This window comes from Mus caroli, unplaced genomic scaffold (genome assembly GCF_978045245.1).
Source record: "Mus caroli unplaced genomic scaffold, Mus_caroli_1 scaffold_11, whole genome shotgun sequence".
NCBI classification, from domain to species: domain Eukaryota; kingdom Metazoa; phylum Chordata; class Mammalia; order Rodentia; family Muridae; genus Mus; species Mus caroli.
This window is the reverse complement of record NW_028227266.1, coordinates 51,938,148-52,072,541: the sequence shown is the minus strand read 5'-3', so window position 1 is coordinate 52,072,541 and position 134,394 is coordinate 51,938,148. Positions and strand designations below refer to the sequence as shown.

Below are 134,394 nucleotides of genomic sequence, written 5' to 3'. Positions count from 1 at the left end.
ATTTTGGCTATCAGTGTGCCTCTTTTTGAGAGATTTCTTTCCTTGTCTTTTCCCTTTTAAAATTTGGATTGTGTTTTAGTACGTGGTTGAGATCTTTGGTTATGTTAATAGTCATATATATATAATAATATATACGTATATTATTATTATTATTATTATTATTATTATTATTAGAGTTAGTGACTATGTATTCTGTAGATGGCATAACCAGTGAAACTGAGCTGCCCAGGCTAAGATCTGAGTCAATTCCAGATGTGAGACCTTGAGCTACAGGATTTAATTTCCACTGTTAAGCTTTGGTTTTGCTTTGATTTATTGCGACTGTCCCTGGTTCTTCCCTCTTGGAATAAGAACTATGTAACTTGTCTGTGATTTTAAAGGAGCCCAAACTTTGGAACTTTATGGAGACTTTGGGTATTTTAAAGAGACTGAACTTTTAACCACTGTGCAACTTCAAAAGTTATATCATGTCTTATATTGTGACGTTGATATTAATGTGAGATCTTGGGATAAACAAAAAGGGAAGGTTGTGGATTAAGAATAATGTTTTATCAATGCATACCATGACATGGGGTCCAGTGACTTGGTTGAATATTTGTCAACTTGTCATTGGCTGGAGTTTTCTGGGAAGACAGATATCTATTGAGAAAACACATATATCTAATTGTAGCAAATGTCTAGGTCATTTTCCTGACCAGTGATTGGTGTGAAAGGATCTAGCTTGCTGGAAATGGTTTCACCCCCTGGGTGGGTGATCTAGGATTGTGTAAGGAACCAGGCTGAGCAAACCATAGAACCAAGCTAGTAAGCAGCATCCATCCATGGCCTCTACTTTAGTTCCTGCCTTCAGGCTCCTACTATGAGTTTGTGCACTTAACTCCCTTCATAAAGGACTTTAGTCTGCAAGGATACATAAACCCTTTCCTTCTCAAGTTGCTTTTGGTCAAAATGTTTTATCATGCCAGTAGAAAGCAAACCAAGAAATACGATATAGAGTCCTTTAAGTATATCCTGAGTACAACTTGAAGTCTGGGATGGCAGTCCCTCCAGTCATCTTTCACTGTTTAAGGTTTTGATTGTTGTCTTTGGTATTTTTATATAACATTCAAGTTTTTTTTCTGTAAAGGGTTGCCTTTGAATTTTGGTAGGAATTGCATTAAATCTCTAAATTGCTTTTTTTAGGATGGCTGTTTTTATAGTATTAATCCTGCCAATCCATGAGCATGGGCGCTCCTTCCATCTATCTCCTGGTATAATCTTTCATGTCCTTTTTCAGTGTCTTAAAGCTTTTATTGTATAAGTCTTTTGCTGCCTTTGATTTTTTCCATGACTTTTAAAGGCTATGGTAAACTTAATTGTTTCCCTGATTTTTTTTCTTGGTATTTGTGTACAGAAAGGCTATGTATTTTTTTCAGTGTTATATTTGAATCCTGCTACTTTTCTGAATGTGTTAATCAGGTGTGGGATATTTCTTGTGGACTCTTCAGGGTCTTTTGTGTATAGAATCATATCTACAAACAAGGATACTTTGCCTCCTTCTTTGTATCTTCTCTATTGCCTTCACGTGTCTTATTGAGGGAGATAAGGCTTCCAGCACTTTAGTAACTAGGATGGTGACAAGGTGGGCACATTTGATTTGTTCCAGTTTTAAAGAAAATGCCTTCAGTTTCTTTTTGCTGCCCCCCTCTTCCTTCCTTTGTAATTCTTGAATAATGGTAAGAATAAACAAAACTAAAAAGAGCCTATTAATTTTGACTTAATTTGTTGTTCAGCTTAGCTGTAACTTGTGTAGAAAGTTGGGAACAGCAAGTTCACCTATTGCAAGTTAATTTAAATAAGCCTCAAAACACCACAAACTTTCAAGAATCACCCGAGAGCAACTGCAAAAACAGAGATCCACAGTTATAACCATTTTTAAAAAATACATAAGAGGAGGTCTCAAGGACATGAAGTGCTGACCACTTAGAATAGGACCTTTCTTTTATCTACTGCTAAAGTCTGTGGTTTCCCAGAAGAGACATTGTGGGACTAAGGTTAGATTTTTAGCAGAGGGATCAATGCCAACTGCCTGGTGCTAGAGACATTTAAAGGCTATGATAAAGTTGGTCCATAAATATTAGAACAAGTACAAACTAGATTCAGCTGTTGCTGCTGAAGTAAAGAGGTGTTGCTATGGTGATACTGGAGCAAACAACACCAGCAGAATATCTCCTCCCCTACTCAAGCCCTGCAAACTCCGGAGCTATAGAGTCCAACAGGAAACCTGACAATGCAGAAATGTGGTCTGGAGTTCCAGCCCCAGTATCACACAACAAATATTGAAAAGTGGCCTTGGAACTCAAAGCTACTGGATTGAATGACATAGATATCTAGGTATATAAAATCACTTTAAGTAATTAACAAATGGAAGACAACTGTGGATAGTTAACTAGTATAAATAAAGTTAAAAGTTGAGCTCCATGTATTGTGTTCTGAATTATTCTGTGTATTAGTCATGATTCCTTAGGATCAAGAAATTTCCAGCCGGGCAGTGGTGGCGCACGCCTTTAATCCCAGCACTTGGGAGGCAGAAGCAGGCAGATTTCTGAGTTCAAGGTCAGCCTGGTAAAGTACAGGACAGCCAGGGCTATACATGGAAACCCTGTCTCAAAAAACCAAAAATAAAATTAAATTAAATTAAATTAAATTTCCCCCTTTTGGTCTTGGTCTTTAGCTTATATATTAAAAGATTAGGGTACACGTTTTTATCTATGATAATGATACTTTTGTAATAATTATCAACATAATTTTGCTTCTTAGAAGTAAATGACTAAAAAAATGAAAGTAAATAAGAATTTGATTGATTGGAAATAGATTATGAATTTTGAAAGATCTGCTATGTCGTAAATCTCCAATATAGTCACAAAACTATCTCAAGACTCAGTAGGAGGAAAAAAGCTTATGGAATTCAAAATTTTCAAATTTATGAATGTAATTTATTTTTTCCTTTAAAATATCCAGGAGAGAAGTATTACAGGAAGACAGAAAAAGAGAACTGAAAAAAGGGAAGAGTCCAGGCACATGTCCCATCACACAGATCACTGGTCAGATGGAAAAGAACAATCAATGAAGCATTTAATTCACTGCTGCAGACATCAAATGACACACACGCATAAATGCCACAGACACATATACACACATATAATGCAGACATCCACTAACACACACATGCATACACACATAACACAGATGCACACCCGCATAATACAGCAATCCACTAACACATACACACATAACACACACACATATATAAAACACAGATACCCACTAGCACACACATACTACATAACATGTACAAAGAGGTCCACACACAGAAACATAGCACAGACACACACAAACATACACATACATAATATACATATACACAAACACATACACACAGAGACACACCCACACTTGAACAAACAAATACTTTGTAAAGAGAAGATAATGGTTTGTATCTAACTTAGATGTCCTTTGTTGTAATTTCATCAGTGCATTTACCATTAAGAAATAAAAAGGCTGTCAAAAATAAAAAAAATTATGACTTATGCATGCTTATAAAACATATTGCTTCAGAAATGTTAAAAATTCAAGACCTCTGGCCTAGGAATCTGTGATGTGTAGTATGAAATAAGACCATAAGCTTGGTGTATGGGCTAGTGATGACATTTGATTCCAAGTGTTTTACACTAAGGAGGAAAATAATGCTTTGAAATTTCAACGTTCAACTCAAAGTCCTCGAGTACAGGGATTTAAAAAAAAAGTCCCTTTTTTTCCATTTCACAAAACAATAAATTGAAAATTCACATGTGTATTAGTAATTAGTACATTTTTGTGAAACAAGACCTCATTGTACAACTCAGACCATCTTGGAAGACATGTATAGCCTATTCTGGCCTCAAGTTTGCAGTAACCCTTCTCCCTTAACTTCCTGAATGCTGGAATCACAGATGTGAGCCACTACACCCAGAACACAAGTATGACGTCCTTTAATTGGCCTTAAGAGAACACTTTCGAATAGTAAGTCCCATTAGTCTGTGTCTTTCATGATGGGCACACTGAAACACAGAAATGACCCAACTGCATTGGAAGGTTTCAAGGGGAGGAGGGGAGAGCCTTCAGCCTGGGGTAGAGTTGTGGCACCTATAGAAGGAGATGGGAAGGAAGGAGAGAAGGAGATGGGAAGGAAGGAGAGAAGGAGATGGGAAGGAAGGAAGGTGGCTGAACAGTAACTACAGCACAGTTTTAACTAAAGTTGAGCAAAGGATGGAGAGATCTAAGACCACGCTGTGGTGAGCAGAGGCAGTCCTCTGTGAGTGTGTATTTTTGACATGGGTGCAGTCATGTCCAAGACTCCAATTCCTGAGACCCGTGGGAATGCCAAAGCCTTCCCCTGGTTCCTAATTTGGATTTTGAAAGTGTGTGAAGAAAATGTCAACCACAGCTTCCTCCTCCTGGATGTTTACAGTGTGAAACTATTCCCCTACAGAACCCCCACCCCCAATCAGGATTATCAAAACCTGCCTCCTCTTTTGGCTGTCTGCAATAAACTCACAACCTTGCTCAGCTGTATATAGAAAAATGTGCTGGAGTTCTGGCCTGCTCTTGGTGTGTCTCCATCAGATCACAGACCCACCCAAGCCTATGTATATGTGTATGTGTATCTGTTGTTTCTTCATTCCCTACCGTCCCAGTTAGGTGAGTCCCTAAGCTGTGACAGTCATGGCAAATGGAGCCAAAGCAAGGACACCTGACTAACGACACTCAGCTGGCCAGACAAAGGAAGGCTCCAGTGAGAAGCAACCACAAAGGCAAATGTGAAGTAGGACTTGATGTGTTAGGGGTATAACATGGGACCAGTAGAACCTACAAACAAGCAGTTACATATTAGTACTTTAAAGATTCTGAGGAACCTCAGAAGTAGGTAGAACATTATAGCTTCATCAATTGGTTCTTACACGGTGCTCCAGAGGCATGCCCCTGGTTTCCCAAGGTAAGGACAGTAAGTTTAGCTATTTGACAAAGAACAGAAGAATTAGGAGCTAGCTACTAGGGTGAGGGACCCAAACATAGTTCCATTGTCACTTTTGGTTTATGGAGTTGTGTATATAATCTCAAAGATTTGCAGCCATTTCCTTATAAAACAGAAGGCACTGCCTTAGTGAATCCTACAGCAGTCTGTCTGGCTTTGTAGGCCTTTGTCCCTAAGAGATAGCCACAAATGGTGACGGGGTGGGGGTGAGGGTGGGGGTAAGGTTCACATCTGTAACTCCAGCAGCACCTCTGCAACCTGGAGAGATAGAAAGGCAAATGTGATTCACATGCCATGCTTGCCCTGGCCTGCCTCATGCCTTTGATGCTGTGCCAACAAGAGTCTGAGGGGGAAGTAATCTCCTTCACAGCAAAGCTTATGTAAGGTAAGACTTACAGAAAGGTACTCATGCTTTTACTTACTCTTCTGTGTTTGAGCAACCTGATCCACAGAATCCAAACTAGGTGGTGTGCTATCACGAGACTGTGCCTTTCAGTCTTTAAATGAAACCCAACAAGCCTGTACAGCCTATGAGCCTACTGCTCTTTATGCCTAAGAACTTACTCAGAGTGCTCCTGGGGACAATTCCTGGCTCATGTCTGATTGGAGGGGGTAAAACCTAAGGCATTACTTTTCATTTAGTTATGAGTAACAGTAATAAGTTAGACTGAGTTACAGAATTATGTCAGGACCAGGAACACATAATCTAGCCTACAGAGTTGCTATTACCAAAGGACCTTACAAACACTCCATCAATGAATTACATTAACCTTTGCAAGCCCGAGACCATGGGAAGAATTGCCCAGCAAGGGACAAAAATCTTTGTCAATAATTGAGGTTCATCAGAGTCCAGAAGAATTTTACCTAGACTTCGTGGCCCAGCTCTTACAAGGGCACCTTACACATGGTCCTGGGACAGGGAAGGTGCTCATAAAACAGCTGGCTTTTTAAAATGCTCACACGACATATAAAGAGTCACTTGGGGGAATTGTACGAGCATTTAAATTTATAAGGGAAGATTAGACAATGTACAGACATAGGTCCTCGCCATCTTCCAGATGTTGCTCTCATGGCAGGCCTTAAGGAAGTCACATGCCTTGTGGGGGATGGGACACCTGTTATACATGTGGGAAAACTTTTTTGCTTGTGACTACCACCACAAGGATTTACAAAGTAAGAACAAGCAGGCCCCAGGACCATCTGGATAATCATCATGGCCCCCATGTTTATGCCCACGATGTGAGAGAAGAATCCACTGGGTTAACCAATCCCATTGGCAGACAAATATACAGGGCAATCTCTGGCAGGGTTGGGAAATGGGAAATAGAACCTGCCCTAACCCCATCAAACTACAAGGGTTATCACCTTGTGAATGCCTGTGAGCCAAGAAGGCTGACAGATGACTCTCAGCCACCCAAGAACAGTATCAGTCAGCTCTGTCAGGTAACCTCGGGCAGTGGAAGATTGGACCTCATTTCCATCACATGTCTTAGACTAACCTCTGCATGGGACTCCAAGCCATCCTCACTGGCACAGTAGGACTTATTTTAGGAAAGAGTGACCAGACCCTATGAGGACTACAGATTTACCTAGGCATAATAGATGAATATTATACAGGGGAAATAATAAAGTTTTGACTCAGTTGCCCCAAACTTAGTTGGATATTATACAGAAATTAAAAATAGCTCAACTAGGAGGTTAAAAAAAAAAGAAAAAAGTAGCTCAACTAGTGATATTCTCCAATAATAAACAAGGAAATATGCTCATGGCTCATCCCCACAGGCCTTTCTCATCCAGTCTACCTGCACGTTGCTTCCAATGGAGAGTTCTTCTCCAGGGTATGAAAAACAATCCTATCAGGAACCTGTTGAGTCTATGAAGCCCATGTATGACAAAAACCCGAAGGCTTGTATCATTACTGTATGGATGATAGTCTAATCAACCATCCTGACTCCTAAATGGCAGCTGTCTTTGTCCATCTCCAAAACAGCATTTAGGCCCATAGGCTTCAAATTACTCCAGAAACAAATAAGCAAAGAGGTTCAAAAACATCTCTAGTCCAACATCTAAGCATAATTATAGAAGGATATACTTTCTGCCCTCAAAATCTAAAAATATGCAAAGATGGTCTCAAAACTCTTAGTGATTCTAAATCCTGCTGGGAGATAATAATTGGCTCAGACCCTCCCTGAAGCTTACAACCCAGAAACTTTCTACACTTTTCCAATGTTTAGAAACAAATGCAGATCTCTCTCATTTCTGAGGTCCCGGATGGCTTTAGCCAAAGTAAAAGCTACTGTGACCCCTACCGGGCTATTTGACAACTGTAGGGCACTTTAGAATAGTTGTATTTGGAACAATCTACCTCCAGGACTCTAAACCTTACTATGGTAAGGGGGTGCAAATGTGCTATAGAAATGCTGTGTAAAAAGGTAAAAGTAATTATCATCCCATATTCAAGAGATCGACAACGTCAGCTCTGCCAACAGCCCACTGCCTGGCAATGCTCTTTGGCTAGTCACCCTGCCCAGCCTGACTCCCATTTTCCACCATTCAGGATGTTACATTTTGCATCCACTCACTGGTTTATTTTTGCCAAGGTAACACAGTCTCAAACCCTTCCTTTGGCTAAGCTGTCTTTATGGATACCTCTGGCAATGACATTGCTACCCACACTCTTCCTTGAGTTCTAAAGTACAATGCATTCTGCACTTCAGCTCAACAAGCAGAATTCTTAGCAGTCAGCATGATTCTAGAGATGTCTGCTTTCCCATTGATATTTACAGTGACAGCTCCTATGTAACAGAGGAAAGCAAGCTCGGAGGCAGCCAATATTGGTTGAACCCCAGATCAAGAGTTATACCATCGCCAGGTGTGATCCCACATTCTGCTTTGCCACTGGGATGTAGGACCGCCACTTGAGCAGGTGAAAGGAGAGATGCTAGATTACATTTACCCTATGCTGCCAATGGGTGCTGGGCTTATGGGAAGCTCCAATGCACTGCTCAGAGGGTGGGAGAATGCAGCCTGGGCAGGGAGTCTCAGCCCAAGGGAGAAACAGCACAGGCTGAGGCCAAAGCTGGGGTTCTCAAGCTCCCTGGCATCCAGTCACCACTGGAAACCTCATGGATTCAGGAATGAAGGGGGTCCACAGGCTGAGGAGGATGAGCCTGGGACTGGGATTCAGAAACCCTATCTCAAGAAAGAAGAAGGAAAAAGAGAGAAGAAAGAAAGGAGGAGGAAGAAGGAAAAAGGAGGAAGAAGAAGAGGAGGAGAAGGAGGAGGAGGAAGGAAGGAAGGAAGGAAGGAAGGAAGGAAGGAAGGAAGGAAGGAAGGAAGAAAGAAAGAAAGAAAGAAAGAAAGAAAGAAAGAAAGAAAGAAAGAAAGAAAGAAAGAAAGAAAGAAAGAACAAGGAAGGAAGGAAGGAAGGAAGGGAGGGAGGGAGGGAGGAAAGAAGAAAGGAAGAAAGGAAAGAGTTACTGCATCTTTCCCATAGGACCCAGGAACTCTTGTGTTGCCACCAGGGCCCTTACTGTGTTGGCCATATTCAGTCACACTCAAGTCTCCCCAGGCTATTGGCTGAAGGTACTGCACAAGCTGGTGCATGATGCACTTCTATGCTATTCTGCAATCTGTCTTGATAAAAGCCTATGAGAGCCATGATCTGTAACATCAAAATACTGCCTCTTCCTGAAAGGAATGTGCTATTTCCCAAGAACAAGCTGGGAAAATAGTTAAGCAGTGCACCCACAGTGTCCCTTTTCAGTCTGTCAGGCATGACGGCATTGCTGACCCCAGACGATTACTTCCCAACACTCTTTAGCAGACAGAGGTTACTCATGTCTCCCCTTTGGGGAAGTACAATTTGTGCTCATTTCTATTGATCCTTATTCTCATTCAGTTTATGACTCTGCCCACATGGAGGAAGCTGTAAAGTGTATTGTTGCTCATTACCTTGCTCCGTTGGCTGTCATGAGCCATCCACAGCACCTCAAGACTGACAATGCCACTTCTTATCCATCTATATTTGAAAATGTTTGTGCCCACCATAATAGCTCACAATGTGGACATTCTTGAGCATATGCACAGAGGGCCTTAAACTACTGTGGTAGATTCAGAGAGACATCAACTGGGACTCTTGATTACACTCTTTACAACAGAAGATCCTCAAGAAATGTACTTTTTATAGCCATACATAAAAATAAAATAGTTCAATCCTCTGTCACAAGGTTCATTCTGAAAGTAAGGGACAACGCTTATAAACTATTTTAGCTCTTCTCAGCTCTGCCATTTTACTGCCACACAAATCTATATTGTGATGTACAACTGATGAAACGACAGCTGAAAATGGAAGACATTTGCATTGTAAGAATGTTATCAAGGGTACAGATGATGCTGAATTGAGTAAGATGGCAATAATGAGATCACTGAATCCGTACACGGAGCTTCAGTCACTTAAACACTGTGCTAGGCTAACATGATAACTGCACCTGGACACAAATCAATGTAAATGGTCCCCGGAACAAAACACTTAAAGGCATGTGTACTAAATAGAGTTCACAATAGGCTGCCAAAATGATCCTAACATTGGGCCACAGAGTTGAGGCAGCAAAATTCTAATTACACATTAAAAATGACTCTTGTAGGGAAGTGAGCTTCTAGCTGATTACAAATGTATTGTTTTGGAAGACTCAGCGGGGTTTGGAAATGAAACATGATGTCTTGGTTTATAAAAATAAGTGTCTACCATTCCTCTTTATTAAATCCTCATAAATCAAACACTCAGATTTATTGTGGTAATAAATTCTAATAGGTTAGATTCAAGGCCTTCTGAAACTCTTTCAAGGATAGAAGTCCATTAGGGAATTAGCTTGGTGTAGCATTAGGGTATGGAGTACAGTTAGTGTTAGAGATCCATTTATGGTTTATTTTAGAACTAGTTTTAATGTATAGGCTAGATGTAGAGTTAGAGTCAGGGTTTTGACTAGGTTATGGTTAGGGTTACGGTTAGTTCATGAATAGTTTTAGTTTTATTCCTGGGGTTAGTCTTAGAAGTAGGTTTAGTCTTAGGGTTTGGATCGGTGGCATTACCAGAGTAAGGATTATGAATGGGCTTAGGTTAGAGATTGATACAAGTTAGTGTAAGAGCTGTAATTAATGTTAGTATTAGGGTTAAGTTTAGGCTTAATCTTAGTTTTAGGGTTCTGGCTGGAGGTATTGTTACAATTTAGATTAGATCTAGGGATGTAATATTTGAGCTAAGGTTGATTTACTGAGAGAACTAAGGTTTAGATTACTAGTGAAATTAACTATATGGTTAGAGGTAGTGTTAGGTTTAAGATTAGACCTAGGGTCATGTTATGGTCAGAAGTAGGTTAGGGCTAGGTTAAAAATTAGGTTTGGTGTTAAGTTTAGAGTTAGAGTCAATGCACAGGCTCAGTGTATAGTGACAAATGCCAGCTTCAACATGTCAGGGTTTGAAGGAGAATAGTGGAGTCAGTAGAAAACACAGACACAGGAATCTTTTTGATAGTTCAAACAGGTTCTCAGGTTCTCTAAACTTTCTTTCCCCACAGCAAAATCTCTCAAGCAGTATAAAAATTACAATGTGGTTACACTGTGACTTTCTTTAGGTAAATGATTATAATGAGTATATGTAAAATGAACCAAAACAAAAGGAAACCCAGCATATTCCCCGACACCCTCACATGGTTAAATGTTTTACATATTACAGGAGAAAAAACACATCATTCTCAAGGACCTACATATGTCTGTGTCTAAGCAACTTGTTATAGGTTAGCCAAGTGTAAGCAAGCATAGTATTCTTCTCAGGCAGTTCTCTTCCTGGCAGGCTGCAATTTGCAGTTACAAAGAAAGGATCAATCATTTTATTATTTATCTTAAAAAGTAATCTTATAAAAAATTCTTAAAAGAAAAACAAGTCTAAACTTTTATATAAAAAAAAATCAGTCATTTCTACTTTAAATCCTCAGAGTGCACACCCACTCGCCAACAATGTTTTATTAAAATCATATCAGCAAGCCAAAGGCAAAATGAGTACAAAAAAAAAAAAAAATCACTACCTTGATCACCAGCCCAGCTTTAGTAAGAAAGGCATGACAGCTAGTACTAGTTGGGCTGCCATTGTTCTTGTTCCATGACTTTAAAAAAAAAAAAATCCCTTGCTCAATTATCAAGAGTTTGCCTTTCTGCACTTAAAATTTTTCCCCAAGATTTTCTACATCAAAGCCACAAACAAAAACATCCTAAGTATACAATCAATCTACATCTCTAAATTCTTTCTAAGGGTGGTAGTCATTATTAACCATCTACATCTCTACGTCTTTCCAAGGGTGATGGTTGAATCATTAATCTGCTCCAGCAGCAGTGCTTGAGAAAGATCAATCACTGTCATTATAAGTGCCAACGACACTGTCCAGTGAGGAGCTGGAAACCCCCTTAGGGATTGCATACAACCCATAGATTAGGAAGGATGTGAAGAACACAAGGGCAACAACAGAGAGATCCTCCCTGACAGCAGAGGTCTTCAGGACACTAAGCCCTCAGGGCTCTGCCTCTCTGAGGCACACCCATCACAGTTGTGTTAATCAGAGGGCCACCCTCCATGAGTTCTAAAGCTGTTTGCCATTCTTCTTGCATTGGCCCCAACAGTATAGCTTGATTAGAATTGTGATTAAGATTATGGATGCAATGGGGTTAGGCTTAGGTTCTGGTTCTGGTGACCTTTGGGGTTAGGGTTTTGATTTGTGCTAGTAAAAGGGTTTATATTGTGCCAGTATTTGCAGTTCTGTTGAGTATTGTCTTAGGGTAAAGTTAGATCTAAGATGTAGATTAATATTGGATCTGAACTTACAAATATAGCTTTGTGAGAGTTATGTTTAGGTTTGGAGTAATGGTTAAGATCAGAGCATAGGACTCAGAATAGGTAAACATGGGAGAGCAAGGGCTCAGGATAGGGAAATGTGGGGGAGCAAGGACTCGGGATGGGAAAACATGAGGGAGCAAGGACTCAGGGTAGGGAAATGTGGGGGAGTATTAAGGAAAAGGGTACAATTAGCATTAGAAAATGATTTTTGGGAGGTTTTTTTTTTGGACGTAGTTTTAGTGTTGTGGCTAGATAAAGTATTAAGAGAAGGGTTTTGGATCTAGCTATAGATACCCCTCTTACATTATCCCCAAGAGTTGAATGTTACAAGTTACTCACTTGTGTGTATGGTCCCTTAGCTTCAGGGACAGGGGGAATAATCTTGGAAGGAAATAGATTAATTTCTCAAGGATTATTGTGCATCCAGGTATAGTAGATGGGGATAGCAAGAAAGAAATAAAAATTATGGCATATGTGAAAAAGGAGATGTACACATACATTTTGTCTGTAATTACCAAGAAAGCATAAAAGAAAATTAGGGGTGATATGGTAGATGCTTCTGGGGAAGGTATTGATACAGATGATTGAGAACAATCACAAGCTGTGCCCATGATCAAAAAAGAGGACATCATAGGGACTGAGTTTCCAAATTCATAAAAGGGGCCACTGCTGACATACCAACAGCCTTGCCCCTAAAATGGTTATCAAACCAGCCTCTCTGGCAAGAGCAGTGACCCATAACAAAAGAAAAATGACAGACACTTGAATAACTGGTACAAGAGCAGCTAGAGGCTCAACATAACAGTTGAGGCTCAGTCTACCAGCCCATGAAATGTCCCTGTCATTATTGTAAAAAAGAAATTAGCCGGGTAGTGGTGGCACACGCCTTTAATCCCAGCACTTGGGAGGCAGAGGCAGGTGGATTTCTGAGTTCGAGGCCAGCCTGTTCTACAGAGTGAGTTCCAGGACAGCCAGGGCTACACAGAAAAACCCTGTCTTCAAAAACCAAGGAAAGAAAGAAAGAAAGAGAGAGAGAGAGGGAGAGAGAGAGAGAGAGAGAGAGAGAGAGGAAGGAAGGAAGGAAGGAAGGAAGGAAGGAAGGAAGGAAGGAAGGAAGGAAGGAAGGAAAGAAGGAAAGAAGGAAAGAAGGAAAGAAGGAAAGAAGGAAAGAAGGAAGAAAAGAAGGAAAGAAAGAAAGAAAGAAAGAAAGAAAGAAAGAAAGAAAGAAAGAAAGAAAGAAAGAAGTCAGGTAAATGGAGGGTAATAACAGATTTAAGAGCAGTTAATAAGGTAATTAAACCAATGGTCCTTTACAACTTCCTTTACCATCTTTGTTACCAAATCATGGCCTATAATAATAATTGATTTGAAAGATTTTTTTTCTTAATACCCTTGCATGAGAAAGATAGGGAAAGGTGTGCTTTTTAGTACCTACTTTGAATAACAGTCGTACACTAAAGAGATACCACTGAAAGGTACTGCCCACAGGGAATGTTAAATAGTCCAGCTTTATGTCAGTATTGTGTGCAACAACCATCAGAAATTATTTGTAAGTTTCTTTGAGCTGTCATTTATCATTATATGGATGACATTCTGTTGGCTGATTCTGACAAAGATGTTTTAGAGAATATGTTTAAGGTAACACAAAGAATTCTGACAACTCATAACAGTGTTCAAAACTTAATGGGAGCTATTAACTGGCTGAGGTCTTCAATTGGATTAAGTGCATATGAGTCAAGTAATTTGTTTCAAACATTGCAAGGATATTCAATTTTAAACAGTCCAAGATGCCTAACAATTGAAGCAGAAAAAGAGTTAACTCTTGCAGAACAAAGAAAAAACTGGAGACATATATAGAAAAGTTTCTGAATTAATTATAAAAGGTAGAATAAGACTACATCTGTTAGCAAGAACAAATCCAGCTGAAATAGTTGTACCTCTTACAAATGCTGAAATTTTTTTTCAGTATGATTGATTAATGAGGATTGGCAAAAAGCTTGTAGTAACTTCTTGTATGAAATTAATAACAAATACCCCAAAAGCAGATGTATACAGAACTAATTGGATTCTTCCACGTATAGTAAAGAGAACACCAACTCCAGAGGCAACAACATTTTATACTGATGCAAACAAGATGGGAATGGCAGGTTATAAGTCAGATTTTAAAAGGTGGTCACAAGTCCAATATACATTGGTTCAAAAGTCAGAATTGTATGTAATCCTTATGGTATCATGAGATTATCCTGAACCTCTCAATTCCTGGTTCTTTATACGTAGGAAGAGTCATTTTGCATATAGAGACTGCTGAATTTGTGCCTGATAACTCAGAATTAAGATTGTTGTTTACACAATTACAACAGGCCATCAGCAGTAGAGACCATTTGTTATGTTTTCATCAGCCTCATACAGGTGTGCCTGGTCCATTAGCTCAAGGAAATGAGGACATTGACCAATTACGGACAGGAAATGTGTTAGAAACCACAACATTTCATGAGATACATCCTATTAATGAGGTTTTTTTTTTTAAAAAAAAATTCTATCACTTGGCAACAAGAAATAATAAAAAATGTCCTACGTGTTCCCTATACAACCAGACTCTGTAACCTGCTGGTAGTAACCCTGGAGGCACCAAAGGAAATGACATCTGGCAGGTGGATGTTTATCATTTTGCAGAATTTGCAAAACAAGAGTATACACACAATACTATCAACACGTACTCAGGGTTTCTGTGGGCAACTGCTTTAAGTTCTGAAAAGACTGATTGTGTAATTAAATATTTACTGGAAATAGTGGCAATTATGGGGATACCTGCACATATTGCAACTGACAGTGTTCCTGTATATGTATCCAATAAGATGAAGCAATTCTTTGCATATTATAATATAAAACATGTTGCTGGCATACACACAACGTCACAGGACAAGCAGTCATAGAAAGAGCCATACTTTAAAAGAGGTGCCTATTAAACAAAGACGGGGAGTAAACCCTCCCCCAGCACAGACTAAATAAAGCTTTGTTAACTCTCATTTTTCTTAATGTTGGTGAGAAAGGAACAACAGCAGCTGAGAGACACGGGGTTATCGAAAAAAAACGGAGGCACTAGGCCAGCCAGTATATTATAAGGATATGTTGATATTAGAGTGTAAACCTACAATAGTTTTAGGATGAGGACATAATCATGTTTATGTATCTATGGGGAATGAAAAAGTACAGTTACCAACAAAACTTATAAACATCATACCTAACCAGGAAAACCTCCTATCACCTGAGACATGGCTGTCTTCACAAAGCAAATAGCCCAGATGACTCACACACTGTCTCAGTTACTAATTTAAAAAAAAAATCATACAATTCAAATTTAAAAGGGCTAGCCCAAGTGATCAGTCACATAAAGACTAGATAAACATAGAGACTGGACAATACATGGACTGGATAGACAATACAGAGACCGGGTAAACACAGACACTGAGCAATAAATGCTACAGCTAGCTTCAGACTAACCATTTTTCCCCTTGGGGCCCTGAAATAAGAATTCTTCACCCCAGTTCAGCAGGAAAAGAAGACCGTTGTCCCAACGCCTTAAATTGGGGTGGGCAGTTTTGGTTACTTGATGTGTTATGTTTCTCATCATCTAGGATGGTACGTTGTTATGTTTGAATTATTGTATGTTAATAGTAATTTAAGGTTCTTCTTTTTTTTCTTTTTAAAATAAGTACACTGTAGCTGTGTTCAGACACATCAAAAGAGGGTGTCAGATCTCATTACGGGTGGTTGTGAGCCACCATGTGGCTGCTGGGATTTGAACTCAGGACCTTCGAAAGAACAGTCAGTTCTCTTACCTACTGAGCCATCTCACCAGCCCTAATTTAAGGTTCTTAATCATCGTATATTAATAGAAATTTGAGGTTTTTGTTTAATTATATTCTATATTGATAGGAATGTAAGGTTTTTTGCTTAATTGTTGTATGTTGACAGAAATCTAAGGTTGCTTTGTTAGACTGTTGTTTGACTATATTGTACATAAGCCATTTATTGGAAATGTGCCGATTCTTATAATTACTTTTATCTTGTATAGATTGCTAATGTTAGAGAAAAGGAAAATTCTTAATTAGAAAGGGAGATATGAGGTGGAAAGTAAAGTGTTCTTGGGAAAGTCAGTTGTGTCAGATGGTATTTTGCTGGGACAAACACATGGAGGAGTGTTTTCCTGGAGTGGACACAAGTGCAAGGTGTTTTGGTAAACCAGACATGAGAAGGAGCATTTCGCCGAAGCAGACACAGGTGAAAGGATGTTTCACTAAGCAAGCTCGTGAAAGGACAGTGATGAAGGACTCTTTGCTAATGACGCACATGTATTGGTCTGCCTGTATAGTTGAGCTCCACTTGTTGGGACTCCATAGGGAGAAATGCACCAAACTAACTTCTGGTGGTGTGCTGCGGCTGCTTGCCACTTCTGTGGACTCTGGCCAGTTGGCAGAGTGATGTCAGCTGAGACAGACTCATGTGGAGTTTTGCTAAGACAGACGTACATGCTGAAGAAAGACATGTGGTGAGGCAAGACCCAGGGGCTTTCTGGAAGAGCTGGCTGTGCACATCACCTTAGAGGGATTTCCAAGTTCATTCTCTCAGAGCCTTACTTAATTCAAATCCTTAAAAATCTCCCAAAAGGAGGGCTTAGAATTTTGGAAGGAGGTAGTTTAATTCACACCATGGGTCCTGTTGGTGAATATTTCCAACCCTGATATCTAGACCTGGGTTGCCTACCTGGCTAATAAAAAGGAAGTCCAGGAAGGCTATCTTTTGCCCCTCTCCTTCCTCCCCATGATAGTTACCATAGCAATGCATAGGAAAACCCCCCAAGCTTAAGGATGACCCATTAGAGGAAAAAACACAGGAGGACAAAGGGGAAGACTCTAATGAGGAAGATGACTCTGAGCTGACTTAGCTGCTCTAGAAAACGAAATTGATATAATCAGACAGAAGTTACTCCCCAACCCAGAGAACTCCTCTCTCTTTATCCCCTCTTCCAGAACTCTCTGAGTCCTCATCAGCTACAAAGACCCAGAAGTTAAAACCAAGGTTCCTAAAAACACCCAAATGATCCCTCCCCCACCCCTGAACACAGCATTGAGCAGCTTTGTAACCTTAGAGATGCTATGAAGAATTATCCCCAGTCACCTCAGCCACAGTGGCCCAGGGATCCAGAATCACCACCCATAAGGACCGTTCCCATTAACATACATACATCAAGACAATATCTACTGGCTTGGTATATCCCCTCTTGGCAACAGACTTAAAAGAGTCACACCACGCCATCCACAAGGATGAATTTATGCCCCCTGGACCAACTCTATTTTATAAAGTTTCAATAGCAACCTCTTAACTCTTCAGGACTGGAGAACTATATGCCAATCTACCCTCCCTATTCTTCTGTTTGTAAAATGAGAATCCTCATTTAGAGATGAATTTCAGATGCAGAGTAATAAAAAATGAGTCACATACTCAGCAAATAGGACCATGCCAAGGACAAAACCACCCCACTCAATTAATAAACTGGAACTACGACCAACTGTTAGACCAGGGTAACTTCCCCACAGGAATTCAGCAGGACATACTCCCTGCTGGCTGCTTTGAGGAACCTTAGCTTGCTTATGTGCACTCCACACTGGGGTGGCTTAACTCCCTTGTCTGCAGGGCCGGGAGAGACCTCTTCATTGACTTTCCTAAAACAAAAACCAGCCAAGACTCTCCAGAATTTTATACTCACTATTTGAGCCAATTTACACAGAAAAACAGCAGACTCTGCCAGCCAAAGCAATGCTCCTAAACAACCTTATCTGGGAAGGGTGACCCTAGAACACAGACAGGGATGCCAGGAACAAAATGTGAACATTGTGACAAAGGGATCATGGCTACCCAGGACACTGGGTCTGCCTCATCTCAGGCATCCTCTCTCACTCAAGCCTTTGTGGCTGTCACACAATCTAACTCAAAACATTTTAAATGTGGAGAGACTGGACACTAAAAAGAAGACTGCTTAAGAAATGACCTGACTGCCCTTAAACCTCCTAAACCCAGTTGTACCCTCTGCAAGAAAGGCTTTCGTTGGAAAAAAAGGACTAAAAATTCAGATATGACAAAGACAGCAAACCTCTGCCACTGTCAAACTCCTTGTGGGGCAACCCTCAGACCCATCAGTCAGAGGAAAACCCACATGACCACCAGGTAATTAACATACTGGGGAAATCTCACCTTAAACTTTCAATAAAATTTGAGAATACAAGTTTTAAATGGGTAATGGACATAGGTACAGATAAGATCATCCAAAATCCTCCACATTGAACCAGGACCTCAACTGATGGGGGTAGGTGGTCTCTTCCGAGCATTCATTACCCAAATCTTTTGGACAGGGCCAGATGGAACAAACAGGACCATTAGACCATTAGACCCCTAGTGGCCAATATGGCCACTCACTTGCTGTGTAGAAATTTCTTTCTTTCTTTTTTTTTCTTTTTTCTTTTTTCTTAGATATTTCTTTATTTACATTTCAAATGTTATCCCCTTTCCTGGTTTCCCCTTCGAAAAACCCTCTATCCACTCTCCCACCCCACCCCACCCCACCCCCGCTCACTAACCTACCCACTCCTGCTTCTCTGTCCTGGCATTCCCCTACACTGGGGCATCGAGCCTTCACAAGACCAAGGGCCTCTCCTTCCATTGATGTTTGGCAAGGCTATATCCTCTTCTACATATGTAGCTGGTGTCATGGATCCCTCCATGTGTTTTCTTTGGTTGGTGGTTTAGTCCCTGGGAGCTCTGGGGATACTGGTTAGTTCATATTGTCGCTCCTCCTAGGGGGCTGCAAACCCCTTCAGCTCCTTGGGTCCTTTCTCTACCTCTTCCACTGGGGACCCTGTGCTAGTCCAATGGTTGGCTGAGAACATTCACCTCTGTATTTGTCCGGCACTGGCAGAGCCTCTCAGGAGACAGCTATATCAGGCTCCTGTTAGCAAGCACTTTCTTAGAAGATTTAAATGTGGTCCTTGCTAGTGGAGAAGAGGGAGAATGCCTCCAAATAGAAGATTACTAAAAATATCAAGATCTAAAGAACCCCCAAGTCCAAGGGTCACTGTTGAATACCTTATTAACAAGTCACAAAAGATCCTATGTGACTATAAGAATGGCCTTTAAACACGGAGATATTAACAATTTTAGAACAATTTGTTAAACACCAGTTAGACATGGGACACATTTGTCCCTCTAGAAGCCCCTGGAATATCCAGTTTGGGTGATTAAAAAGAAGTCCTGGGCCTAAAAGCTCCTCCAGGATTTAAGGTTAGAATTTTGTTTAGAGCCATTTATATATTTGGGTTTGGAAGTGTATGGTGCCATCTAGGGTTTGGTTCAAGTTGTGTCTGGGATTAGAGATAGTGTTGGGTTACTACTGGAGTTAGGTCTAAAGCACGAGCTATTTTAGGGTGAGGGTTAAGGTTCATTGTTCAGGCTTAGGAAGGAATTAGGACTACGTTGAGGGTTAATTTTATGCTTAAGACTGGGGTTAGAGACAATATTGGGGTTAGTTTAGAGCTTTGCTTAGTTTTTCTGGTTAAGTTATACACAGGGTTAGAGCTAAGTTCATGGTGTGGCTATTGTTTGTGCTAGGTTTATGGTTATGATCAGTGATGGGGTTATGGTAGTTAAGTTTTGCTTGTAAGGTTACAGTAAGTTTAGAGCAATGATTAGGAATAGGGTTAGGTCTATACCTATAGATATAGGTATGTGAGGGTTATATTTATGCTTGATTTATGGTCATGGCAGAGCTAGGATTTGTCTTAGGACTCAGGGTAGGGGTAGAGCTTAGTATAGCATTAGGGTAAGGGGTAAAACTAATGTAAGAAATTGGTTTATGGTTATTTTCAGATATAACCTTAATATATAGGCTAAATATAGGGTCAAGGTTTTTTCTAGGGTCTCATTAAGGTCATGGTTGGGTTTAGGGTTAGGACTAGAGGCAGTTTGTATTCATTTCCAATATTAATGTTAGAATGAGTATTAAGTTTATGGTTAGGTATGAGACTGATAGGTAAGTAACCCTTCATTTAAGGCTAAGTTAGACTATGGTAACGTTTAGACCTTATGTTAGGGTTGTGATTAACTGTAACTCCAACTTTAGGGTAAGCATTTGAGCTCAGTTACAGCTAGCTGTAGGCTTAAGGTAAGGTTAGAGCTATAATTAGGTTTCAGGTTAGATGTAAGCTTACAAATAGAGCTATGTGTGGCTACAGTAAGATTTAGAATTATGATTAGTTTCAGAGCTAGAACTAGAAATAGTGTCCAGTGAGCTTTAGGGTAGGGCTACAGCTAATGTTAGAAATTGTATTATGGCCTCTGCCTCAGGAGAAGGGAGCGCCATCTTGGTTCCAGGACTCCTCCGAACTTAGGAACTTAGTCTGCACAGGTGAAAGTGTGCACCACAGAGGCAAACAGCTTCTGGGACAGGCGGGAGCCACAGAGCCGCTGAGGCAGCACCCTTTTGGGGCCGCAGACATCCGGCACCCTCCCAGCCGGAGAACAGTAGTCCCGCCCTGCACGGGAGCCCTCTGCCTCAAGAGCAGGGAGCTCCATCTTGGTTCCGGGACTCCGCCGAACTTAGAAACTTAGTCTGCACAGGTGAGAGTGTGCACCACAGAAGCTGACAGCTTCTGTGACCTGCCAAAGCAACACAGCATCTGGGAAAGGTCCTGTTTTGGGCCTTCTTCTTCGACCAGGAGGAGGTCCAAACACCAGATATTTGTGCACCTTCCCTGTAAGAGGAGAACTTGTCAGCAGAGAGTGCTCTAACCACTGAAATTCAGAGGAGAGAGCCTGTCTCCCAGGTCTGCTGATAGACGGTAATCAGAATCACCAGAAGAACAATCTCTAAACAGAGACATCTATAACAACTCCAGAGATTACCAGATGGCGAAAGGTAAACGAAAGAATCTTACTAACAGAAAGCAAGATCACTCACCATCATCAGAACCCAGCACTCCCACTTCGCCCAGTCCAGGGCACCCCAACACACCTGAAAAGCTAGACCTGGATTTAAAAGCATATCTCATGATGATGGTAGAGGACATCAAGAAGGACTTAAATAACTCACTTAAAGAAATACAGGAGAACACTGCTAAACAAGTAGAAGACATTAAAGCGGAAACACAAAAATCCCTTAAAGAATTGCAGGAAAACACAACAAACAGGTGATGGAATTGAATAAAACCATCCCAGACCTAAAAAGGGAAGTAGACATAATAAAAAAAACCCAAAATGAGGCAACGCTGGAAATAGAAACCCTAGGAAAGAAATCAGGAACCATAGATGCAAGTATCAGCAACAGAATACAAGAGATGGAAGAGAGAATCTCAGGCGCAGAAGATTCCATAGAGAACATCGGCACAACAATCAAAGAAAATGGAAAATGCAAAAAGATCCTAACTCAAAACATCCAGGAAATCCAGGACACAATGAGAAGACCAAACCTATGGATAACAGGAGTGGATGAGAATGAAGATTTTCAACTCAAATGACCAGCAAACATCTTCAACAAAATTATAGAAGAAAACTTCCCAAATCTAAAGAAAGAGATGCCCATGAACATACAAGAAGCCTACAGAACTCCAAATAGACTGGACCAGAAAAGAAATTCCTCCTGACACATAATAATCAGAACAACAAATGCACTAAATAAAGATAGAATACTAAAAGCAGTAAGAGAAAAAGGCCAAGTAACATATAAAGGCAAGCCTATCAGAATTACACCAGATTTTTCACCAGAGACTATGAAAGCCAGAAGATCCTGGACAGATGTTATACAGACACTAAAAGAACACAAATTCCATCCCAGGCTACTATACCCAGCCAAACTCTCAATTAACATAGATGGAGAAACCAAAGTATTCCACGACAAAACCAAATTCACACATTGTCTCTCCACCAATCCAGCCCTTCAAAGGATAATAACAGAAAAAAACCAATACAAGGACGGGAACCAAGCTCTAGAAAAAACAAAAAGGTAATCCCTCAACAAACCTAAAAGAAGACAGCCACAAGAACAGAATGCCAACTTTAACAACAAAAATAACAGGAAACAACAATTACTTTTCCTTAATATCTCTTAATATCAATGGACTCAACTCCCCAATAAAAAGACATAGACTAACAAACTGGCTACACAAACAAGACCCAACATTTTGCTGCTTACAGGAAATTCATCTCAGAGAAAAAGATAGACACTACCTCAGAATGAAAGGCTGGAAAACAATTTTCCAAGCAAATGGTATGAAGAAACAAGCTGGAGTAGCCATTCTAATATCTGATAAGATTGACTTCCAACCCAAAGTCATCAAAAAAGACAGGGAGGGGCACTTCATACTCATCAAAGGTAAAATCCTCCAAGAGGAACTATCAATTCTGAATATCTACGCTCCAAATACAAAAGCAGCCACATTCATTAAAGATACTTTAGTAAATCTCAAAGCACACATTGCACCTCATACAATAATAGTGGGAGACTTCAACACACCACTTTCACCAATGGACAGATCATGGAAACAGAAACTAAACAGGGACACAGTGAAACTAACAGAAGTTATGAATCAAATGGATCTGGCAGATATCTACAGAACATTCTATCCTAAAACAAAAGGATATACCTTCTTCTCAGCACCTCATGGTACCATCTCCATAATTGACCACATAATTGGTCACAAAACAGGCCTCAACAGATACAAAAATATTGAAATTGTCCCATGCATCCTATCAGATCACCATGGACTAAGGCTGATCTTCAATAACAAAATAACTAATGGAAAGCCAACATTCACGTGGAAACTGAACAACACTCTTCTCAATGATACCTTGGTCAAGGAAGGAATAAAGAAAGAAATTAAGGACTTTTTAGAGTTCAATGAAAATGAAGCCACAACATACCCAAACTTATGGGACGCAATGAAGGCATTTCTAAGAGGAAAACTCATAGCTCTGAGTGCCTCCAAAAAGAAACTAGAGAGAGCACACATTAGCAGCTTGACAACACACCTAAAAGCACTAGAACAAAAGGAAGCAAATTCACCCAAGAGGAATAGATGGCAGGAAATAATCAAACTCAGGGGCAAAATCAACCAAGTGGAAACAAGAAGAACTATTCAAAGAATCAACCAATCAAGGAGCTGGTTCTTTGAGAAAATCAACAAGATAGATAAACCCTTAGCCAGACTCACTAGAGGGCACAGGGAAAGCATTCTAATTAACAAAATCAGAAATGAAAAAGGAGACATAACAACAGATCCTGAAGACATCCAAAACACCATCAGATCCTTCTACAAAAGGTTATACTCAACAAAACTAGAGAACCTGGATGAAATGGAGAAGTTTCTAGACAGATACCAGATACCAAAGTTGAATCAAGATCAGGTTAATGATCTAAACAGTCCTATATCCCCCAAAGAAATAGAAGCAGTCATTAATAGTTTCCCAACCAAAAAAAGCCCAGGACCAGATGGGTTTAGTGCAGAGTTCTATCAGACCTTCAAAGAAGATCTAATCCCAGTTCTTCACAAACTATTCCACAAAATAGAAACAGAAGGTACTCTACCCAACTCATTCTATGAAGCCACAATTACTCTGATACCTAAACCACAAAAAGACCCAACAAAGATAGAAAACTTCAGACCAATATCCCGTATGAATATTGATGCAAAAATCCTCAATAAGCCGGGCGTGGTGGCGCACACCTTTAATCCCGGCACTCGGGAGGCAGAGGCAGACGGATTTCTGAGTTCGAGGCCAGCCTACTCTACAGAGTGAGTTCCAGGACAGCCAAGGCTACACAGAGAAACCCTGTCTCGAAAAACCAAAAAAAAAAAAAAAAAAAAAATCCTCAATAAAGTTCTTGCTAACCGAATCCAAGAACACATCAAAACAATCATCCATCCTGACCAAGTAGGTTTCATCCCAGGGATGCAGGGATGGTTCAATATATGGAAATCCATCAACGTAATCCAGTATATAAACAAACTCAAAGACAAAAACCACATGATCATCTCGTTAGATGCAGAAAAAGCATTTGACAAGATCCAACACCCATTCATGATAAAAGTCTTGGAAAGATCAGGAATTCAAGGCCCATACCTAAACATGATAAAAGCAATCTACAGCAAACCAGTAGCCCACATCAAAGTAAATGGTGAGAAGCTTGAAGCAATCCCTCTAAAATCAGGGACTAGACAAGGCTGTCCACTTTCTCCATACCTATTCAACATTGTACTTGAAGTCCTAGCCAGAGCAATTCGACAACAAAAGGAGATCAAAGGGATGCAAATTGGAAAAGATGAAGTCAAAATATCACTTTTCGCAGATGATATGATAGTATATATAAGTGACCCTAAAAATTCCACCAGAGAACTCCTAAACCTGATAAACAGCTTCCGTGAAGTAGCTGGATATAAAATTAACTCAAACAAATCAATGGCCTTTCTCTACACAAAGAATAAACAGGCTGAGAAAGAAATTAGGGAAACAACACCCTTCTCAATAGTCACAAATAACATAAAATATCTTGGCGTGACTCTAACTAAGGAAGTGAAAGATCTGTATAATAAAAACTTCAAGTCTCTGAAGAAAGAAATTATAGAAGATCTCAGAAGATGGAAAGATCTCCCATGCTCATGGATTGGCAGGATCAACATTGTAAAAATGGCTATCTTGCCAAAAGCAATCTACAGGTTCAATGAAATCCCCATCAAAATTCCAACTCAATTCTTCAATGAATTAGAAAGTGCAATCTGCAAATTCATCTGGAATAACAAAAAACCTAGGATAGCAAAAACTCTTCTCAAGAAAACCACATAAAGAACTAAAAGAACCTCTGGTTGAAACACCATGCCGGACCTAAAGCTTTACTACACAGCAATTGTGATAAAAACTGTGTGGTACTGGTATAGTGACAGACAAGTAGACCAATGGAATAGAATTGAAGACCCAGAAATGAACCCACACACCTACGGTCACTTGATCTTTGACAAAGGAGCTAAAACCGTCCAGTGGAAGAAAGACAGCATTTTCAACAAATGGTGCTGGCACAACTGGTTGTTATCATGTAGAAGAATGTGTATCGATCCATTCCTATCTCCTTGTACTAAGGTCAAGTCTAAGTGGATCAAGGAACTTCACATAAAACCAGAGACACTGAAACTTATAGAGGAGAAAGTGGGGAAAAGCCTTGAAGATATGGGCACAGGGGAAAAATTCTTGAATAGAACAGCAATGGCTTGTGCTGTAAGATCGAGAATTGACAAGTGGGACCTCATGAAACTGCAAAGCTTCTGCAAGGCAAAAGACACCATCAATAAGACAAAAAAACCACCAACAGATTGGGAAAGGATCTTCACCTATCCTAAATCAGATAAGGGACTAATATCCAATATATATATAAGGAACTCAAGAAGGTGGACTCCAGAAAATCAAATAACCCCATGAAAAAATGGGGCTCAGAACTGAACAAAAAATTCTCACCTGAGGAATACCGAATGGCAGAGAAACACCTGAAAAAATGTTCAACATCCTTAATCATCAGGGAAATGCAAATCAAAACAACCCTGAGATTCCACCTCACACCAGTCAGAATGGCTAAGATCAAAAATTCAGGTGACAGCAGATGCTGGCGAGGATGTGGAGAAAGAGGAACACTCCTCCATTGTTGGTGGGATTGCAAGCTTGTACAACCACTCTGGAAATCAGTCTGGCGGTTCCTCAGAAAATTGGACATAGTACTACCGGAGGATCCAGCAATACCTCTCCTGGGCATATATCCAGAAGATGTCCCAACCGGTAAGAAGGACACATGCTCCACTATGTTCATAGCAGCCCTATTTATAATAGCCAGAAGCTGGAAAGAACCCAGATGCCCCTCAACCGAAGAATGGATACAGAAATTATGGTACATTTACACAATGGAGTACTACTCAGCTATTAAAAAGAATGAATTTATGAAATTCCTAGCCAAATGGATGGACCTGGAGGGCATCATCTTGAGTGAGGTAACACAATCACAAAGGAACTCACACAATATGTATTCACTGATAAGTGGATATTAGCCCAAAACTTAGGATACCCAAGATATAAGATACAATTTGCTAAACGCATGAAACTCAAGAAGAATGAAGACCAAAGTGTGGACACTATGCCCCTTCTTAGAATTGGGAACAAAACACCCATGGAAGGAGTTACAGAGACAAAGTTTGGAGCTGTGATGAAAGGATGGACCATCTAGAGACTGCCATATCCAGGGATCCATCCCATAATCAGCTTCCAAACGCTGACACCATTGCATACACTAGCAAGATTTTGCTGAAAGGACCCAAATATAGCTGTCTCTTGTGAGACTATGCCGGTGCCTAGCAAACACAGAAGTGGATGCTCACAGTCAGCTATTGGATGTATCACAGGGCAACCAATGGAGAAGCTAGAGAAAGTACCCAAGGAGCTAAAGGGATCTGCAACCCTATAGTTGGAACAACATGATGAACTAACCAGTACCCTGGAGCTCTTGTCTCTAGCTGCATATGTATGGAAAGATGGCCTAGTCGGCCATCACTGGAAAGAGAGGCCCATTGGACTTGCAAACTTTATATGCCCCAATATAGGGGAATGCCAGGGCCAAAAGAATGGGAATGGGTGGGTAGGGAAGTGGGGGGGGGGTATGGGGGACTTTTGGGATAGCATTGGAAATGTAATTGAGGAAAATACGTAATAAAAAATATTAAAAATTAAAAAAAAGAAATTGTATTATGATTGGTTTCAGACCTAGTTTTATTGTTAGGGATAGATTTCAGTTTATGTTTTGAGTGTTGACTAGTGTCTGATTGTGATTAATGAAGGATTTGGGTCAAGGATAGGGTTAGACGGGGTTAGGATTAGGATTAGGGTTAGTGTTAGGGCTAGTGACTAAGGTTTTGGTTGTAAATAGGGTTAAGGAGAGCATTGGTCGTATTTCCAAGGTTGGTTTTCTAGTTAGGCTTAGGTATAAAGGGATGGCTAGGTTTGTCCTGAGTGTTTGTGCTGGTCTTCGAGTTACAGATTGCTGTCGGCTGCCCCTTAGGAGTGAGCACTGAGCCTACATCCTCTGGGAGGGCAGCTAGTGCTTACTCTTAATTCCTGATCCATCTCTTTAGATCCATGAAACTGGATTTTTTTTCAAAGTCATTCTATAGCATGAGTTTTTTGACATAAAATTAAATTTATTCTTATGTATTTTATAAAATAAGATGCCGGGCACCTTCTACATGTTTATTGAATGATGTTGAATATTTAATATAAGAAACACATACTAAACTGGGTGTGGTGGCCTATGCTTTTAATCTTGGCACTCATGAGGCACACACCAGGGGATAGGCAAGATCAAAGTCAGGCTGGTCTACATAGCAAACACAAAGAACAACAACAAAAATCTCCCTACATTTCTGTCACTGCTTGGAGATGCCTTTAGTCTGTCTGGACACTTTTGCCAGTACTACAGTCTTTGGCACAGGGCAGATTGGACTGTGAAGTGGAACAGTGAGGATTTAATTCTGTAGAAATGGAACTTGGCCCGCTCTTGCTAGCCTCTTTTCTCAACCTGGCCCTCACTGTGATTCTTCTGACTTGTGACAAAAGCCAGCCAGTTTTTAATGTTTTATTTTGTGTGGCTGGGGGTGGAAGCCATGTGTGCAGGACCCATTGATTTACTTGCTTATTTAGTGGAGAGATGAGCAGCAAGGATGTCATAGTGAGTATTTGGAGGTCAGAGGGCAAACTGTTCGTTGGTTCTCTCCTTTAAATTTCTGTAATTCCAGCTCCAGTGGATCCAACACCTTCTGGCCTTCAAAGTCTCTCTGTCTCTGCCTCTGTATGTCTGTTTCTGACTCCATCTCTCTCTATTTTCACATGCACAGATATGTGCACCTCTAAATAAATAAATGAGTAAATACATAAATATTCAACAAATAAATAAATGCTGTTGGTGTGAGGGGAAAGACTACAGGATGATGTACTGGAATGCTTCTTCCAGAATGTCAGGGTATCTGGATGTCCCTGATACACCTGCTCGGAGAGGACTGGGTGAAGTCTGGAAGAGGTGGGATCCACAGGCCATCTCTTCCCTCCAAGATATCAGACACCACTGCCAATCAGGGCAGGATGGGGTGAAGCAGAGTCTTGGACAGGCAGGATACTGGTCCAGTTGGGATCGAGGTCCAGAGTAGGGGAGGTTGGGGGCGTGGATGTCGGGGGTGGAGAGGGATAGGAGGGTGGGGTAAGATAAGGGATGAGGGAATGAAGGGTGGGGAATGAGGTGGGGGTGGGAGGGGGCAGCAGAGGGGGAGTCCTTCTCTGTGTTGTGGTCCTTTCAGGCAAAGGCCTTCTCTGACAATCTTTAATGAAGCCACTTTCTGGGATGATCTTAGCTTGTTTATATTCCTTTATTTGGGGTGGGTTTGTATAGTTTAGGGGAAGGGTGTGAGACTATCTAGGGAAGAAAAAGATCACTGGCTGAAGGCTAAGATGCCTCATTAGCATGGAGAGGCATTCCAGGTGCTTGGTAAGTACCCGACTCCCTGTGACCACGTGGTTGAGGGTTGCCTGGTTACACCTCCAAGGCAGGCAGAGAAACCTGGAGGAAGCCAGTTCCACTCCTGCTAGCCTCAAGTTCTGAGATTTCTGGGGGTTTGAATATGCTCTACCTCGCCAGTTCCACCAGTTCCTCTTGGGGCACGGTCCTCGTGCTCCACAGAAACCCACCAATCAGAATGGAGTAAAATCATTTTCCTTCAAAGGTCAGTGACATTGGGAAATATCAGGCACACATTGTGTTGCTCAGTTTCTCACATTGTCTTTGGGGATGGAGACTCTCTGTGGAGCAGGCTTGTCTAAAATTCACAGAAAGAATAAAGGGTAAAGAAAAACTGAGAATCCAAAGAATCAACAAGAGGGGACAAGGGGAGGAGAGAAAAAGATGGGTGAATGCTCCAGCACACTCCATCCCATATTAAAGGGAGCTTGTGCCATCTAGTGGCCGCTGTATGTAATAACTACAAATTGTGCTTCAGATGGCTGGTTCAATGCCTAGCAGGAGTAGATAGGGACCCTCTCTTGTATAAACGAACGCATTACACAGAAATAAGTAAGTAAGTGAAAACCTGGAAGAATCACTGCATGCAGATCTTGGAGGGGAGGAGCTAAGAGGCCAAGAGGATGGTAAAAAGCAGAACAGGGAGATTTATGACCGCACCAGGAAGAAGGCCAAGAGATCTTATTAGGCCTCTTTCCTCTCCCCGCAATAGCTCCCAGAATTAATGTAAATGCTAAAAATATAATGCTTGGTGATTGGTAATGTGTTGTAATAATAATAAACTTAAAAGACTTAAGAGAGGCCACTTTCTTTCAAGGCTTGCTCAGTGCTCAGGAAGAAGTCCTGGGCCAGGTGGTGACATAATGTGTCCTGAAGGTAACAGAGGCAGGACAATCAGTAGGGCTTGCTGAATTCCAGATAAAATTCAGTTACATCCGGTTTAAAACTGAAGTAAAAGAGCAAATAAGTCAAAATGAACTTAAGCATAGGATTCTCCCCCCAAAAGCTACGAGTCTGGAAGGCAGTATGGAGGCCCTCTTCCCCTCCACAACCCAACAGACAAAGGTTGGCTGGAAGGTGAGAGCTATGCTTGTCTAAGTAGTCCTGCTCAACCATGGCCCTGCACATCATGTCTCTGCTACAAGGTCAAGGTGCAATAAATGGATGATGATCCTTCAGCACCTACCTCTCAGTTTCAGGTACAATGGGCGGGCGCCACCGTGTCCAGTGTTTTCCCATTCAGGTGTGAGATAATAGCACTACATGCCACCTACTCATTTACCTGCATACCAGCATGCTCATCTGTTGAGTATATATGTTGAGTATATATATGCTGTATACCAGCACCCATGTAGTTGTTATGGCACAATCAGTTACAGAGAGCTATAGCGCAATGTAAGTAATGTCAGGACCTGGGTTATGGAGAGAGAGAGAGAGAGAGAGAGAGAGAGAGAGAGAGAGAGATCTTAGGAAAACCTTTCTAGAGTTTACTGGTCAAGAAGAGCACAGACAGACAAACATAGTCACACATGCACAAACAGCAAATACAAAAATAAGTAAATAAAAAGGAAAAGAACACATAGCTGTTGTTATCACTCTTTCATGGCCACCACAAATGAAAAGGGGACACCCTGTTCCCGAGGACATAAGACACTTTGGTGGCTTGGTGGAGAAATATACTTTGGAGTGATGTCAAACATCCTCCCTTCCAGTTGGCTTATTTGTCCCCCAAAAGTAGGCTCCTAGTGGCTCTCCATTTACAACGTTTGTCTTTGTGTTAAGTAGGCTCCTAGTGGCTCTCCATTTACAACGTTTGTCTTTGTGTTAAGTAGGCTCCTAGTGGCTCTCCATTTACAGCGTTTGTCTTTGTGTTATGCCTGTAGTCTGGGCAGTTGGAAGAGGCAAGGGTCAGAGAGGAATGACAGCAAGTGCGTCCACCACACTATACACTAAAAAGAGAGCAAGTGCGTCCACCACTGCATACACTATGGAGAGAGCACAGATTCTGACCCCTGTCAGAGAAGGAAAGGCAGGTCCTCGCCACTGAGATGCATCCTCACCTCAACGCAGCAGGAGCCAGCGAGTAACCTAGCAGCAGATTATAATAATTACTTGTTAGAAACAATGACAATTGGTGCCCCTGCCCACCACTGTGGCATGGGTAGGGTGCAGGACACCCAGAGGTCTGTCAACCATTATGATGAACGAGTAAATGGTCGAGAGATGGGAGAGAAAGAGAAGCAGAGTGGTGTGTGCACAGTGAAGACAGGCAGAACTGGAAAAGTGAGGATGGTGAGGAATAGCCTGATGTGAGCAGCCTGGGCTGCTCAGCCCATGCTGCTACTGAGGACCGTGTCTGGGTCAGTGGCCCTGCAGGACACCCAGAGGTCTGTCAACCATTATGATGAACGAGTAAATGGTCGAGAGATGGGAGAGAAAGAGAAGCAGAGTGGTGTGTGCACAGTGAAGACAGGCAGAACTGGAAAAGTGAGGATGGTGAGGAATAGCAGAAGCAGGTGTCTGTGTTAATGTCCATGGTCCATGTTACCACCAAAGGCCATGTGGAGGTCCCTGGTGTGGACTGCTGCCTCAGACCATTTTGTTGTCCAAGGGCTGCACTGAGTTGACCCTGTCCCTCTGTGGCTGAGGCACTGGGGAGAGCATCCCCACCCCTGCTGGAGCAGCATGAGAGAGCTAGCCCTGGTAATGTGGGCACAGAAGAACAGGCCAAGGGTCTGAGAGCAGGACGGCTGGCCCCACCATTGCAGGGACAGTACTGGAGATCTGGCCCTAGTGACATGAGCTCAGGAGAGTTGGCAGGCTGACCAACTAACTCAGCTACCACCCAGGCACAAATCTACGTCTTTGAGTTGGTCCACACCAACATGATCTGCTGGAGCATGTGAAGGGGCTGGTCCTACAGATCCAAAACTGCAGGATCTCCATGACACAGGGCAACAACAGGACATCTGAGAGGAGTCCCAGTGAGGACCCAGTATTGATAGCGTAGCAGAAGCCAGAGGCCTAGAACCAGGCTCATTAAGATGGTGTACTGGCTAGTTTTGTGTCAACTTGACACAGCTGGAGTTATCACAGAGAAAGGAGCTTCAGTTGAGGAAATGCCTCCACAAGATCCAGCTGTAAGGCAGTTTCTCAATTAGTGATCAAGGGTGAAAGGCCCCTTGTGGGTGGTGCCTTGTGTCTTGGGTTTTATAAGAGAGCAGATTGAGCAAGCCAGGGGAAGCAAGCCAGTAAGGAACATCCCTCCATGGCCTCTGCATCAGCTCCTGCTTCCTGACCTGTTTGAGTTCCAGTCCTGACTTCCTTGGTGATGAACAGCAGTATGGAAGTGTAAGCCGAATAAACCCTTTCTTCCCCAACTTGCTTCTTGATCATGATGTTTGTGCAGGAATAGAAACCCTGACTAAGACAAATTGGTACCAGCATAGTGGGATATTCCTGTGACAACCTGACCATGTTTTGGGGAGGACTGAGGAAGGACTTTGGAACTTTGGGCCAGAAGATCCATCCGGTGTTAAGAGCTCTGTGAGATGTTGTGTAGGAGCTTGGAAGATAATGGTGAGAACAGTGCAGAAAAATGGAGGCCTGGCTTGTGAAATTTCAGAGGGAACCCTTCTGGTCAGCGCCAGCACCCGGTCACCTTGGACGCTGAGTCAGCGGACACCCCCAAGGTCCCCTAGAGGACTCTCCACACAATCTTAGGACCACCAGTGACTGGATCACAACTTCTGTTCCAATCCAACCGTGCGGGACCTGAGACAGCATTAGGAAAGCAGGAAACCCGGCCTGACCAGGGACACAAGTCCCTTCCGGTCAGCGCCACCTGGGCACAGAGTCCCTAGAGGACAGCTTCTGAGACAGACCCCATTTCGGGATCCAGACATCTGGGCACCTTCCCTGCCAGAGGAGAGGTGTCCACCCTGCCCGGGAGGGCTTTCCTGGAGCAACTGGGGGAGCCATCTTGATTCCCGGATCACTCAGAGACTAGTCTGTGCAGGTGAGACTGTGGACTACAGAAGCTAACAGCTTCTGTGACAGGCCGAAGCAACACAGTTTCTGGGACAGGTCCTGTTTCAGGCCTTCATCTTCTGCCAGGAGGGAGGTCCGAACACCAGATATCTCTGCACCTTCCCTGTAAACGGAGAGCTTGCCAGCAGAGTGTGCTCTGACCACTGAAACTCAGAGGAGAGAGCTAGTCTCCCAGGTCTGCTGATAGAGGCTAACAGAATCACGAGAGGAACAATCTCTAACCAGAGACAAGTATAACAACTAACTCCAGAGATTACCAGATGGTGAAAGGCAAATGTAAGAATCTTACTAACAGAAACCAAGACCACTCACCATCATCAGAACCCAGCACTCCCACTTCGCCCAGTCCAGGGCACCCCAACACACCGGAAAAGCTAGACCCGGATCTAAAAGCATATCTCATGATGATGGTAGAGGACATCAAGAAGGACTTTAATAACTCACTTAAATACAGGAGAACACTGCTAAAGAGTTACAAGTCCTTAAAGAAAAACAGGAAAACACATCCAAGCAGGTGATGGAAATGAACAAAAAAATATTAGACCTAAAAAGGGAAGTAGACACAATAAAGAAAACCCAAAGTGAGGCAACGCTGGAGATAGAAACCCTAGGAAAGAAATGTGGAACCATAGATTTGAGCATCAGCAACAGAATACAAGAGATGGAAGAGAGAATCTCAGGTGCAGAAGATTCCATAGAGAACATCGGCACAACAATAAAAGAAAATGCAAAATGCAAAAAGATCCTAACTCAAAACATCCAAGAAATCCAGGACACATGAGAAGACCAAACCTATGGATAATAGGAGTAGATGAGAATGAAGATTTTCAACTTAAAGGACCAGCAAATATCTTCAACAAAATTATAGAAGAAAACTTTCCAAACCTAAAGAAAGAGATGTCCATTAACATACAAGAAGCCTACAGAACTCCAAATAGACTGGACCAGAAAAGAAATTCCTCCTGACACTTAATAATCAGAACAACAAATGCACTAAATAAAGATAGAATATTAAAAGAAGTAAGGGAAAAGGGTCAAGTAACATATAAAGACAGGCCTATCAGAATTACACCAGACTTTTCACCAGAGGCTATGAAAGCCAGAAGATCCTGGACAGATGTTATACAGACACTAAGAGAACACAAATGCCAGCCCAGGCTACTATACCCAGCCAAACTTTCAATTACCATAGATGGAGAAACCAAAGTATTCCATGACAAAACCAAATTCACGTATTATCTTTCCACAAATCCAGCCCTTCAAAGGATAATAACAGGAAAAAAACCAAACAAACAAACAAACAAAAAAAAACCAATACAAGGACGGAAACCACGTCCTAGAAAGAGCAAGAAAGTAATCCTTCAACAAACCTAAAAGAAGAGAGCCACAAGAACAGAATGCCAACACTAACAACAAAACTAATAGGAAGCAACAAATACTTTTCCTTAATATCTCTTAATATCAATTGTGTCAATTCGCCAATAAAAAGACATACACTAACAGACTGGCTACACAAATAGGAACCAACATTTTGCTGCTTACAGGAAACCCATCGCAGGGAAAAAGACGAACATTACCTCAGAATGAAAGGATGGAAAACAATTTTCCAAGCAAATGGTCTGAAGAAGCAAGCTGGAGTAGCCATTATAATATATAATAAAATCGACCTCCAACCCAAAGTTATCAAAAAAGACAAGGAGGGACACTTCATACTCATCAAAGGTAAAATCTTCCAAGAGGAACTCTCAATTCTGAATATCTATGCTCCAAATGCAAGGGCAGCCACATTCATTAAAGAAACTTTAGTAAAGCTCAAAGCACACATTGCACCTCACACAATAATAGGGGGAGACTTCAACACACCAATTTCATCAATGGACAAATCATGGAAACAGAAACTAAACAGGGACACAGTGAAACTAACAGAAGTTATGAAACAAATGGATTTAACAGATATCTACAGAACATTTTATCCTAAAACAAAAGCACCTCATGGTACCTTCTCCAAAATTGACCATATAATTAGTCACAAAACAGGCCTCAACAGATACAAAAGTATTGAAATTGTCCCATGCATCCTATCAGATCACCATGGACTAAGGCTGATCTTCAATAACAACATAAATAATACAAAGCCAACATTCACGTGGAAATTGAACAACACTTTTCTCAATGATACCTTGGTCAAGGAAGGAATAAAGAAAGAAATTAAAGACTTTTTAGAGTTTAATGAAAATGAAGCCACAACATACCCAAACTTATGGGACACAATGAAAGCATTTCTAAGAGGAAAACTCATAGCTCTGAGTGCCTCCAAAAAGAAACAAGAGAGAGCACACACTAGCAGCTTGACAACACACCTAAAAGCTCTAGAACAAAAGGAAGCAAATTCACCCAAGAGGAGTAGATGGCAGGAAATAATCAAATTCAGGGGCAAAATCAACCAAGTGGAAACAAGAAGAACTATTCAAAGAATCAATCAAATGAGGAGCTGGTTCTTTGAGAAAATCAACAAGATAGATAAACACTTAGCCAGATTCACTAATGGGCACAGGGACAGCATCCTAATTAACAAAATCAGAAACGAAAAGGGGAGATATAACAACAGATCCTGAAGAAATCCAAAACACCATCAGATCCTTCTACAAACGGCTATACTCAACAAAAATGGAGAACCTGGAGGAAATGGACAAATTTCTGGACAGATACCAGGTATAAGTTAAATCAGGATCAGGTTAATGATCTAAACAGTCCTATATCCCCTAAAGAAATAGAAGCAGTCATTAATAGTCTCCCAACCAAAAAAAAAAAAAAAAAAAAGCCCAGGACCAGATGGGTTTAGTGCAGAGTTCTATCAGACCTTCAAAGAAGATCTAATCCCAGTTCTTCACAAATGATTCCACAAAATAGAAGCAGAAGGTACTCTACCCAACTCATTCTATGAAGCCACAATTACTCTGATACCTAAACCACAGAAAGACCCAACAAAGATAGAGATCTTCAGAACAATTTCCCTTATGAATATCGATGCAAAAATACTCAATAAAATTCTTGCTAACTGAATCCAAGAACACCTCAAAACAATCATCCATCCTGACCAAGTAGGCTTCCATCCCAGGGATGCAGAGATGGTTTAATATACGGAAATCCATCAACGTAATTCATTATATAAACAAACTCAAAGACAAAAACCACATGATCATCTCCTTAGATGCGGAGAAAGCATTTGACAAAATCCAACACCCATTCATGATAAAAGTGTTGAAAAGATCAAGAATTCAAGGCGCATACCTAACCATGATAAAAGCAATCTACAGGAAACCAGTAGCCAACATCAAAGTAAATGGTGAGAAGCTTGAAGCAATCCCTCTAAAATCAGGGACTAGACAAGGCTGCCCACTTTCTCCCTACCTATTCAATAAAGTACTTGAAGTTCTAGCCAGAGCAATTTGACAACAAAAGGAGATCAAGGGGATACAAATTGGAAAGGAAGAAGTCAAAATATCACTTTTTGCAGATGATATGATAGTATATATAAGTGACCCTAAAAATTCCACCAGAGAACTCCTAAACCTGATAAACAGGTTCAATGAAGTATCTGGATATAAAATTAACTCAAACAAATCAATAGCCTTTCTCTACACAAAGGATAAACAGACTGAGAAAGAAATCAGGGAAACAACACCCTTCTCAATAGTCACAAATGATATAAAATACCTTGGCATTACTCTAACTAAGGAAGTGAAAGATCTGTATGATAAGAACTTCAAATCTTTGAAGAAAGAAATTAAAGAAGATCTCAGAAGATGGAAAGATCTCCCATGCTCATGGATTGGCAGGATCAACATTGTAAAAATGGCTATCTTGCCAAAAGCAATCTACAGATTCAATGCAATCCCCATCAAAATTTCAACTCAATTCTTCAATGAATTAGGAAGGGCAATCTCCAAATTCATCTGGAATAACAAAAAACCTAGGATAGCAAAAACTCTTCTCAAGGATAAAAGAACCTCTGGTGGAATCACCATGCCTGACCTAAAGCTGTACTACAGAGCAATAGTGATAAAAACTACATGGTACTGGTACAATGACAGACAAGTAGACCAATGGAATAGAATTGAAGACCCAGAAATGAACCCACACACCTATGGTCACTTGATCTTTGACAAGGGAGCTGAAACCATCCAGGGGAAAAAAGACAGCATATTCAACAAATGATGCTGGCACAACTGGCGGTTATCATGTAGAAGAATGCGAATTGATCCATTCCTATCTCCTTGTACTAAGGTCAAATCTAAGTGGATTAAGGAACTCCACATAAAACCAGAGACACTGAAACTTATAGAGGAGAAAGTGGGGAAAAGCCTCGAAGATATGGGCACAGGGGGAAAATTCCTGAGTAGAACAGCAATGGCTTGTGCTGTAAGATCGAGAATCGACAAATGGGACCTCATAAAATTGCAAAGCTTCTGTAAGGCAAAAGACACCGTCAATAAAACAAAAAGGCCACCAACAGATTGGGAAAGGATATTTACCTATCCTAAATCAGATAGGGGACTAATATCCAATATATATAAAGAACTCAAGAAGGTGGACTCCAGAAAATCAAATAACCCCATTAAAAATGGGGCTCAGAACTGAACAAAGAATTCTCACCTGAGGAATACCGAATGGCTGAGAAGCACCTGAAAAAATGTTCAGCATCCTTAATCATCAGGGAAATGCAAATCAAAACAATCCTGAGATTCCATCTCATACCAGTCAGAATGGCTAAGATCAAAATTTCAGGTGACAGCAGATGATGGCAAGGATGTGGAGAAAGAGGAACACTCCTCCATTGTTGGTGGGATTGCAAGCTTGTACAACCACTCTGGAAATCAGTCTGGCAGTTCCTCAGAAAATTGGACATAGTACTACCGGAGGATCCAGCAATACCTCTCCTGGGCATATATCCAGATGTTCCAACCGGTAAGTAGGACACATGCTCCACTATGTTCATAGCAGCCTTATATATAATAGCCAGAAGCTGGAAAGAACCCAGATGCACCTTAACAGAGGAATGGATACAGAAAATGTGGTACATTTACACAATGGAGTACTACTCAGCTATTAAAAAGAATGAATTTATGAAATTCCCAGGCAAATGGATGGACCTGGAGGGCATCATCCTGAGTGTGGTTACCTAATCACAAAAGAACTCACATGATATGTACTCACTGATAAGTGGATATTAGCCCAGAAACTTAGAATACCCAAGATATAAGATACAATTTGCAAAACACATGAAACTCAAGAAGAAGGAAGACCAAAGTGTGGATTCTTTCCCCCTTCTTAGAATTGGGACCAAAGCACTCATGGAAGGAGTTACAGAGACAAAGTTTGGAGCTGAGACGAAAGGATGGACCATCTATAGACTGCCATGTCCAGAGATCCATCCCATAATCCGCCTCCAAACATTGACACCATTGCATACACTAGCAAGACTTAGCTGAAAGGACCCTGATATAGCTGTCTCTTCTGAGACTATGTCGGGGCCTAGCAAATACAGAAGTGGATGCTCACGGTCAGCTATTGGATGGATCACAGGGCCCCCAATGGAGGAGCTAGAGAAAGTACCCAAGGAGCTGGGGGGATCTGCAACCCTATAGGTGGAACAACAATATGAACTAACCAGTACCCCCTGGAGCTTGTATCTCTAGCTGCATATATATCAGAAGATAGCTTAGTCGGCCATCAGTAGAAAGAGAAGCCCATTGGTCGTGCAAACTTTATATGCCTCAGTACAGGGGAACGCCAGGGCCAAGAAGTGGGAGTGGGTGGGGAAGGGTGTGGGGGACTTGTGGGATAGCATTGGAAATGTAAATGAAATAAATACCTAATTTTTAAAAAGAAAGAAAAATGAAAGAAATTTCAGAGGGAAGATTAAAGACTCTTTTCAGGGCCATTGTTACTTTGTGAAGATTCTGTGGTTCTGGTTAGCTGGGGCTGATGAATCAGCTGTGATTAACAAAATACCAGAACTACTAAAGTGAAAACTTTTCCTTACTGGGACTATTGATGCTGGTTAGCTGGAGCTAAGAAATTAGTGATGATTAAAAAGAGACCAGCATCATTGAGGTGACATCTTCTGGGAAGTGTTTTCTGAGAGCACAGAGGCTGTGTTCCAGAGATAACCAAGGTTGTACCTTGTGCTGTGGCTGGACTTGGAATGTGTAAGAGTCACCCAGGTGGTACTGGTTTTGAAGGCATGAAGGGATCATGGAGAGCAGCTGAGGTTCAGCACAGTGAGAGGCCATAGAAGGCCATTGGTGAAGGTGCAGCCTCAGCTGCAATTGATGTCCCGGGACAGAAAGGGTCATGTAAAAGAGTTGAGGCTTGGCACCACGAAGAGAGCCTATGAGAGGCTAGTGTTGAGGCCTAGTTATAGTGGAAGACAGCAGCGTTTTGGAGATGCCAGTACCATGAGATGATCACCAAGAACAGCAGCAGCAGTGGAGTTCAGGCAGCTGGAGCATAGAGGACAAGCTGTGTCCTACAAAGGGCATGGCTGGAGAAGTGACCCAAGCCCTTGGAGGAGCCCAGAAGTGTCCCGCCCAGCAGGACCCAGTTATTTGTAGGTTCGAGGGGGACCACAAAACCTGAAGAGAAAATGAGAGGAAGGGAAGGAGAAGCAGAGACCAAGAAGGGTTCCTATCAAGGTCTCAGTTTATTAGGCTGAAACACCAGGTTTTAAGCACACAGCAAAGGAGAAATAGGGAGGGGTTGAGGGGGAATAACTAAGAACAAAGAAGTGGGCATCTGGGGATACGAAGGCTGAATTCAGGCTCCAGGTGGCAGGAGGCACTCTTCGTCTTATCTCCAGAATGTGGAATCCTCCTTAACAGCCTTGGGTGTCAGGCTGGGCTCAGCATGTAACTCACGTCCCTAGAAGTCTTGGGAGTCAGGAAGAGATAAGGAAGGGGGGACTATAATTCAGCTTTTTACAGCCTCAGGTGCCAGGAAGGGAATAGGGGGGGAGGGGGTGATGACCTCTCCTTAGCACAAGGTCATTTGGCTTGTTAGGGTGGAAAGCTGTGAAAGGCCTGCCTTTGTATGGTATGGTCTCCAACACAGAAGATCGTGAGTGCATCCTAGACATTGGACACTTGGAGTTTGATTTCACTTTTGATTGTGACTGTGCTCTGATGTCTGTCCCTCTTGAAGGAAGTATTTGAGTGGAGTCCACAGTTGAGAGACTTTTATTAAACTTTTAATAAAGACTGTGGGATTTTTAAAATTATTTAAGATCTTGTGGATGAATAAGAACTAAGGGTTGAGGCTTACTAGTGATGTGTTTGTGTGTCAAGTTGACAAGGGGTCAATTGTGCTGGCTAGTTTTGTGTCAACTTGACACAGCTGGAGTTATCACAGAGAAAGGAGCTTCAGTTGAGGAAATGCCTCCATGAGAAACCAGATGTAAGGGAGTTTCTCAATTAGTGATCAAGAGGGAAAGGCCCCTTGTGGGTGGGACCATCTCTGGGCTGAGAGTCTTGGGTTTTATAAGAGAGCAGGCTGAGCAAGCCAGGGGAAGCAAACCAGTAAGGAACATCCCTCCATGACCTCTGCATCAGCTCCTACTTTCTGACCTGCTTGAGTTCCAGTCCTTACTTCCTTGGTGATGAACAGCAGTATGGAAGTGTAAGCCGAATAAACCCTTTCCTCCCCATCTTGCTTCTTGGTCATGATGTTTGTGCAGGAATAGAAACCCTGACTAAGACAGATGGATATTTGCAAGTAAAGCTGTTTGGGCAAAAGGGTGTACTGTGTGACACACCACAGCTTCCTCAACAAGATGATTTCTTTTAGTTTTTAAATTTCTTTTGTTTTCTTTGTAGGTGAGATTGCAAGGGCAGAGATTGGCTACGGAGGGGTGGGGAGATGGTTGGGATTGGGATGCATGATGTGAAATTCACAAAGAATCAACAAAATTTTTTAAAATAATAATAATCATACTAACATTGAATTGAGAATAATCATGATGTATAGTCATTCACTCCTTTTTTTTAATCTTTAAATTTACGGAGATAGTTGTTTTGCCTGCACTTATGTCTGAGCATCACGTGAGTGCCTGGTGACCTCACAGGACTTAAGTGAACATCAGGTCCCCTACAACTGTAGATTAAACAACTCATTCATTACTGCATAATTAACAGGTCAAGAAAGAAATAAAAATACAGAAATGGAAGGAGTGCTTTCAAACTCCTTCTATAAAGCTTTTATTAACCAGTTTTGGGCAGTTAAAAAAACAGGTAAAGACACAGGGAAGGAAGAAAGGAAAGAAGGAAGGGAGGGAGAGAGGAAGGGAGGGAGGGGAGAAAGGGAGGGAGAGAAGGAGGGAGGAAAGGATGGAGAGACAGAGACAGGGAGACAGAGAGAGTGTCCTAATGATCATAGAATAAAAAAAATGCTCACTTGAAAACCAAATACAGACTTCCATCAAAAAGATTATCCACCATGACTGAGTTGGCTTTATCCCAGAGATGCAAAGTTGGCTCACCACACACAGGTCACTAAATGCAGCGAACCACATAAATGATCTGAAAGACAAAAACCAATCTGATCGTCTCCATAAATATGGGGGGGGGGACTTCCATGAAATCCTATATGTCCCGGTGATAGAAGGACTAGAGGGACCTTAGTGTCCTTTTCCTACACATTAAAAGCTGTAGATGAGAAACCTAAGCCCATCACCAGCCTAAATGGAGAAAAGCTTGAAGCAATCTCACTGGAATCAGGAATATGACAGGGCTGTCTGCTAATCCCATCCTTTTCAAGACTGTGCTCAGAGCACTAGAGGGAGCACTAGGACAGGAGAAGGAAGGTGAAGGGACACAAATAGGAAAGGAAGAAGTCAAACTCCCCTGTTTGTGGACGACATGATACTATCTGTAAGAGACCCTCAATGTTCTGCCAGAGAGCGTCTAGAAATGAAACACCATGTCAGCGAGGTGCCCGTGTATAGAATCAACTTGCATGAGTCCATAGCCTGACTATGCACCAATAAAAAACATAAGAGATGACGAATATACTCCCTTTTGCAAAAACCTGAAAGAAACTTAAATATTTAGGAATGAACCCTAGCCCAGGAGGTGAAAGACCTCTACAAGGAAAACTTTAAATTTCAGGAGAGAAGAAAAGGGGGAGAGAGGAGAAACAGAAAGAGAGGAAAAAGAGGTGGGGGGGATAGGAAACGGAAAGGCAGACCCTGCTCTTAGATCAGTAGAATTAATAGCTTGAGCATGATGCGTCTATCTGAAGGTATAATCAGTTTCAGTGCAGTGCAAATCACAAGCCCCACCACATTCTTTACAAAATAGAAAAGAAGAAAGGAAAATTAATCTAAAACTTTCATGGAATCACAAAAGACTTCAGTCAAACTTCTTTAGTCAAAACAATCTCAATGCCATCCCAAACTTCAAGTTATAGTACAGCACCATAGTCATTAAAACAATATGTTACTGGCTCAAAAATAGATACAGAGACCAGCGGAGTCATATCCAAGACCCCAACAGGAATATGTGTAAGTATTCCATCTACAACTCACACTGAAAACAAGACATTTTCTACAAAGATGTTGGGGAAACTGGATGTTCACATGTAGAGGAATGAAATTGGATTCCTATCAATCACCAGGCAAAAAAAAACTAATTCTAAATGGAGAGGGGGACCTGGGGGGGGGGATAAGGGGGAGGAGCAGTATCAGGAACTGGGGGAGATGCAAGAGAGGTACAGAGGGTCAGGAAATCGAACAAAAATATGTAACAGGAGGAATGAGAAACTGGGGACACCTACTGGAGGGTCCCAGACACCAGGGAAAAGTGAGGTTACCAGGACCCAACAGGGATAACTTTAGCTGAAATGCACAGAGAAGGGGGAGATAGAACCTGTTGAGACTACCTCCAGTAGATAGGCATGGACCCCAGGCAAGGGATGGGGCTGCCCACCCATCTCAAAGTTTAACCCAGAAATGTTCCTGTCCAAAGGAAGAACAGGGACAAAAAATGGAACAGAGACTGAAGGAAAGGTCAACCAGGGACTGCCGCACCTGGGGATCCATCATGTCTGCAGACACCAAACCCAACACTGTTGCTGCAGTCAAGAGGTGCTTGCTGACAGAAACCTAGTGTGGTGCTCCTTGGGAGGTCGGGCCAGCAACTGACCAATGCAGAGGCGGACGCTTGGAGCCAACCGTCAGACTGAGCTTAGGGAACCTGGTGGGGGAGCTGGCAGAAGGACTGGAGGAGCGGAGGGGGATTGCAACCCCACTGGAAGAACAACATAGGCTGGCTGACCACCCAGTTCTCCCAGAGTCTAGACCACCACCCAAGGAGCGTACCTGGAAGGATCCATGGCTCCAGATACATATGTAGCAGAGGAAGGCCTTGCCTGACAGCAATGGGTGGGGAGGCTCTTGGTTCCAGGGGAAGGTTGATGCCCCAGCGTAGGGAGCTGCTGGAGTGGTGGGGTGGGGAAGTGTGGGTGGGTGGGGGAGCAGCCTCATACAGGCAAAGGGGAGGGGAGAAGGCAGATGTGGGATGAGGGGTTGGTGGAGGGGTAACCGGGAAGTGGGATATCATTTGAGGTGCAAACGAATGGGATGATTAATTTTAAAAAACGACAAAACATAAATGTGAAAATTGAGACACTGAGATTGAAGGAAACAGGCAATACCCACAGTGTGTAAGCTTGGGGGAAAGATCTTCTGCCGCCGAGGGGTCCAACCGCCCAGTGCTCCAGGTCGAGACTTTACAGATAGGGCGTCACAAAAGGAAAAAGCTCTGTACAGCTGAGAAGATGATAGAACAAGAGATGATGGTCTCCTTTTTAAAGATTATTTTCTTTTATGTGCATGGTCTGTGTACATGTTTGCAGTTCCCTCGGAGGCCAGAAGAGGGCACTGGATCCTCTAGAAGTGCAGTTAGAGACCACTGTCAGATGCCACTTAGGGCCTGAAAGCACTCACATCCTCTGGAAGTGAAGCTACAACTCTTAACCCCTGAGCCATCTCTCCAATCCCATAAAACCGAACGTTTTTAAAAGCACTCTACACCCTGAGTTTACACATGGAAATGTTTGGTTCTCTGAAGTTTGTCCCTGTGTTTATCATCAAGTTAAGATTCCAACCACCTTTAGCACCTTCAGAAGGTGCATGCCAGGATGTCAGGGAGGCCAAGGCCAGTCTCTTCTACATAGTGAGTTCCAGGCCAGTTATGATGACCCAGACCCTGCCTCAAAAATCAGAACAAAGCGAAACACACTTTCTTGTCTTTTTGTCACTGCTTGGAGATGCCTTTAGTCTGTCTGGACACGTCTGCCAGCACTACAGTCTTTGGCACAGTTCGGATCGGACTGTGAAGTGGAACTATGCAGATTTAATTCTGTAGAAACAGAACGTGGCCCACTCTTGCTAGCCTCTCTTCTCAGCCTGGCCCTCGCTGTGATTCTTCTGACTTGTGTCAAAAAGCCAACAGTGTTTCTCTAAATTTTACTGTATGTGGCTGGGAGTGGAGACCATACATGTGGTACTTCTGATTATTTAGTTGGGTAGCATGTATCTCACAGCATGGAAAGGTCAAAGGACCAACTGTGTTAGTTGATTCTTTACCGTCTGTGACTTCAGATCAATTGGATCCAATACATTCTGGCCTCTAAAGTCTTTGTCTGTCTCCACCTGTCTTATTCTCTTTTTGTCTGTCTGTCTCTGTATCTCTTAAAACACACACACACATTAATTTTCTAAAAAAAAATCAGATGTGAATGGGTATGTACACACATGTGCATGTGTATGTGTGTATGCATGTGTGCTTGTATAAATGTGTATTTATATGTACATGTATGTGTATATCAGTATTTATATGTGTGCATGGCCATATTGCATATCTATTCATATGTGCATATATATCATACCTGCATGTATATATGTTCATATATGCATGTGAATGTGTGTGTTCATATGTATATAGGTATGTGTTTATATGGCAATTTATGCATATATAGATGTATGTGTGCATTTATATGTGCATGTGTACATTCTTATATATGTATATTTATTATACATATATATATTATTTATAATCATATACTTATTCCTATGTTCATAGTTTCATATGTATATTTGTTTTCATATGCTCATGTGCATGTACATGTGTATATGTGCATTGTGTTCATGTGTGCATATGGATATGTGTGTTCATATGTGCATTGTGTATTCATATATGCGTGTGTATGTCTGTGCTTATGAATTCGTGTGTTTGTATAGAGGTTTACATTTATGTGTGTGTACATATGTACATGTGTGTATTCATATATAAATGTGCCTGTGTGTTTATATGTTCAGGTGTCTTAGAGTTTTATTCGTGTGAAGAGACACCATGACTATAGCAACTCTTATAAAAAAAAAATGGGGGCTGGCTTGCGGTTTCAGAGGTTTATTCCGTTATCACCATGGAGAGAAGAATCCTGGCTGATGTGGTGCTGGAGAAGGAACTGAAAGTTCTACATCTTGATCCACAGCCAGCTGAAGAAGACTGCCACGCTAGGCCTAGCTTGAGCAGATGATATCTCAAAGCTCGCCTCCACAGTGGCACACTTCTTCCAACAAGCCCTCACTTCCTAACAGGGCCTCTCTTTATGGGCTAAGCATTCAAACACATGAATCTATGGCAGCCATTCCTATTCAAACAACCACAAGGTGCAAATGTGATTTCATATGTACATGACCATGTGTGTGTGTGCATAGGTACGTGTGTGCATTCATATGTGCATATAGTCATATGTGCTTAACTATGTTTATGTGTGCTGGATTTGTGTATATGCATGGTCATAGGGGCGTATGAATGTGTTTGCATGTATATATACTTATGTGTGTGCGCATTCCCATATGTAGACTTTCCATCAGACAAGCTGGAATCTGGCCTCTTCTGTCATTACTAGATTGGCAGTCTTGATCTCTCTCTGCTTCTGTTCCTCATCTATATGTAAAATGGGAATAATAATAGACTTACCTTTAGAGTGTTGTGAAGATAAACTAGATAATATCTCTATAATGTTTTGAATAAGGCTGGCCATAAAGTAAGACTCTATAATTGCTAGATGCAGTTCTTTAAATGCTTCACTTTAAGGGTGTAAGGCTCTTCCCTCATCTCTGTCAGCTACGTTATGTTCCCTCATAAATAAACGGCCTCAGTCCCTTATAGCCTTACCAGGCCTACCACAGCCTTATGTGCATTAATGCTTCTGGATGGCAAGCATTTGGGAACAGTTGACATGCTGACTTCTCTCTGTGATGTGCCTATTAAATACTCTCACCATTGCACTAACTCATAACTGGCTTCACCTGGGCAAAGGAAGGCACTAGCCCGATGAGGCCAATCCAGAGAAGGCCTGCTTAGAGGGTTCCACCTGGAGCAGCATAGACATTTTACCACTTCATTTCAATACGGACTAGGATATGGAGCTGATGAGCCTTGATTGATACTTTTAGAGAACTGGGCTTCTATCCTAAGTGTTGCTTAATTAGCTCCATGCATCAGGATCACCTAGGGGAGTTTTCACAATACTCAGGCCTGGGTCCTACAGACTCTGATTCGAGGGAACCAGGTAGTGTGCTGACTGCTTATCTGGAAGTCATTTATCCAGATAATTCTGAATCAGATCTGCTGGACCAACTTTTCCATTTCCTTTCTACCCATTCAACAAAAGCCTGCTTCAGCCGGAATATACCCTATCCACCGTTTTGACGGCACTTTCCACATAACTCGCTATAGTATGGATAGACAGCTCTTCTCAAGTTCTCAACTCAACAAAAGAAAATGCTTTGGATTCTTGTTTGAATATCCCATGTGACCGTGAGTGATGCTCCAGGAGGACCGAGCGACTAGCAGGTTTCCTAGTGAATCTTCTGCACTTTGAATGAGAACAGCGCCACAAGCCTTTGGGTTGTTTTCCTGGACTGCTTCCTTTGACTGTGGGCTGATACTGCCCAGGGTGCTGAATATGGGGTGCTGCCCCATGGTGGCATTGCTGCTGCCACATCTAGTTTTCTCTTGGGTGCTGTCCCCAACTTCTAAATTTTAAGATAGTTGTCTACCTTCTTGTTAGAGAGACCCGTGTCCGAGACTCGTGTCCCTCAAAGCTTTGATTGGGAGATAAAAGGGGAACAGAGAACAGGAAAGTATAACTGAGTTCTATCCCTTTAAATAAATCACATTTCTAATCTTTACATTTTTAAGGTTTATTTTTATATTTGTTTGTGTGTATGTATGTGTGTAGGTACCCACAGAGGGCAAAGGATAGTGCCAAATCCCTGGGTGCTGAGGTTACAGCCAGTTGCCTGCTGTGGGCGGAATCTGAACTCAGATCCTCCAGAGGAGCCACTTAACCACTGAGCCATCTCTTCAGACATAAACTATGACTTTCAGGTCCATAAAAGGATAGAGGTTATACAAACAAACAAACAACGTATATTAGGTCCCAGCTGATGGCAGTTAAGCCTCCAAAGCTCTCTGTATCTTCACTGGATAATTCCCTGCCTCTAAACACTGTTGATTGGTCTGGAAATTTAGCTCACTGGTAGAGCAGTTACCTAGTATGTACAAGGCCTTGGACCCAATCCCAGCACTACAAATAATAATCATGATCATAGATAAAAATAAAGTGCTGCTGATTCTGCAATCTGTTGTCCTTTCTATATGTGCTCCAAGGAAGTCATGGCTGAAATGATTTATCAAATTAAAAAGGGGAGACATACATATATATTCCTAAACTCCAACTGTTTCAGGAACTGAATAGAAATCTTCCCTGAAAACAAGTCTCATTTATAGCAGGCACTTGAGAACTGCTTGTTGAATTGAAGTAAAAAAGTTAACGGTGCTAAGCTCCCAACGCTATACTTCAGAGATGTTCATAGAAGAAATGCTCTTTCTACAGAAAAAGAAAAAAAAGAGAAAAAGAAAAGAAAAGAAAAGGAAAGGAAAGGAAAGGAAAGGAAAGGAAAGGAAAGGAAAGGAAAGGAAAGGAAAGGAAAGGTACTCTCAGCTCAGCTTTTATGTGGGATTCTAAGAGCTGAAAGGTCAGACTTTCAAAAATACACCACTCCAGGCTATTCAATGTTGTAATTAATACACTTAAGTAAGATGCAAAGCCACTGACTTTTAAAGGAACTACAGAACTGTGCTGTCCGAAGCAGAGGACACTATCACAGCAGATATGAAGCTAGAGTTGACCTGCTTTGGAGTATTGCCATTGTGTGTAGGAAATGCCTGTACATACTAAAGGGCATAGACATTCCCTGCAAGAGATTCCCATCAGAAAATTGTCTAATCTATGGTCCACAGCTTTCTCTTTTGCCTGAAGTTGAACTGTTTCTGTTTATCCTTTTCTATTAGCTTGTGATCCTTTTGAAGTCACACTCCATGTGCTCATCTACATGTTCTCAGTGCCCGGCAGAACCAAACATATAACACCCCAAAATGTTGAAAAGAAACTCGATGCTGAAGTAATTTTCTCTGGTTTGGTTCCAGAATTAAGTTAGTAGAAGAAATGCCTCCATATATATAAAATAATGTGTGTGTATACATCAGATATACAAATTATATAGATAGATGTGTGTTTACATAAGATGTTTAAATTATATACATAGATGTATGTGTACATCAGATGTATAAATTATATAAATAGGTGTGTAGGGGTGTGTGTGTGTGTGTGTGTTTCTAGGGATCTAATCCAGTACTCTTGAGGCAAAGGCAGGCATATAGGTTCAAGGCCTATAGAGAGTTATAGACCCTCCAATGTTTTACAGCAAGATCCTGGCTATAAATAAATAAATAAATAAATAAATAAATAAATGGAGATAGGTCATCTGGGATACAGACAATGAAACAAAATATCTGAAATTTAAATAGTCTCAGAAAGCTCTAGAGAGGTAAGAGACTGTCCACATATCAGTGATTTTATTCACTCCTTTATCCACTTACCCCCCTCTCCATCTAATACTTAACTATTCAGTGTATACTTACAACCCATAGTTTCGAAACTATACATAGATACATTGCTTTGACATTTAAATAAGTGAGATTGGGCTGGAGATCATTCAGTGATTAAAAGCTCTTGTTTCTCTCTCAGAGGACCCTTGTTTGAGTCCCAGCACACAGTGGTGATTCACAACCATTGCTAATTCCAGTACCTGTAGATCAGGTGCCCATTCTGGCCTCATCGGGTGTCTAGCATATGTATAGCACATATACATACATCATGCAGGCAAAATGCCTATACACATAAACTAAATTACACACACACACACACACATTCAAGGCCAGCATGATGGCTCTGCTTTAAAGTCTCAAGACCTGAGTTTGATCTTTGAAGCAAGGTGTCTTCTGACTTCTATATAGGAACCATGACCCATGCACTCACTCACACACACACACACACACACACACACTCATACACACACTCATACACACACACATACACACATCATCATCATCACTATTATCATTTTGTCACAAATAAAATGAGATTTAAAATTTAAAGATAATATAGAAACAAAAAATGTATCTTTCTGCTCTTAGTATGAATCAAACTTTTCTCTCCACCTAAACAGCTACCATGGAAAAGAATGTACATTCCGTGTCCCATTTCATGTCCTTCTACCATAAGCCCCAATATCTATAACAAATTTGACCTTCAGTGTTCCCTCATCTAAAAGGAAATTGATTATCTAGATATTCAAAAGAATCAGAAATCTTCAGTTTCTAGAGCTAAAAAGCTCCATATTCCGGTTAAGTCCTGAGGCTTGCGTCTGTGATCCAGCAGTGGGAAGGCAGGGGTAGAGTGATAGAGCGTTTGAGGCCAGCTTGGTCTGCACAGGAAAACTTCATCTCAAAAATAAACAAGCTGGGCATGGTGGTACACACTGATCCTGCTGAGCCAGGAGAAATGCTTTGAGTTCAAGTCCAGCCTGTGCTGCACAGTGAGTCCCAGGCCAGGATGGGCCCCAGAGTGAAACCTTGTATGAAACAAACAGATAAATACACAACACTTCTGTTCCTAGCAGCACAAATAAAACTGTAGGCTTTCTCCCTTTATTGCGAAGTGAAGAAGGCCTTCAGCATTAGGTCACATGATATGATGCACATCATCAATTACTCTGGCATTCTGTCTTTGCTCAGTAACTGTACAAAATGTTATAAATGTAAAAGTATTAATCTTACATTTAAAAATATTTAGAAAGAACTCCCACCCAAAAAGTCATAACATGGTTTAGAATAAACTCCCAGTAAGGGAATGTGTGTGTGTGTTGGCCTCCTTCAGGAATGCACTGCCAGTAATTTTATGTGGCCAAGCCATCAGTTTTTCGTGTATTTTTACACAAGTTTTTTGCTTATCCTTTTTTCTTTGTTCTGAACTGAATGTCCACCAGACTTCTCCCAAGTAAGCTAACTCAAGTTTTCACTATCTCTACATTGTGGGGCCATGTTCATCTCTCTCCAAAGCCAGCAACATTTATTGTGTCAGAAAACACAACAGAGAGGAAAAGGCCACAGTATTCATGAAGAAGATAGCATGCAATGGCAAAATTGCAGATTCATGCAATGGCAGAATTGTTGAGAAATAATTGTTGAATTATTTGGGTACCCATTCCTGGAAAAAGACCAGTTATGCTATTTTGCATTATTGATTACTGATTATTAACTCTATTCCCTAACTCCCTGTTTTCTTTTCTCCCAAGTGGTTTTCTTGTTTCAAGCCCCAACCTGTTTTCTTCCCAGGTATGACATCTGTCCTCCCCAGTGGATTAGAAAGGGGACATATATTTTGCCACATTGACTATACCCTGCTTGAGCCTGTTCCAAGTCAATGTCAGGAGTAAATGGAGAGTCAAGGCAATGAGTCCTTCAAGCCTGACCAACTGCAGATCCAGAACCATCGCTGGTGATACTCAATAGTCACATTGAATCCTTGAATCCAGCTGCCACTTCAGCTTTGCACCCAGAACCCCACCAGTCTATAAAAATCCATTCTTCTACAAAACATGGTGAATTTCTATTCACTTCTCAACTTTACACAACTAAGCAGACTTGCACAAGACCTAAAACATTTTAAGTCCATGGATTTTCTATTTACTAGGAAAAGCCATCCAAGAATTCTCTCCCAATTCCTACTTCTCCAAATCACAATACTGAAAGCACAGGCTAGACTGGGGATAAACAGATGGGCCTCAGCATCTACCCCACCCACAAAATTATCTAGATGAGACATTCCTGTTTGCTTGTTGCTCAATCTAGTCTTGCTAAAGAAAGAAACCTTTGGGTGGGGAAATTCTTAGTCAAATAAATTCCTAAAGAGAATGTTCAATAAGTGATGCTATCAAGGAGTATGTCACTATCCCAGAAAGACCTGAGTTCTGTGTTTCTAAGGGTGAGTCAGCACTGAGCCTGAGGAGATGACAGAACACAACACCTTCTAATTCTGCCCCAGCCTCTTCAGCTCTCCTGCTGTGACTCTGCGTACAGATCCTCCTCTGTGGACTCTTTATGCATTATTTGTAAAAGATAATTCACATGGTCTCAATCTCTTTGCTGTTGATTGCATGGTAAACTTTTGATCAAGTTTGGGGCTTATGGGTTTTTTTTTTGTTGTTTTTTTGTTTGTTTGTTTTGTCTGTTTTTCCTGAGATAAGGTCTAACTATATAACCCTGGAACTCTCTATGTAGAACAAGCTGGCCACCAACCCATAGCAATCTGGCTGCTTCGGCCTTCCAGGTGCTGGGTGTAAAGATGTGCATCACACTTGGCTGCTGCTTCTTCCTTTATGTCTGTCTGTCTGTCTTTCTTCCTTCCTTCCTTTCTTCTTCTTCTTCTTCTTCTTCTTCTTCTTCTTCTTCTTCTTCTTCTTCTTCTTCTTCTTCTTCCTCTTCCCCTTCCTTCCCCTTCCCCTTTCCCTTCCCCTCCTCCTCCTCCTCTTTCTTTCTCCTCCTCCTCCTCTTCCTCTTTCTTCTTCTTCCTCTTCCTCTTCCTCCTCTTCTTCTTCTTCTTCCTCCTCTTCCTCCCCTTCTTCCTCTTCTTTCTTCTTTCTTCTTCTTCTTCTTTTCTAAATCCAAAAGTAACTCAAAACCCAGAAAGAAAAAAAGTAAATTTGTGGCTAGTGGAAAAATCCATAGACCAGGCAAGGGCCAAGTTAAGTGTCATGATTGTGGAATTTATTCCACAGTTACTAGGAAGACCTGTTAAAAAGAATGTGGTCGGAAGGCCCAGCATTCCTGTAGTTGGTAAACTCACTGAGGATCCCCCACCCACTAGTCATCTGCTAAGTTCTTTAATAAAAAGATGAATGAGATCTAACCCTGGAGGTGTCCACATTATACAGTGTCAAAGTGGTTGGTCATTAGTCATCATGGACACCCATATACAAACAAGCTTCAGGAGAGCTGGTTCTCAGGCTCAGACAACAACAGGATCCAGCGAAATACTTACACAATCCAGATGGCAGGAAGGTACAAAGAGTCAAATGATATATTTTGGAGAATAACGATTTCTGTAAATACAGATATACATGAGAAGAGACTCATGAGATCTGAGAATCTCGGTTGACTTTGGCCATTTAACAAATACTGTTCCTTGAATTAGATAATAGATACAATACAACTGCTCTGCCTCCCACAACACACGCCTCCTACTCATTACTTGAGATAGCAAGTTCTTCCTACAAATAATTTGAGATTAGAACAGTTTTAGCTGATGGAATCAAATGAAAGGGGAAAAAAATCAATGGTTTAACAACAGACTAGCAAGGACCCACACATTCTGGTTAGTCTGAGGCCATTATTAATACTATTATCCATTGTTTCAGAGAGATCAGTCAAGTCTCTGTAGATTCATTTGATGGCTAACACAAAGTCAAAAACAACTTGACCTTTATTCTTGTTAATACTCTCTATTTTAGGTATTTGTTGCCTTTTTCTGGTTTTGTGATTGTTGTTGGACTCACTATGTAGTCCAGGCTGCCCTCAAATTCAGGAAATCCACCTGCCTCTGCTTCCCAAGTGCTGCCACCATTCTGGCTTGCCTGTTGTTTTCAACAGATTGTAAATTCTCTGCGGAGAAAAACCCTGTCTGTCTTATTTGTTGTTGTTTTCTCAGCACATTGTTCCATGCCTGCACAAAACAGTTGGCTTTGTTGTTTGACCTTCTTATACAGAAGTAACCAACTCTACTATGTGACAGCAGTGTGTCCAGATGATCTCTGACAGCCAGGCATTAACTTGTATTGCAGCCAAGTTTCAGAGAAGGTAACATTGATCACAGAGAGTGAGTAGGTCGTCATGAAGGGGAACGGAAGGGGTAAGGTAAACCAGAAGAACGGAACACCATGAGCAAAATCAAAGCCTTTTGAAGAAGTCAGTTTCCCTGTGTTGTTCGGAAACTCTTATCTATGAAGATGTTCTACATAAAACCGAAAATAGGACTGAGAGGAAGGGGGTGGGTGTTCAGGAGTTCAGCCATTCCACTGCAAGAAGGCAGTGTTCCCCCAAATAATTGCAGACCGGGATATCTATAATTCATCCCATTATATTTAAACGTGTAATGAGCTGTTGTTTATGAAACCCTCGATGAAACACAGGGCCAGGGGAGACCCACCGGAGCTCTCAGTTACACCTAATTAAAGAACTGGCTCTTTGACAACTTCACCTGACTTGTCCAAGAATCAAGAGAGGAAGGGGATGCCTGGGAGTCAGAACACACAGGAAAGCAAGTGAGGGTTGGGTATCTGAATTGGGAGGAGGTAAAAAATAAACTAAAAACAAACTTTGACTTCTGGATAATCCACCTCAGAGGAACTGGAGAACACTCCTTGCCCTAGATTCTTCAGGAATCCCACTGACAGGTCTTCCCAGGTTCACAGCCCTGGGCTTCTTTAGGGGTGGCCGACTCTGACTCGTGCACAGTTAAACTAGGCCACTGCCGGCAAGTGCGCAGTTTTAACCCTTTCTTCCCACATTCTGGAGCGGGGGCCTGAGCTCACTCCTCCCCGCCGCGCCCGCGCCCCGGGGTTCCACGACTGAGCATGCTCAGTAGCCGCCAGCGTCTTGCTCCCAGGGAAACCTCTGCACGCCCTCCCCAGCTGCTCTCGGTCGCCTCCTCTCTGCCCGCTGCCCAGGGTGCAACCGGGCTTGCAGGGCTCCACGCGACCCAGATTCCCGCCCCGCCCCCGCCCCTCCCGCGCCCGCAGCCAGTGCGGCAGCCGCGACCGCCTCTGTCCAGCATCCGCTCGGGGACCAGCCGCGGTGATCACGGTCGCTAGTGCGTAGCAGAAGCGAAGGCGGAGATGGAGACCACACTGTTGCGATCCCAGAGCTGCTGAGCCCACCGCTGCCCCTGCCCGGTGAGTCGCGACCCCAGAGGAGCCAAGGGTGAATGTCCTTGGAAAAAAAAGAGAGGTGGCAGCTGACCTGTGTGTGTAGGGTACAAAATAAATGGGGACAGTGAGGGGTCGTGAATGAGAGTGCGCACTACCTGGGTGCAGGAGCGCCAGAGTCACCCAAGACTAAATCCTCTTTCTCTTCGTGAGCCGAGAAATAACAACCCGCGGCGCTGCGGGTCAGCGCTGGAAGCTGTTTGCGTCCCTGGGGGTGCAGGTCGCCTAGCGACTGAACGCCACTGCTGGCGCTTAGGGAGGGATCCCAAGCGGGGACAAAGAGCGGCCTGGCTGGGGCAAGTGGAGGGTCCTGGCCCCTAAGGAGCCCTCTGTCCTGCCGGTCAGGCCCCGGGGCGGTGCCAGGCGGCAGAGTGGCAGAGCTGTAAACCGGAGGTCTCTGAGCCTCCACCCTGAGCCAGGTCTGCAGGGCTGGCGAGCGCTCCTCCTCCTACTCCGGGAAACTCCACTCTTGGAGCATCTCCCGGGCAGGTGCAGTTGAACAGGCGGGCGGAGAGCAGCCGTGAGGAGCTGTTAAAACAGGAACAGTGGAGCGAGGTGTGCTGTTTTTCCTAGTGTCTTTATTTCCAAGTGTGGGCACCAACTGCTCCCCCTCGTCCTGTTTCTACTCAACCTCTAAGTGGCGAGTCCGGTAACAGACCTTATGAATATTTCAGAAACGACCTCACAGACTCGCTCGCTTCAGATCAAGTTTAATGAATATGTGTGTAAGCCTTTCTGTCCCGCACAGACAGATGGAAGCCCAGGCCACTGCTTAGAGCTTTCCAAATTTCATCTCTTTCTTCCCCACCAACAGAGAAAAAGACGTCGCAAATCCCCGCAAACCTTAGACTGGTGTCATAAATTGGGGCTGTCATTTGGAGAGACCGATTTTAGGCAGCCATCCAGGCTTTGTTCTGCATCTCAGCAGTGTGTGCATGTTGTGTCGGTCGCCTGACAACCGTCCTTAACTGCTATTGCCAATATGGTGGAAAGCAGGTAGCATGCCTACATTGGGATAAACGTCATAGTTCCTTGTTGTCTTATGACAACACGGAGTAACAACAGTCTTGGTCATTCCCTAGAAGTTTCATTTGAGATCAATCTGGTTGAAATTTTGCCAAAGGCACACACATTCTTGTTTTTCCTCACCCTTAGGAGATATTTATCCTTTCCCTCTCTTATGGGAAAAGATGAATGCTTTCTCTGTAAGACATTGCTGTTAAAAACAGCAAAATAATGTTTTATTTCAGGGCACTTTTTGGATTGTAGCAGACTTACGCTTTGAACTATGTAACTCGTGTTGCGCCATCACAATTAACCAGTAAACTGACACACTGCCTAGTTGTCAGTATCCTAAGATGGACTTACAGTCAGCTACCCCGGCCCAACCCCAGGTATGTGGGAGACACATAGGTAATCTTGACCCATCTATAAGGAATTCTTTTGTTGGCCAAGAACTCAAGCCTTCTTGTGAAGAATGAGAGAGACAGTTATTCTCTCTTGCAAGTCCGCACATACAAGGAGGAGGTGGAGGGGCTTCAGTTTGCATACATAGGCTTCACATTTAGGAAAGGTCCTTCCCACAGAGACCTACTGCAGTTACATCACAGGCTCCGCCTCCGCCTGCCAGGCTGCTTCTCCCAGTCGGAGGTCAGTGTGTGTTGCTGTGTTCAATTAATGAAGATTAAAAAACAAAAAACAAAAAACAAAAACAAAAACAAAAAAAAACCCTGAAATGAAAATTTGCTCCTTTTCTCTATTGTGTCTTGCTGATTCAACTAAAAAATATATGAATGTTAGCTTTCCAAGAGATTTTGACGCCAGCATCACATGTCTGTGCTACTGTGCTAAAAATCGTTGATAGGTGGTATTATAAAGGAACTCTATAGAATTAACAAAATAAGGGAACTATTATGTAACAGGCAACATCTCCTAAAGCATGTCACCAAATCGCTCAGAAGTAAACCCAGCTGCGTTCACAGATGGAAAAATCTGGCTAATTGGGAAGTTTGCAGAGCTCAGACACAACTCCCAGGTGTGCCAAGGAAGCTGACCCCACATCCTCCAAGGTTGTTTTTTTTTTTTTTTTTTTTTTTATCATTTTTAGAGTTGTTGGATTTAGCAAATAAAAATTCAGGTTGCTTCACTAAATTTTAATTTCAAATCAGCAGCAGATACTGTTTGAATTTAAATACGTCACTATGATACTTGGAATTATACTTTTAAAATTATTAGTTGTTTCTCTGAAATTTAGTTTGGATTGGGCAGACTTTTTTTTTCTGTAAACCCTGTAACGAAAACATTTCTTTCCTCCTTTTTTGGGTCACTTATGGGTTGAAAAAACAAAGTGGAGCAGAAGTCATATGCTGTTCTGCAGACAATCTGGGGCAAGCTCAGCTCTTGAGCTATAGAGAGTAACTCATGCCTGAAAGTGGGAATTCTCTGTTCTGCACATATTTGCCAAATACTTCTTGTTAGGTTCTGTGGGAGTTGCCAAGAATCCAAAGATGAGAAGAAACAGGGGCTAGGGATGGATTTACATCAACTTATGTAGGAGTTGCTTTGCCAGAAGTGTGAGGTGTGTGTGTGTGTGTGTGTGTGTGTGTGTGTGTGTGTGTGTGTGTGTTTAATGTAAGAGATTGGGGAAGACACAGAATTCTGCTAGACATCTCCACTCAAAAAATGACATGTTCAGCTGTCCAGCTGTGTTGACAGGAATGGCCTCAGATATGAGAATGAGTTCTTATCATGGGAGAAAGGTGTGAAGAGAGTGTGTCATGAGAGCCAGATGGAACTACAAGTTACAGGGTTTTACCCACTGGCCTCAGTTAGAAAAACAAAATGGCCTCTGATGTCCTGAATACAGTGTTTCACAGCACCCTCCTCCCCATCTGTCTTCCTGCCTTACATTGTTTTCTCCCCCCAAGAAATACTTTTAAATAGTTCTTAATGGGAAAGATGAAGGAACTGAGATGAGACACAAGTAGGGACTGGCAAATGGCAGTCTGGGCAAAGGTATATCACTGCATTTTTAAAAAATAAAAAACTTTTTAATTTATTTTAATTATTAATGCATGTGAGTGTTCTGCCTACAGGTATGTCTGCACATGTGTGTCTGTATACCAAGTGTGTGCCTGGTACCCTTGGGGACCAAAAGAGGACAATGGATCTTCTAGGACTGAAATTACAGTTGGTTGTGAGTTCCCATGTGGGTGCTGGGATCTGAACCTGGGTCCTCTTAAAGAATAGCCTATGCCCTTAACCAATGAGCCACCTCTCTGGCTCCTCTCACTGTATACTAAAAAGCAAGTGACCTGTCCTTTGACTGACATTATTGGGTCCTCTTTCTTTATTCCACTATTACCCTGGTCTCTTCAGATTAAACCAAACCAAACCAAACCAAACAAACAAACAAAAAGACCACCCACAGTATTCAAATGCATTGTTCCTTTACATTTTTACTTTTATATAAATGTAGATATTTAAATGTATCCTTTGAGGTGCCAATCAATATTCCGTTTCTTTTGGTACAATTACTTGAAATAAGATAAGCATATGTTTGGGTTTTAGGAAATCTGTTGCTCTGAGTGAGAAAAGACATTAAATTGCTATCATTTTCTGTTTCAGTTGAATTATCTTTGAGGAAGCAGATGCCAGTGATGGAAAGAAAGTATATCTTACAAAAATAACACCATGTGAAAGTGACCATATGCTTGTAGTATCAGAGAGTACCTACTTAGTGTTCTGAAGGAAATTAATTCCTAAACAATGCCACAGCAAACACAACTGTGTCTGTAAAGACACTCAGAGTACTACTGCACATCATCAGTGGAGGACACTGCTTGCGTGTGTGGAGGTTGAAGGTTAAACTCATGCAGTTCGTGTAGAGACCAGCTACTCATCTCTTCATGATTCTAACTGGCAAAACTCCAATGCTCAGGAATAGAATGCCAATTTAGATTACCCTTCCATCAGAAAACATAGTTATTCAGCAATTTCCATCAGAAGAGCCTCAAGTGTGTGGCTAATTTTCACTTTGTTTTTTTCTTTTTAAAATGGTGCTGGGGAGGACACCTGCTGTTTTATGCCAGATAAAACATTTTCGTATGGAGCTGTATTAGATCCATAAATGAAAAAAAAAACATCTTTTTATTTTGAGACAGTTTCACTAAGTATGCAGATGGCCTTGAACTTTCTCTGTAGTCAAGGAAGGCCCTGAACATGTGATCCCCCTGCCTCAGTCTTAAATAACTGGGATTAACAGGTCCAGCTCAGAATGTAACATAAATTCTCAAAAATCATAAGAATTACCCTACACTGAAACATATCATGAAATAGTCTTATTGAATAAATGATCATCCTATAAGATGGGACAGAAAAATGCTCTAATCTAGGAACTTACACCGGTCCTTTTTGCAGAAAGTCAAACATTTTTCTGCCATAATTCTTCGGTTATGTGTGAGAGAGAAAAACTATGACCAGGGGACATACTGAAATGATTAAATTCCAAGGCAATTAGAGCTTAGGTCACATTTTCAACAAAGTTTCCTATGGACACACACAACTTATTATGAGAAGATTTACTACAGTGATCCCCAGAGATAGCTGATGGGGTCTGTCACCCAGAGAGCCTCGGGTGACACCAGATGCTCCATCTAAGTCCTTGGTAAACATTCTGAATCCAAAATTCTATGTACGGAATGTTCTTGCACCCCATGCACATGTAACCTTCCAGCTCCGTTGTGCTGACTGTGGGCAAATAGCATTGTATCTTAACAACAGTTTCTTTGCTATAAAACACAAGGTATAAAAGTTAAAAATAATGATGATATGATGCCAATCCTAATGTCTGTATCTATAAAATAAACTTGAGTCCTTGCTGAGGTTTCAATAGCTGAATACTTTTGCTCTCAAATAAATTAGAAAACTTATATTAAGTAAGTATATTCTATATGCTGTTTTCCATGGCATTGAAATGGTAACACAGATTGCATTTTCTTAATTTTTACATTTTAGAAGCGAAACAGTTTGCTTGCTACCTAACTAGAATTTATTAAGTTCCTCTTCAAAATTAGTCTCAGCTGGAGGTGGCAGTGCACACACCTTTAGTCTCAACATTTAGGGGGCACAGGCAGGTAGATCTCTATTCATTCAAGACCAACCTGGTGCACATAATTACTTTTTGGCCAGGCAGGAACCCTATCTCAAAAAAAAAAAAAAAAGTCTCAGACACACAAATCCCCCCAAACCAAAAAGACCAAAAATTAGTCTCTAATAATGAAGATGGACCATACAGAAAAGATAATGTCAAGCCTAATGACCTGACGTTGACCACTAGGCTCCACATATTGGAAGATGAGAACCAGACCCAGCAGGTTGACCTCTGATCGCCACAGACACTGTGATGCGTGATTGTGCACATTCAAATACACACACACACACACACCCATGTACACACACACCAAACCAAAGAAAACTAAAGAAGTAAGAGTACTTCTTAAGATCAGTCACAAGGAAGCCAATGACGCAGATTCAGGGTTCTTCACATACTATTGCAATGACGTTGCCGTTTTAATTATTAGGTTGAACTTATTAATTAAAACGCCTGACCTAAGAGCTTACTTAAGCCACTCTCCTCCCTAGTTTTCCTTGTGCAACTAGTTGGTGAAAAAAAACTGACTCTTTACAAATATCTATGTCTATGTATATGTGAGGGTACCAGTGTCCTCAGAAGCCAAGAGGACATCAAATCTCCTGGCACTGGAGTTACAGACAGTTGATGTGGGTATAAGAACTATAGCCCTCTGAAACAGAAGTGTGTACCCCAGACCACTGTACCATCCTTCCAGCTCCTGCCATATGTTTTGAAGGTTTTGTTCATGATGAAACCAATCACTCATTTACCTCACAGATGTTTTGACTTGAAACATTATTCTAACAGATATCATTAAAGACAGGGACTCTGTTCCCTACACCATTTTTTTTTACCTGCCAGTTGGCATTGTAAATATTTACAGTGTAAATCAGTCATTGAAGTGAGCATGTTTATTGTATAAATATATATTTTCCCCCTTTCATTTAAAGCAGAGAGATATTCTATTCAGAATTTGAAAGACAAATTTTCTAAAAAAAATTGTATAATGTAGTAGACCCTTGTTTTCTTGTTTTGTTTTTATTTGTTCTGTTTTTTGAAACAGGGTCTCTCTATTATGGAGGTCTGGCTGGCTTTGAACTCACAGAGATCCTCCTGCCTCTGCTTCCCAAGTGCTGGGGTTGAGGGTGTATACTGCCATGCTGCACCTTGACATCTACCTTTTGAATGTAATATCTTTATTTATTCTTTGAGAATTTTATATAATTAAACAATGAATTTTCATGATCCACCTTTCATCCCTCCTTCAACTCCTACCAAACACTTCCAACACACCCTCTCCCAAATTCATGTTATTTTATGTCTTGCTTTGTATGTTCCTTTCTTTCTCTTTTTCTTTCTTCCTTTCTTCTTTTTTTTTAATACCTCACTGAGTCAAATTAGTGCTATTCATCTTCCTATGGGTCTGAGGCCATTCACTGGAGGAAAATGGGCAGCTTATCAGCAGCCAAGTCTACCAGCAGCCATACCCCCAAAAGAAAAATGATTCTCTCTCCTCTGGTGGTCATTAATGGTCAATAGTTCCTTAGCTAAAGATGCTGCCTTCTGAGCACTGCCGGTATTCAAGCCCCCACCTATATCCTAGCCCTGCCCACATCCAAATGGAATTTTGACTGTCCTGATCTGCTGTAGTCATGAGCTGCTGTGTGTTCAGCAGTGCGATGATGATGTCATGTCCAGACTGCATTCCACACCACTCTTCCCATGCTCCAGTGACTGCATTCTTTCTGCTCCCTCCACCATGATGTTTCCCGAGTCTTGGAAGGGGAGCAGTTGTTATCTGATTCAGCCTAAGCACCCACAGCCATTTATTCTCAGCACTTGGCCCAAATTTGAGTCTCTGTATTAACTGCTGCCCATTACAAAAAGAAACTTCTCTGACCAAGGTTGGGAGAAGCGCTAATATGGGTGTAACAGATATTTAGAGTTCAATTTGACAACAGGACCACTTGGCAAAACGGCAAGGACGGGTTCCTCCTGTGCCGTACAGTGCTCTCAGAGAAAGGCTTACAGGATCTGGCATGCATTGCCCCTTGTGGAGCACACCTGACATCCAATTAGAAAACAGTTGGTTACCTCCATAACAGACACTTCATTCTAATGCCAGCAGCCTAGCTTGCTTGGCAGGTCGGTTTTGTATTATGCAGGATCTAGTGCTAGGTAAGACTTGTGTCTTTTCTCTTCCAGTGGCTTGCATAACACCTTTTAGCACTGCAAAAACTGACCAGCAGGAGAGAAGTTTCCCGATCAGTTCCAGATGGATTTCTCTAAATCTGACAACCAAAGTGGGACACTTAGGTTTTAATTTTAAAGTGTCTCTAGCCTGAAGATCCATTAGAATTTTAAAGCTTTAAAAAATGTAAGCAATTACTTTTGGTTGTGAAACTTAATCATAGGGTACCTTAAAACGGTAAGCAGTCATTAGAGCTGTGTTAATTGAGAGGTGTATTACATGCCATGATTTAAAAGCCCTTTATTAAAATGCCTAACATAGAATGCCTTCATATCTGCTCTGTGTATAATGTATGCATAGCCCAACGTGTGAACCCAATAAATACCAATCAGGATTTAACAAGACAGGAGGGGAGGGTACAGCTTAGATGCCTTTCTATACTGTACCAGATATCTCCTTTACTATTCTTTTAAATGATAGTTCATCTAGAAATGTATGTGATAGATTCATATATATATATTAGGGGACAGAGCTTGTCAATTAGTCTCTTGAACAATCTGAGAGTGAGATACAGAAATTAAATCTGAGATGTGGCCAACTATGTTGACAAACCGGGGAAACAGTTCACTTTCAAATTCCATATTGGCCATAATATATTTACCTTATCAATGATCCAGATCTACATAGGTCATTGTGAGCTTCTCGGGAAAAAAAAAGAGAATTTGGATAATAATCTGTATCCAACTTGATATTTCTTGTCCCAGAAAAAAATCAAGACTAATATTATGTTATTAAAGGGATGGATATGAAGTTCATTTATGATTTAAAATCAGTTCCAAGGCCAGAGTGTGGAAATAAGAGCTTAACTACTGTAGAACCATGGAAACAGTTTTAGTTCACTGACTACGAGCAGATGGGTTTATAAATGATCCAAGCTCAAATCAAAGAAAATGTACAGCACACACGCTATAAAGTGACTCACTTGGGACAGCTCAGGAGGCGTAAGATGAAAGAATGATCTCCCTGAGTTGGAGTTGGGCTCAGATAACTTAAAATCACCATTGTAGGTTTCAAATTGAGTTCCTAGGTGTTTGCTCATGTATCTGCAAGTGTCTAACTCAACTAAACAAACTATATGTAACAGATCGCTATTGTACTTCCGTCCTTCATTTAATTTATAACTTTATTATCTTACACTTAATTATTGCCTAGACAACTAACAGTCATAAATCAATCAACAAGTAAATAAGTGCATCTATTCTGTGACTGCCACTGGGATATTTCCAGGATATTCTCTAATTATGTAATTCATATTTGAAATTGTTCATTCTAAAGGATGGTGATGTTTTTCAGCAGCCAGAAAATTAGACGTGTGTCTTAAGTTGTACATCTAATAGAGCATGACAGTGGGTGTGTAGTCTCAGGCATCTCTCTGCATCATGATTTGGCTTTCAGGGACATTTGTTTATACTATAGAATGGACATTTGTTGCTCTTTTTAAACAGGGGCTTCAAAATCCTATTTTATACTGAGGACTATACAGAGAGGCTATACAGAGAAGCAGAACCAACAGGAGATAGGCACATTTGTGCACACACATACACATATTCTCTCTCTCTCTCTCTCTCTCTCTCTCTCTCTCTCTCTCTCTCTCTCTCTCTCTCTCTCTCTCCCCATGTGTGTGTGCACATGTGTGTGTGTGTGTGTGTAGATTTATTATGAAGAATGGGCTCTGTTGATTATAGCAGCTGAAAAGTTCACATTCTGTTGTCTGCAAACCAGAGACCCAGAGAAGCTATTATAATTCTACCCAAGGGCAAGAAGACACCACTGTCTCAGCCCATCATGTGAAAGTCAAGTCCTGCCTTCCTCCTTTTTGTTACATTTGGACCCATAGCAGATTGGATAAATCAACCCACACTGGGCAGAGAAGCGTGCTTTATTGAGTGTAGGGATTCAAGCACTGATGTTATACAGAAAGTAGAATCAGAGCCTTACTTACCCAGAAATAATGTAATAAGAACACCTTGCCCCAATCAAGTTGACACATGAACTTAACCACCACAGGACTCTCCAGCGTTACAAAACAGATCCCACTTTTCACAACAGGAGTTGGGAGTGCCAAATGTTTCCCTTTTCACACAGGTTTGAGCCTTAGACCTGTTTCTGTTATCCATTCCAGGGGTTGCAGCCATTAAGGCCCCTCTACCAGTGCTAGACAGTGTGGAAACAGTACCAGCCTGGTGGTGGCAATAGAGGTTTCTTTAGTGGGCTGCTTTTATGTCATATGTCACATGTTAAACCCCCCCCCTTTTTTTTTTTTTTTGCTATACACTCTCCAAACCTGATTTCTTTGCCCACCTGGAAATCTGAGGAAATATTTTATGACTAATTTTCTGCTTACATGAGAAAGTGTGAGTTTGTTTTGTTTGGATTTGGGTTTTTGAGACAGTAGTCCAGACTGGCTTTGAACTCTTGTCAATCTACCTTCCTTAGCTTCTTGAGTGTTGAGATTATAGGTAAACTCTATCTTGACCCACTAGTTTCTGTTTCTGCAATAGTAAACCCTACATGGGACTCATCCCAAGCAGATGGAGGGGTATTCACCAGCCACCAGGACTCGAGGAATACAAGACATTCTGAGAGGCTCAAGGTGGGGGAGATGTTTATCCATTCTCAAAGTGTTTATGAGGGAAGTCACCTTGCTGGGCATAAGCTAGTGGTCGAGAGACAAGTAAAAAAAGGTAAGAACCCTAATGGCAAACTGAAGGTATAGACATGAATCTGTGAGCACGGTGATTTTAAGAATGGCTCCACTTTGAAAGTGGGAGGTTGGTATACGAAAGGATATTTCTTAGAACAATATATACTGTGTTTCATCTCTTCCAAGAGGCAACAATTTTCTTTCCTTTTTAATGTTTAAAGTGTGGAAGTTGCTCAAGTGTGTCATGCCTTGGTCACTACCATTCTGTTCCTGGAGGTCTCCCCAACCGTATTTAGCTGAACTAGGGTGTCACTGAAACACACTATCATCATCTGAGTAAAAGGCTCAGTAAGGAACTGGGGAGATGGCTCAGTCTGTAAAGAGCCTGGCACACAAATGTGAAGACCTGAGTCTGGATCTCCATGTAAAAACCCAGGTGCAGTGCCTGCAGTCCCAAAGCGGAGGAGGTAGAGATAAGGGTTCCTGGGGTTCCTGATCTTGCCAAATGAGTGAGTTCTGGGTTCAGTGAGAGACTCTGTCTTAAAATGGGGTGGGGGGCAGGTAAGGAAGGAAGCAGCAAGCAGCTGAAGAAACCTTTGTCTCCTCTGTCTCTCACGGCCACCTGCACTCATGTGCACATATCCAGCGACAGACGTGCACACATACACAAAACTAAAACTAAGGAAATAAATACACAAAGGGGGGCTGTATTTAATCAGGGTAAGGCTTTCACATTTCTTAAAACATCACAATAGTAAGACTTGACCGTACAGCCTCCGATCCTTCTCCACTCCAAATTTGTATTTATCAAGAAAGAATGTTTCATTTTAATGTGAGAAGCTGTGTCCACATATTTACCATCTTTTGTTGTGGTCTTCCTTTAGAATTTTAATTTTCAAGGTGAAAATATCGAGGATATTTTGCGTCAAGTACACTATTCTATTTTTAGACTTCCCCCGGGGTCTTTGAAAAGTCAGAGACAGATTCCATCAACTGTGCTCGCCTATCCTTCACCGCCTTGAGAGGCAGACAAGCAGAGCGTGTGCTGCTGAAGCCAGTCATGAGCGGATTTATGGGCGGCCTCGACTTCTCCAGCGAATGTGGACAGCCATTGCTATAAGTCACAAAATAAGCCCCAGATGAGTGTTTTCGTCTGAGGAAGGGAAAAGCCTCCCGAGTTGTCGTGTTCATGCATGTCAGCAGGGCAGTTCTGAAGCTGACTGCCCAAGAAGGAGGAAAAAAGGCTCTCAAACTTGGCCTCAGGGCGATGGTTAGGTGTGAGCATGACACCTCTAGTGGATATCTCAGTGCCATGTGTGAACAGTCACTGTTACATTACAAAGACTCTCTTCCCTCCCCCGGAGTGGTGATTTTTCATATTGCTAGTTTTCAGTCCTTCTGTGAATACCTTAAACCCCAAATTGCACTTTATCCATGCTCCAAATGTACATCACAGCCTTAGGATTTTTCTTCTCTTCTTCTCCATTCCACTCTGCCTCTCCATTGCCTTACTAATTCCTTCCACTCCCTGTCTTTTTTTTTTCTTGAATGTGTTCTCTTGTTTGCATTATATCCTTTTAAAGTCTCTCATTTTTCCTTGTAGAGAATCCTTACTTCTCAGGACTTGATCAGATATGAAGCAGGCTGAAAATAGACCTTGTCTGAATTTGCTAATTTAGATCTATTTATTCGCCCAACCTAAATCTGACGCTAGGCCCGTTTGATCTGGAAGGATTGATGGAGCTCTTGTTTGGTTTGTGGCTCTGCCTGCCACAGCAGTTCAGGCAGGTTATTTTTGCCCAGACTCCTCACCCACAATCTCTGTCCTTGCTTAGTGTCCCATGCAGATGTGTTTCCTGCTGCCATGCTCATTTTGGAGAGGGATTATTTTCCCCTAATTTTTTTTGGAAAGCATCTATAGACAAGCATACATGCAGAGCATAGTAAAGAGTTGATGTGAGCTGAGTTCATCTGATCTTTAAACCACATCAGCTTTGGGAGTTTGTTGGTGTGAGCCTTTCCCAGAGCACTCACGTTTTTCCCTCCATTTTGTCTTCTCTACCTAAACATACGGAGGATGAGGTAGGTCAAAAAGAAACACATCTATTTCTTTTTCTTAAAACAATTCTTATTTTGCATTTACTTTATGTGAGGGTGTTTTTACCTGCGTTATATATCTATGCTCCACATGCAAACAGTGCCTAAGGAGACCAGAAGAGGGCGCAGCATCCCCTGGAGCTAGCACTATGCCACCATGTGAGTACTGGCAATCATATCTGGTCCTCTGGAAGAGCAGCCAGTACTCTTAACCACTGAGCCATCTCTCTGGGCCCACTTTCTGTCTGTTCTTAGTAGATTCCTAAATCTCTCCCTGACTGAGGAATGCCATCTCTGTTTTTATTGTATCACATTCTTAAAACGCTGTAAACACGCAAAGTCAGATGTCCCTGGAAGCTGGTCTCCCGGTTGCTCCCCCTGGATGCTCTGAAGCTTGGGATACTCGTGAGGCTCACACCCTGCTGGCTTCCTGGCTTTGCACTTTAGTGTAAATTAAATGTAGTTTTTATTCTAAATTAAATGTAGTCGTTATTCTCTTGCCCATGTCTGTCTGGAATATTGACCCAGTGGCTTCTAAAGGCATTGCAGAAAAGAGCTGAGAACCACCCTGAATCTCAACTCTGCCTCTGCTAACCATAGCCCTTCCTTGAAAGGTCCCTTAACCTCTCCAGCTCAACTTCCTCAGCTGCAAAATGGGGACAATAATGGTGACTCACTTCCTGAGGTGGCTAGGAGTGAGTTTATACAAGCAAAACCCATTGGTTGTTGCCCAACTTTTAGCAAATTGTGTGTAAATACTAGTTGTTATTAATTCCACAAAACCTTAAACTAAGATTTAATTCTTAAGATTGGATTTTATACCAGGAGGTGGTGGCACATGCCTTAAGTCCTAGCACTTGGGAGGCAGAGAATAGGATTTTATTTTAAGTGTACTCTATATACATTTTCAAAGTAGTGGGATAATCATATTGGGCAGGTGTTAGAATGAAACAGTATTCACTTTGGGGATTGTTTTTTATGTATGTGTAAGTACCGCAAACCCACAAGCATTTTGGTTGTTGGAATATACAGTCAGTTAAAATTTGAAGACTGTACAGAGATAGGGTTTTTGGTTTTTTGTTTTTGTTTTTTTGTTTTTTGTTTTGCTTTTGCTTTTCTGCCCCCACCCCCATATAGGGATTAAGATTTTGAAGAAAGGAGCTCTGCTGCCTCTAGTGGAGTCTCTAACTCATTCCCTGGGGTGTTCAATGGCTGGATGGAAAAGATGGATTTACTCTGTGGTGCTTTACAAAGAACCGCAGGGAACTTCGTGCTCAAAGAAGGCAGCACAAGTTTCCTGATGTTGGGGGCCCAGGAGCCCTTCAGAAGCCATGGACCAGTGATCACTGTCCCTTCCCTCCCAGCTGGAAAAAGAGAGAAGAGGCAGATAGCAGCACAGCCCCATAGTGAAGTGCCAAACCGTCTCCGGGTGTTTGATCAGCAAGCTCAGTCATTTGATCTTTCTCTTTGGATCTGCTCATCTCTGTACATAGGGAGACAAGTCACTGCAGGGCCCTGCTGAGTTTCACAAGCCTGGTTTATAATCCTTTTCCTTATCATTGGAAAAATAAGAGCTAGGGCTTTTTTTTTTCTTCCAGGTGGGAAATTTAGAGTTTGTTTTACTAGTGTTGTTATCGATTGATGCTTTTAACATGAATTTCCCTAAGAAAGATAACAGCAAATACTACAGAGAGTTAGGAGCCTAGGGAGGAAATAAATATGAAAAAGATCATCTGTGTGGGATAAGAAGATGGCTTAGTGGATAAGAGTGCTTGCTGCACAGCAATGAAGACCTGAGTCCATACCTGATACCCATATAAAAGCTGAACATAGATGCGGGCACCTGGAACCCCAACACTGGTAGGGGCAGAGACAGGAGGATTTCTGAGACTTAATGCCTCAGCCTCCCAAAAGAACAAGCTCCAGATTGAGAGAGAGGCCTCGTTTTAGGGGAATAAGCAAGAGAGCATAGAACAGGACATTTGGCCTTCTCCTTTGGCCTCCAGGCAAGCACATGGCTCTTCCTTCTCTCTCTCTCACACACACAATTTTTCTAAGCTTTTGAGACAATATTAAGAATGCAGAATACAACAAAAAAATTATTGTGTCCACCCTAGAATACCTCCCTCTGTATAGAAAGCCATGGGGAAGGGACAGTCCAGAGTGGGTTTGGTGTTGTCTTAATTCCCAGGAGAGAGGTAGCAATATTGTCTAGCCAGAAAAATTGGTGAACTTTTTCTGGATTGAACCAAAAGGTTGACATTTGCATTTGTCAAGTAGGTAATTTCCATGTAATCATTAAAGTTAATAGGCCGGTGTGTACAGACACTCAATATGTCTACTGTAGCCACACTGTGACAATGGTGGAGATGAAAGGAAATGTACAAAGTGATAAATTGGCCACAAAGGAGAACTATGACTCTTGGCATCCTCACTGAAAAGCAACTCAGAGACTATTTCCTAGCAACAGCAACTCAAAGCACCAGAGATTCTACCCTACCTTACTACACAGATTACAGCAATCAGCGCCTCTTTGAAACGTAAAGGAACAGGGCATAGTACGAACTAAGCATTTTTCTGTATAAATTTAGGCTAACTTACATAATCATTTGCCAATGGACAATGCGTTTAGTGACAATTTGCTTACTGTTTAACAACAAGCCATTTTTGATGTTTCTTGGGAGGGAACAAATTAAGAAGATCTAAGTTGTTACCGTTGCCTCCCATTAAAGGACAGATTATTACAACTGATTACTGGTTTTTTTCATCACTTTTTTCTACCCAACAAGTGAACCCGGTTATTTCCTCTTGGTAAATATTTATCCCCCATTTGCTTCTCACTCATGCCACCACCACTGTGCCAATTCAGGTCACAAAAGCCAGCCAGATTTTTTTTTTCCAATTTCTTTTTTTTTTTTTTTTTTGGTTTTTTCGAGACAGGGTTTCTCTGTATAGCCCTGGCTGTCCTGGAACTCACTTTGTAGACCAGGCTGGCCTCGAACTCAGAAATCCGCCTGCCTCTGCCTCCCGAGTACTGGGATTAAAGGCGTGCGCCACCACGCCCGGCTTTTTTTCCAATTTCTTAAGTGCAAGCAAAATGACCTTTTACTTTAGATGAAGATATAATGATAATGGCAAAGTAATGGAGCCATGGGTGCTCAGGCTCTGGGTGCCCGCTATGCACCTTAAGGATACTAAGCACCTAGCTGCTTTGGTCTATCCAGTGCTTGGAAGGTAGATATAACTACCCCTCCCACTGAACCCTAAACAGACTAAGCAGCTTGACTAAAGCTACCAGACTTTCTTTCCTGAATTCTGCAATCATAATGACCCTACCCTCTCTACCACATGGTGACTGTTCCTGCCTATAGTAAGTCTTCCCCTAGTTCCAAATTATGTTGCTCTGTTTGGTGCAGTGCCAGACATGCCTCCCCCAACCCCATGGGTAAATTTACATCTTGATATCTCCCAAGAACCTGTGACTTGATAGGTCAAACTTCCTAGGGAAGAACGCAGAATTTTTCTGGTAATAAGAGATTTTTAAGATAAACTAATTTTGTAGCTATATGAAATTGAACTACTTGAGAAGAAAATGATGTGCTGAGTCTGACAACGTATTCCTGGCTGTAACTCCTTCTTTATGTTATAAGAACTTTAGTCTCATCCTCATGAAGAATTGTGATGATGATCATAGTCTGTATATGTGGTTTGCCTAGTAATTCCATCTGGACTATGATTCTAATTACATGCCGAGAAAGTCCATTTATCTAGAGCTCCATACCATCACTTGGCCCTAGAAACCTAGAATGTCCTAGATTCCCAAGTCCAACTCTGCAAAACTCTATAGCTCAGTGAATTCCTTGACCAGTTGCCATCCACAGACAGAGGCCTGTGTTGGCTCCTCATTTTCCTTCACCAACAAAAGCCTTGCCAACTCCACCCACTAAGTATCTCTCAAATTCTTCATGCCATCTCTCTAGTCATCACCTTTCTATATCATTATTCTTGCCAGGAGCATCACCGGAAGCTTCTAAATGGTATCACTACCTGTAATTTCATCACAGTACAACCCATTCTTTGTACTACGATCAGAGTGTGTTCTTAAATTTTACTATTATTTTATGAGTATGGACCTTTTGCCTGCACAAATATCTGTGCATCAGTTGTACACCTTATCTACACCAAAGCCAGAGGAGGGCATCAGATACCCTAGAACAGGAATTGCAGGTGGTTCCAAGCCACCATGTGGGTGCTGGAATCAAATCCAGGTCCTCTGGAAGAGCAGCCAATGCTCTTAACCATGAGCCATCTCTTCAGCCCCAATAATCAAATCATGTTTTTTTTAAACCATTAATCAAATCGTGTTGCATATCAGCTTGAAAACTTGCAGTAGTCCTCACTACTCATATGAGATGCGTCAAACTCTTTCCCCTGCCCCCTTCCCTCCTCCCACTCATTCCACTCACTCCAGGTCCTCCACTTGCTCAGCCCCATCCCTCGCTCCAGGCCCTGCTCTCTCCAGCCCATAGGTTTATTTATTTCTCATTATGGATGGTTGTGAGCCACCATGTGGTTGCTGGGATTTGAACTTATGACCTATGGAAGAGCAGTCAGTGCTCTTAACCACTGATCCATCTCACCAGCCTGCATCACACTCTTACAAGGCCTTCTGATAGGCCTTCCACATCTCATTGCCCTCTCACTGAGGACCACACCAGGCATAGGAACATCTTCTCTATGTGCATTGTGCTTCTTTCACTTCTAGGGTTTTGTACTTCTACTTGTAATTCTGTGCTTAAGTACCTATCTGCTTTCCTGTTGCAGAGCCTGGGAGCTGGAGTATGGAGAAGTGGGGAAGTGGGGTGTCAGGGTGTGTCCGAACCCCATCCCTCCCCCAACCCTGGGACTGAATGTCCCAGAGCAGGTAGCCCTGTAGCCCCAACTTTGCCCCCACCCCAGGAGGTCTCACTCCCTGGTAGCCAGTTTAATTTCCTCTCTTCTTGTAAGGTCGTGTCCAGCAGCGTCTGGAACTTCTCCTTATGCAAATGAGGCATCTCCGGCACCATAGCCAGGGCCAATGGTGTACACTCATCTCAATAACCCCGACCCACCCACCCCCAAAGGTTTAAGTTGCCTTTGTTCCCCCAAATGAAACAAGCAGTGTCACTGAAGCTGTCTTGGAGAAGTCTGTTTCTCATCAGGCTCACAGCAACCTGAGCATTCTCTCTCTCTCTCTCTCTCTCTCTCTCTCTCTCTCTCTCTCTCTCACACACACACACACACACACACACACAGAGAGAGAGAGAGAGAGAGAGAGAGAGAGAGAGAGAGAGAGAGAGAGAGAGAGAGCATTATTGCCCCCACTTCCCCTCTCAGGATCCACCAATCTCAACAATGGGCAGGGAAATGGAGCCTGAACGCCATCATCCTGTATCAGCCTGTCACTCAAGATGGTTGGTCTGAAGAATGCAGCCACACTCCTCTAATTCACTGCGTAACTCTGGATGTAAGGCAGAAGAGGCATTAATTCTTTAAAACACTTAAGTTTAGAATGATACTCATTTACAAAGAAGTTACCAAAGTAATACAGATAGTTCCTTTATACTGTCTCCCAGTTTCCAGTATTCATATCTTGCACTGATGCAGTATGCTTGCCACAACTGGCAGATGTTTATTAGCATCTCATTAATTAATCCAAGTTCACGTTTTTCTTTTTATAAGTATTTTTGGTTTTGTTTAATTATTATTACTCTGTGTGCATATGCATGATGTGTGTATATAAGTGCAAGCACAAACGTGTGTGTATGTGTCTGTGTGTAGGTCAGAGGTCTTCTTTCAGGAGTCTGTTCTCTCCTTCCATTGTAATAACTAAGTTCAGGTTATCAGGCTCACACAGCGAACACTTCCACCCACTGAGTTATGGCACTCTGGACTGACCTTTATTAACATTCCCTTAGCTATTACTTTATTCCCCTTTTCGCCTTCCAGGACCCTGCCTCGTATGCCTCGTTTAGAGGACCTGTCTCCTTAGGAACACATCTCTTGGCTTCTGTACTTTACTGGACTTTCCTTAGTTTTGATTACCTTGAGCATTCTGAGACGTCTGGTTACGGACTTTGTGGTATGTCCTCCCTCTGGGATTATCTGATGTTTCTCTCCGGATTAGACTAGAATGATTGGACTGACAGGAGCAAGTATCATGGACATTCTGCTTTTTGCTGTCACTCTTTGGTGACATTAGCACCTGACTGGGGCAGTGCTTGTCACGTTTCCCCATGTCACTTACTCCTCTCTCTTACCTTACAGTGTTCGGGAAGACACTAGGTCTAGCCTTCCTTTTAGGGGTAAGAAGTTTTGCACAACTTCCTTGAGGACAAAGTGTCAACCTATTTAATCGACATTCTTGTGTGTGTGTGAGACCTATGTAGCCTTCTCTCTGTGTTTTCTGACCCAGTCTTCTTTTGCCCTGATACAGAACCCTGGATCTTCATTACACATAGCTTCTAGTTCAACGGTGCTTTATTTTGTTGCCCAGATTGTTCCTTCCCTGGCCACTGGGGCTTTTTCCATGTTTATTTGTGTTTACTTTAAATACCCCCTCTTTTGCCTTAGGCGCATCCCTTTCTGGCATGATGTTTCTCAGCATGACCCAATTATAAATTGTCCGTTTCTCCAAGACTCCCTGGCTCCTTGCAAAGGTGAATATATGAGAAACCATAAGCTATCTGGAAGCATTGCATAATTAAATTAAAAGCCAGATTCATAATTGGATTCATTTGGAAGCCACAGATATACAAAGAATGATGTAATGTCCCTACTACCCCAAATGAACAAGTATGATTTTTAATTTTGCTTCTGACATATTTTAAGGGAAAAGCACTTATAACGTCAAAGGGCATTTCTCCCCTCTCTGTCTTGCCGGAAGCAATCAGCCACAGTCTCCGTGTGTAGATTTTTTTTTCAGACATGTAGACTGTACATTGTAGAGAGTACTTGTAGGTGCACATATGTTAAGGAGAAGTTGGCCTTGAGTTGGGCTATGTCCCTGACTTGTGAGCTGCTCTGGGTGGTAGCTGTGACACTGCCCTCTGCAGGGCGTGCACACACTCCATTCCACTCACTTCTCCTGAAGCTGTCTTTCCCCTTTGCCCTTCCTTCAATGGTATCTTCTCTCTGCTCTTATTTGCAGCCAATTCTCTGTAGACTGCCCCGTGTATCATCCTTACCAGAAGAGAGTAAATATGCCAGAAGCCATGGGTGTTGGGAAAGCAAACATTATTGAGAAATTTTCATTTAAATGAGTTGTTTGACAATTTCATACATGTCTATAATGCCTTCTAATAACTTCCATCCTCACTCTCTTCCTCCCCTTTCAACTCCTTCCTTCTCTACAGATCCCATTCTCACAGTCATGCCTGCCTGTGTTCTTTTGTGACCCACTGACTTTAACCAGGGCTGTCTACTGAAACTTGGCAGCCTCACCAAAGACAGTGACTTCTCCCCTCCCAGAATCCATCAGTAGCCAATAGTCAAGCAAAGGGTGGGAGAGACCTGTGTTGACAGGACCAGTCTTGTGCAGGCCAAGGGTATATAACCACAACTGCTGGGAGATATGACTGTAATGCCATAACACATCCAGAAGATGGCGTTTCACAGCCCCTCTCCCTGTCTTCTGCTCTTACAGTCTTTGTCTTCCTCTTCTATGATTCTTCTATGATATCTCTTAGGGAAATTTTGAACTGCAAAGAACTGTGCAATGTAGTACCTTATTCCTCTGTTCATTGTGCAAAATGTATACATACATACATACATACATACATACCTTGAACTTGACACATTTATTTATTTGTCAGGAGCACCTGGCTCTTGAACAACTATTTAAAATTGTCTATTAACATATACCAATTATAGCAATTCTGAGCTTAACAATAGTATCAGTTCCTTCCTGTTCTTTTTGAATTGTGCTTTTGGAAAGTTAAGGGTGCTGGGGTCATGGGGCACCTGGAAACCATGATAGTAGTTTTTATGGTTTTTTAATTTATTTTTCTTATACATGTTGTTCCTTAAAATATTAGGAAAAATACCCCCCAAAGAGAAAAGGCTTATTATTGAAGCTCACAAAATCATCCCCAGCAAGTGAGTTATAAAATGAAAAGTTAACTGTACGATTGTAAGGTGAAAGGCTGCAGCTTTCCTCTCCAGCCTTTGAATTCCTCCCGTGGGCAGTTCTAGTGATAGTGTTCTGGGCATGGAGCATGTTGTCGTATCCAGCAAGACAGGAGGACTTTGTTTGGAAATCCCAGTAACTCATGTAATTTTTTTCCTGTAGCCCACACTTACTTTGCAAAAGCAAATTTGGAAGCAGTTGCTTGAAGACAGTTGGCATAGCATCCGGAGAGTCAACGCCTGCAAAATGAAGCACTTCCTGAGGTAAGTGACCTCTGCTCCCTGGGTAACCCCTCTGAAGCTGAAACTCCCCTGCCAGTCAGAAAGCTCTTTCCTCTGGTCCTCAGCTGTGGTCCCAAGACAGGTCTGTTGGCATAGCATCTTGAATGAGAGTAACCTGTGTGTGAGGCTCCTCTCCTAACTCTTGTCCACCCTTTGATGTTGAGAGAGCACGTGGAGGTGACGGGAGAGCCTGGGCCTAAGAACATGAATGTTCTTCACAACCTTGGAGGCATGTGTTCCTGACGGATGATATACAAACACATGAAATTTGAAGTCTATGAATCATCTATTAAGGGATCAGTTGTAATCTGTGTAAAATCCACTGCTCTGAAATAAAGAATTGTAAATTTCCAAAAAGTTAGAACTTGGCTGACACACCAAATCACACTAGTATTATTCCTCACCACAGTCTGTTTTCAGCTTCTTTCTGCTGCCTGGTGATGTCTCTGCGTTATCTGTTAACAGCTCCCAGACAGACCTGCATGGAGTATCTGTGTTAGTGTTCTTTGGACAGTCCTGCTGGTTAGAAAACATCGGCTGGACATCTTATAACTAACTTCAAGATTATTAATTGCCATCAATGTTTCTATTAATAAAATATATTGAATAATATTAAAATATGAAAAAATAAAATCAGGCTGAGTGTTAGAAAAATTAAATGCATTTTCAAAAAAAAATGTAGTCGTCTTTCCATCAAGATAGTGACACATCCTTTGCTCTGCTCTGGTCACCCTCTAAGCAATGGGCTTGCTTCTTTCAAGATATTATTTGACTCTCTCAGAGGTGACTTAAGGATTGCTTCCCCCCACTGGTTTTGTTTCCATCATTGTTTCTGGGGGTGTAGATAAGGGTGTGAGGGATTCACTGTGCTTTGTCATGGTCAGTGGTGATTACTGGACAATTATGCAAAACTATCTGGAGATCATCATTATTGAGTTTGCTAGCTTGAACAGAATATCACTAATTTATCTCAGCTATGTGAAAAGATAGTATTTAAAGTATCACTAAGACATTTATTTGACCTGATACATTTTTGGTTGACATGGCTATTAACTCTCCTGTTCATACAGTCAAGAAAAGCTGGTATTTTGACTATCTCCTGAATGCAAATATGGATTCTTTCCAAGCTCAATGTGGCCTGAAGCTTAGCAGCCAGGAGCTACTTCCATCACAGAGGTTAGGGTGATGGTGAGATTTGTGTCAGGCCTGTGCTGATGAACTAAACTTGAGCCAAAACCAGTCATTCTACAAGCAATTGTAGCACTGGCTTTTCTAAGTTTCCTTATGAAATCAAATGGGTGCAATGGTGTGTTTGGAGAGATCCTAATACTTTATTTCAGAACCAATCTCCACCTGATGATTGGGAACTGGTAAAATGAAAATCCATTGGTAAGATTTTGTACCCACAGCGTCAGTTGTGTGTTCTAACACAAACTTCTGTTTTTCCTTAACGCATATATTTATAAAGATTATTTGTCATTGACTCCTTATGTGAGACTGAGGATAGAATAGCAGACTAAAAATTAAGAAGGAAATGAGGGAGCAGCAGGATGGCTGATAGGGTAAAGATGATTGACACTGAGTCTGATGACCTGATTTTGATCCCAGAACCCACATGGTGGAAAGAGAGAACCAACTCCTGCCTGTTGTCTTCCACATGTGTGCTGTGGCATACCCACATACTCACAGGCAAACAGGTATACACAAACACACACATGTGCACACACATGTGCACAAGCATACACGCGCACACATACACAATCACAGACACCACATGAAGAAGTGTTAAACAAAAGAGGGGGTCTCCACCAATTATTTATTTTGAAATAGCAAAAGTAGGTTCATTGCCCATTCTTAGTTGATTACTGGTTTTTGCTTGAGATTTTGTTTTTAATATTTTTCCTGTCATATTGTTTCAGTTTATTTTTTGTTAATATATATGGAATGTGAAAGGATAGACATCAAGAAATTTACAAACTCTCTTAGGTTATATTACCATTTATTCCCCTAAACAGTCCATTCTCATAGTTGTTTGGCAACTTTCAAAATTCTTTCTTTTCAAAAGAAAGAAAGAAAGAAAGAAAGAAAGAAAGAAAGAAAGAAAGAAAGAAAGAAAGAAAGAAAGAAAGAAAGAAAGAAAGAAAGAAAGGAAGGAAGGAAGGAAGGAAGGAAGGAAGGGAAAAGAAAAGATACATAACATTGATAACATTGCCTGGGTGAATCAAGTGTTAACTCCTGATTCCTTGTGTTAGGTAAAATGAAGAGCTGACTTTTACTGAGGAGAATTTCAGCATTACTTAAAAGGCCACAAGGAGATTAATCTGTCAACTGAAATGTCCTGAATGAATACCTTAGCAAACTAGATTAATTTTGAGGCATCCAGATTGTAAGAAAGAATGTTTTAACTCACATTTAAACTATACAATATCTGTATTAGTCCTTTCTTTTCTAAATGCCTCAATCCAAACAATTTATTGAAAGAAAGAAAGAAAGAAAGAAAGAAAGAAAGAAAGAAAGAAAGAAAGGAAGGAAGGAAGAAAGGGAGGGAGAGAGAGAGAGAGAGAGAGAGAGAGAGAGAGAGAGAGAGAGAGAGAGAGAGAGAGAGAGAGAGAGAGAGAAAGAAAGAAAGAAAGAAAGAAAGAAAGAAAGAAAGAAAGAAAGAAAGAAAGAAAGAAAGAAAGAAAGAAAGAAAGAAAGAAAAAGTTTATTCAGCTCATGATTCTGGAAACTGGGAGGTCCAAGGTAGAAAGACTACGTCTGAACAGGACCTTCTTGCTGCCAAAGACCCTGAAGAATCACAAGGCTACACAAGGCTCTACGTGGTGAGAGGAGCCTATGACAGATGCCCAAACTAGACTACATAAGAGCCCTACTCTCAAGATCATAAATGGATTGACCCACTAACCCATAAATGGACTCCTTCATGAGGGTGGTGCATCCATGGCCTAGTCATTTCTAGAAGGTGTTACTGGTCCAATCCCTTAACTTTCATAGTGGAGATCAGTTTGAACATGAGTTTTACACCGGCCAATCAAATCACAGCAGTAGCCTCCACTTCAGCTGCCACTGCCACCACATATAGTAATAGTGGAGATATTCAATGCATAAAGGAAAAAAGAAAATGTTTTATGTATGTCACTTTAAATACATCAGATAGAGCAAATCATTACTACAGGAAGAGTACACCCAGCTAGAGGTAATTGAATGCAGTCTGTAATTGAACGCAGTTGTGGGAGGTTGGCTAACTGTTCACAGGCACCCAATCTGACTTTAGCCACGACTGCATAATAAGAAAGCAAAGGGTACAGTGAATGAGAACAACGTGCCCATATGACCCCAAAAGAAGGTCAGCATGTTTTATACTCCACGTGTAACTAAGGCTTAGGAGTTTAGGTTTTATTATATACTGTATTTATTTTAATTCAATTGATAGATATGGTAATGGGGCTCAAGACTTACACTCAAGATATTTGTCCTCATTAGAATGTCATTATTTTGAAATTAGATTTTTTTTAAAGCCACCAGAACACTATTTTGGAAGATTCTGATAAAGGGAATTTTGAAGTCACCCCTCATAAATAGTTGCCACTAACTGTTCCAGCCCCAGTCTCCCACTTCTCCATTGTGAACCTTCCTGTGTATGTTCATTCTTGAAGTAAGAAAAGAAGGGCAAAAATTTGCCAAGCTCAAACCTCCATGAGAGAAACTGAGCAACACAGCAAACCTCCCCATCCTTCTGGGCTTTGAAGTAATTGGGGGAAGTATTTTACTGTTCTGATTGGCTAACTAAAGCCTCATCACTCACAAGCATAACTGTGTGGGGCTTTGTAAGTCATTCACACTTGGATAACAGGAGACTGATTCTTCCTGTCAGCACTTGTTGAGATGACACCCATATTATAGCGACTTGGATGGGTGTCTTACAGCGGAAGATGAGGAAGCTTGCTTAGCATTCGAACGCAGACCAATTTCCGGTAGCTTCTGCATTTTGTAAGCCCCATACCGTGTGCTGCTATGAGTCTTTGTGAAATGGTCTCTGCTCCCAAGTAACAGAGCAGCTGGAGAGGCCATGCCAAGCTAAGATACAGGAAAGAGCATGGTCTGTGGCAGTTGCAGGCTTTCTGTGATGTTCACAGATGTCTTCAGTGAGGTAACACTGGAGGAGCCAGGTGGTTGGAATGTGGTTGTTTGGTGCTAGGATTCAAACTTTGGACCTTCACATTCTAAACATGTCGCTGGTCACTGAACAACATCTCCAGGACCTAGGACGTTAGTAGTTTAGAATAAGGACAGCAGGTGTAAGAGATGGAAAAGCCGTTTGTTGAAAATGCTGTCTTTCTTCCACTGGATGTTTTTAGCTCCCTTGTCGAAGATCAAGTGACCATAGGTGTGTGGGTTCATTTCTGGGTCTTCAATTCTATTCCATTGGTCCATTTGTCTGTCACTATACCAGTACCATGCAGTTTTTATCACAATTGCTCTGTAGTAGAGCTTTAGGTCCGGCATGGTGATTCCACCAGAGGTTCTTTTATCCTTGAGAAGAGTTTTTGCTATCCTAGGTTTTTTGTTATTCCAGATGAATTTGCAGATTGCACTTTCTAATTCGTTGAAGAATTGATTTGGAATTTTGATGGGGATTGCATTGAATCTGTAGATTGCTTTTGGCAAGATAGCCATTTTTACAATGTTGATCCTGCCAATCCATGAGCATGGGAGATCTTTCCATCTTCTGAGATCTTCTATAATTTCTTTCTTCAGAGACTTGAAGTTTTTATTATACAGATCTTTCACTTCCTTAGTTAGAGTCACGCCAAGATATTTTATATTATTTGTGACTATTGAGAAGGGTGTTGTTTCCCTAATTTCTTTCTCAGCCTGTTTATTCTTTGTGTAGAGAAAGGCCATTGATTTGTTTGAGTTAATTTTATATCCAGCTACTTCACCGAAGCTGTTTATCAGGCTTAGGAGTTCTCTGGTGGAATTTTTAGGGTCACTTATATATACTATCATATCATCTGCAAAAAGTGATATTTTGACTTCCTCTTTTCCAATTTGTATCCCTTTGATCTCCTTTTGTTGTCGAATTGCTCTGGCTAGGACTTCAAGTACAATGTTGAATAGGTATGGAGAAAGTGGACAGCCTTGTCTAGTCCCTGATTTTAGAGGGATTGCTTCAAGCTTCTCACCATTTACTTTGATGTTGGCTACTGGTTTGCTGTAGATTGCTTTTATCATGTTTAGGTATGGGCCTTGAATTCCTGATCTTTCCAAGACTTTTATCATGAATGGGTGTTGGATCTTGTCAAATGCTTTTTCCGCATCTAACGAGATGACCATGTGGTTTTTATCTTTGAGTTTGTTTATATACTGGATTACGTTGATGGATTTCCGTATATTGAACCATCCCTGCATCCCTGGGATGAAACCTACTTGGTCAGGATGGATGATTGTTTTGATGTGTTCTTGGATTCGGTTAGCAAGAACTTTATTGAGGATTTTTGCATCAATATTCATAAGGGATATTGGTCTGAAGTTTTCTATCTTTGTTGGGTCTTTTTGTGGTTTAGGTATCAGAGTAATTGTGGCTTCATAGAATGAGTTGGGTAGAGTACCTTCTGTTTCTATTTTGTGGAATAGTTTGTGAAGAACTGGGATTAGATCTTCTTTGAAGGTCTGATAGAACTCTGCACTAAACCCATCTGGTCCTGGGCTTTTTTTAGTTGGGAGACTATTAATGACTGCTTCTATTTCTTTGGGGGATATAGGGCTGTTTAGATCATTAACCTGATCTTGATTCAACTTTGGTACCTGGTATCTGTCTAGGAACTTGTCCATTTCATCCAGGTTCTCCAGTTTTGTTGAGTATAGCCTTTGGTAGAAGGATCTGATGGTGTTTTGGATGTCTTCAGGATCTGTTGTTATGTCTCCTTTTTCATTTCTGATTTTGTTAATTAGGATGCTTTCCCTGTGCCCTCTAGTGAGTCTGGCTAAGGGTTTATCTATCTTGTTGATTTTCTCAAAGAACCAGCTCCTTGATTGGTTGATTCTTTGAATAGTTTTTCTTGTTTCCACTTGGTTGATTTCACCCCTGAGTTTGATTATTTCCTGCCGTCTACTCCTCTTGGGTGAATTTGCTTCCTTTTGTTCTAGTGCTTTTAGGTGTGTTGTCAAGCTGCTAATGTGTGCTCTCTCTAGTTTCCTTTTGGAGGCACTCAGAGCTATGAGTTTTCCTCTTAAAAATGCTTTCATTGCGTCCCATAAGTTTGGGTATGTTGTGGCTTCATTTTCATTGAACTCTAAAAAGTCCTTAATTTCTTTCCTTATTCCTTCCTTGACCAAGGTATCATTGAGAAGAGTGTTGTTCAGTTTCCACGTGAAGGTGGGCTTTCTATTATTTATTTTGTTATTGAAGATCAGCCTTAGTCCATGGTGATCTGATAGGATGCATGGGACAATTTCAATATTTTTATATCTGTTGAGGCCTGTTTTGTGACCAATTATGTGGTCAATTTTGGAGAAGGTACCATGAGGTGCTGAGAAGAAGGTATATCCTTTTGTTTTAGGATAGAATGTTCTGTAGATATCTGCCAGATCCATTTGATTCATAATTTCTCTTAGTTTCACTGTGTCCCTGTTTAGTTTCTGTTTCCATGATCTGTCCATTGGTGAAAGTGGTGTGTTGAATGGTGCTGGCACAACTGGTTGTTAACATGTAGAAGAATGCGAATCGATCCATTCCTATCTCCTTGTACTAAGGTCAAGTCTAAGTGGATCAAGGAACTTCACATAAAACCAGAGACACTGAAACTTATAGAGGAGAAAGTGGGGAAAAGCCTTGAAGATATGGGCACAGGGGAAAAATTCCTGAATAGAACAGTAATGGCTTGTGCTGTAAGATCGAGAATTGACAAGTGGGACCTCATGAAACTACAAAGCTTCTGCAAGGCTAAAGACACCATCAATAAGACAAAAAAACCACCAACAGATTGGGAAAGGATCTTCACCTATCCTAAATCAGATAAGGGACTAATATCCAATATATATAAAGAACTCAAGAAGGTGGACTCCAGAAAGTCAAATAACCCCATTAAAAAATGGGGCTCAGAACTGAACAAAGAATTCTCACCTGAGGAATACCGAATGGCAGAGAAGCACCTGAAAAAATGTTCAACATCCTTAATCATCAGGGAAATGCAAATCAAAACAACCCTGAGATTCCACCTCACACCAGTCAGAATGGCTAAGATCAAAAATTCAGGTGACAGCAGATGCTGGCGAGGATGTGGAGAAAGAGGAACACTCCTCCATTGTTGGTGGGATTGCAAGCTTGTACAACCACTCTGGAAATCAGTCTGGCGGTTCCTCAGAAAATTGGACATAGTACTACCGGAGGATCCAGCAATACCTCTCCTGGGCATATATCCAGAAGATGTCCCAACCGGTAAAAAGGACACATGCTCCACTATGTTCATAGCAGCCCTATTTATAATAGCCAGAAGCTGGAAAGAACCCAGATGTCCCTCAACAGAGGAATGGATACAGAAATTATGGTACATTTACACAATGGAGTACTACTCAGCTATTAAAAAGAATGAATTTATGAAATTCCTAGCCAAATGGATGGACCTGGAGGGCATCATCCTGAGTGAAGTAACACAATCACAAAAGAACTCACACAATATGTATTCATTGATAAGTGGATATTAGCCCAAAACTTAGGATACCCAAGATATAAGATACAATTTGCTAAACGCATGAAACTCAAGAAGAATGAAGACCAAAGTGTGGACACTGTGCACCTTCTTAGAATTGGGAACAAAACACCCAGGGAAGGAGCTACAGAGACAAAGTTCGTAGCTGTGATGAAAGGATGGACCATTTAGAGACTGCTGTATCCAGGGATCCGTCCCATAATCAGCTTCTAAACGCTGACACCATTGCATACACTAGCAAGATCTTGCTGAAAGGACCCAAATATAGCTGTCTCTTGTGAGACGATGCCGGGGCCTAGCAAACACAGGAGTGGATGTTCACAGTCAGCTATTGGATGTATCACAGGGCTCCCAATGGAGAAGCTAGAGAAAGTACCCAAGGAGCTAAAGGGATCTGCAACCCTATTGTTGGAACAACATGATGTACTAACCGGAACCCTGGAGCTCTTGTCTCTAGCTGCATATGTATCGAAAGATGGCCTAGTCGGCCATCAATGGAAAGAGAGGCCCATTGGACTTGCAAACTTTATATGCCCCAATATAGGGGAATGCCAGGGCCAAAAGAATGGGAATGGGTGGGTAGGGAAGTGGGGGGCGCTATGGGGGACTTTTGGGATAGTATTGGAAATGTAATTGAGGAAATTATGTAATAAAAATATTAAAAAAAAAAAAAAAAAAAAAAAAGAGATGGAAAAGCCACTGTGAGCAAAGTAGAGTGAGCACCGCAGTGCAGGTGGCCCACTTTGAGAGATGTGGACACCGTGTAGAGAGAGCAGAGGGTGAATGGAGGAATTTAGAGATAATCCTACATTTGCAACTATAGGATCAAACAGCCCAGAACACAGTAGCATTTTACCCCAACTCAAAGAAGGCTCGGAAGGGAATCCTTTTCTCTGCTAGCTTATCTCCCATTAACTGAAAACCCAGTCTAAGCCCGTCCTTTAACACACATGTAAAAGCAGAGACCCAGAGACACCAAGTAGCTTGTCTGATACCACATAACTCATTCTGGCAAATTACAAATGCATTTGTAGTTTGATTTCTAGACTATCCAGGCAAATGTTCCCCCCAATATCAACTGACTTCCCGTGCCTTTGAGGGGCAACAGCACAGTGGTGTGTGGCTATCCCTGAATTTTCATAGTATCACTTGAAACATTGATAGAGTTTATTAGATAGAGAAGCTATCTTTAATAAATAAATAAATAAATAAAACAAAACCCAGCAAAGTATATGAATGGCCCATGCACCCAATTCTTCTCACAGAAGTTGGGTACTTTAATACATTGTCATAATTTTCCTTTTTTCAGGGCATATATATACATACAGACATATACAGACATGTTTATATGTGTATATAAAGCATAAATGCACACAGCCACATAAGCCATACATGTACATGCGCACACATATAGCTGATTAATCTACATATATCTATGTGCACATATTGTAGTTTTTCCATGCATTGAAACAACAACTGTTTCTTCACTCAGTTATTCCCTCTGGGTGCCATCTCTAGGGTGTGCTATGCCAGTTCTGCACTGTGTTTTCCCTCAGCGTTTCAGGGGCTCACTCTTTGTCTATGTGACTATTTATTAAACCCTTCCTACAGAGACAAGACCAATGAAAGCCAAGGGCACCCCATAGAAGCTGCTCTGGATTCTAGTTATTTATCTATGGGAATTTTCTCTCTTCCTCTGGAAAAAAAACACAATGACCTCCCAGGCATTTTCTTAAGTCCCTGTGGGACAATCAAGGTTGGCTTTCCTATTGCCTAAGAGACGGTCCACTGGTAAGCAGCTCATCTGCTCTTGCAAAATAGTTGAGTTCCCAATGCCAACTTCTGACAACCACAACCACCAGTAATTTCATCTCACGTGGAGTTCTAGCCTTTGCAGGTAGACACCTGCATTCATAGGTGCACAAACACACACACACACCACACGTATGCCACACACACAGAGACAGACACAATACAGACACACACATACCACACACTTATACACACACACACATACCACACACTTATACACACACACAGACACATACAGACACACACATACCACACACATGCCACACACACACACACACACACACACACAAGCATATAATTAAAAACAAAATTAATCTTATATTTTAATGATTAAGCTTTTCTGTGCCATTTCAGAGGACAGAACCATATATTTTCCTCTAGAATTATTATGTTATTTTTCAATATTTTGGTTTTAAATTTTTATTTATTATTATTGTATATGTATTTGTGCACATGTATGGTAAAGTGAAAAGGCATATATATGTACATGTATGTGGGAGCAAAGGTCCCAATGTTAGGTATTTTCCTCAGTCACTGTCCATCTTATTTTTTGAGACAGGGCCTCCTGTTGAACCTGGATCTCACTGGTTCAGCTACAATAGCAGGAGAGGGACCCCGAGAGGTCCCCCCATCTCTGCCTCTTCATAATTAGTGTTACAGATGCACACTGCCACCCCTGGCTCTTTATGTGGGTGCTAGGGATTGAACTGAGGTCCTCCTGTTTGTGAAGAAACCTATAGAATCACCTCCCCAGCCCCTAGTTTAAAAAGTACTTTTATTTGCCAATAAAAGTTTATAGTTGATATGACATTTAAGTATGTTTTAATGTCAATATATAGTGTTTGCTGGTCCTCTCATGCATAATACACAGAACAAAAAAAATGTGAGTGTAAAAAAATAAATCTTGTAAAAGGAATGCCTTTATGTATCAGATTTTTAATCTGAGTAAAGATAACATTAATAAATTAAATTAAACCTCCACTCCTTTTCCGTGGATGGAAGAGGATGAACCATTAATTAATTATTTCACTGATCTCGTGATCCCTGCGTATTCTGTAAGCCCACAGATAAAGTCTCCCTGAATGTAAACACAATGCCCATCACCATGATGGGCAACAGAATTAGAGACAGCATCAAACCATGGAAGATAGCTACCCACAAGTCCCTTTAATAGTTACTTCTCAGAAGGCAGTATGGTCTCTTCAGAGGAAGAATGCTAGGAAAGATTGTGAGCTCCACTCCACTGGTGACAGGGCCCAGGGACTCGCCCCCTCTCTGTAGGAGAGGAACATTTTCCCAGCCACTCACAGGTGTTTTCTTTCTCCCATGTGTGATTTCCCATCCAGTTCACATATCAAGTCTTCGGACTCTCCCTTCCCCTTCAAAAGTGTGTGAAGGAGAAGGTCTGCTTTACTCAGCCAAACACCTTTGTCACATTAATTCTATACCAATTGCTGGTCCCCTTAATCAAGCACTTCAAGAGAACACCCACAGATTCTCAGGTCATTTTAGACTGTATCCGTGGTGCTGGGGTATGGAGGGACTCTCTGCGACTAGTGTTTGTTTCCACCCAGCCACTGTGATTTGAGACAACCAATCGTTCTCCCTTTGGATAGCCTAGTTTCTCACCAAGAATCTACTTCTTGTTTATTACAGGATTTCTTCAAGCAAGAGTTGACTATCATTAGCACAGTCAATGAAACTATGTTTAAGCCTGTTTTCTCTTATCATTTCAAACAAAGATGGCTGACACCCATAGTTTAAATGATGGAGTAGTATGCAACACAGGTGCCCACCCCTCATCCTCAGGCAAAAGCCCCAGCAGGTTCTACCTGAATCTGCTCTTCCAGAGCCCCCATTTGGCCATCAGCGCTTCTCTCACAAAGCAGCCTAAACAGGAGTTCACTTTTATTTGGAGACAAAGATATGATTCATTTTCAATAAATTTACTCTGACTGAGGCTAGAGAGTGAATACTAAATATAGACACAATTGTTTTATGGAAGAACATTGCTGTGAACTCAGCCAAAAAACCCCACTATCCAGCGTGTTAATAAACAACAGTAGCAGAAAACGTTAGAGATGGGAGACATATAGGAGCTCTTATGGAGTCTGAGTCAGGGTCCTGCTCAGGGGCTGCAGCAGCTCATTCTGGGACATTAAAAGAAAGACATGATTAAAAATCAGAAGCAAGTGCAAAACTCTACTGCCTGTGCATGGGTGACTGTCAGGCTTTTACCTTCTAGTCCTGAGAATGCCTACAAAATTCTTCTCATTAATGAGAAGTCTCTAAAAGACTTCTTGGATAACAAATAGTGTTTCAAAGAGTGCAGGCTTGAAGCTCACCACCAAGTAGGTAGCACATGAGTGCCAGGCCATCCGGAGTTTGTCACTCATGTCTCTAAAAGACTTCTCATTAGTGGGTGGAGAAAAGCAATGTCCTTAAAACTAATCTTTTATCAATTGCTGATTGAGGTGGGGAGAAGCCCCCTAGGCTGTGTCATTGGTGGAAGGGGTGAGAGACAGAGGGAGGTCTGTCCCAGGGCTGTATGTGCAGTGCCCCCTCTCAGACCCAAGGGCATAGAGCACAATGGGGAAAGGACAAGAACGAGCCCTAAGAGTTCCTCAACCTGGAGAAGAACTAGACAGACCATGCCCCTCACTCCTCTCTCTCTCTCTCTCTCTCTCTCTCTCTCTCTCTCTCTCTCTCTCTCTCTCTCTCTCTCTCTCTCTCTCTCTCTCTCCCTCCCTCAATCAAAAAAGAAAAACATATTTATGTGTCTGTTTCTTAATTTCTTCCTTCTCTGAGTACTATGTCAACATAGTTAACAACCTCACAAAATGTTTCATCATTTAAAATGTTGTTCTTCTTTTGATCAAGAATTTCCCCCGTAAACTTCATAGTTTTCGTAATTGAACCCAGGCGTATGGGGATTTTGCTGCTCTGGTCCTTCCATGGGGTAGAAAGTTGGATATACCTACTGGGTCAATGTAGGGAGAACTCAGATCTTCTACTTCCAAGCATGCCTTAACTAGACTAGCCTATGCAGTAAACACAACATAGATTATGTCTGTCACAATATTGATTGATCTGAAGATTTGACATTTTTCAAGATAGTATTTAGAATGACAAGCTGTACTTTAAATGAAGTGTCTGTGTAATTAGAAAAACAAGGGACGGACTAGAGAGTTGTCTCAGCAGTTACAGACACTTGTAACTCTTGCAGAGGACTTGAGTCTGGCTCCCAGCACCCACACCACAGCTCACTACCATCTCTTACTCCAGTTCCAGAAGATCCAACTCCCTCTTCTGAACTTTCAGGTGCCAGGTACACATGTGGTACACGTACATACATGCTGCCACACTTATACACATAAAATACATATCTTTAAAACAAACTTCCCTTCTTTCAGAGAGAGAGAAGGAGGAGGAGGAGGAGGAGGAAATTTAAATTTTTCTTGGATAACAAATAGTGTTTCAAAGAGTGCAGGCTTGAAGCTCACCACCGAGTAGGTAGCACATGAGTGCCAGGCCATCCGGAGTTTGTCACTCATGGTTTGCTGGGTGATTTATGCGTCTATGAGACAGGGCAGCCATAGTCTTCTGGCACATCGTCAGAGTGATGCTTTCATCCTAAGCAATTCTAAGCATCCTAAGCAATGCAATTCTGCTGCATTTCACTACTCTTGACAATGTAAACATCTTTGGGGGTATGAGAGAGAGAGAGAGAGAGAGAGAGAGAGAGAGAGAGAGAGAGAGAGAGAGAGAGAGAGAGAGAAGCAAACAGAATACGATGTCTTTTTTTTCTCTTTTTATACAAAATTATCTGCTTGCAAACGTCATGTAGGCTTTTTCTTCTGAAATACAAGGAGATTTGGGGGAGAAATGCTACCCAGGCTCCAAGTCACTTCCTGACATCTGGATACCACCTCTAAGTCTCAAGACACACACGTGTGTAGGCCTGATACAGCAGTCACAGGGGTGACATTCCAGAGCCTAATTTAAGCTATAAAATAGCTGGTGCGTTTACTCTGGGTGGAGTGACGATGAAGGAGCTCCGTGGGTTAAAAAGCGTCTCTTACTGTGATCAAGACCAATTTTGCAGTAATTGCTGTGTGTCACTCTGAGCCTGTGGTGAGGCAGCACTTCAGGTCAGAAGTACTCAGGGAGCAAAGCTGCTCACCTGTGACCACACAGCAAAGGCAGAGGAAAGGGACAGGATCCCATGGTCCCCTTCACTGGCCGAAAGTCCTCCTTCCGGGTCTCACCACTTCCCAGGTGATCAAGACTTTGACACATGGGCCTTTGGAGGACACTCACTTCCTAAACAATAGCCCTCCATAAGCAGTTCTCAGAGCCTTTAACTCTGTCAAGACTTAGTACTATAAGGACCCAGAGATATGTGGTCTAGAGTCCTGATGCACAGACTTGAAAGGGGGCTTTGTTTGGACACGAGTCACTGGCGACTGAAAGCGGGAACAGAACAGGTAAAGGCTTTCCGCCTTTACACTTATAATAGAAGTCATACGCTCTTTAAGCTCTCACCTTTCTCACTCTCTAGCCTTCCTTCTCTCTCTCTCTCTTCCCCCCTCTCTCCATGTGGCCATGGCCAGCCTCTCTCTTTCTCCCTTCTCTCCTTTCTCCCTACCTTTCTACAATAAAGCTCTAAAACCATAAAAATAAAATAAAATAAAAAGTAATACTTCCCAGAATTTCTATCATTGCTGGCTGGAGACCAGTCAACAAAAAGATAACTCTTTTTTTTTTTTCCTGCAATAGTCATCCACTAGTTAGAAAATAACATTCTTTTTCCAAATGAACACATTGAGGTTTTATAATCTTTTCACTTGCCTAATCAAAATGTTCTACTAAATTTATTTTTAGGATAACTTTTTTTTTTGAAACCTGTTCATCTGAATCCTAACAGAGCTTAGAATGTATTTGACTTGAACACTTAAATGTCAGATGTCATAGTAATGATTTCATAGTAATTGGGTGTGATTATGGTAATCATTTTATACACTTTAGGGCTTTATCATTTTTGAGCTTTTTTTAAAAAATGTAGAGAAAAAATGTACTTAGTGAATGGAGAAAAAATTACTGCTACTGATTCCAATAATTAACAATAAATCACTATTAAAATTGTTTTATTTCTTAAATAAAACTTAGGTCATTGTGTGTATTTGAGTGCAGTTTTTCTGTTTAGTAAATATTGTGAACATTCCCATATTACTAGCTATCCTAGGGTGTGATTTTCTTGCCTGCAAAAGTATTCCATTGTTTCTTTTGGTGGGGCAGCTTTGATACTGGCTCTTTCTTGTCATCAGTGTGTGTGTGTGTGTGTGTGTGTGTGTTTACAAGATCGAAAGCCTGTGCCTTTGGACACATTAGACTCCTAACTTTTAATACAAGGTTGTTGGTAATATTTGGACTGGAACAATTCAAATGCATGAATATAACCAAATAACTGCTTGACTAATCAATCAACTAAATGGGTCACATTATTAAGAATGTTAATCATTGTAATTGAGCTGAATAACCCTAAACACCTTATTTTGGGACTAAAGGGAATCAGGGCGTTCAAATCTTTTAGAAATGACACCAGCGGGATGAAATAGAAATAACTCTGTTTCCTAGGACACAGTGTGAAGGGATGGGCTGAACATAGCACTCTGGGTGACAGGTTTGTAAGATTTGGCACAGTAGCACAAAGGAGCGGGCACTTCCATTTTTAAAAAGAAAATCTACATAAAAACCTAAGTCACAAGTTCAGTTACATGCAAATACAGGCATGCTGGAGACAACACGATCCCTGGTTTGTTGGCGTGTCTCTGGAAAGTTTAAATCAGAGAACACTGTCTAGTGGAGGAGGAGTAAAAGGTCAAAAGTGCCTCCTCTGCAAGTTGATGAGGACAGGGAAGCTTTAGGGCAGAAGCAACGAGTGCTGGGATTGGTCAGTAGCCGCTGCGCAACCAAAGGAGAACTGCAATGGGCAAGGGACCACATAGGGAAACAGGAAAGGTTGGGAGAGAGAGAGGAAAGGAGAAAATGCCAGCAGTGGACCCTGAGTAGAGGGCCTTAAGTAATGGCTGGAGACGGTAGGGGTGGGGGGCTGTTGGGGGTGGGGGGCGCTGTTGGGGGAGCTGAGCAGCCAGTCTTCGAGGTAATAGGAGGCACACCCGCCCCAATGTCTCAGACAGAGGCAATATTAACACCGACTGAATTCCAAAATACTTTAGACAGAGATGGTAGAAGAATCTCAGGGTTTTACCCTCAGCTTGTTGGCGTGGTGTAGCCATAGTAACTGTCACTCTCCGGAGTGGAGTAATGAACACCCATGGACTCTGAAATCTAATGGCTGATTTTCTTCCCCGGCTTCTTTTCTTGCTGGTGGTGGCTGCTTCTGTTCTCTCCCAGCTTTCTATCGGAAGGGTGCTGTCTTTTGTTCCCCACAGGATGTTGATCCAGGTGTGCCTGTATTTTTATTGTAAATTTTTGTGGCGCTGCATGAAGTTTGTGATGCGGAAGCTCACCGGAAGGTGTGAACTGCAAAGGATTTGCTACGGCACCAAACCTGGAGCTTCCAGAACCATGAAAATTGGTGAGCGTCGAGCAAGGAGGGCGGGATTCAGAGTTGGCGGGATTGAAGTTGCAATGTTCATTTCCCGTAAGTAATATTCAAGCACTCATAAAGCGTCATTTCTAATGGCATTTTGTGTGTGTGTTATTGCCTTAACAGAAACGTCGCTGAGAGATTCAAAAAGCAAGGTAAATAAAATTATTTTCTTACTTTAATTTTTCACTGAGGGGCTTACTTCTATCATAAAATATGAAAATTGTGGGATAGTGAAATGGCCCAGCCTGTGAAGGTAGTTTGATGCCCTGGTCCCACAAGGACAAAAGGACTCCTTCAGGTTTGTCCTCTGATGTCTATATTGTGTAGAGTGTGCACCCCACACAGGCACACACACAATGTAATAAAGAAAAAAACTTTTAAAACAATAAAAACTAAAATAAAAGTCTCAAGAGCAAAAAAGTTATCTCTGACTAAAAGTTAATGTAAATTCATTGCTAACAATCATTTTTACATATATGACAGTTTCTAGGGAGACGTGTAAAGTTTAATTTAGTATTGAATGCACTCGTTTTATACTCCCTCTTAAATCAAAAGATAAGACTGTAATAACTATATCAGCTATCTGTTTGATAGCACAGTAATCAAATCACTTAACTTTATACTTGAGATTTTTCCAATGAAGTCAGAGAAGCCCTATATTAATAATAAAAACGATGCACAGGGATAGAGAGAGAGCTCAGTGGTTAGGAGCTCTTCGGAGGACTCAAGGTGGGTTCCCAGGACACATAGGGCTAACAGCCATCATTAACTGTCTTCTGACTTTCACTTCACACACATGGTGCACAGACACACACTCAGGCAAAACACACATACATATCAAATAAAATTAATATTTTTCAAAACGATTACACAGTTGACTCTCTACACAAGGAAAAAACATTTTGTTTTGCAAGAATTTTGGTGATTTTTTTTTAATCTCATCTTCTTGAACTTTGGCAACCTTTAGACCACTGGTTCTCATCTTGAAGACTGCCACCCCTTTGAGGGTCAAATGACCCTTTCCCGGGGGTGACCTAAGACCATCAGAAAACACAGATATTTACATTACGAGTCATAACAGTAGCAAAATTACAGTTATGAAGTAGCAATAAAAATAATTTTATAGTTGGGGTCACCACAGCATGAGGAACTGTGTTAAAGGGTCGCAGCACTAGGAAGGCTGAGAACCGCTGCTTTAGACTGACTATGTCTCCCGAGCCCTCCGTCTATCAGATGAACAGGGAAGCAGATCAGTGTGATATAAATCGCTTAAAACAATCGACAATGGTGAGGAGTGAAGCAAATTACAAGCCTTCCATGTGCCTCCTGTATGCCAAGTACCGTAACCAGGAAAATGGCGCCCCCTAGCTGTGGAAGCACGGGAATTCAAGCACACCACCTCAGCCTGCTCTCAGCGCCTGCTTTCATACAGATGTGTGGCACTTAACGCCTCCATCCCAAGAGGTAGTATTGAAGCCACTGGTGCGAATGAAGGAAACTGACTGAAAGATGTTTTTCAGCTGTTGCAGACATCCGTGAGTGTTCATCCTGATGCTATCGAAAAGACTATTGATGACATCATGGAATTGAAAAAAATTAACCCTGACATCAATCCACAGTAAGAATTAGACTTGTATGTGAGAAATACAGAACATGGCTACCCTTCTCTCGCTCCCCTTCCCCTTCCTCCTCCCCTTCCCCTTCCCTTTTCCCTTTCCCCTCCCTCTCCCCTCCCACCTCCCTGACCTCTTCCCCTTCTCTCTCCCTCTCCCCTTCCCCATTCCTGTCCTCTTCCTCTTCCCAATCCTCCTCCCCTCTCCCGTCTCCCTCTCCCTCTCCCTCTCCCTCTCCCTCTCCCTCTCCCTCTCCCTCTTCCCTTTCTCTTTAAAATAACCATCTGTAGTGTTTTGACTTTCAGATGAGTAATAAATAAAAACGGAGGCTCTTCATGTTCGTAAATGGCAGTGGTGTTAGATTTCTGGCTTGTGAGCTTGTTGCCATGGAGGGGAAAAGAGAGTGTGTAAGCTGGTGTCAAACATGAGATCAAGGAAGCCTATTGATCAGCAGGACACTACTTAATGTCTGTGCTTTACATTAATTTAACGTGTTCAAATCATAATGTGCTTTAACTGGTTCTGCTCCATCTAGAATATTCCTCAGTTCTCTCATGAATATTCCATCGTGCTAGGATGATAATCTTAGAGACAGTTCCTACCTGCTTGTCAAGAAGACAGGCATGTGTGGGAGGAAGAGATGGCTTTTATATGAATATTTTAGAACTTTATAATTTATTCCTCTCATCTTGGAAGTATTAAAATGCACTTGGCAATGTTCATGACATTTAAATTTAGCTTTATATTTTCCACTGGGTGCAGCAATTTTTTTCAGTAAAGTTTCGACCTTAAAGGCATTAGATAAAATAAATTCTAAAGGCAGGTATATTTAGAGATACTTTGAGGTAGGTAACAATCAAACTGTCTTTTAGATCTGTTTGCATGAGGACTTCAGATGTCACTGCTGAGAAAAACTGTTAATTAACCAAGAAGGAGACAGAGTTGAAGGGATTTTACAGTATGCTAGGCACTGCTCTATGTCTTGATCTGTCTGGGAGTTCAGTCAGAAAAACTCCATTTCCTCCTAGTCTCTACAACATCTATCTGTAGTCTTATGAGCTAGTAAGCTGAACCTTTCCCTCACTCAGATGTTAAGGTTGACTTCACTACATAGTAACTAGTTTTAAAATCTTCTCCTGGGCTGGAGAGATGACCCCGCAGTTAGGAACACTTAATGCTCTTGCAGAGAACCTGAGTCTGGTTCCCAAGATCCACATGGGGTCTCACAGCCACCTGTAACTTCTGCAGGCATCTGAATGCACATGTGCACATAATCGCTTACACACACACACACACACACACACACACACACAATCATTACTAAATTTTTAAAACTATTTTAATTAAAAAGTGATTACACCATTCCCCCTTCCCCTCATCCCTCCCATCCCTCCCATGCTCTGTCTCCTCCACTCCCTCAAACTTATGGCTTCTTTTTCTTTAATTATTATTGTCACGTATGTATGTGCATAAATATATAAATTCAATCTGCTGTCCACTCACAGCAGAACGTGTACCATGGTACGGCATGAGAAGCCTCATGAGGAGAAATGAAAGGAATGGGGGTTTTCATTCTAGCCCTGGAAATGAGACTTGAAGAACAAATATTATAAAATAAGTAGTCCTGGCAGGAATGGTGGAGATAAGTCTGTCCCCGCTTGTCTTGAGACACCACACACACAGATGATGTGGCCTTTGCTACCCCTCTTACAGTCACCACCGCTGCCTTTGTTCCTTTTATTTTGTACAGAAATTTTCTTATCCTGAATCTCCTGAGGGCCCCTCCCTCTTTCCTTCTCTTCCTTTCCCTCCCTCTCAAACACAGACCGTTGAAGTAAATCTAATATACCAAGAGAGATGGTCCCTAGGAATCTATCGTCAGCGCTGCTTTCAAATCTTACGTCAACTCACCTTCTTGAAGGCTTTGTTTGGTCTTTGGTTTGGTTTGGTTTGGTTTGGTTTGGTTTGGTTTGGTTTGGTTTGGTTTGGTTTGGGGGCTTTTGGGTTTTTTGTCTGTTTTTGTTTTTGTTTTCCAAAACAGTTGCACTTGCACTTTGGTAGGTGGATTTCTGAGTTTGAGGCCAGCCTGGTCTACAAAGTGAGTTCCAGGACAGCCAGGACTACACAGAGAAACCCTGTCTCAAAAAAAAAAAATGCTAAAATGAAGGAAAAAGATTTTTCACAGTTCAGCAAGAATTGTGCTTCTAGGTAGGCATGATGGGAAGCTGAGACAGGAGAATTGTCATGAAAGTGAGGCCAATCTTGGCTATGGAATGAGTTCTAGGCATGCCTAGACTGCAACATGAGATCCTGTCAGGAGAAACTAAACAAACAAGCAAAAAAGGATTTTTTAAAGAGGGATGGTAAATATATACATGAATATATATTCCTGAATATATACATAAGAATATTTACATTAGAAGTTCTATCATACAAGCATCCAGTGAGCAGATGCCAACAGTACAGGGGGTCATATTTTTCCCTCACACTTGATTCTTCTGTACTTTAGGTTGGGGATCTCTCTCCAGGCTTGCCTTCTGCAAATCGTGGGTTACAGAAACCTCATTGCAGATGTGGAAAAACTGCGCAGAGAACCCTATGATTCCGACAACCCCCAGCATGAAGAGATGCTTCTGAAGGTGAGCCCTTTGCCACTGTCCACAAACTGCTGCCAAGCAACTCAGGCCAGCCACTCATATGTTTACTGGGATACAGAGATAAATAAGATGTGGGTGCTGTAACAGATGGGCAGGTCTGAGTTCTCTTCCTCCTTGGATGTATAGTTTTCATCAGAAAATTCCTATGCAAAATCAACCTTAAAGCCTGTCAGTTGATTTTTATAACCTGAGAAAACATCAGAGCTGATGTGTATGGGGGAGGGGCATCTCACACTTGGCTCAAGTGTGGATTGCTTCAAATGTGTTGAAAGCTGTAGGAGAATCGAGGCGGCATTTGTCAGACTGTCATGGGGTTTTTACTTACGACTTTAATACACATCAAAGACAACGAGGTTGATTTCTACTTCAGCAATAGCCCTCTGGGGAAATTACCCAGGATCCTCGGGCTGATTATTTATTCATGTGACTTGGCAAACAGTCAAAGAGAAGGTAAAGGATTGTACTTCGTACATTAAACCTGCCAGCCAAGGAATGCGGAGTTGTAAGTACTCCTGTTTCTAATCTTATGAGAGTTGATACTGCAACTTCATCAGACAGCAATAAAACTTTTCACAAAACACCAAAATACGAGGTAATTAAAGCCCAAACAAGAACATTCAGACCAACATTTGGAACTACTAATTAAATTTAAATGTTTCAGACATTCACTTCTAAAAATAGATGATGCTCTTCTGGTATCAAGTGTTTCTCTGTCTCTTCCTAAAATTCAAATAGCCAGTGACAAAATGTAGGGAGGGGCTGGAGAGATGGCTCAGGAGGGCCTGGGGCTTAATGTTGGGTTCCCTGCACCCACAGCAGGCAGCTGCAGCTCCAGGAGAACTGATGCCCTCTGCTGGCCTCTTCAGACACCTACACTCAAGTATGTGTAGTCATACACAGATGCACACGTACATGTAATTAAAAACAAATCTTAAAAAAAGAAAGAAGCATTTTTATCTTGTTTAAAAAAATATCAACAAACCTAATTTTCTAAACACATCTTGTGCTTTGTGTGGAAGAGTGTGTGTTTCTGTGTGTGCAAGTACTTAAACTGTGATCCATATGTCTCTATTAATCAACGCTGGGTCAGAAGTGATCATTAAGAACTGAAGAAAATTCATTCTTGGTCCCAGCATTCCTTCTTCACTCTCTCCCCTGTTACTTTTAGCTAGCCTACTAGCTGCCTTCTGCCTCCTCCTACTGCCCGTCCTCCTGACCATTTTCTGATGGAGGTTGTCAAGCTCAGCAAAGTGATGTAATAGCCAGGATCAAGGTGAATGAAGAGGAAATGAATCAGTTAACAGCCTGGCTACACATGTCCAAAATGCTTTGCAATGGCTGAGATAAACTCAACATTAGCTAATGGCATTTGTGTGCCTGCTGTGTGGCTTGTCTCATATGTGAGCTAGCTTATAGTGGATGTCCATCAAGGGGTGGGGGAGGCACAGTGAGACAGACAGAGACAGACAGACATATGGGTGAATGCATGACTTACTGTAGTTCCATAGTGTGTTAGTCTGGTTTCTGTAAAGTAACGGAACTGGCAATGAATCCGTAGATATTAAAAGGCGATACACTAGAGCAGCTTTCCAGCTATGGCTCAAGGTCCAACAATGGCTGTCTCCTGACAGATCCGGTAACTGTTCATCTACAAGACTAATGTCTCACCCATTCCAATCTGGAGCTGGAGTCCCCAGGTATTCCCAGAGAGCTGCCAGTTTTCAGGCCGTGTTGATATCCTGAAGCAACTGATTCACTTGATGGTTCTAGCACCAAAAAGGCTCAAGAACAAGACAGATGAACTTGCCATTGAGAGTGGGAACAAGCAGGCCAAAAACCCAAAAGCTTCCTTCTTCCATGACCTTTATTAGGTGTGTGGCGGGGTGGGGGGGCAGGGTTGAGTCACCAGAAGATGTGGCCCAGATTTAGGGTGGGTCTTCCACCTCAAATGATCCATCCAATAAAACTCTCTCACAGGTGTGCCCAACTGCTTGGGTTCTTGTTAATTCCAGATGTGGTCAAGTTGACAACCAAGATTAGCCATCATACTTGGCTAGATGTTAAAGCCAGCTAAGATGGCACAGAACAGGCATCCAAATCCTATTTGCTAACTTTGAGTTTATCTCAAACAGTGTAGTGTACTTCAGACACACTCCAACAGTATGTCAACTTTTATCAATGGTTAGGATTTGACTATGTACATGCTATTATTCTGATGTCATGGCTAAGGAATCAGGTTAGTGACTATTTTAGAGATGAGAAAAAACGACATTTATGTTAGTTCAGGTTCCGACTATCTATCACATGTCTAGTAAATAATAAAGCCAGAACAGTTGACTGTTAAGTTTGGCACTTTTTGTTTGGTGTTTGACTGTTTTGAGACAAAGTTTTACCTGCAATTGTGAGTTGGTACTGAACTCACTATAGAACCAAGCCTGTCCTTGAATTCGTGACAATCCTCCTGCCTAAGCTTCTGAAATGCTGAGGTTACAGATGTAAGACACCCTGGCCTTTACACTCTTTCCTTCCATCTTCTGGCTTTTGTGAGACAAGTCTAGCCATTTTAATCCCTACATGCCTCTATCATACTGAGGCAGCCAAAGCAAGATGTCTGGGGCTTGAAGCTCAGTCTGGGATGCATGAAAAATTCTTTCTCAAACAAAACAAAAAAAATCTTCAGGCTTCCTATGTACTACAGTAGAGAGCCCATATTCTCAGAGCTGCCCTTCAGCTTCTTCCCAATATATCTCTGAGCTCCACCTCCTGTGTCCCCATCCATGACATACAGAGCCATTCACCATAGCACATACTAAGCCGTGACACCCAAGTGCCCAGGACCTTGTTCATCGCTCCTACTGTTATTCACTATTCTCAAGGAAGGAGCCACCTAGCTTTTAAAATCTTTATCCACTGAATTTTGTAATAGTCTCTATCCTTCCCAAACACACACGGTAGAGGGATCTTTATTCTGCCCCTTTGGGTATTTGAATTCCAAGTATGAAAGTAATACAGTCATAATATTGAAACAATTGCTGGATGTTTGCTACGTTTTGATTACTACAGTAAATTCTGCACCGAGTTCTCCATGTTAATTCTCACAGTAACTTTGTGCTGATCTACTGTCTTTATTATCATTTGGAAATGGGGGTAAGAAAACTGAGACTGAGTGGTTAGTAACTGTGCAAGCTCACATCATTAGAAAGGCTCTCACGTACTGTGTCTTCAGAGGAAACCATGCCTTGGTCTGACCTTGTGTCTGCAGAACCTGGCCAATGTTGGTGTAGAGTTGCCCCAGTTCAAGCTCAGTCTTTAAGGTGGGCGATGACACCCCTGCTTCCTACTTCACTAACCTGTTTAGGACAAAAGTCAGCAAACAAAAGCCCACAGACAAATCCTGACCTCCCACCCATTTGTAGCACTTATGGTCTGTCACATAGCCATGTGGGAGTATTTCTGTTGTCCCTGGCTGCTATTTTACTACAAAGACAAAAGAAAGCAGTTACAGCAGAGCCAACAGAGCTCGCTGCCCAAAGTAATGTAAAAAGATCACGTGCAGGGTTTGCTCACCCAGTCTGTAGCTCAGCTAACCCAGGCTGGCCTTTAGTTCTCTGTGTAACCAAGACTGACCTTCAGCTCCTGGTCCACCTGCCTGCCTCTACCTGCCATGTGCCATGATGTCAGGCAATGTACCACCATGCCTGACATCGCTGTACCTTTAGATAAGTTGAACGGCTGTACTGGGACAGCAGCATAAATGTTGGATCTTAAGATGAAGTAATATTAGCATCATTTTCACTAAAACCACAACACGTGGAAGTGAACTGCAATGTGTGTGTGTGTGTGTGTGTGTGTGTGTGTGTGTGTGTGTGTGTGTGCACGCGCGCATGCTCATACACAATTGTGAGTGCATGTGCACATTTGTGTGTGTGACCATGGAGGTGAGAGGTCAACCTTGGATGTCACTCCTCAGAGGTCACCCACCTTGCTTTGTGAGACAGTGTTTCTCGTTGACCTGGAACTGGCAAATTCCAGAGTCACCTCCCTCCCTACATCCCAGAACTAGAATTAAAAGCATAAGCCATCATTCCAAACTTTTGTACAGAGTTTTGGGGACTCAATCTCAGCCTGGAGAAAAGGCTGTCAGCAAAGTGCTTACTGTGTGAGCATGAGGACCTGTAATTTAAATCTGCAGCATCCTACAAAATCTCCTTGAAGCTCACTAGCCATCTAGTCGAGCTGAATCAGTGAGCTTCAGGTTCACTGAGAGTCCGTGTATCAAAACAATAAAGGTGAGGTAAAGACCAATTGACTCAGTACCAACCTCTGGCCCCAGTCAAGTGAACAGACATGTGCAGCATCTATACACACACACACACCATGTGCTAACACATATGACTACCACATACACACACACAAAGAAATAAAATGTAATAATTAGAATGTATATAATATTTGTGGAACTGGAGAGATGACTCAGCAGTCAAGAGCCCTTCCTGCTCTTCCGCAGGACCCAAACTCAAATTCTAGCACCTGCATTAGGAAGCTTAGAGCTGCATTTATGTCTGGGCATTACACACTTACAGAGAAACACCAACACCAATACCTGTCCTCCATTGACCTATTTCTATCACTATGGTGTATGCTAAACCTAGTTGTCTATAGAAAACCTGGAAAATAAACTAAATTTATAATGCAGCAAAGAGTATAATGTTCTAAATTTGTATTTTCCACTGGTAAATAGAGTAGATTTTGAATGGGACTATTTTAGGCAACTCTTCAAGATGCTAATGTATTTTGAGGCTCACTCATGAACGATGTTGATGTTTCTTTATCTAGCTGTGTGGTATTTGCTCTTATGCCCATCACAGTAAGACCTAAGAAGTGAAACTCAAGCCAGTCCACTATTGTTTTTATTAATGGAATTAATATTCATGCTAAGCGTATTGGTGTAAGGTTTCTGTGGAGTTGAACACCAGGTGACCTCAACATTTTCCAATCTCCTTTTTCCTTGTAGATTTCATATTTTAGAGACCGCCCCCCAGAGCATTTCTGTGAGATATTATTTATCTCTTTACCTCACTTACTTAGGAACAAAAATGAGAAGGTTTAAAACATTAGACTATACATGTGTGCATCCCATTGTCTTCAAAGCAACAGTTCCACAACCACATTCTACGGCTCACCCTTGAGAAGAGAGTAAAGGCCTATAGCCTCTTGCTCTTAGTGTGAAATAACGTTTGGGGCTTTTTTTCTTTCTTTTTATCATCTAACCCAGATAAGTGTTGAGTCACCTTTAAGAACTGCTATCATAAAATATGTGCATATATTCACCTTTGAAAATCCCCTTGTCAGAATACAGCTCACAGCATCTGAGGCAGTAAGACAGGACACTTGTGTGTGCACACCCATGGATGCTTGTCTTTTCCTCTGTCTCCAGCTGTGGGAGTTCCTGAAGCCCAACACTCCACTGGAGTCTCGGATTTCGAAGCAGTGGTGTGAGATTGGCTTCCAAGGCGATGATCCGAAAACAGATTTCCGAGGAATGGGTCTTCTGGGACTTTACAATTTGCAGTGAGTAAAAGAAAGGATGGTTGAGCATTAGGGCAATGTGCTAGTCTGCTGGCCCTGAACCTGCAAAGAAAGGCTATCGCTTTCAAAAGTCACATCCCAGGAAGATGACGTATATCCTCTGAAGAGAGAATCAGGTTCCTACAATTTTTAAACTTGACAGCAGCTTACCTATAGTACAACAGACTTCATAGAAATGTTTAAAACAGCTCTTAGATATGGGTTTTTAAATTTTTTATTGTAAAACTTTAAGCCACATGCAAAAAAAAAAAAAAAAGAAAAAGAAAACCCTCTTATATTGATGACCTAAACTCAAAAATTGCATTAGTTTTAGACCAAAAAAAAAACTTAGTGACAATCCTGGACCATTTGTCATCTCCTATTTCAATATATACCTCTAAAAGAAAGATAAATCCTGGGCCTTGAAATGTTTCAGCAGGGAAAATGGCGGGCTGCCTCACTCAATGACCTGAGTTTGAGTGAAAACCTATGTGGTGGGAGGAGAGAGCTGACCAATCAGCTGTCGTCTGACCTCCATATGTACACAGACACACAAAACAAATAAATCTAAAATGGCTGCTTTGAATTTCCCTGGACCCCTTTAGATTTCTATAATAAATTATGTAGGCATGCATTAGTAACTTTGCTATAGCTTTATTATTACCCATGCTAAATACTTTTATGAAGCGCTTTTGAGGTTGTGTGAGTTTTTTGTGTGTTTTATGGAAATTGATTGCTAATTCCACCCCCTAAGGCAGAAATTTAGTTGTTTATTAGCATCCCTAAGTCCTATGAGATGTTTTTTTTTAATCATCAAGAATCCAAAAACAGTGTGACTGCTTTCTAAGAAAGATGCATTTGATCTGGACACCCTGGCTCATACCTGTAATCCTAACTCTTGGAAGACAGAAAAGATCAAGGAGATTAGGGCTCATCCTTGTCTGTCTATGGGGTCGATGCCAACCTGAGCTGCAGAGGCACTGTGTAAGGGCAGGTGGAGGCACTGGGAAGAAAGAAAGGACAGAAGGAAAAAGGAAGGGAGATAGAGAAAGAGTGTGTGTACAAGACGAGTAGGAAAGGAAGTGAATGGGAGGGGAGAATGAGGGGAGGTGAGGAGAACAGGAGGGGAGGGCAATGGGAAGAGAGGTGGGAAGGGGATAGGAGGAGAGGGGAGAAGAGGAAGGGAGAGAGAAGGGACCTGGAGTTCCCTCGCCCCTTTACCATGTTGCTTCTCGCCATCTTTTGCCTCTGGGAGTTTGTTCCGTTCAATCACCTGATCCCTTATCTATAATGCTCAGTTATATACTTAGCTCCCTGGGTAGTAACGAAGTTCATAAGTAAGTTTTCAAGTCTCTTGGCTCCAGAAGAATGATGGTCTCATGCCAGTGTCTACCTTTGAGTGCCAAGTGCCCCTCACCACCACAAGAGGGTGGCTCTCTCATATGCAGACAGTGCAGTCACAGGTGTTCCTTCCCTACAGATATTTTGCAGAACGGGATGCCACCGTGGCTCAGCAGGTCCTCTCCGACTCTGTTCATCCAAAATGCAGGTACGTGTTCAAAATAAAGGTTGGATTTAGGATTTTTGGATTAGTAAATGTCATTTCTCACATGGATCTAACGAAGAATATCCAAAGAGTCAGCTCACAGGAAGCCAAGCTTAAAGTGCTCTCGCTAGCTCGGTTGACAGGTGCTAAACAAGAAGGTTAATACCTCAGACGCGCATTTCAGGATTTAGAATGTAGAGTGGTGTCCTTCAAGTAAGTGTGTGTCAAGAGTGTCAGGAAATCCAAAGGTGAGCATGGAGGGACATACCTGGAGGGAAGAATTCAGAGACAAGGAAGTGTTGTGTGGGCATAGAGGGAAATGGAAGACGTTAGGTCAAAGACCAACAGAGAAAGGACTTACAAAGGCTATTTTGCTTTCACGTTCAGAACTATGTTTACATCTCATTTACTTTATTTTTTTTTCCTCTGACTGAATACATGAAGGGATATCACTAAGGAGGAAATAAGGTATTTTTCTTTGTTTTTATGTTTTGTTTTACTTCTATTTTAGAATGAATAGGTTAAGAATTTCTAAAATAAGTACATTTATGGAAAACACTTAAAGGCAAACATCACCAACTTTTAATCTGATATAGTTTATAATTCATGGACTGCATTTTTTATGAGCTAAAAGCCAAACTGATCTAATCTAACGAAAGGTCAAGAAGCCAGAACTGTAACTGGCTTAAAGGACAGTTAATCCCTTCTTTTAAAAAGATGAACATCCCACACACATGACCTAATCTGCTCATGAGACATTTTACTTGGAATTGTTTTTGTTGTTGTTTATTGTTTGTTTGTTTGTTTGTTTTTGCATAGTGAAAATGGTGTTTGATTAGTATTTTTTTGAGACACAGCCACAGTCTCAAAAAAATTTATGTAGCTCTGGATGGCTTGGTGCTCAGTCTGAAGACCAGGCTGGCCTCAAACTCACAGAGATCAGCCTGCCTCTAACTCCTGAGCGCTGGGATTAGGGGTGTGCTTCGACACTCCTGGCCTTGATTGATGAATTTCCAATTCGATCTTATGAGAAGAGCTACTCTTCTCATAAGAGTTCCTTCTATTTTACCAGGTCCCATAGGATTTTATTTTGTCCTCCACATGATAGCACTTAATTATTACTAGCTAAATAAACATAAAGTTTTATTATGGTAGTCTTAAATTTCAGGAACCAGTTGACTTGGGTTTATTTCACTGATGTTACTACTATTTTCCTCCTGGCTCCATTTGGCTAAGGTTCATTAAATTACATTATTTTCCCAAACTTATGTTTATAATCTTTTATAAGATTAAAAATTTATTTTCTGTACTTTTATTTATTTAAAAAACATTAACATCAGCTAGCTAATAGATTACCTGATCAAACTGAAGCTATTTTAGCTTTTAAGTTTTATCTTCTGGATTGCATTGTGGAGCCTCTGAAGTCCTGTAATGAAAGATGGCTGAGGGTTTGTGTGTGTGTCTTTCCAAGTGGTGTTTCCAGATCAGAACCAGAAGCCATGGATAGTCTGTGATCTGGGGAAGTAATAATAAGCTTAAAATATTTTTGAATAATGATTGAAGGGAAATTGATTTCATCAGTGAGCCATCCTCAAGCAAGGGGAAATAGACAGAGGCTTCACAATTGTGGCTCCTTGTGACTGGAGAAACTGTGGACAACTCTTAAGAAGACTTGCCTCTGTATATGTGCTGTGTAGGAATCTGGTTTATCCCTCAAGCTACAATTCAGACACAGAGAAAGAGGCCTTTGTATTAGCTGCTTCAAAATGATGGTGAAGGTCATCAAATGTGAATCAGAAGGGCTTGAAAATGCTAATATATTTCTTTTATAATTACCTGAAAGAGATATATTTTGACCAATTATGGTATCATCATAGCTTCTATCAGACCCTACATATTTCAGGTATTCAAGAGTGAAACAAAAATATATGAACTAAGAATATGTTCCAAGATGCCCTTCAGCAAGCATGGTACATTATTGCCTTTGGGACTATTTATAGAGTCCTAAAGTAACTTGATGGATAAAGGTAGATGCAATTTTAAGAGGAGAATTATGCCTGTTGATTTTTGTTTGTTTATCTTGGAGATAAGTGGAAGCTACTTGGCCTTTTCTTACATTTCTAATGCAGACAAAGATTCCACTTAACAAATGTAGACACAAGATTTATAGACACAGTGTGGACTCACTTTCAAAGCTTTGTTGAAGAGAAAATGGATACATTTCATGAAATGTTTAAATTTCACATGCAATTCAATTCATTTTGAAGATGAATCTTTTTTTAGAAGTAAAACTTTCCTGGTGCCTCTTTAGTTTAGTTGTTAGTTAGGAACCACACTTTTAAAATAGGAATATTTTAACATGAAATCCAACAGTAATTTGGCTTTATACCCAGTCATTCACAGAGTAGAAAACACATGCGTTTAAATATCCTTTACTCTCTCTCTCTCTCTCTCTCTCTCTCTCTCTCTCTCTCTCTCTCTCTCTCTCTCTCTGTGTGTGTGTGTGTGTGTGTGTGTGTGTGTGTGTGTGTGTGTGTGTGTGCGCGCGCGCTATGTTGTGGTATTACATGAGTGTTTGCAGTGTGCCATTTGCCATTTGCTCTAGAAAATTCTTCCTTTTCCTGCTTGGATATATTTAAAAATTCCACGTAACTCCAATGCTAAAGTTTGTTTGTTTTTGAGACAAGGTCTCACTATGTAGCCCAGACCAACCTAGAGTTCAAAATCTTATGTTATGTTATGTTATATCAACATTAAAACTGTACACTATATGTTAGCTAAAACTGGTCAGTTTAAATACATCAACTCTAACAGCAACAGTGCAAATGGAGATAGCTAGGATTACAGATGTGTCACCATGTGGAGCTTACACTGTTGCTCTTGGCAGCAATATATTCAGACTTAGTGTGATCATGGGGTGACATGTATCTCTCTGTGTAGTTAACAGTTAAATATAATCATTCAAGGGGAGCAAGAGCAAATTAAGTATATTAAGTATTCATGTGTTTATTTGTTCTTTCTTTCAGCAAATTCAGCAAGACAGAATGGGAAAAGAAAAAGATGGATAAAGCCATTGGGTAAGTGTGGGCTTGTACATGCAAACTTCCAGCCCTGGCCCAGAGACAGCCACACTGGGCTTGATTCCCAGCTCCCACATGGTAACTCCCAGCTGTCTATAACTCCAGTTCCGGGAGATCCTATACTTGCCTCCATGTGAAAAGGCATTCACATGGCACACAGATACAACATAACACCCGATATCCATAAAAATAATAAAGCAAATTTTGAAAATTATTTTAAATTTTTACTTTAGGTACCTAGCAACATGGCTTAGGAGGAAAGGTACTTGCCACTGAGCCTGATAACCTCAGTTTGATTCCTGGAACCTATAACTAGAAAGAAAGGAAGCTCAAATTGTCTCCTGACCTACACAAACACACACACACACAGGTCATGGTACACAAGATCACATGCACACACCAGCAAATAAACAAACAAATTAACCAGTGTTATTAATGGTTTATTTAATTAGAATTATTTTTATGATAGAATTACAACAGAGAGAATTTAAGTATTCTGTTCCCTTTCTGTAAAAGAGGGACATAAAATATACTTTATGATGATAACTTAAATATCTGACATAAAAAGTTAAATTTAGAAAGGCACAGGCATATTGGCCAGAACTCAGCCTGCCTTACCACTTTGCACACCTAGAGTAACTGCTCAGATCTCTCCATTCTAGCCATTTCTCATTCACACATGTGCACCTACACTAAATTTCGGAATGTTCTATGTGTGTATCTTGCTTTAAAGTCTCTAAGAGTGTCATTTTAGCTAGCTATAAAATTACCAAAATTTAGTTAGCACCAAAATTTTCCATAATTTCTCTAGGAATCTTTTTAGCATATTTGAGTGGTGTCTTAGTTAGGGCTTTACTGCTGTGAGCAGACACCATGACCAAGGCAAGTCTTATAAGACAACATTTAATTGGGGCTGGCTTACAGGTCAGATGTTTAGTCCAGTATCATCGAGGCATGAACATGGCAGCATCCAGGCAGGCATGATGCAAGAGAAGCTGAGAGTTCTATATCTTCATCTGAAAGCTGCTAGCAGAATACTCGCTTCCAGGCAGTTAGGACTATGGCATTAAAGCCTACCCCCACAGTGACACACCTAGTCAAACGGGGCCACACCTTCTAATAGTACCACTCCTTGGGCCAAGCATATGCAAACCATCACAAGTGGTTTCTGTGTCTCACCATGATAAATCCTGCTGTAATAAATAGTCCTTTATATAAAGCTGTGTCAACTTTGGACACTGACCTACCACATATTTGGAAATGGAATTACTAAGTCAAAGCATGCACACTCTCAATTCTCTTAGAACATGCTACTGAAACTTTGTGGTAAAGTTAAAGGGCAAGACTTTTATATGATAGAGATGACCGGGTGGCTTGCCACTCTGATGATTTCATGGGGATTTAGAACCCAGGTTATCGGTTTTTGGAGTGCTTCTATCCCATGTTGCAACACTTTTGGATTTTGTGGATCCTACCTGCAGGTACTCCTTTGCAATTGTGGGCATCAATATCACCGACCTGGCATATAATCTGCTCGTGAGCGGCGCTCTAAAAACACACTTCTACAACATTGCCCCCGAAGCTCCGACACTGTCTCACTTCCAACAAACATTCTGTAAGTGTCTATTGTTTAATTATCAGTATGGGTTTCTATAGAGAACTCCAGACAAGGGTCACAGCCGAGAGGCCACTGTGAAGGAGCTACCGTAGGCCCTTTGAGGAAGTTCCTCTGCGTTTAACATGTTGTCTCTTGTTTTCTCATGAAACACCTATGCTTATACTTCTGGGCACCATGGATATTTCTTTTCCCCAGCTCTTATATGAAATGCAATGTGTCGACTTCAGGTCTGACCTTTGTCCGTCTCCCTTTGATCTAACATGGCTTAACACTGAAGAATGAAACTCTAAAGACAGCCTGGGTTGACTACGAGGTCCTACGTTTTGACAGAAATGAAATTCATAAGCAGATTAGAAAGTAATGTTGGAAGACTTGCCTAGAATATAGATTAAAAAGTTTTATGAAAAGTTTTGTTTTGTTTTGTTTTGTTTTGTTTTGTTTTTTAAGGAAGAAGGAAAAAAATCAGGCCAGTAAGATGGCTTTATGGGTAAGGAGACTTGCTGCTAAGCCTGAAGGTTTGAATTTGATCCCCAAGACCCACATGATAGAAGGCGAGAACCAACTCTCACAATTTGTCCTCTGACTTTTCCACATATGCACGTGCACACACACACACACACACACACATTTAATTAATTAATTAAAATGGTAAAATTTTAGGCCTGAAGGAGGAATTTTCGTATTTTAAGTTCTGAGCACTAACATAATAGATTAAGATCTACCAAACCAAGGTCTGTGTCACTGTGAGATATTATGACATTGTAAAGAGATGATCCTGAACTCTTCCAAAACTGTCACTCAAAAACTTTGGAATTGAGATTATACTAGACTTCTCAAGAGCAGCATTTTATTCTAAAACACCATGGAATGGCAACTACAAAAACTTAAGATGGGATACGGGAATATGATTTACAATTTCAAATTATATTCCCAGTCTCGCTTATCAAGTGAGTATTGAGTATCAAAATAGGAGAGACTTTTTTTTAAGTAAATGCAAGGTCTCCAATATTTTACTATTTCAATATTTCAGAGAACTCTTGAAAAATATAACATTTCCACAAAGTAAAAGAATGATTCTGGGAAGAATAAATGGACCTAGATAACAGAAGATCTTTCCAAAAGAAAAGTGAAGGGACCCTTCAGACAAAGGAAAGGGCACTGAGGAGGGTCCCACAAACAGGCTAAGAACAGTCATGGATTTTGACAAAACTCTGGAACTGAGAGAGTATCCACCATGCTCTAACACATCTAGGGTGTGTTTGGCATCGTTGGGGAAAGTGGTTTGTGGTTAAATGAGTTGGAAAACTAAGTATATGATAGAAGTAGGACGTTAGAACTTGGTTAAAAAAAAAAACAGTGGGAAATGAGTATAGCTGGGTCTGGGAACAGGAGCTAAACCCTTATGCACATAGGGGTTTCAAAAATAGCCCCCAAGTGGAATGCAACTTATGTGGAGCTGTGGAGCTGTCAAAAGATTCAGCCAATGCAAGTATAGAACAAGGGTCAGAATAGGAGAAGTTTCTGTCTTTTGTGGGGCTTTGTTTTCCCATCAAAACGTATTAAGCTATCCAGTGCCTAACAAGGTTAAGTATAACTGATAAGAATGAAAAGGATATTTAAAGAAATCTTTACTTTATAACTTGTCAGTAGAAACGTTAAGTCCCTCACAAGACATTTTGTAGCGCCTGTTTTGACTACCGGGTGATTATATTCACTCCTATAACAATTCACTGCAGATCAGAGTGTATACTGAAGAATACTGGCCTCTAACAACAAACAAGCACAACACACTGGGAAGTAAAGACAGTGTTTTAAAACATTGCAAAGGTATATTGCTGTCGTTGCCCACCCAGTCTGAGAGGCAGCGAGAGCTCCCTAAAGCAATGCCACTTTCAGTGAATGCCAAAGGGTGAGCAGCAGGAAGTAAAGTAATGGGCACTGAGTGATCCAGCCAGAGATGTGCCAAGGACACAGACCATAAAACAGGAGAGCATAGCAGATCCAAGCAGTATAGTAGAGAGGGAAGTGTTAATTAGATATGATACGGGAAGTGTAAGAGAAGAATTTGGAACGGACCCTAAAGAACTTTGAGCCAGCTGGGCGTGGTGAAGCACGCCTTTAATTCCAACACTTGGGAGGCAGAGGCAGGCAGATTTCTGAGTTCAAAGCCAGCCTGGTTTACAGAGTGAGTTCCAGGACAGCCAAGGGCTACACAGAAAAACCCTGTCTGGAAAAAAAAAAATAAAAGAGAGACTTTGAGCCACATTGGAGAACATAAGCATAACAAATAAAAGCGTGTGCACTGTGTTTCCTTGGCCTTTTATAAGTTGCCCTACCCTGTGCTTTCCATCTTCACAAAATCATGGAAGCTCTTGCAAGGGAAAATACAATGAGATTAACTTGAGGCAAGCCAAAGATAAGTTCCTCTGGGGAAATCTATTCAGAGATACAAAACGAACATTTCCATGAGACACCTTAGAGCCCTGATGACTTAGAAGAGATCTGCCTACAGACTTTTAACTCATCTGCTTGGAGCTAAAAATCAGAACCACACAGCAGCCAACATCTCCCTCTCAATGCCAGGAAAAAACTGGCATTTAAAGGGTAGGGATAGATGTTTTGTTCATTGGTATATGATCGGCTTAGTAACTATAGAGTGGATGGATGGATGGATGGATGGATGGATGGATGGATGGATGGATGGATGGATGGACAGATAAGATTCTACAATATTGAATGATCCTCTTTTCAGGGAGAAAAAAGGGTGTAACTGATATGGAAATGTTTTAGCATTACCCAATTGATAGGCTTTTCCAAAAGGCTCCTAGCCCAGATAAGAAAGCATAAAGCAGAATCGTATTTCCCAGGATACTCTTCTTTCTTGTAGAAAGAGCAGCAGTCCCTAACAGACTGGGTTATGGACAGAGAGAATAGGCATCGTTAGAAGAGGCACACTATGCCCTGGATTCATTGTCCCTCCACTGGGCATGGTCACTTCTGCACATCTCCCCTGTAATATGCTTGCAGTTATCTGTGTCCTTGCACATTCCTTTGCTTTCTACTAACAGGGAGGATGCAATGAAGCAAAGCCAAGACACATTTAAGCAGCAATAAATATGCAGCAGGCTTCAGATGGTGAGGCAAATTAGTATTCAAAACAAGTATTTCGTCTAGAGGAAAGGAAATAAGAATGTAATGGCTCTATCGTCCTGGCTTTACAGTCTTGGTGAAAGCTGCACCGCCAGGGCACTGTGTTGTAAAACTGACATCCAATCTGAAGCTCCACTGAACACAGAGCCCAGCTGTAATGGGGCAAGGCTAGGTGTAGTGATCAGAGGAAAGGACAAGCACAGAAGAGGGAGGGGATTATCTTTTCTCTGACCTTCATGAGAAGAAATTATTACATAGAAACAAGCACCAGCGGAACAGAAGGCACCGGGAGAGGCAGCCTGTGCTGATGATGGGATGACAGCCTGTTTCAGTCCTGGCATCCAGCTGTTCACTGCGTGACTATGCACTGTTCAAGCTTCCTGGCTGAACCCAGTGCTCACATCTGTAAGACGGAAATATAAAATCTGCTTGGGCAACCCACAGCACTAGGGAATGAATGAAATTGAAAGCTAGGAGCATTAGATTGACTCTGTTTTCTCCCTCCCCTTCCACACTACTTTGTTAGCTGTCTCAGATAACAAATCATTGTCAGAAATTGAATACCCATCTCGCTCTCTCTCCAAAAGACAGAGAATTAGGAAACATGAGAACTCTACCCTTTTCTTCATCCTCAGTGCCTAATAGTGTATCTGTTACAGACATAATTGGTAGATGGGTCAGTCAGAAAACTGGCCAAATGAATCTTTGAATGCTGTGCAATAGCACATACATGAGTAGAGTCATATGTAATTTGGGAGCCAGGTCACCATTCCTGTATTTTATAGCAACCATGTTATACAGTCTTTCTCCATTTTCCTGATAACATAGGGGGAGTCTTGGGGAATCTGTCTACAGGAATAGCAGTTCACATCTGTGCTTATAGAGGAAGTATAATGAAAATGGTGTCAAATTGTGACGCACCATCGCTCTCGGAGATGGTCTTCTGTAACTATGTGCACAAGAGAAACATGGAGGGAACAACTTGTCTGAGTTCTTCTAGAACTGTGTGATGTGTTGCACCCCCTTAAGAGTAAGGTGGGTGTCTGCACAGAGTACAAAATTGGGCATCCTTCTGTGTAGTATAGAAAATAGACCATTCATTAAAAGGGGCTAGAGTTGCTACATAGTCTGGTTTGATAGTCCACAGCATACTTGTGCATCAAATTATCACATTGTACCATGGATAGAGAGTCAAAAAATCAAATTAAAAAGTTGGTTTTAGCAGCATTTGTTTTTATCACTGTCAACAGGAGTATGCTAATGAGATGGGTGCATCATGGATGATTTTAATTTATAATATTAGGAATCTGACTCTCACCCACAGCTAGACATTAGGCAGACAGAATGTGAGGAATCTTGTGGAAGAGGGGAGGAAGGATTGCAGGTGCCAGAGGGATCAAGGACATCACAAAAACATTGCCTGCAGAATCAACTAAGCAGGGCTCATGGGGGCTCACAGAGACTGAACCTACAATCTGGAAGCCTGTATAGACCAGCACTAGGTCCTCTGCATATACATTATGGTTGTGTAATTTGGTGTTATTTGTGGGACTCGTAACAGTAGGAGTGGGGAATTATCTCAGACTCTTTTGCTTGCATTTGGGACCATTTTCCTCCTACTGGGTTGCCTCATCCAGTCTTGATATGAAGGCATATACCTGGGTTTATTTAACTTGTTATGCTATGCTTGGTTGGTATCCCTGAGAGGCCTATTCTTTTCTGAAGGGAAACAGAAAAGTGGATATGAGAGAAATGGGGGCTGTGGGGAGGGACTGGGAGAAGAGGAGGGACTATGGTCAGGGTGTAATATATGAGAAAAGAATAAATAAATAAGAAAAAAAATCAATCTGACTCTCCTAGCAAGAATCGCTCAAGTATGTTTATTTGAGCTCAAAGCCCCACTGGGGAAAGTGTCTATGTATTTTATATATTAAGAAAAGAAGAAATTATGAATTCTCATTCATTTCTTTTATAACCATATCAATTGAACCATTCCTAGAAAGAGGCCTGGGGTGGGGGGTGTAAAACGATGGAGTCTTCTGGACCTAAAGTTTTGAAACTTCAGTGATGTGTGATGCTTCATCTCGTTGAATCTGGGTAGATCTGCACGTTTAACAAATCACTCCTGGCTATTCCTGAGATATTTTAGGACCTTTTGTACTCGATGAAATGGACAGAGGATTGAGTTCTTTGAAGTGAGTAAGATGCAGGGATCAGAAGAAATAGTGCTAAAACAAATAGGACAAAAATTCTCTAGCACTCACTCACTGCGCATGTGCTATGGTGGGAGGGCCTGCCGCTTAGCCTGAAGTGGAGATGAGGGCTGGGCACAAAGCGCACTGCGAGTGTCAGAGAAGGACCACGTTTGTTCCATGAGGCATAGGCCAACAGCTTTCTGCTCTTGGGATGAAGCAGGGGAATTACAAATTAAAGTCTAGCCGGGGCTACATACCAAGGCCTTTTAAAAATACAAAAACCAAATTATTCCCTCATCTATGTAACTGTCAGTGTTGTTCCTAGAGATGCCCAAGCCTAGAAGCAGCCTCAGGGCAGGTCATATGAGTGGATACAGATAAGGCAACTCCTGGGATGGGTAAGATGCAAGATGGTGGATTGATTTGCAGCTTTCCTGGTAGTCAGTTTATGTGTAGCTTCAAGGCCTGCTGGGTAAGGGGAGTGAATATCTTCATCAAAAACGTTAATATGCAGTATTTTCCATCAGCCTGAAAGAAGTAGAATGGGGATGTCGTTTACCCAGTAGAGTGTTCTCCTAGTGAAAGACCCACAAAGTGAGGACTCCCCCACGTTCTGACTCAGGAGAGGCGACACCCCAAAATCACCAACGAGAAACGATCTTGCTGCAAACTGCAAGAGGATTTTTATTCAAGAGCGCTCTCGGGCCCACGGTCATACACCACGCAGGGGTAGAGGACTGTGGCACCCCAAGTAGCTGGATAAGGGGGTATTTAAAGGAAGAAACCACAACTCAAGGAGGTGGGGAGGGCGTTGTTGGAAAATACCAAAAATACCAGTTAAGAGTCACAAGGAAGTGCAAAGTCACAAGTGTCAGGTTATCTCTCAAGACAGTTTCTAAGAGCCCCTAACAATCTAAGAGCCCCTAACAATAGCACATTTGCATTGCAGGTTCCAGTAATGGTCAGGGTGACTTTCTTTGAATGAACACTCTTTGAACCCAGGAAGCGGGTGGGTGGAGGAAGGAATGTCGCTATCTGTTTTATGACCAGCACACCTCGGAGCACTGAGCCACAGAGGCCACATTCCCAAGCTTGGGCCTAAAGGCCTAGAATTTTGTTTTTATGTTTTACTTCTTTCACTAGCACATACAAGGCCCTAGGGTCAATCCTCAGTACTACATAAACCAGGTGTGATAATGCACTGGGGAGATGCAGACAGGAGAATCAGGAAAGCATTCAAGATCTTATGCAACTTAGTGAGTTCAAGGTCAGACTGACTTGCAAGAGATCTTGTCAAAAGAAAGAAATAAAGAGAATAAATAAAACAGAATAGACAACCCAAAATAAATATAAAATAATTGCCCCCTGAGCCATTTCCCCTATGCTTTAGTGACTGAGTTCATAAACATGTACAAATACACCTTAACATGCAATACAGGGGGGATGAGAGGGTGAGAACGGGTGGACATCGCAGTGTATATAGAGGAAGGACATCTCAAATACTGTGCAGTGAGATAGGAATAAATGATGTTTTCAAACTGTGTATAGGACTGTGTTGAAAGTAGTTGCATATGTTGTCCGTTACACAGGAAAAGCTACTGGTTTTCCTTTGGTTTTCCATTGAATATGCTTGTTCTGTAAGGACTCTGCAGCTCAGACTTGGTTTGCAATTCTCACTGTCTCATAGTAGATGACTAAATGCACCTGTAATTTAAATACCAAGTAGGCACTGTGACCCATCTGCAGTCCCAGTGCTCAGAAGACATAGAGTGTGGGACCAACTAAAGTGGCAAGTTCTGGGTTCAAGTGAGAGGCTCCACCTTGACGTATAAGATAGAGAGAAGACACCCATTATCCCCTGGCTCCACAAACATGTGCACACACATACACACACCCACGTACCTGAAAACACATGTACACAAATAAATGTAATTTTAACAATTTGAAAATATTTTTTGAAATATTTGAAAATAAAGGTGTGGTGGTGCAGCCTTTAACCCAAGCACATGAGAGGCAGGGGCAAGTGAACCTCTGTGAGTTGAGGCCAGCCTGATCTACAGAGCGAGTTCCAGGCCAGCCAAAGACCTTGGAGAGAGAGAGAGAGAGAGAGAGAGAGAGAGAGAGAGAGAGAGAGAGAGAGAGAGAGAGAGAGATATCAAGGTTGAGCTAGAGAGATGGCTCAGTGGTTAAGAGTTCTGATTGCCCTTCCAGAGGATCCCATTTCAATTTCCAGCACCCACATAGCAGCTCACAGCTGTAACTCTAGCTCCAGGGCATGCGATGCCCTCTTCTGGCCTTCAAGGGACACCATAACCACATGGTGCACAAACATACATAACAGGTAAATACTCATAAACATTTAAAACTTTTTACTTAAGAAAAAAGAATATGTTTCCAACGTGATTCATATTCAAGAGGTGACATCATTTTTTTGTTCTCCTGCTTTGTAGAGTAAAAGTTTTCTCTCATACCAGCTGCAAAAGGAGGAAATTATAAGCAGCTTGGTAGCTTCTACTCCACTGATCTCACTAATACTTGGTGTTTGCTGTGACATCCATGGAGACTGTTCTGGTCTAACTCTTCCACTGAGGATTGGAATGTGACTAAGGATGATAACCTTGCAGGCTTATTACTGTCTTGTCCCTAACAGGCTATTTGATGCACGAGTTTCACAAGTTTTGGATTGAAGAGGACCCCATGGACATAATGGAGTTTAATCGTGTGAGGGAGAAATTCCGCAAGAGGATCATAAAACAGCTGCAGAACCCAGATATGGCGCTGTGCCCGCATTTTGCTGCATCGGAAGGTTTAATCAACATGTAGTGCCCACACTGGTTTCAATGGATACCCCAGAACACTGCCTCATTGTCATCCTAGATCTCTGCTTAGGTGACAGCTCACACACCTAATGCACATAAGTGACTATATATATATATATATATATATATATATATATATATATGCATGCCTTTTGGTACAGTATTTTCATCTCTTGGTCATTATTCCAAGATTCCCCCAAAATCACCATTTCTGGAGCATCAACCCTCCAGTGATTGCTCACATTGTGGCATTGTGCAGTGTTAACATCTGTCCTTGGCACCCAGGTATGAAGAAAGTTTTCTATTTTTTTAGATTTTTTTCTCCCCCCCCATCATTCCATATTAAAAATGTATAGTAATTCTCTAGCTGTAATTTGTATGTAAGAGAGTTAGCTGAATCTCGTTCTGTGTTCATATTTATTAAAATGTCTCACGAAGACCGCTGCTAGCCTCTCAAGCTGGACCCTTGCTTGTACCTCATTTGGGTAAAGCATAAGACTTTTAAAATAATACAGACACATGATAAGCCAAACTCTTCCTGCACATATAACTGCACTTCACCAGAATGTAATGAGGCTATAAGAAATTAGCTTAAATAGGAGCCATCCTTGTGTGAAATCCTGCCGAACTGTAGCCTAACTTAACCACAGTTGCAACTGTGTCGTAGTCATCAGGATAGAAAACTACTACTATTCTCCCATCGCTTCATGGCTTGGATGGCTAAATATGCGTATGATGCTCGGAGCCCCCAGAAAAGAAGCCATATCTTTCCAAGGCTGCAAAGGGTTTCTCACTACCTGACTCTTGCTGAACCCAGACTTAGTTCTTAGCACTCCCCAGATCTGAGTATCCTTGCTTAGGGGATTGAGTGCTGACTGGTTTGTTTCTATGTTGAGGGGCAATATTTTAAAACTTTTGGCAAGGAAATGTGTTAGAACACAGGAACCTAAGCAATGATACCATGCAATATTTCCTGAAATTAGCATCCTTATATCGGCGGAAGAAGTGGCTTGGAAGAAGAAAAACAAAATCATCCTCAAACTGCTAAGAATCATCTTCTTTAAAATGTAATTTAGTTTGGAATTATGACTGTAGTCTGTTGAATAGTATTTACCATGGTATTTCATACCCGTGGTATTTTATACTTTGGGACTATCGATTTTAGTATTATTAGATGTTTGTGTAATCACTTGCTTATTTAAATAAATTTTGAGTACTGCCTAACTGTCAGTATATGAATAAATTGCATATCATTCTACAGTAATGGAGAGTGGGTTTCATTCTGATGTCTGTGCCCTTTATAGGTCTTAAGATATGCAAATATGTGACTGGGTAGAATGTCAGTGACAAGAAGCTGTTTGTTTATAAACTACTGCCTTTCAGAGCAGCCAGGTGTAATTCAGAATGTGCTATGGCTGAGAGATTCCCTTAATCTTGAGGTCCGATGATGCTTTCTCTTTTTTTTTCATTTTTGACAGCATCTCATTATGTAGCCCTACCTGACTGTGTAGACGAGGCTGGCCTGGAATTCACATAGTCACCTGCCTCCATTGCCAAAGCACTAGGATTAAGACATGCATCCCCACTTTTTCTTCACTACTTACTGTAAAATCTGACTTGACTACTGCAAAACATCTGCTATTTAAAACCCCTCAGCTGCCTGTGGTTGCTTAGTGGGAATTCCCCGTTCTATGATTCTGCCATCATTTATCTTTCCATCCCAGAGCCAGGTGGTAACCTTCCTACTTCCTCTCCTTCAGCCTGCGCGCTCTGTTAGACAGTGCAAAAGAGAGAGTCGGTCAACACTTAACGCATCCCAGGAATAATGTCTCTAGAAGAAGGAAAAGCTATTAGCCAAGTAGGTGCTTTGCCTTGAGCACAACAGTACTTGCACCTGCAGATGAAGGCATGGCACCACATGCTGGCTAGACCACATCTGTGTACTGCCTCTGCCTATCTAATGTAGAACTATAGCAGCAATGCACCTTGATGGCATGGGATTCTTCGCTCAAGTTATTCTGCTCTGGTGGAGATAGCAGATGTTACAAAGCTAAGACATTCCCTCCTGGTTCCTTGGAAGCGTTCCAATGGTATCTGAACATGGCCACAGGATTTTAGGATGAGCAATCACTGCCAGATCCCTGGATGTGTTATTAGCCTCCTCGTTCACACCTCATTGTAGAAGATGCATTCTACCCAGTAACCCAGAGCAAGGTGAGAAAAAGAAAAAGAGGTTTCAAAAAGCAGCAGAGACATGTGATGTATGCTATGTGTGGATGTGTTTCCCTGGAGTATTTTTAGCTTGCTCATGTTTATTCCACTGAGCAAGGGTTGACCGCATAGAATGTAAATTGTGTAGCATGCTTCCTTCAAGGTTTCCAAAACACTACTTGATATATGATTTTTAAAACACTCTAGTTTGCACTACAGGGGGAAAAATAAAAAATACTCTTTGAAGTATCATTTCTGAAACTTGAGCCTTTGGCTGGATTTTTTTCTTCTCCAAGTACTTGTTATTGTGCTAGAGTGAAAAGCATTTGCCTGGCAATCCATCATCTTGTCTGTGTTTGTGAAGAAACTTAGATAGACATCATTCCAAGGACAAAGCTGGGGTAGTTTTACATCCTCCAAATCAGAGAATGTTTGAGAGAGAGAGACAGAGAGAGAGAGACAGGCAGACAGACAGAGAGACAGAGACAGAGAGAGAGACAGAGACAGAGAGACAAAGAGACAGAGACAGAGATGGAGGGGGGATAGAAGAAAGGATGAAGAGAGAAAGGGAGGGAGAGGGAGGGAGGGGGAAGGGAAGGGAGATGGATGCTGTTGACATCCTTGTCGACACGTTAAACTGGGGCAGTTTAAGGAAACAGTGATATTACATGACCAAAGTAGACCAAAAGACAGATATAATAAGAGTTCTCTACTAGTAGCTCAATGATGCAGATACAAGTCTGTCTCTTTTTTCCCTCACTCTGGCAGAAGTGCATCATGGGATCCTGTGTGCCCATCAGTTTTGTCCTGGTTGAGAATTTTGACTCCAACGATTGGGCCTCAAGTGTGATGGGGAGATGAAAATCAATCTCCATGGGCAAAAGCTTTACTGATCTGCAAACATAGGAGGCTGAGTCCAGACTGAATAGGCATGTTGATGGGACCAGAGTGGGTGGAGTGTGCGTGGAAGACATAGAGGGTTCTAGAGAAAACAGGGTAAAGGGAGAGAAAATGGAAAGCAGAAAGTCTTAGCCACTGAGTGCAGAGCCACATGGAAGAACCCAAGGCACAGTAATACTTACTCGGCCCAAGCACTGACCCCAGTGCTCCTGGAGCATAATCAGGCAATGCTCTAATTCAGAGACAGGGCAGGAAAGCAAAACAACATTAAGGAGGGCAACATTAAGCCCCGGAAAGAGGTTCCAGCATGGATTCCATTTCTAAGGCTAACAAATGCTAGCATGGTGAGCTCCAGTGCCCTGAGCCAGGACCCTGCTAGCCCTGCCTTGCACAGCCAAAGCTCCTGGTCAGCATCTGAAGTCAAGCAGCTTTTGTTTGCCCCCTTGCTTGCTTTTCTTTCCTTCCTTTTTTAAATGACTAACTTTATTCATTTCATATGTGTTTTGCCTGCCTGTGTGGCACGTACATGCTTGGTGCCTGCAGATGTCAGAAAAGGGTTTCAGATAGCTGTCAACCACCATGTGGTGTCTGAGTATTGAACCCAAGACCTCTAAAGCAGCAGCCAGTGCTCTTAAGCTATCTGAACCATCACTGCCCCAATGCTTTTCTCGCCAAGCAGGCTCATAATATTTCAGTGCAGTGCCAGAGGCTTCAAGAAAGGGAAGGAAATGAGCAAGGCACGGTGGCTCACACCCATAATTCCAATACTGAGGAGGTTGGAAAAAGAGAATCACAAGTTCTAGGCCAGCCTAAGCTACAGAGTGATATCCTATCTCAAGATCCAAAAGTAGAAAGAGAAGAGGAAGAGGAGGAATGGAAGAGGAAGTGGATGAGGATGAAGAAGGCTAAACTAAACCTTGAACTCTGACGCTATAAGCTAAGACTTCTAACTGCTATACCATCCACTTAGAATTCTACCCTACTGTCCTGGGGTTCTGGTGGGTTATAAACAGGCATAGATTCTCCTATCTTGCTCCTAAGTGATAACATGCTAATATTTCTCAGTCAGATCCCTGCAAGGTAAATTCGTCCCTACAAATATTGTTTCATTTTCTCTGTTTTCACCACTGGGAATTTCCCTGCTTTGATACACAAACAGTTGTGACAGCATTCTAGACTCTTTCTCCTGACCCTTGCCTCCCTGGGGAAGGAAGCTGTCTTCTTTCTTCCTACTTTCATGTGGGAGGCCTCAGCAAGATGGGCTTGCAGAACCTAGGCTGGTTCATGCTCTGGTCAGATGCTACAGGGCATGTCCGTGGAAAAAGAAAAAGGTGAGAGCATCAACACGTGGACTCTTCATTAATAATACATTCCCCCTGCCCCCGCTGAGCCTCTGGAATGCTGCTGCTTACAGACACACTACTGAGCATTATGCCATCCATTTATATCCCTGGAAGGCTTCATAGAGACCCAACAGTCATGGTAAGGAAAGAAGTCAGAGAAAGGTCACAGATCAAACTCAGAAAAACCAGGGCTGGAGAGATGGCTGAATGGGTAAGAGCCTTGTTCTACAGTGTAAGGCTGTGAGTTTGAATACCCAGAATCCACATAAAAGGCCATATGCAAGTTTGTAACCCTAGCATCAGTAGATGGAGACAGGTGGATCCCAAGGACTCACAGGCCAGCTAGCCTAGCTGAATGGTAAGTAAGCTCCTGATTCAGCAAGAGACCCTGCCTCAAAGCAGTGGCACAGAGAGTACAGAAAACATCTGCCGTCCTCTCCTGGGTTCTGCATATTTGCACATAAGTACATACACCCACACACTCGTGTGAGCATACACACACACACACACATACTTAAAAAGAAAAAAGTTAAACCCTCTCTACCCTGTAAACCAAGGTGTCCCTGGATGGTTTTCACCTATAGTACATACAAAGACTCAAATGAACTACTTTGATTCAGGACATTTCTAAAACCAGAAGCCCAAAGTGAGGAGAGCATGAGACTTGAATTGATGTGTAGAGAGCCCCACCCCCTTGCTATTCTTTCTTTTAGAACAAGCATGAAAGCAACTGTGAAAGCTGTCATGAACTAGGCAGGCTGGACCTGGCTGCCCGCCGGCAGGAGTCAACCCCTCATGCCTAGAGAACATGGTGTCTGCCGGATGCTATTCTGGGGGAGGCAAGAAATGTCATGGCTTGGGAGAAACTGAATGGAGTTGGAACTGTTCTGTTGGGACAGAGAAAAACCATCAGCACCCCTGGTTTGCCCAAGTTCCCCAAATAGAGCTCAACAAAGTTATTGAGAAACTTTTTCATATCGTACTACAGTTACATTTTTGTCTTAATAGTGTGTCTGTGCTGAGTGTATAACAATAGAGAAATGGGGTCATTAACAGTCTCAAACTGAGCCGGGCGTGGTGGCGAACGCCTTTAATTCCAGCACTCAGGAGGCAGAGGCAGGTGGATTTCTGAGTTTGAGGCCAGCCTGGTCTACAAAGTGAGTTCCAGGACAGCCAGGGCTACACAGAGAAACCCTGTCTCAAAAAAACAAAAAACAAACAAACAAACAAACAAAACCCCAACCAAACAAAAAACAAAACAACAAAAAAAAAATAAACAGTCTCAAGCTGACAAAAAAAGACTTAAGTCTTCACTTTTTCAGCAGAGTATAGCAGAAAAGAACACTGGCAACCAGTAGGTCCATTCCAGTGCCCATACTACTAGCCTTCCTTAGGGCCATCACTCAACCTGTCTAACTTTGTTTTTATACCCATAACAAATGAATAATGACCATTCCTTCTGAGGGCATTATAGAAAGCATGAGAGCTAAATAATTTATTATTAATTAAAGCACTTGGAGACTTCAGAGTAATAAATACGTGCTTAATCATGGTTTGGTTTGTATCTGTTTGGGTTTTGGCTAGAAGCTATCACCAGGAGAAAACCTATAAGATTTGTCCCTATAGCCAATATCGCCATTAATTATTCACTTCAGCAAACATTTATTGGGAAATTATTTCTGTGCCAGGCATCAGGCCAAGTCTGGGGATCAAACGGGAAGCAAGATAGTGGCTCTGCTCTCAAGTGCATCAGAGTATAAAACTGGGGGCGCTCTGAATCTGGCGTGTGGACCACAAGCATGAGCGCTGAGAGAAATGAGTGAGCTGGGGTGCTCCTCAGTGCACCGCCGCGTTAACTCCCTCTCTGGCTGGCCTGTGTACAGTGAAACTGAGAGGCTCCGCTCCAGGGTATCGATCTGATGGCTCTCCATTGAAACCTGACTAGGTTTGGCTTCCATTGTGAACGACCTGGAAAACAAGCAACCCTTCCCTTTGTTTGCCCTCTGCTCTTGCCAGTACAACCTGACACTATGCCTCCCTCAGCAGCGTTGCTATTTCCTCAGAATTGGAAGATCCTCTCCTGGGAGTAAAGAGGGAGCTTCATACAACTTGCCCAGTAAAGGAGACTTGTCAGACTCCCAGCGCTGAAGAAATCATGGCATTCACAAAGCCTCTCTCACGGTTATATAAGCAGTAACAATTACTGAGTAGTGGAGACTCTAGGAGCTGAGCTGCCTGAAAGTTGTACATGGAGCCCCAGTGATACAGCTTTCTGGAACTTGACACCTGTTCTGGCATGTGCTTTTTTTTTTTGGTGATGGAGCTGTCACTGAGTTACCCATGTTCCTGTAGGTTACCCTCTACCCTGTTCCTGTAAGTCAGTTCAATGAACTCACTGGCTCATCAAGTTAGATTTTGGTGGGATCACATACTGGGTCTGGGTCAGAACACTTTGTTCACACTGTACAGAAAATGTCACATGACAACCGCTATCATGAAAAGATTGTTGTTCTGTTCTGTGGTCCCTTGTCTATGTCACATGTGGGCATGGTGAGGGAGGGGGCCATCACCAGAACAAGTACTTGCTGTCTGTTGTCCCCTAACCACAGCTTCTATCTTAAAGGTAATAAGAGATAGTGTACTCTGGAACCATTTTGAGTGACCATGTCCTGCGACATGACACTCATGTCATGAGAGATTTGGGTTACCCCAAATTCCGTGTTCCAGGGTGGAAGAAGTTTCATGAAGCTTTTACAGTTTTACAGAGCAAAGAAAGTTATAACTCAAGGCAAGTTTAAAAGATACTGGTGAGTACATTAGAGAGAGAGGTACAGAGAGGCGGGGAAGCTTTCAACAGGACCAGGACACGATCTGATGGCATGCTTAGCTTTTGGATTGGTGGAAGTTAGTGATCTGCTAAATCAATAGATTCCAAAAGACTTTTAAGTAATCACAAGTTCCAATCAAAGGTGGACAAGGAATGGCTGTTCTGGAGAGAACTAGCCCAAGCTAAGGTAACTAGCCTTTGGACTTGCAACATTCCAGTCTCTCCACAGCACTGACACTCTAATTAGCCAATCAGCCTCTGGAAACAGCTTCTTTTCACGAGTTTCTCTTTGCTCTCCCCAAAGATGTGTTTCCCAGGAATCTTCCAACTGTAGCCAAAACTGGTGTTGCGGTGCAAACTCCCCCTAGTGGGCTTTCATTGAGTCTCCTTCTCTCAAGATGTCTGCCAGGATAATCAGCCTCCTAGCTGATAGTAAAATAGCAAATAGACTTTACATGTGAACCAATGTAATAAAACCATCCAGTTATAGCTTGGCAGCTGTTGTCATAGTCTTGGGCTATGATTCACAATACCATACACAGGATGGCTTAATCATTCTCATGGATTTAGAGCCAGAAGCCCCAAATCAGCATATCAGGCTAGTCAGGTCTTTGTGGTGGCCACCTTCTAATTTGTGCCCATATGGTCTCTTTAGTGTATGCTCCTGGAGGGATACATCTGTCTTTTATTACAAGGAGACCAATGCCATTAGATTAGGGTCTCACCCTTATGACCACATTTAACCTTAATTATTTCCAGATACAGTTTCATTAGATATCAGGGCTTCGGTGTATGAATGGGGGCTGAACATACAATTCAATATTTGGCAGTAACTTTTTGTAGAAGTTATTTGAATTCTGAACCTTGCACTTCCTGAAGTTGATCCAGGACCTTGAAGTCACCAATTCTACCAAAATAATGAACTCTGCTTCTAATTCTACTGACCTTGTTTTAAAAGAGAACCAAAATAAGATAGAATCACTATTTAAATCAAAAGACCAGCAATCATCTGATTCTTTTTCCATGGTCTATGATAGAATGTGTGTAAATTCAATTTAAAATACTATCCATTTACAAGAAAGCTATTTAAGTGTTCTTATCAAACTGTAGGTTTGGGTTATATCTACCCTTACTGTAAGCCTCATAGCTAATTTCTTGGCATTAGGCCTTTTTTGTTCATACTTACATCCCTGGATTTTGTTTGTTTGGTTGGTTGGTTGGTTTTGTTTTGAGACAGAGTTTCTCTGTATAGCCCTGGCTGTCCTGGAACTCACTGTGTAGACCAGGCTGCCCTTGAACTCAGAAATCCACCTGCCTCTGCCTCCCAAATGCTGGTATTAAAGGCGTGTGCCACCACTGCCCAGCCCATTCCTGGATTTTTTAAAATATGAAATGAACTAACATGAATGGCTATAAATATGTGAGAGGCTCTCTCTTCTTAATTATTCCTAGTTATCCAAATATGAGTCTGCATGAATAACCTAAATATTCTTTTTCTAAAACATTCCTGGCTTTCTGTGTGTTTATTTTTATTTATTAACACCTTAAAATCATATGACTTGCTCATTTTTAAACCTAGGTCTCTAGAAACTTCTAAGAATATTGTCACATAACACTCAGTTTTCATGAATGATAGGAATATCACATCTAACCTATACTCTCCTCCTGCCACGATGTCATATGTAACTATACGGCAGTCAGGAAACTGGCACTGATACAATCCACTACCTCGCCAATATTCCCATGAACCATAGTGTCTGTTGTTCAGTTTTATGCAGTTTTAGCTTAAGGGCAGATTTGTGCCATCATCAACACTGACAATATTTAAAACAATTCTATCACCATAAAGAGTCTCTTTGTTAATAGTGTTATGTAAAATGTAATTGCTTTTTCATGGCTAGTGTGGATAAAAGTAATTAATTGGGGAGGAGGGGAGGTGTTGTGCCACCTTATATAACCACACCCACTTTCCACCCTTATCCCCAGTCTCTAAGCCCTGGCAGCCATTAATCTGTTCTCTTCATCTACTGTTTGTTCATCTCAGGAGTTAAAAATGGGGTTACACAGTATGTATGAGGGGGTTCTGTGTGTTCATTATTTTAAATCATGAATGTGTGTGTGTTATACTTTCCATATTTCCTTCCATGAGCATATATAGTACCCATAATCTGAAGAAAATTATAGTTTCATTTAATAATAAAATAATACTCTCTGAGAGAGAGCAAGCATAGCCTTGGGAGTCTAAATTTATGCATGTTCTTTGGCAAGGAAGAAACTGTCTTCAACAATCAGGCCCAGGAGTGGGAGCCCAGCCTAAGGATATTCCCAGTAAAAGTCTTGGCAGACAGGCGCCCTGGGTGGGTGCTCACTCGGATCTGCCTCCGTTCAGCCCTTGCTGTTACCTTGAGCCTCTCAGTATCTCGGCTCACAGAGACCACTGGGTTTTGCTTTGTTAGGTTTTGTTATTACTGTTATTTTTTTTTTCAGTAATAATTTCAGGCAGTGAAGTGAAAATTCCGGAAAAGCTCATCCTCTGCCAATACCTCATAAAGTGTCAGGATAATGACATCATGAATATGCATGTCTTGTGATTGTCACTGCTTTGTGGAATGACAATTTGAGCTCAAGTGACTATATTTTTTTCCCTCTCGCTGCTCAATCCCGAATATTCTGTTTTAGTTCAATCTTGAGGACCTGAGCAATACCACAGAAGTGTGGGACAACGATCAGAGCAGAGTATCACCAGCCATTCAGAGTGACCAGAGAAAAGGATACGAAGGGAGACAGGATAGTGACGACCTACTGTGTGTTGTGAAAGAGCTGGCGAATGTGAATGTGTCAGCAAGACTGTAATGGGAGAGTAATAGTACAGAGCAGTCCAGCTCTATAGAGGCCCAAACTGGACATGTGGGTGTGTAGAAAAAACAGATTCAGAAAAATATGCCTGAGATTAAAAGGGGAGGAAATGGAGCATGGTTGTCTTGGTTACTTTTCCGTCACCATGACAAAGCACCATAACCAAGGCAACGTACCCAAGAAAGCATTTAACTTGGGGGTTTACCATTACAGACAGTAAGAGTCCATGACCATCATGGCGGGAAGCATGGGAGCAGGCAGGCAGGCAGGCATGGCTCTGGAGCAATAGCTGAGAACATACATCTTGATCCACAAGCTGGATGCAGAGAGACAAAGAGAAAAACAAAACAAAACTAAGAATGGACAAGGCTTTTGCAATCCCAAAACCACCCAGTGACACACCTCCAGCAAGGCCATGCTTCCTAATCCTTCCCAAACAGTTCCACCAACTGGGGCCTAAACATTCAGATCCATGAGCCTTTGGGGGCCCTTCTAATTCAAATTGCAACAGTGACTACAGGAGGAGGGGGAGGAAAAGGAAGAGGGTGTCTATTTGGAAGGGTAAGGGTATTAGAGTATGAGTGGGAGTAAGAACCATTAAGAGACAGTTTTATGGATTGTTTTAGGAAATTTTAATCTGTTTAAATTCTGCATCTTTCCCATCCAGGCTCTGTTCCTCTTCAAATATCCAGGTCTTCTTGAGATCACTTAATAAATTTAAGTCATTTTTTTTTCATATGACTCTCCTATTTCTTAGATCAGTACCTATGGATCTGTTTCTGTTATTTTAATTTCTCTTGTTCCTACTGTAAATGGGCTCTTTTGCCATCTTACTTTCTTATCATTTGTATCAGTTAGGATTCATTTACTGCAAAGGACAAAAAAAAAACCCAACTTGCATTGGTATGAACAAATAATTGCACATATTTGAGTATTTATTGAAGATGTTGATGTAAGTATTTGATATGTACTAACCTTGAATTCATTTAAATATAAATGATGTATTGTCTCATGTGGCTTAAAAAGTTAGTCATATGTCTGCTTCACATGACATAGGTAAATCTAGTAGCAAAAGAAGATTCAGTTAGTTCCCATACCTTGGCTCCATAGAAACAAAAGTAGCTTCTACTCAGTATACTGTAAAATGTGTGGCCAGGCAAGGCAAGGGGGAGCCTGCTTCACACAAAGATTAAAGGGTCATATTAGCCCAATTTGAGACATGCCCATCCCTGAACAATCATCATTACTAGGAGAGCATGATGCTTTTTCTAGCTAAACATCGTTTGGAGGATGTTTCCCAACTACATAAAGAGAATTATGCACCACTAAAAAAATCAGGTTCCTGAGGGGCAAGTGGAATCGTGTCAACCAGACAAAGACTGGAAAGGTCAAGTGGGTTCAGAAACCCAGTACCTGAGGACCGTAGGAGTTTCACCTACTCCAGACCTGGGCTCCTGTCCTGGAACACATGACCATGACCTCCTAGGGAAGATTGTGACCTCTAGTCATGGAGCACAGACTAGTTCGCCATGTCAATGAGGTATCTAGATGGGCCAGCCCAGAGGGTTTAGCCAATATGCTTCCCTTCCCATACATTCCTTCCTGCAAAAGGTATTTAATCTCTGGTCCAACCCAAGTAAGTGCTATGCACCAGTTTTCCACGATGAACAGTGAATAAACAGTATGGACAAGCAAGGACTTTGTCATCAAGAACCACCATGGGGGAAAGCCTTCCTTGTACAGAGCCCAGATGTCTAAGTCTCCTGCAGAAGACCCTTCTGTGCTCCCAGACACTCACTCCCTGAGCTAAGCAGGAGTCCTTCTGCCACCTACTATAATGGCACTTACCCCATTCCAACTTCATGTGGTTTCCAACAGCAAGTGAACACCTTAGCCTGCATAGTTTCTCACCTGGGTCTGGGACCCCCATCTTAGGCTGTGTTGTTCTCCCACACCTGAGTGATGCACTGGCACCTGACACCCAAAGGCAGTGCAGGGTGAAGTGCAGTCTAGAGTCTGCCCTCTTGTCTGCCCAGAGGAGTTTCTACACCCCAGCGGTAGGGCAAAATGCGGACCCTCAGGTTCCTTTGCAAGAAGTTGTAGAAGTGGAAAGTAGGGTCAAATGCCAAAACAAAAAAATAAAAACAAAACCAAACAAACAAAAAACAGTTACTAGTCACCATATTGTTGGTTTCAAACACAAATATACACACCATCAACAACCAATCAGCTTAGACAGTTTTAATCAACCTTAATTTGCCTAATGTGTTGTTCCTCAGTTGGTAGTCAGAGCCTGGACACTGGCAGTCCTTACAAGCGCAGCTCAGCCATTCATCTTCAACAGATAATAGTGAACAGGAGAGAAGGAAGATTTACTAGATGTGGCCACATTAAGAAGAGGAACAAATAAAGAGGTTCAGTGATTTTTCCCCCAAGGCTATCTTTGGAGTCCTAAAGTGAGATTTGGATTTAAATAGAGGACTATAAGTAAAAAAAAAAAAAAAAAAAAAAAAAAAAAAAAAAAAAAAAGCCCTGGTCAAGATGTAGCCCCTCCCCTCTGTCGCTGCCTCCTCCTCCCCTTCTGCCCCCAGCCAATCACTGAGCCACCATGGTCTCAGCTCCAGATCTGCAAGATACCAAATCTGAGAACTGTGTAGAGACAAGCTTGTCCTCAGGCTGGCTACAGGCTTCATTCAGCCTTTCCCCTCTCCTAGAATGAGATTCCTAGGGGAAAGCCTACTTTCTTGGGATATCACAGTCTGAGAAGCAAAGGGAGGGACACAAATGTCTCTCCTTAAAATATCTTCACTCCTACCAGGATAGCTATGGTACTCGAGAGATTAGACCAGTCGTTCCCAAATTTCACTTTCCCTTAATGTAATCTCTCTGCTCTTCCCAGTGATTCAGGGCCTGCCTGGTGCCTTACTGTTGGCCAATAGACAAGATCTCCTTGACACGGGCAAAGGCTTGAAGATGTTTTGAATACCCTGTTGTTCTTCTGCGTGAACTTGGCCACTGCCACAAGAGCAAGCTTGAGCTGGAAGTCTAAAGATCATGTAGGGAAAGCCAAGCTGTGCACGCCAAAGCTCTCCTACATCAGCCAGCCACCAGCTGGTCCGTGAGCTAAGCACAGATGCTTGAACAGGCCTTGCCAAGATCAGCCAAGCCTGGCACGGAGCAGCAGAATATCCAGCCGTGGACTCGTGACAAACTCTATCACCTGCAACTAAGGGGTTTAGAAAGCATCAGTCAGTATCTGAAGGAGATTAATAAAACAATGGACAAAGGTAACTGTGGCTAAGATACTCACTGGTTGTTTTGTTGGTTGGAAGTAGAGTGAGGGATGAACATGTGGTTGCTGTCCAACTGGGTTGCTGTACCTGGCTCACTGACAGCCTAAGGCTTTCAAGTGTTAAAAGGCAAAAGAAAAGAAGACAGTGTCTGGCAAATCAAAGCAATCAATCTTCAACTTTCCTATCACACATTTATTACAATACTGTTAGGTGGTGCGTTGTGTCTGGGTAAAGACAAAGGGAACAGAGGAAAGGAGGTTGATAACTAGGAATATATAAAGCATGGGATTGGTTGGTGCTGGGGTGAGTGCTATAGCCCTTGCCTCGCATGTGTGAAGCCCTAAGTGGATCTCCAGCACCACGATATATACCATGTGTGTTCAAGTATATAATATTATATAATAGTTTGTGTATGTATACGCACAGGGAGCATAAGCATCCTTTTGACATGGTCGAGTGTATATTACAACTATCCTCTTATATGATCAAGAAGGTGCTGCCAGATGCAGGAGCTAAATGAGGTAGGAAGTAAAGATACAGGTGTGGCATACAAAAAAAATGGAGAGACATCAAGCCAGTTTACAGCCTAAAAAAATACAACTCTTAGACATTTTGGAAGTTTGCATGGTTTGCCAAAAATCTGAATAATGGTGAAAACTCTTTCTTAAAACCTAGAAGAAGAATCAGTTCATTGGCCATGCAGTAGAATGAAAAGGCAGATTTTAATCAGTCAACTGAGTTTTACTTCCACTTGGTTTGGACTCAGTCAGAAGTACTGGGGTCTTGGTTTCCTCATTTTATGAAGTGAAGACATTAGCTAATCTCTGATATTTCCTCTGCTTCTGAAATTCTCTAACTCCTTCTATGAAAGGGATGCCTTCCCTAAAGCAGAAATGTAGCTACTGAGGAATCCCATCTGCCTTTGTTTGGATCAGAGAAGCCACGTCTCAGCAGGGAACTATCAGAGGGGAGAAATGCACAGAGAAGTGTCATTTCCAAGGTAAGGACCAGGAAGCTCCACTCATCAGGCTTCAGTTGCTTAATGAAAAGAATGATCTCCAGGCTCTTAACTTTTTTCCAGAAACATTTCAAATCTTCCAAGAACAATGAGGTTGAAGACAATTTTTTTTATACTGGAAGAAAAAAAAAAGATCAAATATCTTCCTTCCCTCAAAACAGTCTTGGAGTTTAAATAAATGCTTGTTTGATGACATAGAAATGATACCTTCATATCAATTGTCATCTCTCTCTCTCTCTCTCTTGCTATACATTGCTATACATAGCAGACAAAGTCGTCCTCAAGCTTCTAACACCCACCACCATCCAACAAGCATGCTTGTTTTCCAATGGAGAAGTAACCTGCCTTCAGTGTGTGTCCAGAAAGCCAGCTCCCTGACCCTCCTTTCCCATCCTAAACAGACATTGCTAAGGTGGGCCAATAGGGTACTCTTTAAACACTTTAAACTTGAGGTATTCTTTCAAGGCACCTCGAGTTAACTTTTCTCTTCCCCTAGTGCAATGTCTGTGGGTTTCCATGAGTCCTGAATGTTTCTAAAGCCTAGTGCTTCCATCTCAAATCTCTGTGAGCATGTTCACTGACATTAGTGAAAAGCCATCTTGCTTTTAACCTATCATTGACAGATGAAGGTCCAGACTGACATCCTGGCAGAACCAGTCTCGGGCATAAGTCACAGGTAGGGATGTTCTTGCTTCCTCTGACTGCTGCTTCCTCTGCACTGTGCATCTTTTCTTCTGTGCTACCCTTGATCTTCCTGCCTCTCTCTCCCAGGTGCTGGAAGTACAGCTATGCTCTACCACACCCAGTTTATATTTTTCACTCCCTAAAATTTAGGACAGTGGTACCAGCCTAAATCGTATCCCATTGACCACACATAGCTGTGGAAAAGTTTGGAGGTATATTTAGTTTGTATATTAAAGATAAATTTTAGTTTAAGATTTCTGCTTTTCACTTTTTATTTTTTCTTGAGAAGGACACGTGAAAACAGGACTGAGATGGAAAACTTCATTTAATCAAACAACAAACTTGAGAGAGAGAGAGAGACAGAGAGAGAGAGAGAGAGAGAGACAGAGAGACAGAGACAGAGAGAGAGAGAGAGAGAGAGAGAGAGAGAGAGAGAGAGAGAGAGAGAGAGAAAGCCTGGGATGGGGTATGCATCCAGTGCCCAGGTGTATGTGCCCAGAGAAGGGTGTGAAATGACCTGTTCTCTTACTCTGCCTTATTCTCTCGAGTCAGGGTCTCTGACTGATCCTGTAGCTAAGCTAGAAAGCAGGAAGTGGCAGGGGTATCCCTGTCTCTGCCTCCTACAGTACTGGGGTTATAGGTTATAGCACATTGACTTAGGTGCTAGGAATCTAACCTTAGTTCCTCCTGCTTCTTCACCGATGAGCCATTCCACCTCAGCCAAAGTGATAAACTTTTTAAGGACACACTAGGGTAACAATTAAAACTTTAGATTAATAGCCCTGCCTTATCTACTCAAGATGATGTCACAAATTAAGTACTTAGCATGCTGTGTCTTTATCTGTAAAGAGTAGAGTGGGTAAAGTTGTTACGACTGTTCAATGAATAATGGTGTCTGAGTGCAGTTTGACTAGGAATGACCCCATGGACTCATATATTTGAGTGCTTGGTATTACAGAGTAGCACTACTTGAGAGGGCTTAGGAGGCATGGCTTTGTTGGAGTAGGGGTGGCCTTGTTAGAGGACATATGTCACTGAGGGTAGGCTTTGGGGTTTCAAAAGCCCAAGCCAGTCTCTTGTCTGTCTCTTCCTGAGGCCTGAAGATCCAGATGTACAGCCCCTTATCTCTTTCTTTGATCTAGATGTAGAACTCTCAACTATGTCTGCCTGCCTGCTGCCATGAGCCCACCCCCCATGATGATAATGGACTACTGCTCTTCACAGCACTATGACACTAACACTCTAAGAATAAGTGCTTAAGAAATGCAATAATGTATTGAATGAGACTGAAGACCATCTTTTGGTGAATGATATATAATCATTTACTATTTTTTCAATTTTTTATTAGATATTTTCTTCATTTACATTCCAAATGCTATCCCAAAAGTCCCCTATACCTTCCCCCCCACACCCCACCCTGCTCCCCTACCCACCCACTCCCACTTCTTGGCCCTGGCATTCCCCTGTACTGGGGCATATAAAGTTTGCAAGACCAAGGGGCCTCTCTTCCCTATGATGGCCGACTAGGCCATCTTCTGCTACATATGCAGCCAGAGATATGAGTTCTGGGGGTACTGGTTAGTTCATATTGTTGTTCCACCTATAGGGTTGCAGACCCCTTCAGCTCCTTGGGTACTTTCTCTAGCTCCTCCATTAGAGGCCCTGTGATCCAATAGATGACTGTGAGCATCCACTTCTGTATTTGCCAGGCACTGGCATAGCCTCATATACTATTTTCTTTATGTACCAAGTACTTCCCAGACAATCACCTATGCCTATTACGATAAGTTTTGGAATAGGTACAAATGTACCCATTTTATATGTGAGTAAGCTGAGGCCCAAAGAAGTTGAAGGTTTGAGTCTTACATCTAGCAACAGTAGCAGGGTCAACTTCAGCTCACTGTCTGGCTCTCTGCCTCAATTTGTTTATTTCCTCCAGAAAAACCTTGATATCCCAAGTCTTGGTTGGGTGAGCCCTCTGCTCTGTTAACTTTATTCAAGACCTGTCCCATCCAACAATATCACCAAATTTTAACTGTGTCTCTGGACTTTACATTCCTTCAAAGTGAGGACTAGTCTGCTCTTGCACAGACAGATCTCAGAATGGAGTCCTCCTTGCACACATACATGAGGAAATAAATGAAGCAAAGACAATAAAAAGGACATAGGAAGTGAATTGCAGCCACCTTGACCTCTGGCTGACCTAGAGCCAGGCCTAAGTATCCCGTATTCAGATTGCACAGAACAATGTGGAACCCCACAGTTAGTCAGCTCCATCAATGTGAGCAGCCGAGCTAGGGAGTCAAATGTCAGGGCCACTGAGCCTGAAACAGTGTCTGCACTTTTAGCCACGCATCGACCTTCTGAGAAACTGGCATCTCGAGTATCACCGGAATGAATGGGGAGGTATATAAAGAAATGCTCACTTAGTAATGCTTCAAACTGGACAGTCTAAATAGGCCCAAACTACACTAGAATGGTAAATGGTGATGTTCTGTAGCGTTGATAATGATAATATTCCTAGCAAGATGTATTGAGAGTTTACACTACGGCATATGCAGTGTGAGGCATAGCGACTATCCTAACAGCCCTCACAGCTACACATGAAGCAGAACCACCACTGTCTCCTGTTTACACAGGAAGAAGCTGAGACTCAGGGCCTGCCTGGGTTCCCACTCCTGGGAAGAGACAGAGGAAGAGTATGCGGTACGGTGTCTAGAGAGGGAGGGATTGTACTGGAAAAGCAGTTATGGACGTGTATTCATAGTCTTCAACATGCTGGGGGGGGGTTGTTTTTGGTTGGTTGGTTGGTTGGTTGGTTGGTTGGTTGGTTGGTTGGTTGGTTGGTTAATTTGGTTTGATTTTTGTTTCCTCTCCTCCTTTTCTAGAAAGATGGGGGCTTTGACTCACTCTACTTCTCCATCTCTGCGGTGGAACTTTCTATTGCTATGACAAGTGTCTGAGATAATCTATCTGAGAAGGAAGAGGTTTTTTTTGGTCTCCCCACTTCAGATGTCTCACCCACAGTTAAATGGTCCCACTGCCTGTCTCTGTGGCAGCTCGGAAGAGCATAGCAGGATGTTGTGTGAGACCTTCCTGGGAAGACAAGACAGAAAAGTCTATTTCACCCCAGGTAGGGAACAAACAACAGACAAGGGTAAGAATGATGCCAGTCCAACTTGGCAAACCAGGGAATTTACTGAGGTTGTTTACAGGAACATAGGAGACAGGGTGCTTACAATAACACAAGCGAGGGAGCACTTACAGTGACACAGGAGTTGCTCTCAGTAATCAGGGGGAGTTGCTTACAGAAGCACTGGAGGGGAGTTGCTTGCATGAACATAGGAAGAGGTTGTTTACAATAACATAGGAAAGGAGGTACTCACAGTAACGTGGGAGAGGGGTTGCTTACATGAGCACAGAAGGGGTTGCTTTCTGGCAGAGCACCCATACAGTCAAAGGCAACTGCAGCACTGAGAAGACCACCCCAACCTGAGTGAGGACTCTAAAGCTGCTGCCTTGGAGCCATCTGCCCACCTTGCAGGCAGTGGGCAAGTCTGAGCATTTCCCTGGGCAACTGGCAAGTCAGAGCCTCCTCTCTCAACAGCTTCCCTGAGGAGGGGGTGTGAATCCTACCCCAGGGTTGTATGTTTCAACTCGGTAAAAATTGTTACGTAAGATAACACAAGAGCTCATGACAAGGGAGGCTGCTGGCCTCACAGTGGTCAGGAAACAAACAGAGAAGGGACTGGAGATGCCTCCCCCAAAACTCCAACAACCCAACTTGCTCCCCGGAGGCCTCACCTCCCTGAGATTGCACTGTTTCCCAACAGCACAGCAGGCAGATGAGGAAGACTTCAACTCAAGAGCCCCTGGGGGGACTCCCCATCTAAACCATCACATTCTGCAAACACTGCCCCCCATGCATGTACCCCACTTCCATTGTGAAATTTGCCTTATCGAAGGTGCTATTCATTATATCATTTACACTTAGTCAAAGCCTTCCTCGGGTCCCCACAAGCTGTGTTTATTTTAAATAAAAGCATACTTTTAAGACACAACTTATTTTTTGCAACATCATAGACCAGACTCTTCCTAAGTTGATGAGAATAATGTAGGGACAACATTTAAACATCTACATTAGATGTGTGTGATTAAACTCACAACTTTAAGTCATTGTGCAGAGTGGCTCAGTGGCAGTAGAGAACAGAAGA

The 134,394-nt window shown here is 41.8% G+C and overlaps 1 protein-coding gene across 3 annotated transcripts; it reads left to right on the top strand.

Moving 5' to 3' along the window:
• Positions 1–53,788: 53,788 nt before the first annotated feature.
• Positions 53,789–115,558, top strand: Elmod1 (ELMO domain containing 1). 3 transcript variants are annotated; one of them, XM_029482140.2, is made up of 12 exons: positions 53,789–54,055; positions 74,544–74,644; positions 90,642–90,787; positions 90,926–90,954; positions 92,323–92,420; positions 94,925–95,054; positions 100,510–100,643; positions 102,121–102,189; positions 102,631–102,654; positions 105,213–105,263; positions 106,748–106,881; positions 114,880–115,558. In XM_029482140.2, the coding sequence occupies exons 2-12, from the start codon at positions 74,628–74,630 to the stop codon at positions 115,050–115,052; spliced, it is 1,005 nt and encodes a 334-aa protein (XP_029338000.1). In that variant the 5' UTR covers positions 53,789–54,055; positions 74,544–74,627; the 3' UTR covers positions 115,053–115,558. The 3 variants fall into 3 exon arrangements, with proteins under 3 accessions (XP_029338000.1, XP_029338001.1, XP_021028386.1); XM_029482141.2 differs by having other exon boundaries at positions 90,604–90,787; XM_021172727.3 differs by lacking the exon at positions 102,631–102,654 and having other exon boundaries at positions 53,792–54,055.
• The last annotated feature ends 18,836 nt before the right edge of the window (positions 115,559–134,394 follow it).

What these genes read in the sequence shown, in the direction of transcription:
- Elmod1 (XM_029482140.2), top strand. An exon ending in ATGAAGAGATGCTTCTGAAG is followed by an intron (nt 95,055 to 100,509) that starts GTGAGCCCTTTG and finishes CTCTGTCTCCAG; the next exon opens with CTGTGGGAGTTCCTGAAGCC. An exon ending in CTGGGACTTTACAATTTGCA is followed by an intron (nt 100,644 to 102,120) that starts GTGAGTAAAAGA and finishes CCTTCCCTACAG; the next exon opens with ATATTTTGCAGAACGGGATG.